Source organism: Mangifera indica, chromosome 16 (genome assembly GCF_011075055.1).
Source record: "Mangifera indica cultivar Alphonso chromosome 16, CATAS_Mindica_2.1, whole genome shotgun sequence".
Taxonomy (NCBI): domain Eukaryota; kingdom Viridiplantae; phylum Streptophyta; class Magnoliopsida; order Sapindales; family Anacardiaceae; genus Mangifera; species Mangifera indica.
In genome coordinates, this window is record NC_058152.1 from 5781961 (window position 1) to 5926139 (window position 144179).

Consider the following 144179-nt stretch of genomic DNA (forward strand, 5'->3'; position numbering starts at 1 on the left):
GGTCTACAAGACATGAGAAATAAGAAACTTCCTATTATGTTTTTTTTATAAGACTTAGTTTATATATTTTTCCCATGTTCATCCTTAGTTTCAATTATGTGCTTATAAGAGCCCTATCATGTTTTGAACTATCCAACCCAAAGTTTCTCAACATGTTCTTGACATCGTTAGATTGGGTTATAAAGATATCATTGTCATGTTGTTTTATTTGCAAACCCAAAAACATGCTTAATTTGCCAACAATGCCATTTTAAAATTCTTCTTGCATTATGCTAATGAATTTTTGAATATGTGGAAATGAAGTGTAGCAAAACACAATGTCATCAATATATATTTGTGCACACATTAAACCACGCCTAATATGATTTATGAATAAAATTTTATCATCAATATCTCTCTCACAGCCATGATCATTAAAAAAGTTGTTAATCTTTCATATTAGACTTTGAAAACTTGTTAAAGATCGTTTAATGTCTTTTTAAACTTGTACATATGATTAGATTAAAAAAAATCTTCAATGACAATCGATTTCTCTATATATACTTCCTTGATCAATATGCCATTTTAAAAGCATTATTTACACACCAATTTTATACAATTTGAACTTTAAACAGTAAGCCACATCAAGCATCAACCTTATAAATTCAAGTCTTGTCACATCAACAAAGTTTTCATCAATGTCCACTCTTTTTACTTAAGTATACCCTTAAGCAACAAGTCGAGGCTAATTTCTTATCACATTACCAAATCCATTGGATTTGTTCTTGCACATCCATTTACCAGCAATGACATTTCCAATTATACTATTACAAAATATAGTGAATTCAAGGCATATGCATATGTTCCTTAGCTTTGGATTAATGAAACATCGCTTCTTTGCTTCAACACCTATCTTCATATTCCTCTTCCTGCAATAATAGAATCTTGAATATTAGGAGTATGTGTTTATTTATAATTGTTATTTCTTTTTTTATTTTCACTTAAAAGCTCTTGGTGTTTCACAACGGAATCTTAAATCTTGAACACCATGACTCCAGTAAGACTCTCATTCTAGCAAGCTTAAGCTGCAGTTGTGGAGTTAAACATGTTTTAGTGTAATATTTGTGCAGTTTTAGTGAAATTAGTTTCGGGCCCATTCGGACACTGAGCTCAAACAATCTCTATTCAAGTTTGAACTCTTAAACACAATTAAATTAAATATTTGTTAACCTTAATTATATTTAGTCCGAATTATTTTTATTTTCAGGTCCCAATTCAATTGATAGCCCATATGAAAAATGTCAAACTTGGCACAAGCCACTTATTTGCCGGGCCTTCCCTTCCAATGGCCGGGAAACAACATTAAAATTAAGAAGTTCAATCCATACTAGAATAAATTGGACTGATCTACCTTTAGTTGCTGCATGAATAAATTACAATAAACAGACAAAGTTTTACATCAATAAACTTGCTTAGCCATCGCCTGAATCTGTCGCCGGTTGTTAGAACAAGCCTCAAAACAAAAGACGTCTTTTCTGCCTGAACTCATACAGGGGTGCGTTGTTCGTCACAGTTTCCATCGCTAGGCTGTTTAATTCATTTTGTATTTTGTATTCATTTATATATCTTTTCCTTTTAGTTGATTTTCGAGGGTTTTGACGCAACTTGAATGAGTTTCAATTAGAATCTTATTTTATGTTTCATTAGTGTTCTTTGTGTTTACTATTAAAGTCAATTTAATATTATTTTCTAAAGCATTTTGATTCTCTGACTTGATCCATCTAAATTTAGTAACTTAATCGCAATTTTTTTTATAATTTTTTGGATATAGCCTAAACTAATTTTTCAAGGTTTGCCTCCTATTTTCTTTTTATTGGACTATCTTGTTGAAAGAACCTTCAATGAAGTTTTCTTTAACCTTATCTCTCTTTGCCTATTTTTTTTTTCCTTGAGAATACCTGTCTGCATTATTTTCTTTGTTGTTGTTGTCAATTGCGTATACTGCTTGTTATATTCTAATGTTGTTCTATTGTTGATTGGTCACATATTATGATTGTCATCGGCAAACCATCCTCCGATATATTGTCTTGGCCACTGATCACATATTATGACTATATAGTCATTCATATCTCCAATAATATACACTGCCACATTTAGAGTTAGATTCAAAGTGAGCTCGAATTTGGTTCGAACTAACCCAAACCAAGCCTCCAACTTCGAGCTCGAGTTGGAATTCGAGTTGTTCGCCAAACTCACAAATTAAAAATTTTGATACAAAACAATGTCGGTTTAACCGATATTCATTAAAACGACGTCGTTTTACTAACGAGTTAGTTAAAGCTCGAGCTCGAGTTCATTTGCAGCAAGCTCAATGAGTCCAAGCTCAAGCTCGAGCTCTATTTCTGTAAATCGAGTCAAACTCAAGCTTGGCTCAGTTCAAATCCAGCCTTAGCCACATTATTTTACTAACCTCCTACAGAGAAATGTAGGTTTGCTTTTCTTTTACATTCTTTGATTTTCTTATTGTTGAAATATTTATCTACCGTATAAGTGCAAAGATTAAAATTCATATTATATAAAATCAATTGACTTGTGTTAAGGGTCAAGTTTTCACACTAATATATCACTCACTTATATTGTATTTATTAGATATGAAATTTTAATTTCTAACACTCTTCCTTTAGTGCAAAATCCATTATTGGGACTGGTGTATTATCACTTGTATCCAGAAACACTTTAAACTATTAAGTTCTCCATCTAGTTTGCGCTCTGATACTATGTCGAAAATATATTGACCTATAAATATAGAGATCGAAATTCATATGTACAAAATAGATTAATTTGTGTTAAGATCTAATTTATTATACTTATATATCACTCACTTATATTGTATTTATTAAAAATAAGATTTTAGTCTTTAACATCTTCCCTTAAATATACTCACCATAAATTATTAGATTTACCATTTATACTGGTGCGTGTCACTCTTAGAACTTGTCCACACGGATGGTGTCCCAACTAATGCTTTGGGTATGGTATGCAAATCCCACCCTATTCTATAGTCTTCATCCTATCTCAAGGATACAAATTTTTTTTTTCTCTATTGTCTTTCGCTTTGCAATTAAATAAAAAACAAAAAGGAGAATGGAAGAAAAAAAGAGAATTAAAATATATTATATATAAAATTAATTAATTATTGTTATCACTCATACTTTTTTGATATGTTTCAGTGCCTCTTTACTTTTTATCATTATCATGTACTTTAGACGTTTCTTTTTAGGGAAATTAATTAAATTACCTAAACATTAAAGGTGAAAAATGAAATTACCCAACTTTTTGCATTTTAAAGAAAAATGTCCTATTTCACTATAAAGAAGAAAATGCTTTTCATGCTAAAATAAAAGAAAACGACAAATTTTCCATCTTCACCACACGAAAACACATTCCTCATGTCGATTTCGCATACTCCCTCCGACAATTTTCTTACGTAAATTTGGTAATGTTTTTGGTGACGAAAATGGATAAAAAGGTTAATAAAACAATCTATGTCATGTTTTTATACATTTGAGTGAAAGATTTTGTAGATTGGATGTGGTATTTGGGTGTTTACAGTTAGGGTTTGAAATTGAAGGATTTCATGAAATTGCTTGATTTGTTGTTGATTTAGATCAATTTTGTTAGGGCTTTTGTATTAGATTAATTATAGAGTTGATTGTTAATGAAATAGTATTTGAAAAACAAAGTTTAGGAGATGAAATCTGACCACATGAAATCGACAGTCACCACGTGAATAGAAATCTCACCATATGAATTCGTGTTGTGAGATTTCATGGAGACGAGGAGGTTTTATGCATTTTTTTCAACTTTTTGGATCACACATATTCATGTGGTTGGGGGCCAAAATGCTAGTTTTCAAATAGTGAATCGTGTGGTATGGTAGAATTTTAATTTTGAAAAATTCATTGATATATGAATTCATGTGGTGGACACTCGAATTCATGTGGTTGACACGTGAATTCACGTGGTGGTGAGCAAAATATGTTTTTTCAAAGTTTTCCACCACGCAGATTCACGTGGTGGGTTTTGGTGGTTTTTTTTATATTTTTCATTTAAGGGGCAAATTGAAGTTTTTGCATTTTAAGGTTTTTAGTGTGTAGAATTCGAATTTGATCTCTATTTTTTTGAATAATGCAGCTGTGTTTAGAATTGAATAATTTCTAATATAAAATTGATATTATTGTAATTTAATATTTTTACAGGGAGCTCGACAAAAGAGAAAAAGGGATGAGGGAAAGGATGAAATGAGGTTTTCTATCAAAAAATACTTCAAGGCTTAAGTTACTATACGTAGATATAGAGATATGAGAGTAGTGATTAAGAAAATATTATTAGAGCGGTAGTTGGTAATGTTTCAACATACCTATTTCGAACACTTCTTAGACCTTAAATATAGTCGATTTAGTGGGTTGTTAATACACTCCTTTATTCTTATAATGGTAAATAAGGCGAATTTGAGAGAGGAGTTATGGTTTTGAATTAATAAGGTTGATGTGAGGTTCAGCCCATACGAGTTTGCCATTATGACAAGTCTTCGATTCAATCATATGTTGGATGTTGACATGTATATTTCATCGAAGGCCACAAATCGAATCCACTAGACATATTTTTATAGGTATAAGTCAGTTACATATGCTGATCTGAGTCACGTTTTCCAGTAAAGGTCATGGAAGGGAGGATGACATTGATGCAGTAAAGTTGGTGCTATTATTTTATCTTCACATGGAATTATTAAGGAGTGATTTGAGGAAAACAATCCCCCGAAATATATTACAATTAATTGATCATCTTGATAGATTCAATACGTACCTATGGGGAATACAGGTGTGGCAAATGACGTATCAATCAATTTATGATAACATCTCTCAAATTTCTATAGATTCCAACCTTGTAAAGAAAAAGGAAAACCTTATGAAACAATATAGTATCATGGGATTCCTTCTAACGTTCCAGGTAATTGTGGCATCTATTAAATTTAAAAAAATTTTGATTAAAATAGAATTGATTTAATATAATTATAATTTTATAGAGTAACTGATTTAAGTTGAAATTGTAGTTTTGGATATACGAGACACTGGACACATTACATCGATTAGTGGATATTTTGCCAGTTTCAGGATCTGTTCGGATATTGAGGTGGCACATGAAAGATATCCTGGGATGGAATATTATCTTAACTATCTTCATTGGAGATATAGTAAGTATTAATTTGTTATTGATTTAAATACGTATAAGGTACAATAACAGAGTTCATTTAAACAAAAATTTATAGAATGATGTTAATTTTCCGTTAGTTTTATCTCTGGTAAAGAAAGTCGTAGATTGGTTTGACGATGTTGTCCAATACATGCGGCTGTCAAATAGTCAGTCTTCTTCATCGGCATCACCCCGATCCTCGTTAAGAGATGTATTATCGAGTTCTTTTGATGTTGCTTCTCCAATCGTTGATCCGCCTGATAAATTGGCTCCTGTTAAACCTCATATCATTGAGCTCACTCATGCCACCGAGCTCACTCCTGTTGACATCCCTATTATGACCTTTGTCAATGGGTGTATATCACCAAAAGCCCTCTATTGTATCCCCTATCATCGAATGTATGTCAGACGATCCTCTTATCAGTGGACAGGATTTCTCTATTCATTACTTTGATGTTGCATTGGCTCAATAGGACAATCTTTTCTTAGATTGATTGATTCATATAGAGGATAGGATAAGTCGTATGGAGGATATGATAACTCGTACAGAGGAGACATGCTCTTATCTCCACACAAATGTTGTTAGATAGGAAAAAAGGTTAATAATATACTAGATATTCCAATTATTTACATATGCAAACATATAATGTATATGTTGTTACAGTCTCCTCGTGACGATGATGAAGAACTATCGAGAGAGGGTCCGACATTTTCATTTACATCTACTGTCGATGTAAGTGATAAACTTTTTGAGTATATTGGTAATAATATTTCAAAAATACTTTTAGTATTCTATTAACTCGTGATTGTTAATATTGTTATAGGTCAATTTTTTGATGAGAGACTATTTAAAGAAGATCTTATATTAACTTTTGATGTAGGCGATGACAGATCATCGAATGAGTTTTTCCCATTGATACCTTCTATAATGGTTTAGGTAATTATACCGTCATTTGTAAGTGTTATATCTCAACTCAACATCCATTTATTGATTCCCTATTAATTTGTTACTATCAACATTGTGACAATGGTCTGACGTTTATGAGGCTACACCAAGAGGGATCCCATATTGACATATGTTCTAACAGTAAGGTGCATATAATATCGACTATAGACCTTGTAATTTTTGTTACTCAACTTCTTGATTAACCAATATAAAATGTCAATACTATTACAGGATTTTGGCAATGATGGATCACTCTATGAGGTTTCTCCATTGACACTTTTTATGATGATTTTGGTAAGTATAACGTTGTTTGTTAATATTATATCTCAATTACACATTCGATTATTGATTCCCTATTAACTCATTACTGTCAACATTATCACAATATCCTGGTGTTGAGGAGTCCACATCGAAAGGGATCTCATATTGACGTATGTTTTGACATTAAAGGTATATACATTATTAACTGTATACTTTGTAATTTTTGTTAAACATTTTGATTAACTAATATAAAATGTCAAAATGTTAATATTGTTATAAGATGTTAGCGACGACTATGGATCACCCTATGAAGATTCCCCATTATCACTTTCTACAATAATTGAGGTACACTATTAGATTAACTAATATAAATTGTTAATTTTGTTAATATAAATTATCATTTATTTTTTATCTGTTGTTATAATAGGATATTCGATTAGTCTATCTTAACACACCAAGCAAGAGGAAAAAGGTGATTGTTGTTGTCTCTCAGGATGATGAGTTGGCTGATGATGTAATTTAGCCCCCAAGGGGTGGTTTAGGTGTGCAAATTTTATAAATGTTTTCATTATATCTTTTACGTAAATTGAAAAGTATATTATCTATTTACTAATTTCATATATTTAACTTCAATTGGTCCAGAAATTTGATATAGTCATCTTGACCTGACTTGCAGATTCCTCAGCCACCGATTTTTGTATTCTTCTTATACTTGGATCGCATGTTACAATGGAGGTGATAACAACAACAATCGTGGTGTACATCTAAGAATACTTCAGTTATTGCTAAATAAGATACCTCACCCAAAAAATCCTTCAACTTTGTTAAAACTAACACCATGTGTCATAATCTTTCCTAAGACTGATACCAAAAGCCAATGGGTATATTTAATTATTATTATCCAATGCAACAATAATAAATAATTGACTCAGATATCTACCCTTTAAGAAGACAGTGTCAATATAAATGACTGATTGAATATTTTGTTGGAATGCACAGATACTACAACCCAATGTCATGTAAAAGTATTTAAATCATTTTTGCTCATCTGTTAATGTATGTGTCATAGTTTCTGGATTACAACGAACTAAATTGAAACAATACTCTAACAACAACATAAACGACTTTTCTGGTGTGCCTCTCAATGATTAAAGTGTCTACTTTCTCGTCTGTCATATTTGTTCATATGATATATCAATTTTATATCGATTGGTAATATCTGCAATAATCTCTTTTGGTTCATAAACTCGATCAATCAATATAAATCTCATATTTAAAATCTATCCTAAAGTTTGGGCCCTTGCTTGCCTATAATGAGGTAATATCTAATCTCTAGAACATGTGTGTTGACTATCCATATGACGTAGTTTAAAGCTATCATTTTCTCTCACCCTCATTCCCTATGCATGCTACTTACATTGTTCATAATGACATTTGACCTCTCATTTGATGGTGTCTGATTTGTGCACTCTAAATTGATATCTCTTCTCAAGAATATCTCGAGTTATTGCATCAATGACATGTTTTTTATTTGAAAATAATATAACAATTTTTGGAGAATCATTATCGCTTTGCACTCTTGGGCTTCTAAATATAGATGGCTAATCAGGAAAAAAGTGGTAACCAATGAAATGCATCAATAAGAACATTGCCACCATCAGAATTTGTTTGCGAGAAACTATTTGTACCTCTAATATCTTCATTAACATGTGTCTTCTCTTTGAACTTCGATTCCTCGATGAAAATATCATGCATACCTTCTCTTCAAATTCACTCCAATCTAGAAATTTTTTTTCATTGCTATGAAAAAATTCTTCTACGTTATACAATATATCAACATCAACATCATTTAAGTATGCAAAGTCATCTTTAGAAATTTCTTATTGTAGATTGATTCCAATATTTTAAATCTCTTTTAAACCAATCTCTTGATTTTTTAAATAACTACTCAAATCACCATTTTCTAAACCCTCATTTGCTTGTAGAACCTCATAAGTATCATCATTAACTGTAGTTGTTATAAAAACTTGAACACATTCTTTAAAAAGGTTAGACAAATCATTAATAACCTCCACATCTTCATCATTCGAAATTTCAACAGGGATGTTATTGTCAAGATGTTTTAGTTTCATACTTATTTTAATGTTAAATATCTTTCGATCTATGTTACAGATTGGAGTAAATTTGAAGGGAAGGTTATGCATGATATTTTCGTCGAGGAACTAGAGTTTGAAGAGAAGACACATGTTAATGAAAATATTTAAGGTACAAGTGGTTTCCCATAAACAAATCTTGATTGTGGGAATGTTCATATTGATGCATTTCATTGGTTACCACATTTTCTTGACTAGTCATCTACATCCAAAAGCCAAAGAATGCAAAGAGATAGTGATTCTTCAAAAATTGATATATTATTTTCAAGTAAAAAACAGGTCATTGATGTGATAACTTGAGATGCTCTTAAGAAGGGTTATCAGTTTAGAGTTCACAAGTCAGACACATCAGATGAAAGGTCATGAACAATGTAAGTGGTGTGCGCAGGCAATAAGGGTAGGAGAAAGTGACAGTATTGAACTACATCGTACAGATAACTAGCACACATGTTCTAGCAGTCAGATATTACCTCATCATAGGCAAACGAGGGCTCGAGCTTTAGGGTAAATTTTGAGGATGAGATTTATATTGGTTAATCGAGTTTATCATCCAAGGAAGATTATTGCAGACATTGTCGATCAATATAAAATTGATATATCATATGCACAAGTATTGCAGGAGAGAAATTGGACACTTCAATCATTGAAAGACACACTAGAAGAATCATTTATATTATTGCCAAAGTGTTATTACAATTTAGTTCATTGTAAACTATGACACATACATTAACAGATGAACAGGAACAATTTAAATATTTTTACATGACATTGGGTTATAGTATCCGTGTATTCCAATAACATATTCGACCAATCATTTATATTAATGCTACCATCTTAAAGTATAGATATCTGGGTCAATTATCTATCACTGTTGTATTAGATGGTAATAATCAAATATGCCCATTGGCTTTTGGCTTTGATCCCAAGGAAAATCATGACATGTTAGATCGATATATTAGTATATTTTTTGCAATAGGTGAAGTATTCCTAGTGTACACCATGGTTGTTGTTCCCATTACTTCTATTATAGCATGTGATCCAAGTACAAGAAAAATGCAAAAGTCGCATGAATATATTGGAAAACAACTAAGGCATACACAAGTATGAATTTCGAGAAATAATGAAGTCATTGACCCGTATGCACCCTAATGCAACAACATACTCGTGTGAGGTAGGTTTTGATCAGTAGGCAAAGACATTTTTCAGGGTATAGGTACAATATAATGATTACCAATATCGCTAAGTCGTTTAATGCACTTGTTAGATATGCTCAAGGTTTATCTATTACTATGCTTATCGAGTTCATCAGAAATACATTACAGTAATGATTTTATGAAAAGAGAGATCATACAAGTAAGTACATATTCAATATTATAACATATTATAAATGTATTTATGTATACTTATATTTAATTACTTACCATATATGTTTGTATTTATATGATTTGCAAATACTTGCATCACTCTATTGACACCTTAGGTAGAGGAAAAGATTGTCAAACGTATGCGAAAGTCTTCAAACTTGGAGATGCGTCATGTTACATCTAAATGGTATGAGATTCTTGGTAGTGGCCAATACGATGGTGTAGTTAATCTTATGGAGTGGACATGTACATATAAAAAATTTCAACTATCACAGTTCCCTGCATGCATACCATTGCCATTGCTCGACACATTTGTGTTCAATAGGTGCATCCATATTGCAACACCGCATTTTATCATATAGTTTACGCAGAGGCTATCAATTTATTGGGAGATCAATTAGATTAGATCTGTCTAGAGGAGGCAAGCATTATCCATCTATCGTTTGTCCATCATCATCACGCAGGATGTTCAACAAATGAAAACAGACATCCTTCACAAAGAGAGGTTGTTAAACAACTTATTTGTAGCTAATGTCACAAACCTAGACATACGAGACAGAATTACAAGAGTCTTGTTCTGATTCTTAGTTTTGTACCATCAAGTTCAGGAAGTAAAAAGAAAAATAAAAGATAACTGCACTTATAATTATACTCGTTCATTTTGATATAAAAGTTGTGATTATACTTGTTACTTTAAATATAAAGTTTGCAATTGTAATATATTTTAATATAAAAATTGTGATTGTAGTTGTTACTTTATATATAAAGTTTGTTATTGTAATATATTATCTTTAAAACTTGTGATTATACTTGTTAATGTATCTATAAAATTTCGACTTGTAATCGCTATATATGTCAATATTAATTTCATATATCCATTTTTAGTCCTTTTTTATTCATTATATTTATCGCTTATAGTAATTATATAAATGAACAAACATATATACATATTAATGCATAAAACATATGAATGAATAAACATATATGCATATACAAACGCTCATAATATAATGGTCAATCAATATCCTGAAAAAATATTTGTGTGCCTAAGCACATGCATATGCGTAACAAGTCCTCGACCTTAAAGATAACGATTGATCAAATGCTAAGCACTCGATATATCATAACATGAACACACCACAATTACCTGATACGGGTGCTTGTTATAGTATATCCACCACCCTATGCAATGCAAATAGATTGTCTCATAGAGTACGACCCACATAAGACCAAAATGATATCTCAGCTAGTAAATGTGGTATCATCGACGCATATCCTAACATCCTCCGACTAAATATCTCTAGGTCAACAATAAAACTCTGTGACGAGTAGTAAACTGTAATCTTTCACTCTTTCAAATCTAGGATGTCTACTACCCAATGTGCATTATTGAAGTTTATAAAGATAAAAATCTATACACATTGACAAAATATATATATTAGACCTTACATCAGTAATCCTTGCAAAGTAATTGAGAATCGAATATGAACCTCATCCACTACACCCTAGGGTTGCAAATGTAAGTCAGATAGACAATTTATATCCATTAGTCGTGTGAAGAACAAAGGAAACTGGTAGTTATACTGATCTTTCATTTATGCGGCATACTCATAAGGGATGTGTGCAACAAAATAAGTCAAAACTGTCTTCTAGTTCTAATGGACCTTTATAGTAACATCATGTTATCATCAACGTAATAATCCCAAAAATGAATCTATGTAATGTAAAAATAGATAATATAACATTATCATGCACTTGAACGATATTCTATATTTAAAAACAAAATTAATTGACTAAGTGAACACCATTCAAATGTGTCTATGACTATATCCCAGAAGACAATTTTGATCTTCATCTCTATGTCATATACCTCCAGTTTCTCAAACAGATTTGGTTCTACATACTATTTCTTAAAAAAATTTTCACGCTCAATACTTGATAATGACACAACCGGTCTTGTCGGTTGAATTTGTAGTTTCAACAGATTCATGTATAGATTACGAATGAGTGGTCCCTTCGTAACTGTGAGATTTTCAAATTTATTTCAATACGTTTTATAAGGCAAAAGTCGTAATCAGAGAATCTGTAAGTGAGATCAGGTCAACTATATCAAATTTCTAAATCGAATGGGGTTAAATATATGAAATCGGTAAATAAATAATATTCTTTTCAATCATACTATAAGATACAATGAAAACATTTATGAAATTTGTATATCTAAACTATCTCTCCCTGTGTGAAAAGTTGAACTATATCGTCAATCAACTCATCATCCTGAAAGGCAACATCAATCATCCCTTACTTGGTGTGTTGAGATAAACCAATTAGATATCCTATTTTAACAACAGATAAAAGGTAAATGATAATTTGTATTAACAAAATTAACAATTTTTATTAGTTAATTTAACAATTTACCTCAACCATCATAGATAGTGATAATGGGGAATCCTTATAGGGTGATCTATCATCTTCGCTGACATCCTATAAAAATATAATATTTTATATTGGTTAATCAAAGTGTTTAACAAAAATTACAAAGTATACAGTTAACATGTACGTACCTTTAATGTCGGAACAAATGTCAATATAAGATCCCCCTCGATATGACCTCCTCAACACCAAGACACTATGAAAATATTGACAATAACGAGTTTACAAGGAATCAGTAGTTGAATGTGTAATTGAGATATAATATTAATAAACAACTTTATACTTACCAGAATCATCATAGAATATGTCAATAGGGAAACCTCATAAGGTGATTCATCATTGCTAACATCTTGTAACAATATTAACATTTTATATTGGTTAATCAAGGAGTTACGTAACAGAGATTACAAGGTCTATAGTCAATATTATATATACCTCTATTGTCAGAACAAATGTCAATATGGGATCCCCTTCGATGTAGCCTCATAAAAACTAAGACATTGTCATAATATCGACAATAACGAGTTAACAGGGAATCAATAAACGAATATTGAATTGGGATATAAAATTTACAAACGACGTTATAATTATCTGAACCATTATCGAAGGTGTCAATGAGGAAACCTCATGAGATGATCTATCATTGCCCATATCAAAAATTAACATAGGATCCTCCCTGGATGGTCCCTTATCAAAAAACTGACGTTGTAACAATATCAATAATCACGAGTTAATATAATACTAAAAATATTTCTGAAATATCATTTTCAGTATACTCAAAAAGTTTATCACTTACCTCAACAATAAGTGTAGATGGGAATGTCAAACCCCCTATCAATACTCTGTCATCATCATCACAAGGAGACTGTAACAATATATACAATTACATGTTTGAATATTTAAATAACTGAAATATCTGGTATATTTTAACTTTCTTATTTGTCCGACAGTATCTGTGTGAAGATGAGATTATGTCTCCACTGTACAAGTCATCATGTCCCCCATACGACTTATCTTATCCTCCATATTAGTCAATCGATCTAAGATAAGATTGTCCCATCTAGCCAATGCAACATCAAAGTAATGAATGGAAAAATCATGTCCAATGACGAGGTAATCGTTTGATGTTTACTCAGTGTTAGGGGCACAATAAAGGGTTTTGGTGATATACGCTTGCCTACAAGGGTTATAACAAGGGTATTGTAACACTCTTCTCTAGAAGTACTACCCATCAAAAAAGAAATGTTACGAACTAATATCTGAAGCGTCTATTTTTTTCTTTTAAAATACTTTAAAATAAACGTATCACTAAAAGTATTTAAAAAGTATTCTAAGAAAACTGAAAATCTGGAAACGAACAAAAGACGTATATACTCATATGAAAACTCATATAAAAATATCTAAAAACAAGGAGTAATCAATACGACTATACAATCATCTCAAAAAGGTCAAAAGTCGATAAGAACATGTCACTGTATGCATGTAATATAAACCAAAGATAGTCTACTCTAGCCGGATCTATCTTCGCTGACCTGACCCTGCCTCGTAGCTACCTCGATCACCTATACCTGCAATCAGAAAAGAAAAGGAAGTGAGAGATAAGAACACTCAATAAGGGGAAAGAATTAAGTAAACTATCTCCTTTCCTGTTCTAACTCACTCTCGAAACTCAACCTCACTCATAACCCCCATAAGAACTCGAGGGGATAATCTAGTTTATGTTTTACTATTTAGGTCATACTTTGTCTCATCTGGTGTCTATTTGATACTTTTTGAAAGTTGACTATAAGGATTTGACACTTTTCTAAGCTCGAGCTCTCTTCCTTTCTCTCACTACACCATTTCTGAATCTGATTTGAGCTCTACTACAAACATGCTCTACTGCAAGCGGACCCTACTGCGGGTCTATGTCCTACTACGGACATGCCCTACTGCTGGCCCCTCATAGTTTTGTAGCATGCATGTGTGTCTTATATCTTACTAATCTTGCTTCCATCTAAATCTATTCATAACTCACTAGACCATACTCTTAGGATGACCCCTGAATCTTGAGCCTCAAATTTCGTTTCTTGTTTTTCTTTCTTTTCTTCTTCTTTTCTTTTTCTCTCCTTTCTTTCCTTTCCTTTCCTTTCTTTTCTTTCTTTTCCCTTCTTTTCTTTCTTTCTTCCTTTCCTTTTTCTCCTTTTTTCTTTCTTTCTTTCTTTCCAAAAACTGCGAAATACTGTTTACAAAACAATTATTTGGCAGGGCAACCTTCTTTTTCATACAATTTAACAGTCCAAACGGTTTTTAATTCATACAAGCTATATATCGTTGAAAAGAGGATTCAAAGATCTTTCCAACAAGCTATAATTACACTCATAATTCAATAGATAAGATAGTCAAAACATGAGATGCAATCAGTGACAAAAACTGTCTCCTCTGTTTATTTGGTAAAGCAGTCCTTATGGTTTATACAATATTTAATAGTCCAAATTATCCCAATTCATACAAGCTATATATCCCTAAAAAGAGTATTCAAAGAGATTTCCAAAAAGATATAATAGCACTCATAACTCATTAGATAAGACAGTTAAAACGTGAGATAAAATCAGTGGCAAAAACTGTCTTCTCTGTTTATTTGGTAAAACAGTCCTTGTGGTTCATACAATATTTATCAGTCCGAATGATTTCTAATTCATACAAGCTATATATAATTGAAAATAGGGTTCAAAGAGCTTTCCAAAAAGCTATAATATGATTCATAAGATAAGACAGCCAAAACATGGGACGAACTCAGTGGCAAAACTGTAAATATTGTCCAACTCTCTGTCATCAACAAAATCACACATATAGACACCCCAAATGGCAAAACAACATTTATCAACTTCAAAATCATCATTTATAACATAGATCCAAGGAACCAAAAGCCTAAAACATGCAACATATCAAGGATGATACTCTTTACCTTATTTCAAACCAATTTTTTGCAAGTTGGTTTCATTTTCCTTATCTTGCTTTCTTTATCACCAAAATCACCTTAAATCAACACCAAAGCATACTAACATATTCATATAACATGTATCCAATACATATATAAACATAGGTAAAGGAAAAAGGAAGAGATCTTTTGGTTACCAAATCTTCCAAAATGCTTCCTTTTCTTTTCTTTCCTTACTTGTCTTTCAAAACTCCTTCAAATCCTTCCTTTTTCTTCAAAAAAAACAAAGAAAAAGCATGAAGAAGGCTGGTTGCTGGATGAGGTGGAGAAGATAATGAAAAAAGGATAAAAGTTGTCTTTTTGACTTTTCTCTCTCTTCATATAATCCTTATCTCTTTTTCTTTTTCTTTTCTCTTTTCTTTCTTTTTTTTTTTTTAAATTTATTTATATGTATATATATATATAAACACACACACATGCATGTGAACATATATATTTAAAATTGGAAATATCTCAAAATATGGTCAAAAGACATAAATACCCCTAAAACGCACTTGAGGGTATTATAGGCATCGACAGAAATGGACTCGATGACAGGAGGCTAAACAAGATCCTCGATATCAAGTGGATCAACAATCAGAGAAGCAATGTCAAGAGGACCCAATGATGTTTCTCCTAACAGTGATTGGGGTGATGTCAATGAAGAAGACTGGGTATCCAACATCCTTGTGTATTGGACAATGTCATCAAACAAAAATTTATAGGATCATGTTAATTTTCTACTAGTTTTATCTCCGATGAAAATAGTTAAGATAACATCCCATCCCAGGATATCTTTCGTATGTCATCTCAACATCTGAATAGATCTTGAAACTGACAAAATATCCACCTGTCAATGTAACGTGTCCAGTGTTTCATATATCCAAAACTGTAATTTTAACTTAAATCGATTACTCTATAAAATTATAATAGTATTAAATCAATTCAATTTTAATCACAATTACCTAGAATGCTAGAAGGAATCTCATGATACTATATTGTTTTATAAGGGTTTCCTTCTTCTTTACAAGGTCAAAATTCATAGAAATTCAAGAGACATTATCACAAATCAATCGATATGTCATCTGCCACACTTGTACTTCGTATGGGTATGCATTGAACCCATCAAGATGATCAGCTAATTATAATATCTTTTAATGGATTGTTTTCTTCAAATCACTTCGTAATAACCCAATGTGAAGATAAAACAATAGTACCAACTTTACTGTATTAGTGTCATCCTCCCCCCATGGCCTCTGCTAGAAAAAATACCTTAGATCAGCATATATAATTGACTTACACTTATGAAAATATGTCTAATGGATTTGATCTATGGCCTTTGATAGAATATATATTTCAATATTCAACATATGATTGAATCGAAGACCTGTCATAATGGCAACTTATACGAACTGAACCTCTTGTCACTCTCATTAACTCGAAACCATAACTCATATGGGCTAAACCTCATGTCAACCTCATTAACTTGAAACCACAACTCATACGAGAGAATTCGTGTGTCAACAAATTTTTCAAAATTAGAATTCCTCCCCACTACACAATTCGCTGTTTGAAAACTAGCATTTTGGCCTTCAACCACACGAACACACGTGGTCTAAAAAGTTTGAAAAATGTACAAAACCTTTCCGTCTCCATGAAATCTCACCACTCGAATTCATGTGGTGAGATTTTCATTCGTGTAGTGACTGTTGATTTCATGTGGTCATATTTCACCTCCCAAACTTCTTTTTTCAAATACATTTTTATCAACAATTAACTCTACAATTAATCTAACAAAAAACTCTAATAAAATTGATTCAAATCAACAACAAATCAAACAATTTTATTAAATCTTTCAATAATATTTAACTCCGACAGATAAAATGAATTTCTATCAAGGTCCACACCAAGAACATCGACAAACAAACTGCAACAACCTCTTTGATTTGACACCTCTTTTTTATTTTTTTGGGTACATGCAATTGTTTATTGCTTCACTAGTTTCTTTTATAACTTGTTGAAAATAAAAAATAACAAAAATAATAAAGACAGAAAAGGAAAAAAAGAAAGAGGATATTAAAAAAAAGAGTATCATTATGTAAAAAAAAATTATTATTATGTAATTGGATAGATTAAAATTAGAAATAAAATAATATTTAATTTATAATAATATATTATTATTTGTATAAAAAAAATTATATATATTATTTATGTACATAGTTAAGAAAAAAAAAAGTGAGAGGAAAAGAAATGGAACAACAAGAAAAAGAGATGACAACTAGAAGGTAAAGACCAAATAACAGAACCGAGCAAAGTTGAGTTTGAGGAGAATATTAGTATATGTGGGACAGAACTGAGATTCTACAATTCTACACAGTCCAGTTATTCTGTTGACACATGAAGGACCCAAGTGTATTGTGATCAAACAAGAAGGAGCGATCGAAACTTTATAATCTTGGCCTAAAAAGGCCCATATATCTCTCTCCTCTTCTGTCTTTCGTCTTTCTTCAAAATTAGGGTTTAATCTTGGATTTTTTTTCTTAATGTTGAGTGAACTTGTAGCTCGTCAGTTTCTCTATATTGCATTCTACCCATCCTTCTTTGCTTCCCACTTGTTCCTCACATTTTTGCAACCCTACCCAATTGTTCCACCTCACATGGAGTAGTGATCCTCTATGTTTGCCCCCACCCTTCTTTTTGTACACCTTGGTTCCTAAAATATGTGCTGAGCCAAAAATGAGGATGAGTCTTAGTGAAAACCCACTATTTTATTTCCTTCTTATTGGTTGTATTTCTTTTGTTTAATTTCAGTTGCTTGATAAATACTTTTGCTCAAAAATTCCTTTGTCATTTGCAATTCAAGTTATATATTCATCAAAAACTTTTCAGATGAACTAAAGTTTATTTTGATGGAGTGCATTGTGCAAGGAATTATAGAGACACAGGTAAGTTGCATGAATGCCCATCTTGCTTTAAGTTTCCTTTCTGTGAGTTTGATGTTGTGCAACTCTATCATGAGTGGACTAAGAAGAATTAGTACCATGGAAGAAATTGATATAGGTGTTGATTTGTGAATGAAATTTGACTATGATTTTCGAAACTGAGATATATCTTAATGATTAAGCTGATATGAGTTTTGACTGATATATTTTGACTGGATATCATGCTTTATTTTTAAGATTGCGTGGACTTTAGAAAATAAAGTGATAAAAAGTCTGGGTGCCTTTAATAGTTGTCCCTGCCATTTCTATATATCTAAATGTATGCCATGCACTTGAGTGCGTCTAAGCACTTGTTCATTAGATGCATTTACAAGAGCAAATATTTGACTCAGTTATTTAAGCTTTAACAAACCTTGATATGTTTTAGCATCTCACATCATAGTTCATTAGTGTTTCCAAATCCTACTTTATCATTTGACTTTTGAAGTTTGGTTCCTCTTAGTTAACTACTTTTTTTAGTTTCTCATGTTTCCATTGCCCGGTCACACTTGGTACTGATTTATCTTAAATGATTTTATCTTTATGGTAGAACTGATTGAAAAGCATTAGCTTAGTCATTACATGCTCAAAATATCATTTATGATAAATCAGTTTTGTTTTTTTCTTCTGTCTCACCTAATCTACTTATTTTCCCAATTTCTAGAATCAAACGAGAAAAAAACACAGAAATTTTTTCTTTTCTTGTTATTTAGTAATGATGGTGTATGTAGGAGTTTCTTTAATGTATGGATCTTCCTTTGCAGCATGTGGAGGCCCTTGAGATTCTTCTTCAGGGTCTATGTGGTGTTCATAAAGAACGCCTGAGGATTCATGAAATTTGCTTAAAAAATTCACCGAACCTTGGTAAGTATTTAAATCTTCTGAAGTTTCACCTTCATAGAACGATGATGCTTAAAAATTATAGAGCATGGGTAAAACTAGGATGAAGATGAAACTTGCATGGCTTTAATATTGACTCATCTAAAGTCGTATTTTGGTGTTATATTTGTTGCTATATGCAATTGCCTACTCAAATAACTGGCAGTCTTTTTTCAGCCAATTCTCTTTTTATGTATTTTACAGTTCCATTGCTATTGATGAAGAAAAATAAGACTATTACAGTTTATTCATTGATGCATTCCTTTTTCTTGTATGACTCACATATTAACTTTTCATTAACCAGTTTCCCAGACTTTTTCGTTAGCTAAATTAATTGGTTGAGTTGTTTTGGAACCTAAATTTATTACTCTTGCCTAAAAAGTTTCAGATATACTATCATTATCATGTTTTGCTTATTGGATATATATACTATCATGATCCTGTTTTGCTTACTGGATATATAGCTTGATCGACATAAACCTTATTTGTCCAGATAGTACATGGTTATATGTTAGATCACATGGGGTTTAGTAATTTAGGATATTAAGATTTAATTAGGAATATCATTAGTAATATATTATCAATTGGGAATATTAGTTTATTAGGAATTGGTATTTAAGATAAATAATGTTACCAATTAGGATTAGGAGTCCAATTAGTGTCAGGATTTTAATTATATAAATCATAGGGTTTTGGGAGGATTAGTAGAATTTTTTCTGAGAATCTAGTATCAATGTTGCATTGTATTCTGGGAGGTGGAGTACCACTAGAGTCTCTTGGTGGAGTGTCAGGGATTTTATCTTTTTAATTGTAATCCTTATCTTTTCTTTTAACAAAAATTCATTATATTCAATACTAAAATTCAGCATTTCAATCATACAATCTGGGGTTTGCAACTATATATATAACTATATATAAATAAAATCTGGTGGTTTACTTCCTGCTGGCATTAAAGTTCATGAACTTCATTTTCCAGGGAATGTTGCTTCAGAGGTTAGACTCTTGTGTGATCTCGAGCAGACTGAACCCATGTGGTAAAGTTGGGAAGTTTTCCTTTTTAGGTGTACAAATTTGTGTGTGTTATGTGGTTAAAAAATTCTATTTTTTTTGTAGGACTGTTAAACATGTTGGGGGTGCAATGAGGGGTGCTGGGGCAGAGCAAATCTCTGTTCTGGTGAGAACTATGGTGGAAAGCAAAGTAAGCAAGAATGTGCTCCGTCTATTCTGTGCACTTGGCTACAAGTTGGATCATGAGCTCCTAAAAGTGGGCTTTGCTTTCCATTTTTCAAGGGGCGCTCAGATTACAGTCACTGTTTCATCTATCAATAAGATGCTAAAATTACATGCCACTGATGAGGCCGTGCCAGTAACTCCTGGAATACAAATAGTAGAAGTGACAGCACCTGCAACATCTGAAAATTATACTGAAGTAGCTGCTGCAATGTCATCATTTTGCGAATATCTTGCACCGTAAGAACTTTTATTCATTCTCATGACATATTTAAAAATCCTTTAATGACTAGTCCAATGGTATGTCGGTTGCCAAAAAAATTGTGTGCTTGAAACTTGTCAAAGTGGTATATCATGTGTTTCACATCAAGTTATCCTGTGACCGAACTGTCATGGATATAAGAAAAAGCTTGACTGGTTAGTCATGCCTACTACTGCTGCATGTGTCAAAGTGTTTTGAATATGTAGTTGCAATTATATTTGTGGAGTAAGTATGTTCAGAATCAAAGGAAGGTCAAAGTTGCATTTCATGAAATGTGGTTCAGTATTTTATTCTATTTAAGAGCCAACATGTAATCTATTGCTTTTGCTTTTCAGGCTTCTACATTTGTCAAAACCAGGCGTATCAACAGGGGTTGTTCCCACTGCTGCGGCTGCCGCTGCATCTCTTATGTCAGACGGTGGAGGCACAACTTTGTAGTGAGGTTGTAAGATTGGTAGATGTTAGATACATCGTCCTAATGCTTGCCTAATTATTGTTTTCTGCTTTTAAATAGTTGCACAAGATGACACTGCTGGAACCAGTTGAGAAATGTGTGAAATATTTGTTTTTATTTACTTAAAACAAGATATGCAGTGGATATAGAAGAGCATCATTTTATTCAAGCCTTCACCTTTCAAAACTCAATTTTCTGTAGATTTTCATGCACGGGCTTATAAAAAAAGAGTTAACAGTTGGGTTGGCAGGCTGAGCCTGTGATAGCTTTGAAAGAATTGCTTTCAAATGAAGGAAAGGAGAGAAAAGCGTGGTTGATTGTGAGGGATGATACATATCTGCATAATTATTAAAATGCTTGTTGATGGAATGGAATAGTTACGTTCGGTCTTGAATATTTTCTGAGCTTGAAGACATCCCACATGGTTCTACCTACCGTAAAGGTGCAAGCCTATTATATATGCAATACGTGTTAATACTCTTGATTGAAAGTTCAAATACTTGATGTTGATGTATTGTTTGTTTAATAGCTAAATTCTGTAAGACATTTCTTGTTTTGAGATGTGAGTGCTGCGTTATGTATCTTTATTAGAAGCCAAATTTATAATGTTAAGCGAGGTTAAAAAAAATATCAATTTCAGTGGAGAGCATATGGGTTTCATCTCAACTCCATCGTCGGCATTACATACCATCTTCTATAGGTAAACTGTAAAGCTTACATTTGATTATGAAAACCAAATACTAAAAAAAGGTTTTTTCTTTTTGAAAAGTTGGATAATTCTCCCCCTTCATCACTATAAAAAAAAGTGTAACATAATGAGCATAAAAGAAATAATGAGATGAAGATGCCTCTTGTTGTAACCCAAACACTTCCAATGATTAAAGGGATCTTCTACATTACAGAATGATACGTTTCACACCCAACAATGATCGACTTAGTACACCAATTACCACAAATGAGTTGATGGCAGTTGACCTTAGATTTTGGGAAAGGAGGTTAAAATCATTCCAGCAACGCTCCCTTTAGGATCCATAATATGGCTTAGATGTTTGAAAAAAATTTTAAATCGTTTTTTCTAGTTTGATTTTTAAAAAAATCTCATACACACCCCTAGGAGAAAGGTCGATAGGATTGGCAAGAGCTAGGCTTATATTTAGTAGGGTACAAATAAGAGAGGTAGTGAAGGGCGAGAGAATACATATCTATCGAAGTCCCAAGTGACTAAAATCGACTGTTGATAAAAAAGTCATTTTATTTAACACCAGAAAAATAAAATCAACAAGAAAACAAGAACGCTACGCTTATGCCCATTAGGAACACAAGTACAAAATTATTTTACACCAGGAACAAAACCTTTCTTTTTTTTGGGTCAAATCTACTTAACCTTTCCTCCCTCTTTCATTATATTCTTGTCCACGACGTGATAAACTTATAGAAAAATCGCAAAACTTCGAATCTTAAAAGGACAAGCACTCCATCTCACCAAACAAACAGCTTCTACTTGATCATGTCTCAAACTTTGCCACGCTTGCTGTAACTGCTAAATCTATGCGACACTGCAGCATCGGATAAAGTATCCCAAACCTGCAATAATTCATCCACATCAATCATCATTCTTAACTGCAAAACTCTTAAATGAGCAAAATCGATCAACAATTGAACCAGATATTCCACTCACCTCCAAATTTCCTTTGGACCCTCCAATTGCCAGAAAAAATGGACTATCCTCTGAAAAAGAAATGGAAAAAATAGCTCCCTAACAACATTTAGAATATATAGTGTAAGAAGCCATCCCAAACTAATTAATATACAATAAGTTATACTGTGAACGCTTCTCTACCTCATAACAATGCAACTTTTAAGTAAAGATTATGAATAACTTACTGCTTTAGGATTCCTGGATGCAACACATGACGGTTTGTTGTTCGACAAATCCCATAGTTTTACCTGCACCAAACCATAAATACACTTCAGAACAGGCAGACCCATGCCGGACAGGATAGGGAACAGAAAATTATCTTGAAAGTTACCATCTTATCTGTAGATCCAGTTGCAAGAAGCTGTTGAAAACCAGATAGGGCACAAATTATTAGAAGTTAAGATTTCGAAAAATTGGGCAAAGGATTAAGGTATGGATAAACATGTACATTGGGTACTAATGGATTATAGGAGATGCTACAAACTGCCTTGTCATGAGCATGCAGAGTAAAGCTTGGTTGTGAGTCTGAAAACTGATCTGATTTGGTGGTCCGAATATCAAAACCTTTCACTGTACCATCTTCAAGGCTAACCTAAGAAGACATTAAATGATTATTAACCAAATGGAAATGCCTAAAACCAAACATATACCATTCTAAATTTACAAACAAAATGAATTCATATCTATTTTCATTGTTCTTCAGATTTTTCAAATTATCTAAAAGAAGACCGCCCTAAAATTAAATGAAAAGAAAGCACACACCACAAATGAATGCTCAGTGTGTGGATCCCATGCCAAGCTTTCTACATCAGATGTAACTGTCCACTTGAAACCAGAATGTGTAGATATCCTTGCATCTTTCTGCAATGCATAATAATAGAGCGCACATAAAAATTTCCAAAAAAGAGAACCAAAGAACAGCTTAAAGGTCAAAATCTTGAAATTTCAGATTTCTCATCTAAAAAATGAGATTCTCCACAAATGCTTTAACATTAAGGTTTCTTGTACATTGTACACAATAGATTAAGCGACTAAATTCTTTACCATGACAACTGAATGATCAAAAGATCCACTAAGAAGAACTTGGGGTGCATAATGATTCCATGCAATAGCCTGAACCTGGAAGAATTAGTAAGAAAGGCAAAAACTTGGTCAATTTAAATAAGAGACCAAAAGTTTGCTCACTCCAAAAAGATTTATCAAGGTTATTATCAACAGTTGTCTGAATTAGGTGCCATCATCCATATGTATACTATATTATTTTAAACCATTAGGTATTTGTACTGGTGGGCAGAAAAAAGGCATCCTAACACTCAACTCTCTATGTTACGAATTCCACATAAATCAAGAACTTTTACTGAAACAGTAAGAATAGCTACAAGGCAGGCATGCCCTCCCCCACTTTGCACCTAAACCCTGTTTTACTATCCGTAACCATTGTCATACTTTATTATGTGGATTTGAATGAGCATGTAGAGTCCTCAGATAGGAATCGGCTTTTCTTCCCTCTAATAATTTTACGTTCAGCCCTTATAAATTTATAAATAAGAAGCAAGCGAAACTATTTGTATAAGAGGATTGATAATTTACAAGAAGGGGATTGACTAGTGGATAAAAAAATCCAAACAAAAACACCAATAAATATAAAAACTTCTATTTAAATAAAAGGAAAAAAATAAAATTTCTATTTCAACTTCCTACCAAAAATACAAAAATAACTTACTAGTTTTCTCATTTGTCTATAGCACAAGCTTCAAAATGATCAAACAAATTTCTTTTGGAGACAAGACTTGCCAACAAGTTATTTGCAAGTATTTTAAGAGTCTTCAGTTTAAATTTACAATTCATATGGTCCAACACCACATGGCCATGCCCCTAATTACAAAATCCTTTCCCACCTTATCCCCAACTATCCATAACTCCTTCAAATGGAATATCTAATCAAATTGTGGGCTGGAGCTCTAACAGTTTGTCTGGATTATGACCTCGAAAACAATTTTCAAAAACTAAAATAAACCCAAAGTTATGAGTTCCACCTTAAATATTTTAATATCCAAATGTGTTAAAATCGATACTCTAAAATGTTTACAAGATTAAAGTTATGAGTACCATCTCTTTACTCTTTCTTACAAATTTCTAGGATTGTATGCAAAAGGGATATTCAAAGACATTGCCACAAAGTGAATTTCTCAAGATTCCTTATATTCTTGTTCAAAAAAAAAATAAAGAATTACACTTAAATTCTATATAGAACAGCACATAACAAATCAAGTGTTTACCAATCTTATTTATCTTCTTTAACATATAAAAGGAGGGTAAAACTGTAGTCACCAAAAACAGGGTTCGGGAATTGAGCTCTACCATGGTACAAGCAAATTTAGGCTTCAAAATCATGATGACAAGAATTGGTAACATACATAAGGTTGGTATCATCTCCAAATGCTTACCCTCTCTATCATAGATATTGCTTTTAGAATTTACAAGGATATTCCACCAAGAATACTTACTATATCATTTCATAGTTGTAAATTAAGACCAGAGGTGCTATACCAAAACTATACCAACAGAAAGTTTTGGTATTTACATCAAAAATACATGAGTGAAAGATAAATTCAAATGGTGATATGGTAAATATTTGCCTTATCTGTATGATGCTCCAGGGTAAAAGTACATTTTCCTTCAACCACATCCCAAATCTTAACAGTTTTGTCAGCGCTCGCACTAGCTAGGATATTCCTATCAGAAAACAAAGAAAAAAAGAAGCAAAAGATAACATAACATTAATATAGAAAGAACATTACATGGAAGCATGAACTGCAAGTTACACCAGAACTATCTAACACACCTGAACTCTTTGTTCCAAGCAAGACCTAATACTGAATCAGTATGACTGCCTTCTTTGTATTCAATGGATGACTGAACACAACACAAACAACAGCAATATGTTAAAAATATTAATCAAGTTCATACCCACATAAGAACTCGCAAATAAGATTATTGATATTATAAAGATAACTAAGTATATACATTGAAAGACTAATTATCATATACCTCAATTCCACATTATGCTCAAGAAAGATGACCAGTGTAAAAATACAATCTCTTTAAAGGATGAATAATTATTACCACTAAATGGGTTACATAAGTGAAAATAACTAACTAGCAAAGAACAAATATACAAACAGAGACAATTAGAGATATAAGCCCAAGCATACTCAAATCCAAATTCAGAGCATGGTACTTCGGTTTTTGTCATCCAGTAAAATCCACAAGCCTACAAATATTATAACCATACAGTCAAGCATACTAGCCATAGCAGCTACTAGAAATAAGAAAAGTTTTGCTCCAAGAACAAATAACAAGCTTCCAAGTTTAAAATCACCCTAGCGGAATCCGCAACATAGCATATGCCATAGAAATAATCATGATATATCAAATTGAAGGTTTTAGAAAATATTTATTTGGAAAATAAGTAGTAAACCTTTTTTCCTTTCTTATTCTTCTTATTCTTCATCTTCTTATCCTCATTAATGCCACCAAGACTGAGACATGGTTGTACTTCTTCGATCTGAAAACAGCAAACATAATAAAAGATATTTAACAATAAAGTCTCCAGTAATTAGTAATCAACTTATATCCCATGACATGGTTATAAACAATCAACATACAATGTCAAGGTCCCATATCTCAATGGAAGGTTCCATAGAGCCAACAGCCATAAAATTTCCTGTCAGCATAGAAAGAAATCATTAGCAAATTCATTATTACAAGTGAAGAAACAAAAATATTTTTGGCAAAACAAAACCCTAAGTGAATGCACCAAGTTAAATCACACAAATAGTACAATTTCACTAAAAAGAAAGAAGAAATTAAACTTTGTAAATATGTTGTTTCTCTCATTCCTCCTTGTATATATTTTTATTGATTAATATATTTTCTTAGCATTTACTTCCCAAACAAAAAAATTACACAGTTGAGAAGAAGTGTTATTCACCTCCTGAAATGGAATAAAGATTCTCAGTTGATCTAATTTACCTAATCCTTTCAGAGTCTAATGCCACCTGGCAATTGTATAATTTTAATTGCACTGTTTATATTTTTCAATTCACCATCTACTAATAAAACACCTTATTTCATGTTCCCATTTAAAGCAGCATTAGCTCCAAAATCTCAGCTTCCTTGCCTCCCATTCTCTTTCCTTCTTCACACCAACATGTCTCTTACTTCCTTCTTCACGTGTTCTTCATTACTCCGACAAGTACTTTCTATGTTTATGTTTACAAATTTTCTTTTTAACTTTTAGAATAGACCCTCAGAGAGGTGTGACAAAATCAAACAGCCAAAAAGAAACAAAGGAGAAAGAAAGCACTTTGGAGCTTTACACCAAAACAGATTTATTTAAAAAGAAATGAAAAAATTAACTCCAATGACACAATTAAATAATAGACATGTCACAAGATCATTGAAAGGGAAGGTAAAATTAGATGCTGAAAGAATCCTTGCCTAGAACTCAAAAAGAAGAAACACCTTTTAAGTTCAAAAAATTAAACTGACATTCCCTATCTTCGACTAGAATCGATTAAGTGTAACATCAAATCATTACTGGGTAATTTTACAAAAAATATATTTTTATAATTATTTTTATTCATTTCATGTCTTAAATGTATTATAACATATATATATATATATATATATATATATATATATATATATATATATATATATATATAAATAATTTTTAATTAGTTTATGATTAATCATTCAGACTACTTGTATGTCTAACCTTTTTCTCCTCCGTTAAGAGGGCAATCAAGCCAAGCCATGCAAAGTGGAAATGCTGGAATGATGACATGATGGTGAACATACAAGTTCACTTCACCATCATTTGCTTCCTCGTATACATAGACCTATTTGAAATTAAATCTTCAATCAATGCTTGGTGTTCATATGTGTATGATCTACAAGTGTGTTAGTGAGAGTAGGCACATGTGCAAGCATGCATACGTGAGAGAGACAAAGAGAGAGAAAGAGAGAGTAAGGAGACTGTAAGCATTGCGTGCCTCAAGATGACTGACGTCATCCTCATTGCGTGCACAAACTATAACTGCATCATTTGCATTAATGACCAGATCCTCAAGGTCTTCAGAGTCCTCATCCTGAAGGTAAGTTCTAGCATTATAAGGTAAATAATGCATGGCAAACAAACAAGCCACAATTACGTACAGTTGACATACTCACATCTTTATCCTTAAGATATGGATCCATTTGATTGCTTGGGTAGTAAAGGTCTCCAATCCCCTTGCTGAAAAGCTCAACTCCTATGTTCAGCCACAAACAAATGAATCACTAATAAAAAATGATGTTTATTGCAAAGAATAAGTTCATTAAAAGGTCTGCTGTTATTTTTTTTTCCTTTAACCAAGAATTTATGCAGCTAAGTAAACTTAAAAGTTGACTGTCTGTCTCAATTAAAATCCACTCAGATTCCTTGAACTTAACCGGTGAATCAATTACCACCACTTTCTTCTAAAACTTAAAAAAAATCAATGAACTGAAGGAAACAATGAAAACCCAAAACTTGTGCAATAAATATACCTTCATCCTCATCATCATAACGGTCCATGTCAAGTTCCTTCAAGCCATCAGCTATATCATCCAATTTGGTTCCTGAACTCTTGCTTTTGGAACTTTTTCCAAGTGCATCTGCTACAGCTAAAGCTTGTGAGACTTCATCAATCTGCTCGACATCCTCACTACCCATATCTTCATCATCATCTTCACTATGACCATATTCACTACACAAACCAACATCTTAGAGAAGAACAAAATTCCAAACCTTTCATCGCCACAATTATAGTATTAGCCAAACATAAAGCAAATAAACTAAAAAAACTAGGAATTTTTTTTTTTTAAATACACCTTTCCTCTTCCAAAGAACCGCTTTTTATCATCTCCTCAATTTCTTCCTTCGAAGGAAGTTGAGCTTCTTCAGGCACGGCCTTTGATGCCCCCTTCGGCACCCATGATACTGCCGCTATCATTCTTCAAAATAACGTTTTATTTATCTACCTCCAATAAGAAATATTATCAAAATCCTTTCAAAAATGGACTGAAAGCAATATCTAGATAGAGTTTTTGCAATACCAATAGAATTTCCATATCCCAGATATTTTAGCTTAATCAATCAAATACATTATGACGAATCTGTTGGCCCGTTAATTATATAATGTTTAAGTTCATAACAATCAAAACCTACCAAAAGAGTCTATCCGGTGGTTGCGGTTGGAAACGGCTTGGCGGCGTCTTTGGTAGAAGATGGCCTGGTGTTGGAAGTGAGTTGAATTTCGAATAAGAAATTAGTTCTAAATTTACAGATTTTTGGGTTGAACTATGAACGAAGAAATTATAGTTGAAGTTACAGGACTAGTCATTAAGGGTTTCTGTCAGCTAATAAAACCCCAGCGCCGGCGGTACAAGGGATCATCTTCTTTGAAATAAAAAGTGATTTGTTTGGCACCCAAGGTTTAGACTAGATCCCTGTACCCCCTCAATGTATATAAATTAATATTTTTTACCCACAACATAGCTTTGTTAATCGTAATTAAATATTAAATACTATAATTTCCCAATTATCTATAGGCCAAATGACTATTTCCCACCTAAGGTTTGATGTTTTCTCAAGTTTCCACCCTTTAACTATGAAAACACCAAACACCCACTCATGGCCGGTTAGATTTAATAAAACTCTAACGGTGGTAAGGGTGAAATCGTCATTTTCTCTATAATATTAAAAATAAACTTAAATAGAATCTATTTTGCCCCCCTAAACTTTAAAAACTAAAATTTTCCCCCAGCCTAAATTTTAAAAAATCACAGTTTCACCGTAGGGTTTCTTTTTGAAATCTTCGACGACATCTCCGGCTCCATTGTCGACGATCTCTCCCTCCCGAAGCATCCTCTCCTTCCGACGATCTCTTTCCTCCCATTTGGACCCCCCATCGGAGTCGAAGAAGCCGTGGAAGACGAAGAACTTCGTCGGGGAAGATGAAGTTCTTCTTCTTCCCAGTCGTCGTCGTCTTCATCTTCCAACTACGATGAAGAAAACTGCGATCGTCATCGTCAGATAAGTCGTTTGGGAAGACGATTTCTCTTCCCAGACAACTTATCTCTGCGTCAGATGAGTAGTGCAAGAGTTTAGGGCGGCCGTCGGTGGAAGAGAAACCGTTAGGAGGGGAAGACGGCCGGTGATGGCGCCAGAGAGATAAACCCTAGGGGGGAAATGTGATATTTTCAAACCCTAAGGGGGGGAAAATGTGATATTTCAAACTTAGTTTAGGAAAAAAATGCTAGTTTTTAAACTTTTAGGGGGAAATGAGATTAAATTTACTACCGTTAGGGTTTTGTTAAATCTAACCGGTCATGGGTGGGTGTTTGGTGTTTCCATAGTTAAAGGGTGGAAACTTGAGAAATCATCAAACCTTGGGTTGGAAATAGTCGTTTGGCCTTATCTATAAGGTATATTTAGTTTAGATGATATTTTATTATAAAAATAAAATATTATTATAAAAGATAAATTATTTATTATGTTTGAAAAAAATTTATAAATATAAATAATTATTATATTTGATTTAAGGCCAAAACACTATTTCCCACCCAAGGTATGTTGAAATGTCAAGTTTCCACCCTTTATCTTTGATAATACCAAATACCCACCCATGAGCAGTTAAAATTAACTGTGGTAAAGGTAAAATCATTATTTTCTCTATAATATTAAAAATAAACTAAAATTTAATCTAATTTTGTCCCTCTAAACTTTAAAAATTAAAATTTTCCCCCAGCCTAAGTTTTCAAAAATGGTAGTTTCACCCTAGGGTTTCGTTTTGAAATCTCTAACAACATCTCCAGCTTCATTGCCGACAATCTCTCCCTCCCGAAGCATCCTCTCCTTCCAACGATCTCTTTCCTCTCATTTAAAGGCCCGATTGACGTCGAAGATGCCTTAGGAGACAAAGAGACGAAGAGACGAAGTTCTTCGTCTTCCTAAAAGAAGACGATCGTCTTCCCAAAAGAAGACCTCTAGGAAGATGACCGTCTTCCCAGACGAAGACGACAGCTTCGTCTTCTTTGGGGAAGACGAGTCTGGGAAGACAATGAACTTCGTCTTCCTCGACGAAATTTTTCGTCTCCCAAGGCGTCTTCGATGTCGATCGGGCCTCCAAATGGGAGAAAAGAGATCGTCGAAAGGAGAGGATACTTTCGAAGGGAGAGGTTGTCGGCAATGGAGCCAGAGATATTATCGGAGATTTCAAAACAAAACCCTAGGGTGAAACTGTTATTTTTCAAAATTTAGGTTGGGGGAAACTTTTAGTTTTTAAAATTTAGGGGGCAAAAGGAGATAAAATTTCAAAATGTTAGGATTCCCTTAATTTTAATTGCTTATGGGTGGGTGGTTGGTATTATCAAATATAAAGGGTAGAAACTTGATATTTCAGCATACCTTGGGTGGGAACAGTCGTTTGGCCTTGATTTTATATAAAAATTATTAAGATATTATTTTATTTTAAAATATTTTTCATACTATTTACTATATTAAGTAAAAATAAGATATTTTAATTATAAAAAATTAATAAAGAAAATAAAATTATAATAAAATTACTATTATCCTAATAATTTTTTAATATCATTGGTAATAAAATATTACCAGAATTTTGTATATCAAACAAAATAATACCACTAATAAAAGATAAATTACCAAAACATTTTTTAAACACCCAAACCAAATGTTTTAGAAATATTAAAAAAGTTTGAAACACAAGCTTTAGGAAAAGAGACATGTTTCTTTTTATAAAATATTCTAAATTGATTTTAATTGATTTTAATTGATTTCACATGTCTAATTTTTTTTTGAACCCTAACTTTCAAAGACTAATTTTAGATCTTCAACTCTCCTCTTTGACATCTTAACCTTCTCTTCTCTTTAGTGTGTTAAAGCTCATCACTTCTCTGGTGTTTCAGAACTCCTCTCTGTCTCCAGTTTATTCAACTTTCAATGAATACTTGAAAAATCATCTTCGTAAGACCAATCACCAGTGCATCGGATTTGTTCGTTGTCGTCAATGCATCAATGATGGAAATTTCTATCCTTTCTAGCGTCTCAAAACTTGGATTCATAAATTGTAACTCGTAATTCATAAATCTTTTCATCTCCATTTCTATATTTGAAATCATTTGACTCACACTTAGAGATAATTTGATTAGCAAAATTTCCCTTTATTTTGTTTCATTTTATTTGTTTATTTATTAAATATATTGTATGCATGTGAATTATTCGAAGATCAAATCATCACAACATTCCCTTTGTATGTGATGCTAACTGGGTAACGAAATCACACAGTAGGCATGTGTGAATGCCTCCATTGACTATTATAAGATGATATTAGTATGTGACAATGAAAGTCATATTATTAGGGTAATAGTATAGATTAATGATTAATAAACTGTTTTTTAAATATGACTGGTGATGATGAAAATTATTAGGGCATGTAAACTATTTAGAAATTGTTTAATAAAATCTTGGTATAGAAAAGGTAGAACAAAAATTCTCTCTTATACAAACACCTTTCAAAATTAGCTCTCTTTAGCCTGCAAGAGTGTGGATTTCTTTTAAAGATCTAGTGGTTTTAAGGTTTAACTCCATCTATACTAAAAGAATCAAACAAAAATTAGCAAAGAAATAAGCAATTCCAATTTCTTCTATTTTACATTTGTTTTTGTCATGCAATCATAACATGTATGTTGTGAACATATTTGTGTGTTTTTCGTCATTTTTTTTATTCCATATCTTCACATAACTTATTGTTCTTTGAAGAGCTCGAATTGAGTGTAAAAAGTGAGCAAGGGATGAGTTGTTAGGGCAAAGGACAAACAAAATGTATTTAAAATCAATTTTTGAGTTTATTAATGATTGAAACAAAATGATATCGTTTTATTTTTATACAAAATACCATTGTTTTGTCTAAAATTATTGTAAAATTGGTTTATAGTTTGCTTTAATTGGGAAATTGTATATACGTATGCATGAATTTTGGAAAGGAAATTGATCAATTTCCTTCTTTCCCAATAAAATTACATGTTGAAAAGCTATGTTTAATCTAGTTTAACCACACTTAGAGCTAGAGATGATAATTCGTTTTGTGAAATTAGGTCTGCAACCCACCTCTCCTTGATCAAAAAGAAGATTTCTTAATAAAGACAAGGATGATTAAAATCTCTTATACATTAAATTATCCTTAAAATTTTTAAATTATTACAAATATACTTTAACACTTAATAAATATTTTATTATTTTTATAGTAAAGATGGAGAAGAAAGTGTCGAAAATTTTCCTCAAGGGGATCAAGAGAGGAAGGGGAGAGAAATTTTTTTTGTGGGAAGGGAACAAAAATTTCCCATGATCCCCATTTCAAGAATGAAGTATGAACGAGGTTAAGGTATTTGGTCCCTATCTACCCTGTTGCCATTTCTAGCAAGTGTTTAACTGAATAAACTTGATTTTAATATGATTATTGTAAGAACAAACTCAAACTCCCCAAACTCTTAATACCTTGACACAGGTTCCAGCTAGAAATGGTGACTAAACCTTGAAACAAAAAATTATTTTAAACTCTTTAATTTTAAAAATATTATACATCATAATTTATATTTTTATGAATTATTTCAATATATTCTTAGTGAAACAAGATTTTATATATAAATACAAGACTCGAAAAAACAAAAGATATATTGACATTATATTTGAACTGAGCTAGTCAACATTAAACTTGAGCTTAGCTTGTTTATATCCCACCAACCAAAATACTGCCAAAATATCTATACCTTAGTTTACGTAACGAGTATTGTAATTCAATTTAAATCCTTCATCACCCAGCTTTAAATCCGAGATCTGCTATAAGCTCTATTTCTGGGACAATTCCCTCAACAACTCATGAACTAACAATTCTTATAACAAGGTCGACTATACTTAAAATTACAATTCATTCTCCCAGACAACGAATGAAATGAAAAAGGAAAAAACAATGCAAGTCAAAATGAATGATACGTGATAAACTATCAACATTTACAGTCCTTCCTGGGCATTACTGCAATACAATAAAAATTGTTCAACAAAATGTCATTTGTAGGAGAAATATTATGTGATTCAACTTGCTTAAAAGGGAGATGCCATCTGCAGCAGTTAATTATAATCCCTCAGCACCACTGCCGAAACTTTCTTTAATGACTCACAAGCCTTCATCAGATCAGATTCTGAATGAGCAGCCGAAACAAATAACCTAATTCCTACAGGCAGACGGCATTTATCAAGTGTTGATCTTTTGGAAGCCACCACAAACACCAAATATTCCTTCAAAGCCTAAAATGTAAGACACCAGATATAGAGTCAGTACAAGATTGACCAACCAAAAGGTGAATCTAGATGAAGCCAAAGAACAATATACTTACCCGATCAGCAATTAATTCAAGCAGACGTAGATCATTTTTTTGTGAACCTGTTGATTTTTCTAGTCTAAGAAATACAATTGGTGATTCAGGATTGCTTGCAATTGTGAGGCCATGAATGTCTGATAAACCTGCAGTTTATCGAATATGTTTCAAATAAAAAAGTCAACAAGAAATCTAGCAGCCACTCACAAAATCCAAACTGCTACCAATTGCACAGTGTATGATTACTGTGAAGGCACTATATCTGAGACAGACTCATTCAAAAGCCAGAGCAGTGTAAACAACATAAAAAAGATTGTCTACTATGGAAGCATTCCATATCCGACAGCCAATCCATCCAAACCCTTAAATAATGTATAAATGAAAAACATCCATCAATTGCAGGAACAAAAATTTATCTGATCTTTATTATCATTGGGTGAATGTTGTATTTGCATGACTTGTGAAAAATAGTCATGGTAGATGGTAACAACAGGTAGAATAGAGACTTTGATATGAGATGAAAATAGGGCAGTGTCATCAAATGAGAAGATAAACGAGTTGGTAACATTCAACATCTATGTATCCAAATATGTTTGCACAGGCACAAAAGATGTAAGCCAAAGAGAAAATGAACCAGAGTGTACATCCATATATACACCAAAATCCTAAGTCATAGGATTTATATACCTTTCCTAAAGAGTCTTAGGATTACTTGGATGGAATTGACATTTCAATTCCTACAACTAGTTGTGCAGAACAAAGTGATTCTGAAACCAACCTTTCCATAATACAGCAATGTTTTCCTTTAGCTTTGTTATCAGATTGGGGTTTTCTTCAAGGACATCAATAGCAGTAATTGCAGCACTAGCAAGATATGGGGGCAAAGAAGCAGAAAAAACATATCCAGAACTGCTCAAACGCTGCCAGAGATTTGCACATAAGTGTCATCACCTAGGAATATACCAGTGATAGAATGTGCAATACTGAACTTCCATATTCATTAAGATGATTTTTGAACCCACATTTTACATAGTGAAAATCACATTAGAAAAACTGTTCCGTAAAATGAATTTGGTATTTAATTCTGTGTTATCAAATCAAGAATGCATCAGCTAATGTATTTCAAACAAATTTATTTTTAAGAAAAACTAGGAAAAATATTTCTAGTGCTAAAGCTATGGAAAGGTAGAAGTATTTTGTTAGTTATTCAACTCCTGTTTTCATAAACAAACAAAACAAAATAGTCCTTTTTGAGTTTAACACAAGTTTTTAGATTAAAATAATTGTGTTATCAGCTTCCTATTTTTTAAGTACAATGCTGCATGCATTTTTTTTCTGTCGAGGTTGTAAAACCCATAAGGGTTTTGAAGAGCAAATAAAAACTGGACTAAATTGTCATAAAGTTTAGTTTTCATACTTGGTGATCAACCACTCTAGTACTTCCAGTGCAGAATCCTCCTTCAGTGGCTAATGCATGCCCCATAGCAGCAGTTATAATATCTATCTTCTCAATCTGCAAGACCATACAGTTACAAATAACAGAGATCAAAGCAACAATAAAAGCACAATAAGTCTTAAAAACATACTGGAACCCCATGGTATTCAGTGAGGCCTCTTCCAGAAGAGCCAAGTACACCAAATGAATTACTCTCATCCAACACCACACGAAACCGATATTCCTCCTTCAATCTGATTATCTCATCCAACGGAGCTATTTGACCAGAATTCTACAAATGTTAGAATTAAACAATTAATATTTCCCAGTCCCTCATGTTCAGATTATATCAAAAATAAAATAGATTCTGAAACATGACAACATAATGATATTATAGCATCATAGCAAAAAAATAACTAACTGTTAGAATATGTAAGTCCCACATTAGGAAGAAAAATAGACAGGAAAGGGTATATAAGGTAATGAATATCCAAGTTAGATTGGCTTAAGTTCTTTTAACAATTGGAACCTAAAACATGTTAAAACCCATAATTAATAAAGAAGTTAATCCAAAATCCAAGCTTAAAGGGCTCAAGACTTCTAATATGGTATCCGAGCCCATTTAAGCATGGTGAATTAAGCCAAAAAAATTCAGAGTTAATGACCATTGGGTTAAAACCCAAGTCGACCCAAGGGCTAACTAAGAAGAGCTAAACCTTGTTTCAGGCTAAGCCATGTCTGAGTTCAGCTAAGAAGAGCCAGACCCAAGTTCAGATGGGTCACGCCATGTATAACAAGTATCAACTGGCAACCTAATTGCACTTGAGGGAGAGTGTTGGAATATGTAAGTCCTACATTTGGAAGAAAAATAAAATGAATAGTTATATAATGTAGTGGGTATCCAAGTTAGATTGACTTAATTCCTTTTAACAATTAGAACCCAAAACAAGTTAAAGCTCATAATAAATAAAAATCATGATCCACACTCCAAGTTTTGAGGGCTCAAGATTTTTAACACTAACAAAATGAAAACCAAGATACTATTAAACATACTTACCCAAAAAAAAAAAAAAGATACTATTAAACCTTGTAAACATTAATTAATTTCTTCAAATTCATTATCAGTTCTCTTAAGATTTGCATTGTAACAATAATATATATGTGTCCCATATGCCCTAAAGAAATAATATCACTGAACCCTCATAGCAACTAAAACAATCCAAGGTAAAAGATGAACTTTACAACAACAATGAGCATCACAACAACTAATTATCTGTGCAACTACTTAATTTCAGAAAATTAAATTGACCAATAAATTGTAAATAGGTACAAATCAATTGCTAAAAAAAAGTGAAATTTTGTGTTCTTCTAGTTAAGGAAGATGGCTTATAGAACACTGGAAGAACAAAATTTGGTGCTACTTCCCGTACCGGAATTTCATTTACATCAACAAAATGCAGAAACGTTCTTTCCATTTGCAAAAAGATATGTGAAGAAGATATGAAGGTGAAAGTCTATTATTATGTATTATAAATAAATAGATAGAAAGATGAGAGAATATTAAGAGAGATAATAAAACAGATGATTATATTTAATTCAGATCATAAAAGCCATTGCAATTGCGGGGCTTTATATAGCATGCATGCTGCCCATGTAAAATTGTAAATCAATTAGGCTTAATCACAATAAGGCATTTGTCAATGGTGAAAATTCACCGCTTCATGACAGGACAAAAAAAAGAGAATAACTGAAAAACAAAAAGAATGTCAAAAAATACCTGGTACACAGCTTCAACCACAATGTAGCGACGCAGTTTCTTTACCCGCTTATTCTCTGCAGTAACTCTTTCCAGAGTTTTTTGTAATGATTCCATATCATTGTGCTTGAAATATACAATGGTACTTCTAGAGAGATAAAGACCATTCTGTATTCCCCAATGCACTCCCTCATCCCTGCAAATGGAGAAATATGAGCAACATTTTTTAGGAAACAATCTATACCAAAATACTACTAGAACTATTTAAGAAGCAAAAGCTCCTAGTCTGTACTAATACAAGGAAGTTAACAGGAGAAACATGTGACAGACAAGAAATACCAGATTCAAAAAAAAAAAAAAAAATGAACTACAATCAAAGATCAGATAATAGGGGTAAAAAGAAACCATTATGGCTCAAATGTTGTTCCTACATCCTTTATAAAGTACTCAATCATAAAAATTGAATTGAAAGTAACTCAAATTAGAATTTATGCTTTTCCATTGAATATTTCCAAGGTTAATTGGGTAATATCATGCAAGTGCAACATCAATTAGGGAAACCATGATCAGGAAAACCTGTCCATAATCATATATAGGTAAGGACAATGATAAATAATGAGATGGAATTGATTTAAATAATTTTAAAAAATGTATTACTTCAACGAAAGGAGGCCTCGGTAATGGGACACATAATGTGATTAATGGGAGAAATGATCACAATTCCGATTACACTATTGAAGTCATTATGCAAACAAACTTTAAATTATTTTATTGGAAATAACTCGTAAACTTTATTCCATCTAACATATTATCCTAACTACTAACATTGAAGAGGGAACACAATTATATTTGTGGACAGTAAAATAACCACATAGCTAACAGATAATTATACAGTCAAGATCAGTCATGTTTATTATCCTGCTTAAGTATACAAACTGTAAATCTTACTCTAAAAGGAAACAGCTGTTAAAATTGTCCATACTATCCATATAGATCAAATTCAAATAAAATATATTCATTAACTCCCTTGTGCAACACAGCCACATAGGTGACCTGAACATTAAATAGTCAGTATAAACTTACACAACAATGAGATCTCCTTTCTTACAGAAACAGGGAATTGCACTGAACATGGTGGAAAGTCCATAAGAATAGAGGATTGAATCAGGAGTTCCCAAAAACTTAGAAATTTTGGCCTCGCAATCAAGATGAACATCTGAATAAAAATTTTTGTTAAAATATGCAATAGGTCCAATGTATCATTATATGAATTTACATACATATATATAAGAGAAAAAGTAATTTAAGCTCAGTCAACCGGATGCAGTTTGTAAGATGAGTATGACCTATTGTTCCATAGAAGCCACGAGGACCACAAGAACCAACACCATATTTCTCCAATGCAGAGGTGCATGATTCCTAATATATATATTTTAAGTTAGCATCTATTGAACTCAATTAATTATCATAGCAGACACAATTTAATAATGGAAATAGCTTTTCTTACAAGTAACTTCTCATGTCCAATTAATCCAAGATAATTTGCTGAGGCAAAATTCACAACTTCTTTTCCATTAATTATTGTATGTGGCCCAGCAGCACTGCATCAAAAGGAACTTCTGAGCTCAAATGCTTTTCAAAAAACTAATTGATTGTTTGGAAAAAATGAATTGAGATCTTAAAATAACATAATTCCTTGTTTGTAGAGTAAATCACATAGAACAGATGTCTTACATAAAAAAAAAAATCAATTGACATGAATGGCAATAGTTTTAACTTGCAAAATATAAAAATTAATTAGGACACAAAGGAAATAGATATACCATTGTAAACTATAGTATAGTGTCAACAACAATGGCAGCTGAAATCTATCAAGTAAAGGGAGAACCGGTAGTATCATTAAAGAACTAGAGTTATGTAGAGAAAGAAAGATTATGAAAATAATGATCAGAAGATACAGGGTTAAACCATTAATCTAAAAAAGTGACACAAATAAGCAATGCATCCAGGCAGCAACATAAGTTTGCTACATTCAAATAATATGTAATATATAAATAATTTCGATTTTTTACCTCTCCAATACCGGGGGTTCATACTGCATCTCTTCTGTGATATGAGGAATAAGGGATTCTGGAACCCACTCAGCACATAGCTCATCTATTTCCTATTGAAGTCAATTAAACTATTAACTAATGTTAGGTTGATACGACATTATGTCCATCAGAATGAATGGTAGACAAATTACAATGAAAACAATGACATTTCTGAAAAACAAATGAGCACCAAAAACAGATTGGCTATACTGTAACAAACACTTGGTGGAGACTTTTCATTTTAACAACATAGATTTGTATGTCATATCCCCAGTGAGGAAATTTTTCATAAAGCTGACCAACAATTTCCCAGCTTCTACTAACAACATATACCTATCTAGAACCAAACATAATAAAGAAATTCAGCAGCATAAGACATGTAATCAAAGCCCCTACAACAAACCTCATCATGAGAACAAATACATATGCTTTTTTAAACCAGAATTGTGGATGAAATGAAAAGTTCAAAGAAGAGCTTCCACACAAACCTTCTTCGTTAACGGCCGCTTGGGAGGCTTGTAACTTTTTTGGGAAAGTAAGAAAAGAATGACCACAAGAAGAAGAAGTTCCACGAACAAATGGCCTATCAATAACCAAGAGAGTTCCAAAATAACTTTAATTCAGTCAAACAAAGTTTCATCGCATAAAAATAAAAACAAAATAAACCCTTAAATATACTGATATTTAGAAGTTACCGCCAATATGCACTCCAAAAACAACAGCTCGGGCAGACGGAGCATCTAGAGCCAGTCTCACCCAGTTCAAACTAGTATTAACTAATTTGAAAGTAAATGATTCCATTTGTTTACAAAATTTATCACAGTTTGATTAGCATAAAAGCTTCAAAAATCAGTTAAAGTACAATCTCCCCAAACTAACCAAATGAAATACCCTGCAAACATCCATTGTTGTTCAATAAGATTGCATGTAATAACAGAAATCCAGAATTACTATAAAACCACATATCTACATCGATCCAGAAATAATACAAACCCAAATAAATAATTCAACAAGAATTTGCAAATCAATGAATTAATCCAGAAATCTCAGATCAATGAATTCAAAAAGAATCATAATCAATGGATTAAACACGAATTTGCAAATCTCATTCCTAAACAAACCTAGTTGATTTGATTCAATACAAAAAAAAAATCATATTCACGCAAATCGAGCAGCTAAGAAAAATAAAGCAAAGAGATTACAAAAATGGAAAGTAAATATTAAACTGAATGATAAGTTGAACCTGTTACAGAAGCTTGCTTAGAAGCAAGAGATGTGTTGAAGCGTTTGACAAACCTAAACCTCTCAGATTCAGCTTCCCTTTTTAATTATTTTTAATTTATTTAACGAGAGAACGATTTGATTTTATTCAGGGAAAAGGACTATTTCCCCCCCAACTTTTAGGTCGTCCTCAAACGTACACTCATGGGAGATAAAAACTCCTATTCTCACTTATGATCAAACTGTCATCCAAACTTTCAGTTAGGGATAGGGGTAAAATCATCATTTTACCTATAAATTTTAAAACTTTAAAATTTCACCATTTTCCCCCTCCAGGTTTTAAAAACTAACACTTCAATCCATCCTCAAAGTTTGAAGAGTTTAGATTTTACTTCTAGGGTTTGCTCCCTTCTCTGACCACCACCGACGACCTACGTATTCCATGGATCTTCTATCTCTGACTACAAAGGATAACCCTTCGTCATCCAGATCTAGAAGAACAGATAAAAGATGGCGTTTCGTTGTCCTTCATCGTCTAGGTGGAGCGATGAAGAAATCTCTGTCTCTTCGTCGCATCGTGTGACAAAGAGATCTCCATTTCTTTGTTGCACCGTGCGACAAAGAGATGAAGATCTCTTCATCACACCACCACCATCGCATCAGAAGAAAAAGAAGGTCAAAGATGATGTCGGAAGATGTAGTTGAAGAATGGGGGTGAAACTGCTATTTTTGAAAGATATAAAGGGCGACTGAGTTTTAAAAAATATAAAAACTCTAGGTTTGAGGGTGAAAACGTGCGACAAGGAGATGAATATCTCTTCATCACACCACCACCATCGCATCAGAAGAAGAAGAAGGTCAAAGATGATGTCAGAAAATGTAGTTGAAGAATGGGGATGAAACTGCTATTTTTAAAAGATATAGAGGGCGACTGAGTTTTAAAAAACATAGAAACCCTAGGTTTGAGGGTGAAAATATTATTTTTTAAAGTTTAAAAACTTTAAGTAAAGGTAAAATATTAATTTATAAAACTTGAGAAGTTAGATATAATAAACTTTATAACTTTTTAATATAAACAATAAAATAACTATTTTATACCTTCCTTTGATTTAAAAAAAAAAACAAAAAATTGTCTATAAGTGGAATTAAGGGTTTTTTTATCTCCTATAAGTGTAGGTTGAGATTTGTCTAAAAGTTGAGTGGGAAACAATCGTTTTTCCCTTTATTTATTTAAGGAGAGAATGATTTGATTTTGGCTTACTCCTTGTCTCAGACGTCAGCTAAAATAGATAAACGGAAACAGTGGGTAAAGCCCATCTGAACCCTAAAATTTATAGCTACACGTTTGTTTGAGAACCTGATGTTTGGAGGCATTTATAAATAAGTAATACCATTATAATTTATTTTAAATATATAAATAAAAATATATTTAATATATATTAAATATATATCTATTTATATATTATATTTAATATATATTAAATATATATCTATTTATATATTTAAAATAAATATATATAATTTTTTTAGTTTATAAATATAACAAAAATATTAAATATACTGGTACACAATTTGGCAACCATCAACGTGGCAAATGTCACCTCATCAACTATGTTGGATTATTGCCATTTCAAACATGAATTAATCTCTCTCTCTCTCTCTCTCTCTCTCTCTCTCTCTCTCTCTCTCTCTCTCTCTCTCTCTATATATATATATATTACATTTTACACCCAAATGGGCATCCACACAAAATTAGGAATGACAATTTGGGTCTGATTTTAGGAGCCCCGATCCTAATAAAGAGGAGATTCTCCGATAGAAACGGAGAAAAGGATAGGGACGAGGATAAAAAAAATCATCGCAATTGGGGATGGGGATACATGTGTCCCCTTCCCGGCCCGACCCTTCCCCTCCCCGCCCCTATCCTCGTCTCTTTATATTAATATATTTATTTAAAATACTAATATATTTTTATAGTTTTAAATTATTTATGTTTTTCAAATTTATTTAGGTTTTTGTTATGTATATTAAATGAGTTAATATATTATATTTATGATATTTGAAATAGAATATTAATTTTAATTTTGCTTAATTTTGTTATTTAATATACTTATATTGTATTTACAAGGTAAAAAAAATATATTTTTTTTGCGGGTACGAGAGGGGGGATTTTTCCCTGTGGGGACGGGAGGGGATGGGGAGGGAATTTTTCTTTGCGGGGAGGAGACGGAAAATCATTTTCATCCCTGTAGTGGAGACGGGTTGGGGATGAGGATGGAGACGGGGATTGAGATCCCCCCCCCCCCCCCTTCCGCCCCTCCCCATTGCTATCCCTACACAAAATTAAGTATAAAATCTAAAATACCCTAACTCTTGCAAAACTCCTCGGCATCTATGCCCCCTCTACCTCCACTACCACCAACATCACTCTAGTTCCAACTATTACAAAAGAGAAAACTATTAGTCAAGCACCCTTTTTCTGACTCACAAATAGCAAATAATATGCGATTATATGTAAGCTGCTTAGTTTTTTGTTGACCATTTTTAATCCTTATTGATTTTTCCGTGAGTTAATGTTTCTTAGTACTAAAACAAAAATTTTTCATTAAATAACTTGTGAGTTTGATTTCACCTAGCTCAACTATACATAATTTTTGATTTCATCGTCATTTGATACTGGCCAATTGTAATTAAAATTTTGAGTAATGCTATTTGTTAGCTTGAATTTTGTTTGTGGATGATAGTTTAGTAATTCTTGAGTTAATGTCATAATTTATTGAGCTTTCGATATCATATTGAGAGATTATGATAATTTAGGTATTTTAGCACATATTTGGTTAATAACTAGTTAAGTATCTAGAGGTCCAAAAAATATGAGAGTGTTAGAGAAGATTAGGATATGCTGCTTCATTTATAAGAATGTGATTAATTACTTAATTCATATCATTTGCTATATTCTTGTTTCAACAATGCATATAGTTATATAGTTAATGAAATTATAAGAATTCAAATTTATAACCCGCTTATTGCTTGTTGAAAATAGGCAAATCATCGAATCATAACAAGGATGCAAGGACACATTCTTAGTCAAGCAATTGGTGTTGAGGAGAAAGTTGTTCAAGTATTAGTAGACTTTATTGGGGAACTTTTTATCTTTTCAATAAGTTTTTCTTCCTTTTACCTTCCTTGGTGTTTCTTGGCTTTTCAAGAGCTACTGTGTTTCTTTTTATATCATATGCTTTGACAATATACACCAAAACACAAAAAGAAGAAGAAGAAAGTTATAATGGAAGTATGGACAATGGCTTTTTCTTGCCCATACATTTGAAGATGTGGTGAAGAGGGAAAAATTGTTCTTCGTCATACTATTATTTGACATGTTTGAAATTTTATAAATCCTTCTAACATTTTGACTTGACAATCTATTATTTATATCATTTATCATTTTTATCACCATATTACAATCATCATTATTGTACCAAATACTTTTAATTACTCTAAACATCAAAAACATGATAATAATGAAAGACTCATTTGAGATATGTGAATAAGATTATAACAACTAACAAAATATATTCAAAGCCAGTTTACAAGAAGCTAATAGATATTCATTCTTTTTTAAATGAAATTTAATCTGATTTTGAATAAGCCAACTTAACAGTAATATCAAAACGTATATAATATAGAAAGAGACAATATTATCACTTTATATTAACCTAGTTGTCATTTTATATTATAAATATATCTATCTTGCTCCTATTAAAAAATCTATACATCTAATATTACACATGCTACCATCTTACAAGTTCAACACAAATGATTCACTAAGGAATATAAATTATGTAACAAAAACATAGACAAAGAGCAAAGATAGAATCTCTAAATCTTATAGCAGAAGTTTGAACAATAAATCATGAATTGACCCAATTAGATAAGCTACATTGATAGAGAGAGACACTGACATCTATTAATTTAATCTATTTAAGCCATAAATCGAGACTCATTGCTTCTGTTTCAATACAGGCTTAGATGCTACTACAACAAAAAACATCCATTTAAAATTCCAAAACAAAGGATGTTAAAGAATCAAACATACAATGAATCATCCATTTAATAAACACAGCAACAAATCAACCCTAATTAGCATAACAACAACATAATAGCAAGTCAGCAACATAAAAAGCAAGTATGATAAAACCCCAAATTTAGAAACCCTGATTCGAAAGTTAGGGTTCAATAAATTCAAGCCAAAAATTAACAAATTCAAAGTAAAAAAAATGGAAAAACACAAACTTGAAATGTCTTTGTGTCATTATCGTCGTTGCTGTTGAATTCCCGCTTGTTGGACAAACAGAAGACAAAAGTGTTCCAATGCCAAAATCTTCTATTGTTATGTGACTAGACTTGAATTGATGAACCGCTTAAACTCAAAAGTTGGATGAAGTCTACTGGAATTGACATTGTAGATGGAGAAGAGAGGCTAGAACTGAAGATTGAGGGTAAGGTTGGAGTCTGGAAACTAAAGACTTGGAGAGAGACACATGAATGAGATTTCATATGATAAGTAAACAAAGTCAAAACTTTGTTGACTTTTCATTTAATCTAAAATGACAACGTCCCAACATGAGAAATGAGAATAGGTGAGTTGCCTTGGCTCAGGAGCCTAGCCGAGCTGAGTTGAGTTGCTCAGCTTAAAGATCGACTCAAGCTCGAGTTTGTTTTTTCTGGTATATAAAGCTCGAGGTCAAGCTCTGACTCATTTCTATAGCTCATTTCGGGTTCATTATATAGTTAATGAAATGATAAGAATTCAAATTTATAACCCACTTATTGCTTGTCGAAAATAGGCAAATAATCTAATCATAACAAGAATGCAAAGACACATTCTTAGTCAAGCAATTGGTGTTGAGGAGAAAGTTGTTCAAGTATTAGTAGACTTTTTTCAGTAAGTTTTTCTTCCTTTTACCTTCCTTGGTGTTTCTTGGCTTTTCAAGAGCTATTGTGTTTCTTTTTATATCATATGTTTGTTAAAATATGCCCTAAAAATCAATCGCTTTGTTTGTTTCAAGGTTGTATATCTTGCATATACATTATTAATAAGACTTCACATGTTTTCTGCGTCATTTTTATATCTATGTTGTAGTTGTATATTACATCCATATTAGCTACATGCATATGACATGTGAAAGGTCCCGATGAGTTTTAATAAAGTCATCAAATCGTTCCCTGCATAGATAATCTGTTTGGGCAATAGTATTGCATAGTGGGTGTGTGCTATATCACCATAGTATATCAATAGATGATATTAGACATGGTGGATATATACATGGGTAAACAATGAAATCATTTGATGGTTAGAAAACTGATCAAAGGTTATTATATTATATTGTTTATCAAATGTGACCGCTGAACGATGATCACATAGGCATTTATATGTAGTCAATGATACATCGTAAATCATACTAGTATATAAATCCTTTGACTTGAGATATCACGGTTGTGTTTCGTTTTGGAATGTATGGTTTATATGGTGTATACCACGAGACTAATCATGTCTAGTTTAGAAGCTACTTTGATCATATGTTGTTTGAACGAGAGGACAAGTGATGATCATATAGGGATCCATCAGCTCGATTGCTCTTGAGTTCCCATACGAATATCAAGAAACATGAAAATCTAAGACACTGGCCAATGTAGATAAAAGTCCACATGAAAAGAGTTTCGATATGGCACATTCTGAGGTATAACTTGATATTTGAAAAGATTAAATATTGGATTTTGACATTCCATAAATCCAACTTTAATCGGATGTAATAACAAAAGGATTATACTACATGGTAAGTGTGAGTAAGAAAAGTTCATTTGACATTATGTGAAGTTTGTACTTCATTGTGATGTAGGGGTCATGGGACATTGCTAGATGACACCACATAATCAGTGGGAGCTTTTTTTTGTAGCAGAAAATGAAGTATATCGGTTAACGACAGTTTTGAGTTATACAGTGATATAATGAAATGTATCATCTAATATAAGGCCCACGACTATGTCACTATGAACCTTGAAATTCACACCCATATTTCAAGGAAGAAAATGGTGTTATGAAGTTGAAAATATTTATCTATGATTAGCTAGCACTTTTTGTGGATAAAAATAGTGTTTTTTGAATAAGATTCGAAAAAAAAGTGAAATTGTTATTTTGCACTTTTAAATTGTTTAGAAAGTTAGAATGAATAATTTTAGACACAAATTATTCAACATATGTCAAATTCTAATTTACTCTTAATTATCAACCAATGAGAATTGAACACATGCTTTAACTTGATAAATATCAAGTTTAGTTTAATAAAAGAAAGAAAAATTAAGAAAAATTATTACATTTTCTCTTCTTCTTCTTCTTTTGCTGGGAAAAACATCCTTTTTCTTCCATTTTTCTTTCTTGAAGGGTGCAAGTCAAGAGATCACTTATTTTAGTGATTCAAACTTCAAGTCAAATTACAAGGTATAAGGTAGTTTACATGTTTCTATGTTTTATTTCTTAAAACAACATGTAAATTTTATATTACTATTGTTACATATGGTGTGAACATGATCTAAAAATTTTAATTTTCTTGCTAAAATCCTTCAATGCTTTGACAATATACACCAAAACACAAAAAGAAGAAGAAGAAAGTTATAATGGAAGCATGTGGTTGACAAGTATGTCTTTTTGTTTTTATGTGTAACTTATAATCTTGTTCGATATTTGTAGTTCTTAGTCACTATATCACCTTCTAAACTAGGGATTTGAATTAGGCATATGAGTATAGTTGCAGGGAAAGGTAGTTGCACTGGGATATGGAGTTTTTTGACCATTCCATTGAGGTAAATGAGCCTTATGAGTCTTTAAAATGACATTGCATGTTATTTAGTTATGGGAGAGAGATTGGAAACTTGAATTCATCAGAGTTTCTTACTTTTTTTTTTTATGGACAATGACTTTTTCTTGCCCATACATTTGAAGATATGGTGAAGAGGGAAAAATTGTTTCGTCATACTATTATTTGACATGTTTGAAATTTTATAAATCCTTCTAACATTTTGACTTGACATTAATCTATTATTTATATCATTTATCATTTTTATCACCATATTACAATAATCATTATTGTACCAAATACTCTTAATTACTCTAAACATCAAAAACATGATAATAATGAAAGACTCATTTGGGATATGTGAATAAGATTATAACAACTAACAAAATATATTCAAAGCCAGTTTACAAGAAGCTAGTAGATATTCATTCTTTCTTAAATGAAATTTAATCTGATTTTGAATAAGCCAACTTAACAGTAATATCAAAGCATATATAATATAGAAAGAGACAATATTATCACTTTATATTAACTTAGTTGTCATTTTATATTATAAATATATCTATCTTGCTCTTAATAAAAAATTTATACATCTAATATTATACAAACTACCATCTTACAAGTTCAACACAAATGATTCGCTAAGGAATATAAATTATGTAACAAAAACATAGACAAAGAGTAAAGATAGAATCTCTAAATCTTCTAGCAGAAGTTTGAACAATAAATCATGAATTGACCGAAATAGATAAGCTGCATTGATAGAGAGACACATTGACATCTATCAATTTAATCTATTTAAGCCATAAATCAAGACTCATTGCTTCTATTTCAATACATGCTTAGATGATACTGCAACAAAAAACATCCATTTAAAATTCCAAAACAATGGATGCTAAAGAATCTAGCATACAGTGAATCATCCATTTAATAAACACAGCAACAAATCAACCCTAATTAGCATAACAACAAAACATAATAACAAGCCAGCAACACAAAAAGCAAGTATGATAAAACCCCTAATTTAGAAACCCTGATTTGAAAGTTAGGGTTCAATAAATTCAACCCAAAAATTAACAAATTCAAAGTAAAAAAAAATGGAAAAACACAAACTTGAAATGTCCTTATGTCATCATCGTCATTGCCAAACTTGTTGCCATTGAATTCCTGCTCGCTGGACAAACAGAGGACAAAATTGTTCTAACACCAAAATCTTCTATTGTTATGTGATTAGACTTGAACTGATGAACCACTTAAACTCAAAAGTTGGATAGAGTCTACTGGAATTGACATTGTTGACAGAGAAGAGAGGCTAGAACTAAAGATTGAGGGTAAGGTTGAAGTTTGGAAACTGAAGACTTGGAGAGAGACACATGAACGAGATTTCATATGATAAGTAAACAAAGTCAAAACTTTGTTTACTTTTCATTTAATCTAAAATGACAACGTCCCAACATGAGAAATAAGAATGGGTGAGTTGCCTTGGCTCATGAGCTGAGTCGAGTTGAGTTGCTCAGCTTAAAGATCGACTCAAGCTCGAGTTTTTTTTTTTTTTGGGTATATAAAGCTTGAGCTCAAAGCTCTGACTCATTTTTATAGCTCGTTTTGAGTTCATTTGAGCTTGAATAAGCTCGATTCGAATCTAGCTTTAACTTCCGCCACCAAACTTTTGCATCTATCATGGTTGATTAACACCTGCAAAATGGAGTAGGACAAATTCATACATATTGTAACTACAACAACCTGAGAGATTGAGTCGCATGGCCAAAGTGTCAAATCTTTGCCTCAACTTAGTTTGATCAACATAGAGATTTCAATGATTTTATGATATTGATTTTGAAGAATGTTTTTACCAAAGATTTTTTTTTTTATATAAAAAAAAATGATTTTACATGCATTTGCATTTCATGTCATCAGAATCCAGGTTTAAAGATGCACCATAGATGATGAGAGAGAAAACAAATAAGAATATAAGATTAGAATTATGGAAAGGAATGAAAGAAAATAATGTAAGATTAGAAACTCCTATTTACTAAATGATTTTCAATTACTCATTCCTATTAATGTTTTGTAGATGATATGTGATTTGGCGGCTATGTAGCAGGTGCATGGTAGGGATTGATGAATGAGTAATGTTATTATTATTCATACTGATGTATTTGCATTATTTATACGGATGATATTTGTCATCTAATGATGTATGAGACTAATTTTTTACCACACTCATTTGGTTTGTATTTTATGATACATTTTGACATTTTTGTCAATTTTTATCTAAATTAGGAGTATTTTTGGACTTTTCATATAATTTGAGATGATTGAATTTATTAGATTTTCTTAGCATACATAAATGGTCAAGTGATATAGTACTTTTCATTGGAGGATAGAATTTTTGAAGAGAGTATAGAAGAATGGCACAATTTGATTATGAGCAATCAAGACAAGAATCACAGTAGTTAATGTATGAGGTTGTTTGATGGTAATGTGAAACATTTATATGGGATGTATCCATACAAGGGAAACAAGTCAATATAAGTCATTCTTTAAAGGGTATTAAAAAGAAGGGACTAAACTATCTATACATAAATTGGTCAAAAAGTTAAGAGTTATTTTCGTAATGAGTCTATGATGAGACTAAAACAATTAATCTTGAGTGGATGAATTATATGATATTCACGGTTAATCCCTTTTGTCTAATATTACTAAATTCAAGGAAAATAATTTACATTTAAATCAAAAAAATATACAATAATTTTTAAAATTTAATAATATGTCTTAGAAAATTCCTATACATGTTGAATGGAAATTCCATTAAATAAAAAAAATAGTATTAATACATAGGCCAAAAGACTTATTCCCACCCAAGATATAGTGAAATCTCAAAGTCATACCATCTAACTTTTAAAAATTTAAACACCTACCTATCTCTCAAAATTTGCTCAATTTTTTTTAAAAACAAATTTAGGGTAAAACTGTTATTTTACTAATAGTATTAAAAAAATTATAATTTTATCTCATTTTTCTATCTAAATTTTGAAAACTGACAACTTCATTTCTAGTTTTAAAAAGTGACTATTCCCCCCCCCCCCATACCTAGGTTTTTTGTTTCTCCTTCTCAGGTCACCACTTAGTCACCGACAACTTCCTTTTCCCAACCTTATTGTCAAAATCATTCCGATGGCCTCCGTTCGACGAAGAGATGTCATCTCTCCATCCAATGAAGAGACGAATCTCTTCATTGAGAAAGAGACAAAGACAAATCGTTTTCGTCTTAAAAGAGACAAAGAGATTGACGAAGAGAACTCTATTCGTTGCACAAGCTTCCATGGCGGCCGACTAAACAATTCTAACAATAAGGGTGAGAAGAAAAAGTCGATGGTGACAAAGTGGTGGCTAGAGAGAGGAGAAGAGAAAAACCTAGGTGTGGAGGGAAAATAGTTATTTTTCAAAACTGAAAATATTTAGGTAGATGTGAAGTTATTAATTTTTACAATCTAAGTAGAGAAATTAAATAAAATTATATATTTTTTAATATTATTGGTAAAATGAAAGTTTTACTTGTAATTCTAACAAAATTTTTTTAATAAAAATTAGGTGATGAGTGGGTGCTTAGGTTTTGAAAGTTGGAAAGTATGAATTTGATATTTCACTATACCTTGAGTGGGAATAAGACTTTTGGCCTATATATATATATATATATATATATATATATATATATATATATATATATATATATATATATATATATTTATCTTTGTTAAGTACCCAATTGGTATTCAATTTTATTTCTCATAACTGCATTGTTGTATATAGACATGTTAATGGGTTAGATCGGGTCGGGCTGGACCCTAAATCCACATACTAATGAGCCTTCAGACTGAGCTAACCCATGAATTTTTGAAAGCCCAAGGCTTGACCCTATATATATAGGGTCAAGTCGGGCTTTAATCAGGTCTGTCCACGGGTTGAATCATTTAAATAATTTTTTTAAAATTTTAATCAAAATTTTTAAATACAAATTATTTTTTAATTATTAAAACTAAGGACAGTATCCAAATATTTTATCTATAATCTTTTATTTATGATAGAGGAATACCGTGGTTACATGATTAAAAATATTATAAATTTATAACATAATACGAATAAATTAATTTATTTACTGTATAATTACAAATATAAATAAAATATATATACCATACTATATTTATCTATTCATCCTCAATATCTAAATTTATGAATTCATTTGACATTGGATTCATTTGATATTGAATCAATTTGTAATATTTTATAATGATAAAATTAAAATGAAAATGAAATTATAAATATAAAGAATTATTATTTGTAAATTCAGACAATTTCTAAAAGAGAGTTGATGAGAGAAAATGAGATTAAAAATATAATGAAAAAAATTGAAATTAAGAGATTTATAAATAAAATTAGAAATGAAAAATATTTGGATTGATTTATATAAAAAAATAAAAAATAAAAAAAAAAACAACCCAATAGGAGGAAGACTTCTGCCAACTAAAGGCTTCTACAAAAGAAGCTTTGCTTCTACCATTTTCCCTTTTTTTTTTTTAATTTTTAAATAATATTGGGTCGGGCCGACTTATGCCTAATATTAAAGTCTTTGGTCTGATCCAAAAGGTTTATAAGTTGGATTTGATGCACCATAGTATTGGATGGACCCTTTGGGTTGGATTTGAATTTTGAATTTCAAACCGAGTTTCTATTCAACTCGATTCAGTTGATATGTATAATTGTATAATATGCATTCTTCCGACGGATAAAATAGGTGTCGAAAAACAAGTTAACATTACAATAATCCATTCACAATCAAACACGCGTGCATTTTAATTTTAAATTGAAAACCGAATCAGATTCTCAGATTGCCAACAGACCCGAAATTCGAGCCAAAATTCACAACCCGGGTACCGGCACTTTTCTAATGTCAAAGGGTTTTCACCCTAAAATCGCTATACATAAATTAATTTCCAGTTATACCCGGCTACCTCGTGATCACAATTAAAATCACTCGCTGTCAACAAGGTTAAAATAGTAAAATCACAATCTCCTCCTTGGCAGTATAGACGAGGAGAAATAGTACAAGGCAGAATCAATCAACTAATTTTCAAAAGTCAAATAACAAACAACAGAAGGGGTTTATGGATACACTGAAATATAATGGTTCTTCTTCATGTATGATCGGAGCTGCTGTTCTACAACGAAACGAGTTTTCTGATTCATTCGCGCTTCTTTTGATTTCCTCACAGCCGTCGATCGACTCACGCCGTGGTTGCTATTCCTTCGCTATTGTTACAACGCACAAGTCGTGAGCTTTTTTAATCTTCTTTAAAGGTATTTATATTTCTATTTCTCTAATAAATATTTGATCCTGTTAATTATGCGCTAGTAACTCTTGTTTTTTGTTGAACGCCTTGTAATTTGTATTTTATAACATCTGGCTACTATTCTAATTATGTGGTTGTACATTATTCTATTTCATAAAATTTGGCCACTAATTTTCACGGCTTGCGGTGTCATACCTAGAATCGTTGTGTCTTTTAAAGGGATGTGTTTTTGTACGGGCTCGGTTTTGTTGCCAAAAGTTTGACTAATGTTTGACCTGTGTCTTCCCCCCTTATAACCTTAGCTTGTCAGACTGGTAAAACTAAATATTGATTAGGGAAAGGGCAAAGATACAGTATAATTTATTCTTCCAAAAGAAAATTTTGTAAAAATTAAAACCCAGGTTGGTTTGCAACAGATCCTGTTTGGGATTTTTATGGAATGTTGCAGTTATCCTTACTGGTAAAATGTTTTTTTTTTTTTTTTTATGTTTAGCATGGTATGTTAGTGTACTATTGTGGTACTTTTAGGATCCGAACTGTAAGGTATGAAATTTGGATTCCATATCGGAAAGTATGGCTGCTGAAGTTGGGTTTATATAACTTTAAGCTCTTCAATCTCAACAGCTAGTTTTTGAGATGTGGTTTTCATATACTTCATATTATTTGGTATCAAAGCACTCGATATGTCTCTTAATTACAATCGTGCCTCATTGGTGGTGTTAGGATCCTAAATGTAGGACATAAAACCTGCATTCTACATAAAAAAGTATGAGTTTCTGGTGTGGGGTTTGTATAGTTTTAAACTTTTTATTTTCAACAACTAGATTTTGAGGTGTGACTCTCCTGTGGTTTAAAACTTTTAAAGTATTAGTGGTAATATCTATGGTATCAACATCATCCGAATTTTAGTTGAAGAAGTTTGTAGTTCATTTCACATTAAATGTGTATGATTTTGTTTGGTGTTTTTGATGTTTATCCATTCCTCATATTTTAATCATGTCAGAAGAAAGGCCATCTTCTGGGATTATTTGATTAGATCTTGATAAGTTGAATTTGTTCAGACATCTTGAGATTTTGCAAATGGTTATAAAGCCTTTTTATAATGTGTTCCACCGGAGCTCACCGTCAAAATTAACCATTATTCTAGAAAGCTGATTCAAGATTATGTAGTAATATTTTGATGATATGCTGAAATCTAGCTCCATATTTTGCAAAGATCAAATTATATGATTTGAATTGAATCGTCTTATTTTGCTATTACTTAAAGTAGCTTAGTGACTGGAATTAGAGAGGGGTGACATAGTAAATTTTGTAACAACTGCAATAGCCATTCCTCTGGCACAAGACAAGTTAAGTTTAACATTGTACTATTCATATCATATTTTGATAAATACCCATAACCTGCTGAGTTTTGTTTGGGCATGCAAGTACATTGTATCATAGGTGATCCGAAACTGAATCACTCAGTTTAACATTTGGTGTTAAGATTTTTTGTGGCATTTTAGAAGACCTAAAATTTAAAAACTGTTCAGTTTTTTTTTTTTTTTTTTTGGCTAAGCAATTTCTGCTAACAGTGATGATATAATCCTCTCTTCTTGTGTTAGTTAGGGAGAAAAAGCCAAATAAGTGACCTCAGGTATTTCCTATTATTTTTCAAGAAATCTATGTCACTTTGTAATTTGTTTTTTCGAGCTGTGGTATCCTTAAATGCAAGCTACAAGTCAAAGACTCTTGTCATCTCCAGAGGAGAGGCTCATTATCTAACCAATGTTCTTTCTCTTTTTCAGTCCACTACAAGAGTATTATTTATTCCACTTTATCATATATAAAATGTCTCGTATGGGGGCAAAGTTTCGTGGTTGGGCTGCTTTTGATGCCAAGCAGCAGCAAAAACAAGGCCTTCAACCTGAGATTGACAAAGACCCTTACCCGCCATTTACCAGCACTCTCATCCCCCTGCATGCCAGTGAGAGCATCACAACAAATAATGGTCTTGAAATGAAGCCTTTTGCATCAGTGCTTCTTCCTTCCATGGATTTTCCAACTTTGACAGAGGATAAAGATTGCCAGAAATTTACACGAACTGGTGATTGTGATTCAAGAAGGAAACATGAAATTAAGTTAATTAATGAAATTAATCATGACTTCACCCTTAAGCAGCTCAAAGAGCTCTATACCTGGGCGGACAGTAGCTTGATCGAAGATATCTTGGCGGCTGTTGATAATAACATTGAGAAGGCCTCAACTTTATTGAAAGCAATGGTTTCCAGCTGCAGCAGCGAAGAGATTAAAGAAACAGGAATTGCAGAATTGAGTTCTATGAGTAATGATCTTCCATGTGAGAACATGACTGATGAAATCTCTTGTCTAAGGACAAATTTAGAGCTCACTAATTTAACCTCTACCACGTGGGATGGTATTAAAGACACCCACAGAGAACCTGCATGTGCGCAAACCTCTAGTGGGAAAAAGCTTTTTCATAATGATGCTGATATGAAATATATTCTGGAGAAGTTGTCTTCTTTGCCGGTTGAGCCCGAGTGGGAGGAAGATGATGTCTACTTAGTCCATCGAAAAGAAGCATTAAAAATGCTGAGGTATGTGATCTGAGTGTGTATGTTGAATTTAGGTGTATATGCAAGATCTGAATGTCTGTGTTGAATGTAGGCTTTATATTAAAGATCCCAAAATATTCCAATATTTATAGCTAACAGCATTTGTTTTTGGTCTTTTGACTTTCTTGGTGTTCAACTTTTTAATAGAAAATTCGCATATCATTGCAGCTCAACAGTTTCTCATATTCTGTAATTGTGCCATCACTTTGATAGGGGTTCATTTTCCTTGTTTATTAGAAGCTCAAGAAAACTTGGATATATGGTGAAAGATTTTCAAAGCACTGAACAAGTTGTCAAGATAACTTAAAAAACAAAACTTAATCAGGACATTAAAGAGTCACATAATCTACAAAAACACTAAGACTATGGATGTCAAATGAAGTAAATCATGTGTTGGCTTGAGTGGTAAATACATGACAGAATTTACAAACACAATTTAATTTGTTAAAAGAAGGTGTGCATGATTATGGCATCTATACATAGATTTAGATGCCAATTCTAGAACACATTATTTTATACACTCATGTCATTCTAATTGTTTCATAATGGCTGTGGTGAATTCAATTTTCTACTACCTGGATAAATACTGATAATTTCTGTTCATTTTAACAGATCAGCATCTCAGCAATCTAAGGCAGCCAATAATGCCTTTTTGAGAGGTGATCATCTCTCTGCCCAGCAACATTCACATAAGGCTCGAAAAGAATGGTTAATTGCTGAAAAGCTTAATTCGAAGGCAGCAAAAGAAATTCTGAATATCAGAAATAGTGATAATGACATGTGGAAATTGGACTTGCATGGTCTTCATGCAACGGAAGCTGTTCAAGTCTTGCAAGAACGTCTGCAACAAATTGAGACTTCAGTTGAAATGAATCATTTAGTATCTCATAAAATTAAGGCAAAGAACAGGGTGATACGTATTTCGTCACTTGAGTCTTTTAGTGGTATGGATGCGGAGGATGAGGATAAGCAACAGGTATCATGTCGGCCGATACAAAAACCTTTGCAAGTTATAACAGGTATGATTGATTTAGTTAGTGGTGATTCCCTCTGGACATGTACAATAATTACATACTCTTCTGTATTAATCTTTTAAGTAGATTTTGGTTATTTTGTACTTGCACACAACCATGAAAAATAATTATAGTGTCATTTTAGCAACATGTAACAGTGGAACTTTTGTAGTTAAAAATGAAATCCTGGGAAAATTAGTTTAGTTTGTGTTTCAGCAGTTTAGGACAGGGGCAGGGGAAAAAGAAATTGACATTTTAGTGGTAGTTCAATTATATTTACCTCTATGAGTATGTTCAGTTACAGGATATCCTCATTTGTAGCTTTATTCTGTCCAATAGGTGTGGGGAACCATAGCCGAGGAGAGGCTGCACTCCCGACAGCAGTTAGAAATTTCCTCTGTGAAAACAGGTTATCCATTCTCCCTTCTCTCATTCTCTCCTGAACAGAAATTTTCACTTCTGTGTCATAAATTTCCTAAGGAACAGCTATAGAGTTCCCGGACATCTAATAGTATACCACTTATTGCAGATATCGATTTGAGGAGACAAGGCCTGGAGTGTTCACAGTTCGGCCCAAATTCCATCACTGATGAGAGTTTGACTCAATGAATTTGGCATATAGGGTTGGATTTGATTCGGGTCAATTCTGAATAAGGTTTAGTTTGAGATTAGTTCAAATATAAAAGATTCAGTACAAGATTAGTGAGCTAAGACTTAAACCACTAAAGAGAATGAGAACCAGAACAAATCCTCATTCATTCTGATCTGTAAACTGTTGGCCCACAAATTTTCTGTAAATATTAAACAATAGCTTTCGCACTCACAGGACTAAAATATTCTCTCATCTGCCTTTCAGCAACATAACAGAGCAATATGTGCAAAATGTCTAAGGATCACCTGCTTTATCCTAAGTCTTGACTGCCAAAAAAATATATGATACATATTCAACCACAATCTAGACTTATTACTTTCAGCTGCCTCGTTGAGTTTTCGTTTCAATGCAAATACCAAATGAGGAGGAATGGCATTCCCAATTTGTTGATGTTTGTGTTGAATGTTACCAGCAAAATGGTAGCTATCCAGGAAGATGAAGAGTATTGCTCTTCTGTACCAAATTAGAACCTATTGTCCTTTCCGAAAATGATACAGGATGGTAAGTTCTGTTGTCAATTACTACCAGGACACAGAATAAAGCAATTTTTATTATCAAAACACACACGTGCTAAAACGACCATCAATGCTGTCAGAAGTGGATGATTAAAAGTTACTATACTTTGAAGCCATAAGCCATTTCTATGTATAATCCATCTGCTAGTTGCTGTATTCTAGCAATGATAGGTGGCTTTCTTTTCCTTGGGTAACTCCAACTAAACATTGCCTGAGCCTTGATGCAAGTGGGACTTTGTACAAAATTGTACCAGTTAATCCTTAGATACAATAGTTTATATTACACAATCTTTTTGAAGTATAATGGATATAATTTTTGAAAAAAGAAGGTTAGTAAATCATATTATTTTTTATCTTCATCCTACGGGAAAATATATTATGACAAAAATATAGTGTTTAGCAAACTAAAATAGGTGATAACTTACTTGGGAACAAGCACATTTACGAACTGTATAAACCCTATCCTGATCGGGGTGAAAGCACATGTCCACCTTACCAAGAATTCGGATGATGTGCTTGATTTTTTTTTTTGGGGGGGCGAGGCAGCCTTTCTTTGTCAAAAAATGGGCTAGAAACCTTAATATGTTATCGGATAGCATTTCTCAAATAGTTGTTTAGGTTAAAATTTTTGGCATCCCTTTGAAATTTTGGAACGTAAAAGGGTTTAGAATCCAATGGCTCAAAGAAGAGGATCAAAATTCTAGCAATTATTTCAAATGCATCAAAGGGAGGAGGAATAGAAACTCTATAAATGGTATATACATTGATGATGGATCTTACAGTTATAATAAGGAGATGATAGGAGAAGCTTTTATCAATCACTTTAAGAAGGTTCTCTTTGATCCAGATTTGGAGGCAATTGACAAGTGCTTTGTTGAGTTGATAATTGGGTTTCATCTAATCCTGCTACGGACTTGATGAATGAGGTCACCAATGAGGAGCTTAAAAATACTTTATTTGCCATGGGAAATGACAAAGCTCTAAGGCTTGATGGATTTAACACTTTTTCTTCAAGGCAGTTTAGGACATTGTGGGAAAGGAGTTTAATTTGTGAGGCTATCAAACATTCTTTTTCAAGAGAGGGTTTCTTTTTAAGGTTCTTGTAATATAAATATAAATTATATTTAGAAATAAATATAAAGTTCTTGTAACACCCCTCTTCAGATATATACCCTTACCTGAAATATGCACTCAAAGAGGCATGTTAATCTTGACTCGTTTCATACAATGCAACAATTAAGACATACATGGTAAGCATCATAAATGATTAAAATCCATCAACGTGTCTAAAAATCCACATATGCAAGTTCAAAGTGCATAATTATTTAAAACATAAATAACGTGGTTGTTCAAAATACATAATAACCAAACTACCCCTCGCCTCATTTAATGTCTTATGTTGACCCGTTGGCTCCATTGTTGTTGCCCTTTTGCATATAGTCCTATATGCAAAATCACAAAAGGAACACAGTGAGTGAAACATGCTTAGTAAATAGGTGGTCTTTCGACACCAAACACATAATATAAATATAACCATAATTAACAATTCATATCCTATGTCATATCTCAATGTGGTATTTCAGATATTTTCCTAACATCTCAAATGCCATCCGAGTAATTTCAACACCCAATGCCAATCTCCAGCAGTGGTGTCATCCTAAATGACTAAACCTTCATGATGTCTATCAACATCCCAAAAGCTTAGTAAAAGCATAAGATATCCTAAATATCAATCATAAGGTGTACGTAGTACACATGTTGATTGAATTTTGGGATATAGATATCATATCACAAGGGGAGTAAGACCCTAGGCCTCTCCCAATATCGCACAAGCATCCTAGATACTAAGACACTCAATGTCATGCATGCATGAGCATGCTAGCTGTTAAAAGGCCTAACATTAGTGTATAATTATCAGTGGGTATCAAGGTCACAAAAACTACACCAAGTGCTTTTACAAAATAACACAATACATCGTTTCTAATTTTTGATTTAGAATCACTTTGGTCAGGTTTGTGTTATCATACAAACAATCAAGTAGCCCCAATATTCTTTCATGCCATCAAATACACAGTTAAACACGTTTAACCAAGATACCATCTCATGTGCCTTCATTAGGGTCTTACTAATTATTCCTCATGATTATCCCTCTTAAGGTAAAATAATTATTCTCATAGTCATTTATAAGTATAGAAACTTTTGTTCTAACATTGCTATTTTTATACACCTTTATTTATAATTTTCCCAAATGTACATAGGGTATTCCCTATATGCACAGGGGTTTATTGCTTAACCCACATGGACATGCAAGCCACTCATACGAGCATGCAACTTAGGGCAGGATACATGATTGTGTGTCCTATGCCACATGGTTGAGTACTTGATCCCAAATTAACACACTAGTGAATTTCTTCTGCATAAGGATTGTTCCTCCCCAAATATACACGATTGCGTATCCCTCCATACATAGGCATGTATCACATTTTTTCAGAATTATGAATTGAGTACATTCCTAAGTATTTATACCATATCACTATTCTATACTGCACATCAACAATATCCTCAACAACATCAAATAGATGCACACAACATACCATGATCAATTCCTTAAGGGTTAATACCCATAACTTTGAATTCGCATTCAACCTCATTGAGCCATAGTAATTATCAATTGTAAATGTCTAAACTTCTCAGTATACACTTATAGGTGAACCTGAATATGCGACCTAGTCAAAACAATGCCAGTACAATCATGACAACATGCTAAAGTGCACATATACATACATTAACAAACTCGACACTTTTATCAATATAGATTCATTCTAATATAAAATTCATCATGACAATTTTGCAAATGACTTAAACACATTACCAACTTCATTTTCACATACAAAATCCATATTTCATATTATAGTTTTAGATTACACTTTAATTAAAAGAAAGGTTGCCTACTTACCTTTTTTTTGACGTCCTAGCAATTCTTCATGTGCCAAGACAGATCCCAAACGATCCACTATGGTTTCTTTTGGGTCCAAGAATCTCCTTAGCTCCCTCAACTCTCTGGTTTTCTATAAAAACGCGTCTAAACCCTTTTTTATTTTCACTGCAATTCTTGATACACGACCATGTATCATACCATATACGGGTGTGTATACCATTACCTAATAATGATAGTTTCTGAAATCATTACAAAACTGATCTCTATCTAAAATTCAAATGCATTGTCTATGCATAGGTGCATATGTCTCCCAAACTTAGCCAAATTTCATGCATCACATGATTAAAGACTATTTTTCTCTTGCCAAAACATACATGAGCATGTGGTTTTCTCATACAGCCGTGCAACCCCTAAAAATAGTTATACATATTTAAACAAAACCTATTAAAAGGTAAAAAGATCAAATTAACCTTGGACATATTTGTGGGTATTATATTTCTCCTTTTTATAAAAATTTTGTTCTCGAAATTCACTCGAACAACTGTGAAAATCTCTGCCACATATTATGCTTTACCTCTTAGGTGGCCTCCTTAACTTGATGGTTCCTTTAAAGAACCTTTATTAGTGGAATCTATTTGTTTCTAAAGTGTTTAACTTATCTATCTAATATTTGAACTGAGCGCTTCTCATATATCAAATTATTCACAAGCATCACATCCTCAATTCTCAACACATGAGTTAGGTTACTTACATACTTATGTAACAATGACACATGAAACACATTATGAATCTAATCCATGTTCGTTGGCAATGTAAGTCGGTAGGCAACCTTACTTATATGCTTCAAAATTTCAAAAGGTCCCACAAACCTTGGAGCCAACTTTTCTTTTCGTCCAAACCTTATCACATGATAGTAGGAGGCAACTTTAACAAAAACCTTATTACTAACCTCAAACTCTAAGTCTTGCTTTTTCTTATCAACATAACTCTTTTTGGCGATCATGAATTTGTTTCATTGTTTTCTTGATCAATCTCACATCCCTTATCATTTTTTGGGTCATCTCTAGCTTCAAAACCTATATCAAAGTATTTTTCTTGCTAATCTTATCCTAATAAAGAGGTGATTTGCATTTTCTCCTATAAAGTGTCTTATATAAAGTTATCCAAATGATTGTCTAATAACTATTATTATATGCAAACTCTATAAGTAGCAACACATCAATCTAACTCGTTTTTTGATCCAGACAACGTGCCCTCAACATATCCTTAATCACTTGATTCATTTTTTTTTTCTGTCTATTAATCTGAGTATAATATGTAGGATCAGATGTCAGTCTTGTACCTATAAACCTTTGCAAGCTCTACTAGAATGCTGAAACAAATCTCGTGTCTCTATCTGACATAATCATCTTAGGCACGCCATGGAGTCTTACAATCTTTCTGGCATAAATCTAACTTAATTGATTAGTGCTAGTGTTATCCTTGATTGAAATAAAGTGAACCACTTGGTTAACTAGTTCACAATGACCAACAAAGCATTAAAACCACCCTTGACCCTTGGCAAACCAATATCAAAGTCTATGGAGATGTGCTCCCATTTTCATTTAGGAATGCTCAATGACTCCAATAAATTTGTGGCCTCTAATGCTAAACCTTAACTTGCTAGTATTCTAAACACTTAGGAACAAAATTAACCATATTTTTTTCATGCCAGACCATTAGAATGACTTTCTCCAGTCTTGATGCATCTTTACACTCTTAGTATGGGTAATGTAAAAGGAATTATATCTTACTCCTCAAATAGTTAACACGGGGAACACAAATCTAGCGTCAAAATCTTAAAACATCATCAAAAATATTGAACTTTATTTCGATACCTTTGGTAACTCTCTACCTCAATTGTAAAAATTACTTATTAGTCTGTTAAGCCACATAGATCTCTTCCAACAAATTAAACCAAGTCTGAAAACCAATCACTCATCTAGTAACCGATTCTATAGATCTCTCATTAACTCTTATTGTAATTCTCGATAAGTAGTAATCCGAGATAAAATGACTCTTCTACTCAAAGCAACATTCGCCACCATACCAAATTTTACTTGGTTGGTATTTTATATCACGATCGTAATCTTTTACCAATTCCAACCATTATCTTTGTCTCATATTCAACTTTTTCTGGGTGAAGAAATATTTTAGACTTTTATGATTTGTATACACATTGCACTTGACTCTATATAAATAATGTTGCCAGATTTTTAGTGCAAACATAACCGCGATGTAACATCCGAATTCAGGTGTGTCAGTAAACTCCACTTCCAGAATTACCCCTAGAGTTGATTTTATAACTTGTTGTGTAAAGAAATTGCAAAAGAATCATAGAAAACTACTAAATGAGCAATATTTTTCAAAGGGGGTAAAATGGTCATTTTACAAAGATTCAAGGGACAAAGTGGGAATTAAAATTGAAGGACACACTTGAAATTATATGGTGGTGCTAAGGGTTTTTGGTAATTGGCTAAGGATAAAATAGTAATTTATGGAAAAGATTAAGGGCAAAATGGTCCAATAGGCTTATAAATTTATTTCTATTCATTTTCTCTTCCATTTTGCCGAGAACCTCCATTGTTGAGCTAAAAACTTTCCTTAACCAAAATTCGTCCAAAAACCTAGCTAAACCACCTAATTTCCAGAGGCCCCAGTTATAAAAAGTGTAGATCTGTCAATTCTGGTCAGTTCTAAGGTAAGAAATTTAATTTTTAAGATATGTGAAATTTGGGAGTTTGATGGATGATTATATTTTTGGTTGATTAAGGTTGCCAAGAAGAAGAAAAGAAGGTGAATAAGCTTAAATCACCTATTTGGCAAAGAAAAGGTAAGAATTTCATACTTTACATACTTGAAGTAAATTTGAGTTAGGTTATTTAAATAACCTTTACTTATATCAGTATGTAAGGTATTAGAATTAAGGTGATTTATGCTTAAAAGGATAAAGAAATTCATTAGTATTCATGATGTAATTTTTGGCCATAAGGGTAAAAAGGTAATTTTGGCCATAAGGGCAAAAATGTCATTTTATGCGATATAGGTTAATGTTGTTTAATTATGTGCATGTTATGTGAAATAACCCTTATATTAAGCCTATATTGTATAATTGAAATTAATTTGTGACATGATATATATATATATATATATATATATATATATATATATATATAAATGCATGAGAAAATAATATGATGTTTGAGAAGGAATGAAAAGAATAAGGGAAAATAACAAATGCGCATATTTCATATTATGGTTATATATGCATACATGAGGAATCATAACATATGCATGATTTAGAAAAAAATAAAGAAAGAGGAAAAATATTTTCTAATCATGCATGCTTTCATAATGACTCATATGATACAGGAAAGCAGAAAACATACTTAAAATCCTTACACGCCAGCTGTACTGTGTGGACAACAAATAAAATAATCGGTTGTACTGTGTGGACAACCAGTTGTACTGTGTGGACAGCAAATAAAATAATCGGTTGTACTGTGTGGATAACCAGCTGTACTGTGTGGACAGCAAATAAAATAATCGGTTGTACTGTGTGGACAGCAAAGAAAAGAAAAATATCAGCTGTACTGTATGGACAGCAAAAGAAAAATATCAGCTGTACTGTGTGGACAGCAATGAAAAAATATTAGCTGTACTGTGTGGACAGCAAAGAAAAAAAAATATGCGTGTAAGAGAGAATTATACTTTGTATGGTGACTGCAAGTACTATCATATGTAGTCTAGATCGATCAATGAGAAAGAGAGAGAAGCAAATTAGTAAATATTTTATGAAAGTCATTTGCATTAGAATTATGCATACAAGCCTGTGTGGCTGATAAAGAGTTAAGAAAGATGTACGAACAGGAAATAGAAATGTCATGACACTCATACATGCATAAATCATAATGAGTGATTCATATCTGTATAATAACGAAAGGAATAAATGTGTGAAAGAAAAGAATGATGATACGTGTTAAATGCGTGTTTTGTATTAATTATTTTGTTGTAAATAGTTCAGACACGCTAAGTATGAAAAAGATTAGAGAAGATTAGTACTGGTATAAAATGCTTTAAGTGTTTAGTATGATTTTCTTACTGAGCCATAGTCGCTCACTCCGTTTAATTTAATATTTTACAGGTAAAGAAATGCAGCAAAAGTTCCCGGGGAGCACTAATGAGACATGAGGCTAAGGGAGGAAGGCACCATAATTTTGTTGACTTAAATGTTATGATGTATATGTAATATATATATATATGACTAGTTTGGAAAATTAGTTATAAAGTTTCTGTGGGTGATAATTTTTTTATGATAGTTATTATTATGTACTTATTTTATTTATTATGATTATGTGATGAAAATCCAGTCGATTGGTAGGACTGGTTTGTGTGAATTACAAATTGGGAGTGTTACAGGGCATAATGAAAAAGAGAAAAATATTCCCCGGGCCCTCTAAAATAGGGGAACTCATGCCGTTTTTCTGTAACACACCCAATGGTTAGGAGAGGTTACACGCGACCAACTCCAAATCATGAGTATGGTACTGACTCTTATAATCCTTGAGTTGTTAAGAGACATATGCAATCATCTTTTCCTTTTGCATTAACATACCTTCCAAACATGGTGAAAGACATTTGTATACAAGTCACCTCAATAAGCAACACCAAAATAGAAGCCGAAGTCAACCATTTTTTTAATTTTTAAAAACTCATCTCACAAGCATCAAACCAAGTGAAGGGAATATTGTTCCCAGTCAACTCAATCAATAATTAAGTTAACTTCGCAAAGCCCTCCACAAACCATCTACAGTAACACAATCTCAACCTTGCTTAGGTTATTGAGATACCATCAATTGAAACAACATATCCTAGAAATGTCATCCGATCTAATCATAACTTACATTTGAAAAATTTAGTAAACAACTACCTACCTTTTAATATCTATAACACAAACCTTAAGTGCTTAATCTTTCGGAGTCCCAAAATATACCAATATATCTTTAATGAACCCTACGATGAACTTGTCTAGACAATCTTAGAATACCCTATTCATTAGATCCATGAAGATTACTAGAGCATTAGTTAGCCCAAAGGACATTACTACAAACTCATAATGCCCATATCTCATTCTGAATGCATTATTTGAAATATCTCTCTCAACAACTTAGACTTGATGATACCTGAATCTTAAGTTAATTTTGAAAAACATCGAGTTACCCTTCAACTAGTTAAACAAGTCATCGATCCTCAACTTCAGTTACTTATTCTTAATTGTCACTTTATTAAACTCTTTGTAGTTAATACGTATGCATATTGACCCATCCTTCCTTTTCATAAGAAGGATCATGTGCCCTAAGGTGAATGACTAGGTCTAAGGAAACCGTTATCCAAAAGCTCTTGTAACTACTTCTTCAATTCTGCTACTATTCTATGACGCCTACTAGGCCGAGAATAAGGCATAACTGTTGGTCTAGGCTACATAAAGTTGAAACTACCATCTGATTATTTTGTCACAAGTCTCATCTTGTCTAAATAAGTTATATCTAATAGTTCCATCTTACAAACGATATGCATGTTATGGTTAGAAATATCTAATAAACCTAAATTGACTGCTAATTGAGTGATATAAGAACCAAAGATCAAAGGTTTATTTTTCTATTGAACCACCGATTGGAATTTAGTGATGATGATTAAGGTGTCAAACAGGAAGGAGATGATGAAGACTATAAATTTTGATTGACGAAGGATGTTGTCAGTTCGGGAGATGGCTCGCGTGTAGGGGATTTCTGACACATGGATCTTATTGGCCATTTAGGTTATAATTTGGGTTTTGCAATGGCGATTTAGGAGGAGGATAAGAGCAACTAGGGCTTAAGTGGGAGAGAAGGTGGTGCATAGGTTTTTGGTAAATACGGTTTCTGGAAACACAACAACAATATACTTACACTTAAGCATATAGACCCTTATATTTAGAAAAACTAACATAGCAAGAGTTGAACATTTATAAAAACACACAACCCAGCCCCAAAACACAAAAATGACAGACTGTTCCCCCGTGAACAGAAGGTCAACTGACATTTAGGCAGAAAGAGGAAGACGACTTAATGATAAAATAAAACTGATATAAAAAAAAATTAAAATGAACCTAATCTAAAATAACAAAAACAATTGCCAAATGAACATAAAAAATATAAAAACTGAAATTTAAAATGGAAATTAAAACACGTAAAATTGAAATTAAAAAACAATTGCCTATGAAAATTAAAATTGAGAGATTAAATAAAATGAGATCGGAAGCTTGGGTTGCCTCCCAAGTAGTGTCTTTTTTTATTGTTGTTGGCTCGACATAATGCTTTCGTCTATTGATCAATGTAGACGAGATCTCTCAACTCTAATTCTTCTACATGTTCAACTTGCTATCCTTCATAAAAAGGTTTGAGTTGTGGCTATTGACATTGAACACCTTCAAGGTTAGTAAGCTCTGAATTTCTACTACCTCATGAGGAAAAACGTTAGTAACAACAAAAGGTCCAATCCAACGAGATCGCAATTTACTTGGAAACAACCTGAATTTTGAATGATAAAGGAGAATTTTTTGACCAATTGAAAATTCTTTTATGGAAATCATTTTTTCATGAAATGCCTTTGTTTTTTCCTTATAAATTCTAGAACTCTCATATGCATTATTGCAAATTTCTTTTAATTCTTGCAGCTGTAATCTCCTATGTCCACCGCTCTCATCTAAGTTCATATTACACTGCTTAACAACCTAATATGCCTTATGCTCTAATTCAGTAGCTAGTGTATTTAATTTTGGTAATTAGATTTAATTAATTAACTAGGTTTAGATTTAATAATTCAATTGCATTAAAAAAGAACTTTTATTTAGAAACCCAATCTTTATGGAATTAATATCTTTCTACATTACTTGATTAACTCATACACTTGTGAGCAAGACACAACACGTACATTCACAATTATGTTATTTATATCTTTGGGAGAATTCTAAAAGGTATCTATGTGTAATATAAAAAGATTATTCAAATGCACTTTTAAAGATGTTCAATCATTTATATTTATATGACAAAGAGGCAAGGTTAAATTTCTTATATGTTACACCCATTAAACGTGAATTTAATTTTCATTTCCATTTCATGTGTAAATAGGAAAATTATATCATCCCAATTTGGTAGGGAATTACTATTTTTAAATAATAAACACTAGATAAGAACAAAATACATCTTCGTAGGTTGTTGTGCATTGCCTTATGTAGGCTTGTTACTTTTGTATGTGAGCTTGGTCATAAGGAGTTTTACCATATTACAAACTTCTAAGTTTTGAGCTCTAAAATTAGGAATTTAAGATGGCCTTCTAGAATTTGGAGTAATAGTGACAACTAGAGGAACTAATAAGTTTGTGTTGTTTTGAAAAAAGAAAATGTAACATGCAACATTATTATCATCTTTAATGTTGTAATAAATTGCATTGAATGCATCTTTGTATTTGATAGATATTTGGAGAGTATTTTATCAAAAATCAGTGTAGATGATTACTCAATAACATAACCAATCCATCAGACATAGTATCAAACAGGATTACAACAATTTCTTTCCTCCAACATAAGTCATTGTGTTAACTTTCATCATTGTCTACTATCCATAATCCTAATCATAACAATCCTACATGTCATTTTGAACAATCCTACAATAGCAACAAACAATATATAAGAACAAATGTTTTTAAAATATGAAGATACAAAGGGATTGAATTTTTCGTAGGTGTCCTAGCACATTCAATTCATGTATGTCTCAAATTTGCCCTTTGTTCACTTGGGATCAACTAAAATGAAACTTAACTTAGATATATAAAGAATCTTCAACATCTAACAAAGTTTCAAACACTAATGGTCCTTCTTAAGATATTTTTTAAGCATCCTAGATGAAATGGATGAGGTTTGCACTTTCGAAACTCTTTATTTGAAATTCAAGGTTGGGAATAAAATTTTATATATAAACACTGCATATAACTTTATACATAAATAATAATATACTATTATATAATTGATTATTATCCCATTTCTAATTTAAAATTATTTAGTTATATGATTATATATAATTATTAGTAGATAAAATTGTATAAACTTCTTGCATGCAAATACTATTCAAAAAAATATGGGCTACTTGGCGAACTTAGACCCAGATAATGATACACAAGGTAAACTAGCTGGCTGTTTTGGACGCGTCATGCATGTACTTTGTGTAGTTGGTAACTCTAACGAGTGAACTACACAACTCCACGTTACTTCAAGTCACGTGGGATCATGAAATTTCCTTAAAAGAGGGGACCTTTTAATTAGTTTAACTGAAGGCATTTATTTCTTTTCTCTTCGGTTTCATTAATAATTGCTCACATGTTGTCCTCTTTCCGACTGCTATATATACCAAGCAAGTAGAAGACTATTACTCACTACCACCTAAAAATGGAGTTACAAAGAGTCCAAGCAATTGCCTCCTTATCTTTTTCAAAAGATAGCATTCCTTCTGAGTTCATTAGACCTGAGAAAGAGCAGCCTGCAATCACTACATATAATGGGCCAGTGCCTGAAATCCCCACCATTGATCTCAACGATCCCTGCGAAGAGAACCTGGTCCATTTAGTGGCCGAAGCTAGCCGAGAAACCAAAAGATTATTTTAATATTCGAAAATATGTTTAATGTAACAATTAGAAACTGTTTTTATAAGATTTTTGTATCCTTTACTTTTAAAAACAAAGCTTATATATAAATCATGAATGCCCTTAAATTTGGTAATGGAATTGGTGATGCAGGGAGGTGAACGAGGAGTATGCAAAATACATAAAAGAGGTGGTGGATAAGTTGTTTAAAACTCTTTCACTAGGGTTAGGTATTGAAGGTCATGTGTTAAAAGAAGCATCTGGCGGTGAAGATATTGAATTTTTGCTTAAAATAAATTACTACCCACCATGTCCTCGTCCCGATCTTGCTCTTGGTGTTGTCCCTCACACCGATCTTTCCACCGTCACCATTCTTGTTCCTAATGAAGTCCCTGGACTCCAGGTCTTCAAGGATGACCGCTGGATCGATGCCAAGTACATCCCCAATGCTCTTATTGTTCACATCGGTGATCAGATTGAGGTATTTAATTAATTAATTAATTAATTTCTAATTAATGGCTTGAAAATTAATTAACTAGACTGAAACTAATTAGAATAAAACTCATGGCTAATTAATGAGTTAAAACATAAATCCCATGGAGTATATTTTCTAATATAACAATTGATTAATGAAAAAGAAAAATGGAAATGGTGGGTGCAGATTCTTAGCAATGGAAAATACAAGGCAGTGCTACACAGAACAACAGTGAACAAGGAGAAGACAAGGATGTCATGGCCAGTATTTTTAGAGCCACCAGGAGAGTTTGTAATTGCTCCACTTCCTCAACTTGTTGGAGAAGACGATCCACCTAAATATAAGGCCAAGAAATTTAAGGATTATATTTATTGCAAACTTAATAAAATTCCCCAGTAGTTTATTTTTCTTAATTAATTAAGTTCATCAATAAGCCACATATTTATTATGTGCCTAGTAGCTATGTCGTGTATTATGATATTCAATTAATTATTAGTGTATTATGTTTCCGCTCAATCTAATAGCCCTTGAAGAAAAAGATTAGATATAACTGACAGACAAAAAGTAAAATTAAAAATTTTAAAATGCACATCATACACTAAATAGTCATCATGTTTATTTAATTTTGAATTTCCAATGTGTATTGTGCTTATTTATCAATTTGTAAATTTTTTTAATAGTATATATATTATATTGAATATAAAATTATATTGGCACATTTTTGTAAATGCTCTCTTGTATCAATGTCTAAGAAAATTTTAATAACTTAAAAAAATGGAGTATTTTTTTCATATTTCAATAAAAATTTAAAAGGTAAGTAGTGTAAAAAGTTGGTGAAGAATATGTTGGAAAAATAATATGCATGTAACATACTAACATGAATTAATGCTACAAAAAAATATAGAGAATGATTAGTGATTTTTACCTATTCTAAACTTGCATATTTGATGATGGATGATTTTCACATTACTCAAGCCTTCAAAGTAGTCCACCCACCAAGCAAGAAAGAACCTTGGCCTTATGTAGACAGGAGGAGAGATTTCTTTCAGTGAGAGAAGGGTTTTAGTTCAAGTGAACATCTCATGCTTAAAATGAACTAAAAAAAATTCTCAATTTAAACAATGGTCATTCATTTATATTATATATATATACATTAGCCACCCTAGTTTTATCTCATAAACACCTTAACTCTAAAAATGTTATTTTATGCTCATATAACACTTTATATAATGCAATCTCTATTACCCCTCGAAAGGTGCCAACCCACCTTGGATAATGAATCCTATCTATTAAATGTTTGGTTTATTGATTTAACCCTTTAGGTTCATCATTGTATAGTCATCGGCCCTTTTCGAATGATTTGAAAACTATGATCGGATACTTAATGACTATGGTAAACAACTACTAATGTCCCATAGCCCTAAACCATGATGAAATAACACTTCATTGAACCTAATTTTTGATTGTACATCATATGTAGGTAAGATCTTTTTGTTCTAATTTTGATCGAGTTCGAGCTCATGATTCATCAAAACCCTAATTTTGAAACGCTACAAATCATCAATCGATCTATTTGGAAAACTAGTAGTGTCGTCGTCTATACCCAAATTAAAATTCTAAATTCTTATAATAAAAATGTAGTAAAAAAAAGTATAGATCGTTCCCTTGAGTTGGTTGTTACTTATCACACAAAACAATGAAACTAGGGGGGTTTTTGAATTGAATATAGATTGTAATTGAAAGCAGTAAATGAAATTCATTATAAATAATCTAAAATAATTAATCAATTTGACAAACCTTGGTCTACGATCACATCCACCATTAGATCTTCGATTGATCATCGACACCTAAGAGTATCAAATTAATTATTTAAATATTCGATGTAGTATTAATTAACTGTCTTTCTTAAGATTATTTGATCAAAAACATGTATTCCAGTTAACCCTTATTGATTAACAATTAGGATATGATCTCGAATTTAGCCATTGTAAGCCATCCTCTCCAACGAATAATGAAATAAGATCAAATAATATATTCACCTCCTAAATTCCTCCCGTCTTTCCTTTTTTATATCCCTTATCTATCAAAAATTGTTCCCCTTTTTCAGCTAACAATCACCCCCTTTATAGGAAAATGTTCAAAGCTCCTTAAATGCAAAAGACACATAATTTTATTAGATTGAATTAAATTTTCACGCAACATAAGAGAATTAGAAATCAACATAATGACAATTAACAATGTTATCAAATTCCCCTACACTTATCTTTTGCTTATCCTCGAGCAAACCACAATTATCATTTAAAATAAAACAAAAAGGCTCCATCAATTCATTTCTCATGATACCAAAAAAAAAAAAAAATGTGCATACCTTAAGATTTAAACCAACCAAGACTCAAGCAACAACGCACATCATAATCAAACTTCATAAGGAGATGCACACAAAGACAAATCAAGACAATTGCATTCTAAAGCACGTATGAAGTTTTTGGTGAATCTCTTCACGATTATCAATCATACCACTCATGTGTTTAATGGTTTGGTGTTTCACTCAAGTTCTTCCAGTGCAAACATTCTACCATAGGCTTGCTTGTACACCAAATCTCTACCACTTAGATTATATACATGCATAAATTAGAAGGACTTTATTTTAGGTTGTAATAGGGTTTTGGGTGAATGTGAGAATTAATAGATACGAAATGTTAGAACCATGAGCATTAACAAAACATTTAAATATATAGAGGGAACAAAAATCTAAAACTAAAACCATTACATTCACTACATTTCTCTTGTAATTCCTTGCTACTATCAACTTTTTTTTTTTAAATAATTAAGAAGATTTTGAGAGTAAAGATAACAATATAAGGTAGTAGCAATAACAAATCTTCATGTTGACTTCTTTTTGTGATCTCATCCTAATGCATTTAAGTCCCCTATTATCCCACGCTTAAAGTTTCAAGGTAGCATATTCATCAAGTAACAAAATTTAGTTTAAATGCCCCGCTAACATTTAGGGTTAGGTAAGGATATTTGCTTGAAGACTTGGGTTTGTAATATGATTTTAGCTCAATGACCCAAGGGCTTTGTAAGACTCAAGAGGCTAACTAGGGAAATTGAAATAGGTTGGTTTTTTAAGCTAAAGGGTTTAAACAATAAGACCTTTATCATTTTCATGTATGCATATATCGATGTGGTCTCGAAACAGTTCAAAACAAGTTCTAGAGATGTATTCACATAGAAGAATACCACTCATCAAAGAAAACACAGATTGATATGTATGTTTCAATCTTTTTTTTTTTTTTTTTTTGCAGCTTAAAACTTATGAGTTAAATCAATTCACCTCAACTTCAAACAAAGCTCTATCACTTAATTATCAAAATTTGTTTAAGTGCATACCTATAGTTAATCTAACAAATTAATGTGCATTGCTTTTATACTTAATTAGCTAAATCCCATGACATGCACACAATTTAATTCATTTAAAATGAAATTAATGGAATTATTTGGTTGACTAAACCAGAGAAAAGTACACCAGCTACCATATCAATGAAGAACACAAACACAAACCAAAATTTAACCAACAAAGAACAACAACACAAACAAAACAAGACGAAAAACAAGGCGTAACCAAAAGCAGAACAACATAAAGAAGAACAAAAGAACAAGTAAACTATCCCTAATACTGAAACCAAACATTGCCCGGAATCTTTAAACACAACACACAATAAATAAAACTGAAATATAAAAGAAAAGGGAAAGAAGACTTCTTTAAATCTATGGGGAAAAAACAACAGTCAGCATTATGGAGAGGGAGGATAAGGTGGCGTGACCTTTAAGAATCGAAAAATGCCATCAGATTGTGCTCTATGCACTCTACTTTTTATTCAAATCTATGTAGTAGTGCATCAAGGTTACTGAACGAAAAAGCATAGGATGATGATGGAATATTCGCTGGTGGACGAGTGATGGTTGTAACTACTTCTACTGCTATTTAATGACAACTACTAAGCCGAAAAGAAAGCCTAGTTATTGGTTCGAGCTACACAAAGCTGAAACTAACATCTGATTATTTTGTCACATGTCTCATCTTGCCTAAATAAGTCATATCTAATATTTCCATCTTACAAGCGATATGCATGTTATGGTTAGAAATATCTAATAAACCTAAATTGACTATTAATTGAGTGATATAAGAACCAAAGATCAAAGGTTTATTTTTCTTTTGGACCACCGATTGGAATTTAGTAATGATGATTAAGGTGTCAAGCGGGAAAGAGATGATGCAGCTATAGATTTCGATTGACAGAGGATGTTGTCGGTTCGAGAGATGGCTCGTATGTAGGGGTTTCTGGAACATGGATCTTATTTGCCTTTTAGGTTATAATTTGGGTTTTGCCATGACGATTTTGGAAAAGGACAAGAGTAGCTAGGGCCTGAGTGGGAGAGAAGGTGGAGCATAGGTTTTTGGTAAATATGGTTTTTGGAAACACAACAATAATATACTTACACTTAAGCATATAGAACCCTTATATTTAAGAAAAACTAACATAGCAAGAGTTGAACATTTATAGAAACACACAACCCAACCCTAAAACACTGAAATGATAGACTGTTCCCTTGTGAACAGAAAGTCAACTGATACTTAGGCAGAAGGAGGAAGACGACTCAACAGTAAAATAAAACTGATATTAAAAAAAAATTAAAATGAACTTGATTTAAAATAACAAAAACAATTGCCAAATAAACATAAAAAATCTAAAAACTGAAATTTAAAATCGAAATTGAAACATGTAAAACTAAAATTTAAAAACAATTGCCTATGAAAATTAAAACTGAGAGATTAAATAAAATGAGATCGAAAGCTTGGATTGCCTCCCAAGTAGTGCCTTTGTTTACTGTTGTTGGCTCGATGTAATGCTTCTGTCTATTGATCAATGTAGATGAGATCTCTCAACTCTAATTCTTCTACATGTTTAACTTGTCATCCTTCATAAAAAGGTTTGAGTTGTGGCTATTGACTTTGAACAACTTCAAGGTTGCTGAGCTCTAAATTTCTACTACCCATGAGGAAAAATGTTAGTAACAACAAAAGTCCAATCCAATGAGATCACAATTTACTTTGGAAACAACCTAAATTTTGAATGATAAAAGAGAACTTTTTGACCAATTGAAAATTATTTTCTAGAAATCATTTTGTCATGAAATGCTTTTGTTTTCTTCTTATAAATTCTAGAACTCTCAAATGCATTATTGCGAATTTCTTTTAATTCTTGCAGCTGTAATCTCCTATATCCACTGCTCTCATCTAAGTTCATATTACACTGCTTAACAGCCTAATATGCCTTACGCTCTAATTCAGTAGCTAGTGTATTTAATTTTGGTAATTAGATTTAACTAATTAACTAGTTTTATATTTAATAATTCAATTGCATTAAAAGAACTTGTATTTAGCAACCCAATCTTTATGGAATCAATATCTTTCTACATTACTTGATTGACTCATACACTTGTGAGCAAGACACAACACGTACATTCACAATTATGTTATTTATATCTTTGGGTGAATTCTAAAAAGGTATCTATGTGTAATACAAAAAGATTATTCAAATGCACTTTTAAGATGTTCAATCATTTATATTTATATGACAAAGAGGCAAGGCTAAATTTCTTATATGTTACACCCGTTAAATGTGAATTTAATTTTCATTTCCATTTCATGTGTAAATAGAAAAATTATATCATCTCAACTTGGTAGGAAGTTGCTATTTTTAAATAATAAACACTAGATAAGAACAAAATATATCTTCGTAGGTTGTTGTGCGTTGCCTTATGAAGGCTTGTTACTTTTGTATGTGAGCTTGGTCATATGGAGTTTTACCATATAATGAACTTCTAAGTTTTGAGCTCTAAAATCAGCAATTAAAGATGGCCTTCTAGAATTTGGAGTAATAGCGACAACTAGAGGAACTAATAAGTTTGTGTTGTTTTGAAAAAAGAAAATGTAACATGCAACATTATTATCATCTTTAATGTTGTAATAAATTGCATTGAATGAATCTTTGTATTTGATAGATATTTGGAGAGTATTTTATCAAAAATCAGTATGTAGATGATGACTCAATAACATAACCAATCCATCAGACATAGTATCATACAAGATTACAACAATTTCGTTCCTCCAACATAAGTTATTGTGTTATGTTAACTTTCATCATTGTCTATTATCCGTGATCCTAATCATAACAATCACACATGTCATTTTGAACAATCCTACAATAGCAACAAATAAAATATAAGAACAAATAATTTTAAAATATCAAGATACGAAGGGATTGAATTTTTCGTAGGTGTCCAAGCACATTCAATTCATGTATGTCTCAAATTCGCCCTTTGTTCACTTGGGATCAACTAAAATGAAACTTAACTTAGATATATAAAGAATCTTCAACATCTAACAAAGTTTCAAACACTAATGGTCCTTCTTAAGATATTTTTTAAGCATCCTAGATGAAATGGGTGAGGTTTACACTTTCAAAACTCTTTATTTGAAATTTAGGGTTGGAAATAAAATTGTATATATAAACACTATATAAAATTGTATATATAAACACTATATAAAATTTTATATATAAATAATAACATATTACTATATAATTAAGTATTGTTTTATTTATAATTTAAAATTATTTAATTATATGATTATATATAATTATTAACAGATAAAATTGTATGAACAACTTACATGCATAATATTATTCAAAAAAAAAATATGGGCCACTCGGCAAACTTAGACCTAAGTAATGATACACAATGTAAACTAGCTAGCTGTTTTAGACGCGTCATGCATGTACTGTGTAGTTGGTAACTCTAACGAGTGAACTACACAACTCCACGTTACTTCAAGTCACGTGGGATCATTAAATTTCCTTATAAGTGGGGACCTTTTAATTAGTTTAATTGAAGGCACTTATTTCTTTTCTCTTCGGTTTCATTAATAGTTTAATTAGTTTATGACTGCTATATATACCATGCAAGTAGAAGACTATTACTCACTAATACCTAAAAATGGAGTTACAAAGAGTCCAAGCAATTGCCTCCTTATCTTTTTCAAAAGGTAGCATTCCTTCTGAGTTCATTAGACCTGAGAAAGAGCAGCCTGCAATCACTACATATAATGGGCCAGTGCCTGAAATGCCCACCATTGATCTCAACGATCCCAGCGAAGAGAACCTGGTCCGTTTAGTGGCCGAAGCTAGCCGAGATTGGGGGATTTTCCAGGTGGTGAACCATGGAATTCCTGGTGATGTTATAAGTAAATTGCAGAGTGCAGGGAGAGAGTTCTTTGAGCTCCCACAAGAGGAAAAAGAAGTTTATGCAAAGCCACCAGGAGCTCAAACGGTTGAAGGCTATGGTACTACCCTTCAAAAAGAAGTTGACGGAAAAAAGGGTTGGGTGGATCATTTGTTCCATAAGATTTGGCCTCCTTCTTCTATCAACTACCAATTTTGGCTTAAACATCCTCCTTACAGGTAATTAGGGAAACAAACATAGTTCAGTTATTATATAAATAATATGGAGTAAAATTAATGTACGTCTTTGTACATATATAATTAAATCTGGTGGTATTTATTTATGTTGAATTTACATTCGCATAAGTCACATGCAAGTTGAAACGTCCTGTCCACCAATTTTGACGATATTTTACATAATAATACGTCTATATATAACTTGTGCTTGCAAATCATTTTCAGAAACCAAAAGAATATTTTAATATTCGAAAATATGTTTAATGTAACAATTAGAAACTGTTTTTATAAGATTTTTGCATCCTTTATTTTCAAAAACAAAGCTTATATATAAATCATGAAAGCCCTTAAATTTGGTAACGGAATTGGTGATGCAGGGAGGTGAACGAGGAGTATGCAAAATACATAAAAGAGGTGGTGGATAAGTTGTTTAAAACTCTTTCACTAGGGTTAGGTATTGAAGGTCATGTGTTAAAAGAAGCATCTGGCGGTGAAGATATTGAATTTTTGCTTAAAATAAATTACTACCCACCATGTCCTCGTCCCGATCTTGCTCTTGGTGTTGTCCCTCACACCGATCTTTCCACCATCACCATTCTTGTTTCTAATGAAGTCCCTGGACTCCAGGTCTTCAAGGATGACCGCTGGATCGATGCCAAGTACATCCCCAATGCTCTTATTGTTCACATCGGTGATCAGATTGAGGTATTTAATTAATTAATTAATTAATTTCTAATTAATGGCTTGAAAATTAATTGACCAGACTGAAACTAATTAGAATAAAACTCATGGCTAATTAATGAGTTAAAACATAAATCCCATGGAGTATATTTTCTAATATAATAATTGATTAATGAAAAAGAGAAATGGAAATGGTGGGTGCAGATTCTCAGCAATGGAAAATACAAGGCAGTGCTACACAGAACAACAGTGAACAAGGAGAAGACAAGGATGTCATGGCCAGTATTTTTAGAGCCACCAGGAGAGTTTGTAATTGCTCCACTTCCTCAACTTGTTGGAGAAGACGATCCACCTAAATATAAGGCCAAGAAATTTAAGGATTATATTTATTGCAAACTTAATAAAATTCCCCAGTAGTTTATTTTTCTTAATTAATTAAGTTCATCAATAAGCCACATTTATTAGGGAAATTGAAATTTGTACCCTTATTTTAATCCGTGTATACAAAAATACCACCTATCCTAAAGCTTAAACAAATATACTACAACAGTAACCAACTTTCTTAAAATACCCCTCTTTAATCTTTCATATAGAGATTCTTTCTCTTCTTCTCTGCAATTTTTTTTTCTCTTCTTCCTCTTCTTTCAAAGTGATAAAGGAATCATGCAGAGAGATCTTCTCTCTTCTTTCTCATCTTCAAAAACAAAAAAAGAAAGGAAAAATTTGAACTCTTCAGATTAAGAATTCTTCAAAGTAAGGATTTGAAAAAAAAAAGAGCAACCCACAAAAACTCAACCACATACACTTTATATCCTGGAATAAATGACGATCGAAGAAGATCATTTAGTAGTATTTAACTGAAAAAAATAAAAAATTGACAGTTAAGGATTTAACTTAAAAACAAAAAAAAATCTTGACAATTAACTGAAAAAAAAAAACGGTTGGCGTAAAAGCTGCATGGGTAATAAGGGTTGGCGTGCCAACCCTTGATATATGTACATGAGGGTTGGCGTGATGATATATAATATTATAATATTATAATATTAATATTCAATATTATAATCTTATTATATAATTATAATATTATAATATAATTATAATTATATTATAGTATAATTATAATTAAATGGTTGACGCCAATAGTAATCTACTTCCTCAAAATACCCTTCTTGAAATGACCCATGTAGAGAATCTCTGTTTTTTTCTGTAACTTGTTCTCGCTTCTTCCTCAACTGAGGAAGGAATCCCGACAACATGACAATAAAATATTGGTATTAATGGAAGAAAGAAGACATGTGATTGCACAATAAAACCCATGAGAAATCCATTATAAAAGATTCAACTTGGACATAAGGGAGGGAGAGACGAAAATTGCTAAATTTAGTAAGAGAATTAACATCTGCTGCAAAGACTTCATAGCAAAATCATCCACGTTCAGGTGAGTGTTGACTTAACCCTGTATGTTATGTGTTTTCTTTATAAATAATTGAAAATGAAATAAGTATGGTATATTCATGTTCATAATAACTTCATGTAAAATTTAACTTTATTGTGATTTCATGTTATTAGATTGTTTAATGCTATTATTTCATGTTGTTTCTATTGTTTAAAGTTATTATTGTTTAATGTTGTTGTGATGGTTATAAAATACCAAAATACAGCCCAAAAAAATTTCAGATGATGAACAGGTTGGCGTTAACGCCAACCCTTAGCGTTAACTCCAAGGGTTGGTGTTAACGCCAACCCTCCAGGCCCCATTGAGTTTATTTTATTTTTTTCTATTTTCTTCCATTGCACTCAATTTTTTTATTTTTTATGCTTGTTTATTCCAATTTGGAGCTTCTGTGTGTATTGTTTTCCTTGTCTTGACAGAGAGTTACATAAAAAATTACGATATTGCCATTATCATTTTTTTCATGTTTTTTATTGTCTTGCCTTGATAAATTTATGTTGATTAGTTGATGATATGATAGTTTAATGTGTTGTAAATATGTATATATAAAGCTTGATTGCATTGGTATTGCATTTGGGGCTTAATTTGAAAAAAATGGTAAAGTAGTGTAATTTGGAGTTTTTATGTTTTTTAAGTTTGTTTTTAGTCAGGATAGAAAAAGTTGCATTTAAGATTCGCTATGGAGGCTAATGGGTTAAAGGTGATGATAATGTCGCAAGATATATTGGTGGGAATGAGAGAGGGATTTGTATTGACACAAATGTTGATTTTGAAGGATTCATTGCAAGAATCAGCTATCGTCTAAGACTCGATCGAAGTCAGTCAAATATGGGCGTATTTACACTAGGTGATATGGGTCCAATGAAGATTGTAGATGATGATGATGTGGAGTTTTTTATGGTTGTAACAAGAAGTTCACAAGGATACACAAAACTTTTTGTTATTGAGAGTCAAATTGACGGAAGGGACAATCAACAAGGGAAAATCATCCGATAGATGAGTGGGCACATCCACAAAGTTTTCAAGAGTTTGGTGGGAATTATGGTATTGATGATGATAATGATGATAACATGGATGAGGATTATGAAGTAGAAGGTAATGAGGAGGAGGAGAATGATGATGATGATGATAAAGACGATGAATTCTCGGGGTTTGATGATGACATATACGGTGTTCCGAGCCAAGACGTTGGCAGAAGTCAAAGTCATACTTGTTATGATGGGGCTGAATGTAGCACAAGACGCCATGGCTTTATGAATATTTGAGCATTTTCAAGTCATATCTATAATCCAAATCCATTTCAATGGGTTCTTGAGCCTGTTGTTGATGTTGAGAATGTAGGTATTACTAACCGAGCAACACAAAGGGCCAACCATTTACAAGTAATGGGTTTTTATAACTCTAAGGCAGAATTGAGAGCATTATTTCGAACGTATACCGTAGAGACAGGAATTCAATGGAAGGTTGGTCACTCCAATAACATACGATATGAGCTTAAGTGCGTACACCTATAATGTAAATGGTGGGCACGAACGACAAAAGAGCAAGACTGAGACTATTGGGTCTTACGACGTATGGATGAGACCCACACTTGTCCGCGAGATCAAATATTGTTACATCACAAACAAACTGGTGCAGAATCGTTAGGTATATACTTAAGTCAATGTTTGTGGTTGATCATATTTATCGACCAAAGGAAATTATTTTAGATATGGCAGATAGGTATCGAATTGACATATCCTACACGCAAGCATGGTGTGCTAAAACATATGTAATAAATGCACTACAAGGATATTCGGAAGAGTTTTTCAGTATATTACGCGAGTATTGTCATAATTTGGAGCTTAAGAACCTAGGAACTATGACACGTATTGATGTCGATCTGGAAAATAGGTTCAAGTTTTTTTTCAAATGTATGGGGCGTTCTATAAGAGGGTTCAAACAATTTTGTCGGTTGGTGATATGCATTGATGCTTCACACTTAAAAGGAAAGTATATTAGGTCTATTTACATTGCTGTTTTGAAGGACGGTAATAATCAGATTTACCCACTCGCATTCGGTATTGGGCACAAAGAGGGAATGGATACATGGACGCCCTTTTTGATATACTTTAGAATGTGCATTGGTGATTTACCGGATTTGGCCATTATTTCTGATCGTCATCATTCAATAATTACGTCAGTCGTGAATGTAATGCCTCATACTCGTCATGGGTTTTGTATTTACCACATAAATATGAGTAAAATTGCTAGAATAAATCCCGTTGCAACAGCCTATTTGACAGACAATGGGTATGAAAGATGGGCGTATGCCCACTTTAGAGGATGACGGTATAATATAATGATGATAAATATTGTTGAGTCCTTCAATGCTTTGACACAGACTGCTCGTACTTTGCTTATCACCATATTGGTAGAGTTTCTTCGAAGCACAATGCAACATTGGTTTTTTAATAGACGAAACATGACTAGTTCGTATGACTAAAATTTATTATGATGTTTCTGTTTTTTCATCGCATTTATTTTAGTTGTTTTTTTGCAGGTGAGAGATCTCACTCGTTAACACCATGCGCTGAGGACAAGCTTACTCGACATGTGTTCAAATCTGCCAACATGGTTGTTAAACCAATCAACATGCAACAATACAAAGTTCATGATTCACGACAACAAGTGTTCATCGTGAATCTTCTATATCGAACGTGTGATTGTGGAAAATTTCAACATTCCCAGATTCCGTGTGCATACGTTACAGCTATAGTAAGGTATAATAACCTATCAGACTGTGTATACTAGGTCAGTATATACTACTCTATTGAATATTTACGTAAGGTGTACGAAGAAGATATTAATCCACTAAGGGATCAATCAACTTGGGCACCATCAAATATGTTTGCGATTTCTCCTCCAGTGATGAAGCAACGAAGGTCTGGTCGCCCTTCCAATTATGCAAGAAGACCTTCACAAGAAGAGGAAGTTCGACAACAATACTGCAGTCAATGTCATCAACCTAGTTATACTTGTTTGAAATGTTAGAGTCTAACTCTAGTGCCTGTGGTTAGCTTGTCCCGCACACCCAGTAACACACAAACCTGAGGTTATCGTACTCACGGTGCAACCCATACGGCTGAATAGGTTATCATGTTGAATCTTCTATTGGGTTTTGTACATGTACGTGATGATAATGGATTTTAATGTATTGCATGTTTAATTTTATATAATTTATCTATTAGGTTTTGTACAAATTTTAATGTGTTGCATATTATTATTATTTTTTTTCAAACTCTTACATGTATGTGATGAAGTGGATCAAAACCAATCAAAGGGTTGGTCTAAATCAAATCAATAATAAATTAAATAAATATTATAATAATATTAAATAAAATAAAATTGTGATTTGTTGATATATAACGCAAATTCCTTAACTCATGAATTTACTTTAAGTCTTAATAATTAGAAAATATTTTAATTTTTTATATATTAATATCAATATGATAGTTTGGCCGGATTGATGCAAAATGATTTGTCATATTCAATCAAAAGTCAATCCGGTTTAGTGGCTAATTAAACTTTAAACATTGATCGAAATGGGAACCAATTATATAATAATAATAATAATAAAAATAAAATAGTCTCAATATTTACTTCTTCTAGGTTTTTCAATATAAAATAGATTAACTGGTTTAAATAATATTACATAAAATAATAATCAATCCACTTTGATAAGGAAAAAAAAAAATCTTGTGGTTGTTAATGCGATAATTTGAAATAAATTAATAAAATTATATGTACATACTTTTCAATATAAAAATGGGTATTCAATGTTCATAATGAATTTATTTATCAATTTATTTTAGACCAACTTGTCTAAAGTAAAAGTCTCATAATATTATTTTGGTCTTATAAGGAATTTAGAGGGAATATAATTGGCATAAACTTTTAGTAATCTCACGATGAAACCCATATAATCAGTACAAAAATGTTTGCAGGTAAGAAATATTCTAATGTTATCGATTTATTTTATATTGAAAAAATATATAATAAAATACAATAATAAAATACACTTTTCAAACAATAATAAAATGACATCCAATTCATATGCATGCCCGTCCATCCATGCCTTAATCGAAATCCTCGAAGCCTGCATTTTCACAATCCAATTAAATTTAATAAATACAACCAATTTAGTAAAGCTTGCTGACATATAAATAAACTCATAAATACTAAATACTTATTGAGGGCCTTCCTTGGAATATGGTTGTAGCCACGCGCTTTCTTAACCTCCTAGAATGTGTCGATGTGAAATTAAATTGCTGATATTGGGCAAGGTATTCCATAAACATGAGTAAAAAAATGTCACAGTCTCCGCTTCCAACATCTTGTTTTGGCACATCACGAACACACCTGTATTATAATGTCGGTTGTTTATCTGGCGGTTGAATTCCCTTTGATGTATAGAAATTACTCGCCTTCATTAGGTGTGTCAATGTCCTAAATGGCATCAATAACTTCTTCACCCTCTCTAAGCTATTAGTATATTGGGCAGAGTTGTATATATACAACTTCCAATCATTGATATCCAATACGTCACATACCCAATGTTGGTTGTCGAAGTTGAGCGGAATGAATACCTGCCGACCAATAAAGAGAAATAAGTATCAATAATCAATTTTATCGTAAACAACTTACAGTTGTACACCACCTTGTCAACACTACTCCATGGCCAAAAGAATTCAGTTGTTCGAAGGCGTGAGATGCCATTTATTTGATCTATAAAAAACGTGGGCCACTCCATATTTGCACCCAACTGTTTAAACTCACTGTAACACTATGGGAGAAGTCCAACAAACTGGGTCAAAACAGTCGTTCAGTTACCATTTGGATAAGATTTACGGAGTATACCCATAAAAGCTTCGATATATTGTGTACACAAATAAATCACATCATAAGTTGAATGTGATAACTAATATGAACAAATACAAAAGAAGGGTACATACCGTATTTTCCAACTATTGTCCCAGTGTTACAATTTGGGTCCACCATGGTTTGGTCATATAAGCGATCGTTCCAGATGGTCCTCTGAGGAAGACACATCGAGTATCTTTATCTAACATTTGATGGTACCATAATGTGAACTCTGAATAGGACTTAGCCAATCGCGGGTCTAGATGATGCCCTTTAGTTATGGGTTGTTTGTTCTTTTTTCCCTTATTTGGATCTGTGAATGGACTTACCAACTGTTTCCCTTTTCACAGTACACGTCCGAAAGCTAACACTTTTTTAGTTATTGTCGGCTTCTGAACAACTGTTGGTTGGTCCTACATTTGTTGTTGGACATCATTGTCTGATGATTCGTCTAACTAGAAAAAGTTAACAAATTTATTTTTATCATTATTTTATAATTAAGCAATTGAAAATAAAAATTAAGTAATACAATTAATTGAAAATAAAAATTAAGTATGGTGGATAATAACTTGTACTGATTCTGATGCCTGAACATAAGATCCTCAAGTCCTATAATTCGATTATTTAATGATGTCACTTTTTCTTGCATCTCCCCCTGAAGCATCAATGTTTGTTGTTGCTATTGGTCCCGCATCTCCCCCCGAAACATCGATGTTTGTTGTTGCCATTGGTTATGTAACTCCCCTCGAAACATCGATGTTTGTTGTTACCATTGGTCTTGTAACTTCCCCCGAAACATCGATGTTTGTTATTGCCATAAGTCTTGTAACTCCCCCCGAAACGTCGATTGTTGTTGTTGTCATTGGTCCTGCATCTCTTCTCGAAACATTGATGTTTGTTATTGTCAATAGGATTGCATCTCCTCACGAAACGCTGATGACTGTGGCTCCCACTCCGGGCGTATCATTGTACCGTGCTGGTCCAATTGCTGTTGCATATGAGAGTTGATGCCTCTTCCATGTTCCATTAATATTTGTTAAAGACGGTCGTATAAAACACCACTGTACGATGTCCCATGGACCGAGTGTCTTACAGGCTCGATTATCTAGCGTTCTCGAGAATGAGAGACACGGGAAGTAGACCTCCGTGGTAGGGAAACATGTATATTAGGTGTGTCTCTATGTGACTCATGGGGGTATGCTGTGTGGGAGGATGACACCTGTGGAGGGAATGTATATCTAATACGAGTCGTCCTAAGAACCACGGGTCTGACACCTCGTGATGAAGAAATTCATACGGAAGCAATAGAAGATGATGAAGACCCTCTAGGGGTTGTCTGGAAGGTAACATGACGATTCGACTGGATGGCATCATGATCGTCTGAATGCATAGATGGTGCATGTTCTCCTATAACTCCAAAGCTTGAATATACCACTCAGAGTAACGCTCAATCTCAATCAGATATAATGCAGTTGTAATCTCCTCCTATAACATGAAAGAAATTTATAAAAATTATTGAAATACAAAACGGAATAATAAAATATAAATGAGCAACATACCGGAAAAGCGTCCCAAAGTATCAATATGTTATCCCATGTAGGTAGTACAACTATTTTCCATTTTAGGATACGGGGACTCAATCATTTGCTTCCAAACGGATATAAGGCAATAAATTTTGAATCGTCTCATAAATCTAATACTACACAATGTACAACATTTATGGTTAGTATTTACAATACGCAATATGAATGTAAACTTTATCTATTATATGATATTTACTTGAAAAGCAATCAGGTATCCCAAAATACTGTAACTGAGAAGTGGGAGCAGATTTGTGTACAGCGGGTAATGTTCAACACAATATTGATATTTGTTATTTATACCTTTTCGTATCGAGTTAACTATTTTATTCCATGTCAGTGTTTCCCATGGGTATCGACTAAATGTATCTAAATTGTTCGCTAAATGCAAAAAATGATCAGGTACTTTGGTTCTGTTGTCCGCCCCTAATAATCCTGTAAATGCGTAGTACAATATTGCAAACTTCACTGCATCATCATCATTGTCTCCCCAAACTTCATTGTCAAATGCTTGCTCGATCTCCCCATGAGACAACAATCTATGAATGTTCGAGAAGTATTTCTCTCTCAATCGAGGCGTATCTGTGCAATCAACATAATTGGACACGTCCATGTCCTCCCCGAAAATCAAACCAGTCACGAGTACAAACTCAATAGGGCTGAATCGGAATTCAACACCATTTATTTTGAACCACATTTCTTTGTCTTGGTTCCTGCGGTTGATCATATGTAATAACATTATTTGAATAAAAACGACACTGAATCGTGACTCCGTCAAATCTAGTAAATGTCCAAAACAAGTTGTCTGAAAATTGGCTCTTTGAGTAAACATTAGTTTATTCCTAATTATAGTCACAGTGTCCATTTTTGTCTGAAGCGACATGTGCACACGGAATCTGTATGCCCCCTCTTGATGGTTGATTGCGAATGCCTGAAAATATATATTAATTCCTTAAATTACATTAATGAAAGAAATTGAATTATTATTAGTAAATTAAACATAGCATGTATGCAAAACAATGTAAACTGTACAAACATGTCTTAAAAATTCCAAAAGCAATAACTCACGAGATTCATGTATTAGAATTTATACCGCTTTAACATAACACAATTTCTTCTTCATATCACTATAATAATCAGTCATGCACATACTATATAGATAGAAATATATAACCAAAATAATAATAATAATTAAAAAATGGGCTAAAATGTTTTACACAGGAAAAAGAGGGAAGAATATTTTAGTTAATTTTCTGTAAAACAACAAATTTATCAATTTTGTTATCAATTTAATTTTTTATCTGTTTTAATTTTTTATATCTTTCTTCTACATTTTAAAAAAATTTTAAATTTCACGCTGAACTAAATTAGTCATAATTAAATATATGTATCCTTAAAAAACGCACGTTGAATGAACTTACATTTCATACAAATAAAGTCAATCAAGAAATAATTTACATTCTCAATACAGAGAGAAAGAATAATTGAATTCTGAAAGAAAAATAAAAGCTAACTAAATGCAACATTCGAACCCTTCCAATCTACTTGACTTCATTTTCCTCAAGCATAGACAAAATTATAAAATTGTTTTCTTAGCTTAGACCATTAACTAATTTACTTATGCAACGAAACGAAATCGAAATTCATAAAATTCCACTCAAAAAGGAGAAAAAAAAAACCATTAATAAATAAATAACTAAATGCACCAAACCCACAAAAATTGTTGTCAATGAAAAATGAAAAAGGACAAAATTGCTAAATTATGCTAAACTACATAATCTAACCCACAAAAATCTTTGATCATATTAATCCAATCCAAAAAAAAAACCTTTGAAAATATATATTATTAAATTTGATATAATGAAACCTAATCTGTCTTTCTGTCATTACGTTGATAGTATCGATGTTCGATGAAGCTCTTTGTTAGATTTTCTTCTGAATGAGAAAATAACCCGAAACAAGCAACTAAACACTTTTATGGGAAATATGGAAGCAAGCAACTAAAAACTTTAGTGGGAAAAAAATGAAAACACTTGCACATACATATTTCCAGTCAAGCAAAACGTTCCAGTGAATTATTGAGACATGGCAGTCAGTGAATTATTAAAGTAAATGCACTATTCATGTCAGTGAATTATTCATATATATTCTTTAGAATACTCCACATTCATGCATTCCTTAATAAAATTACATACTATTCATGCCAATAATTCAACTTTATGTCAAGATTCATTATTTCATCTGGAAAAACCTTTTTAAAAAACTCTGCATAATAGTAAAGATTCAGAAGAATAATTAAAGGGTGGGAAAATGGGCTGGCGACCTGCAATATAAAATAAAAAAAGGGTTGGCGTCAACGCCGACCCTTTCCTACACCAAGTGTTTTAGTCTATACAAGGGTGGGCCCACCCTAAATTAATGCTAACAAGCCAACCCTTTTTTTATACCAATTTTCTTTTAGTTTATACAAAGGTGAGCCCACCCTAAATCCTTGCTAAATTTTATTGCAGAAGCATGAGGGAATATTGCAGAAGAATCTTGTAGAGAATAAATTAACTTGCAGGGATGCATTTTAGCAATAGTATTCACGTGAATCTTGCAAATATATATATATATATATATATATATATATATATATATATATATATATATATATATATATATATATATATATATATATATATATATATATCACATCTATCTTAAACATACCACAAAAGAAAAAGAGATCTATTCTTTGCACGAGAAAAAAATTCATTGAGCAATCGGCAGACGAAACTTGTTGGATTTGTAGAGACAAAATAATGGCAGGACAACAGGTAAGGTTTTCTATAAAAACCTTAGCATAAATGTATGTGTATTGTATTGTACCAAAATTATATCAATTTGGATTCATTCTAAATCACTTCAATTAATTCTATCGGAATTCAATTAAGCAAATCAACATATTGTAAAATATTGCAATTTTCGTAATATTGTTGATTAGCCAATTGGTTAAATTTTAAAATAGAAAAAACTGTTAGAAAACTAATTTTGGCTAGAAAGATTTAGAAAAAATAAGGGGTTGGCGACACCTTATTATTGAATTTTGGCTTAATAAATAAATTATTTATATTTTAAAAATACATTTTTTATTTTGGCTTAATTTATTTATATTTAAATAAAAATATATATTTTGATTAAAGTAAATATTTATATTGTTATGCATGTATTAATTATTGTTCTCTATTTGGTGGTCATATATAAGGTGAACATGTTGACTAAGGACTACTATCTAAACTATAAGATGAATCCAGTGCACAACCTTTTCACTCATCTTGGTGTCATGCATGAGAGATATTATGATTTAAAAGACAAAGACATAAAATTAATTGAAAATGAGAAGATATCTAGATTATTAAGGTCATTACCAGATTATTGGACTTCAATAATTTCTGATCTTGTCTGAGATAAGAAATTCAAGAATTATTGATAATGTGTGGATGAATTACAGCTCGTTGAAGAACGCAAAATTGTAATGAATATAAGAAAGTCAACATCTCTCTCTATTTTCCCAAATCAACGAACTGCGAGGCAGGTAGACTATTACAAGTATTATAATAACTTTATCTTTGATAAAGTTACTCCTAATATTGTTAGAGATAGAGAAAATGTTTTTTCTCAATCTGATTGGTGGAGATCGAATCCTTATAAATATGAAGAGTGTTTGATTATCATGATGCCCTGTTTTAGATCGTACAAATTTCAAGTCAAAGATGGTTTGGAAGTTGATCATAGTAATTGAATTTCATATCTAAATTATGAAAATGTTGAACTCCATGTTGATATAATATAATATATTTTATGGTTATTTGTGAGAATTCTAAGACTGGTGAAAATATAATATAATATATTTTATGTCCAAAAAATTATTAATAATAGTAAAAATATATTATATAATTATAATATATTATATATAATATAAAATATAATTATAATTATATAATTATATAATATATAATGGTATTAATAAGGGTTGGCGTAACGCCAACCCTTTATAATAATATATATAATATATAATATTATTATAGTAATATATTATAATATTATAATATAATTATATAATTATAATATATTATGGTTTCTTCCAGGGTATAAGTGGATGTGGTTGAGTTTTTGTAGGTTGCTCTTTTTTTTTAAATCTTTACTTTAAAGAATTCTTAATCTGAAGAATTCAGTTTTTTCCTTCCTTCTTTTGTTTTTTAAGATGAGGAAGAAGAGAGAGAATCTTTTTGCATGATTCCTTTATCACATTAAAAGAAAAGGAAGAAGAGAGAAAAAAGTTGCAGAGAAGAAGAGAGAAAAAAGTTGCCAAGAAGAAGAGAGAGAATCTCTGCATGAAAGATTAAAAAGGGGTATTTTAAAAAAGTTGATTACTGTTATGATATATTTGTTTAAGCTTTAGGATATGTGACATTTTTGTATACACGGATTAAAATAGTGGTAAAAATTTCAATTTCCCTATTTATTATGTGCCTAGTAACTATGTCATGTATTATGATATTCAATTAATTATTAGTGTATTATGTTTCTGCTCAATCTAATAGCCCTTGAAGAAAAAGATTAGATATAACTGACAAACAAAAAGAAAAATTAAAAATTTTAAAATGCACATCATACACTAAATAGTCATCATGTTTATTTAATTTTGAATTTCCAATGTGTATTGTGCTTATTTATAATTTGTAAATTTTGTTAATAGTATATATATTATATTGAATATAAAATTATATTGGCACATTTTTGTTAATGCTCTCTTGTATCAATGTCTAAGAAAATTTTAATAACTTAAAAAAATGGAGTATTTTTTCATATTTCAATAAAAATTTAAAAGGTAAGTAATGTAAAAAGTTGGTGAAGAAAATGTTCGAAAAATAATATGCATGTAACATATTAACACGAATCAATGCTAGAAAAAAATATAGAGAATGTTTAGTGATTTTTACCTATTCTAAACTTGCATATTTGATGATGGATGATTTTCACATTAGTCAAGCCTTCAAAGTAGTCCACCCACCAAGCAAGAAGGAACCTTGGCCTTATGTAGAGAGGAGGAGAGATTTCTTTCAGTGAGAGAAGGGTTTTAGTTCAAGTGAACATCTCAAGCTTAAAATGAACTAAAATATATATATAGCCATTGAAAATTCTCAATTTAAACAATGGTCATTCATTTATATTATATATATATACATTAGCCACCCTAGTTTTATCTCATAAACACCTTAACTCTTAAAATGTTATTTTATGCTTATATAACACTTTATATAATGTAATCTCTATTAACCCTCGAAAGGTGCTAGCCCATCTTGGATAATTAATCCTATCTATTAAATGTTTGGTTTATTGATTTGATCTTTTAGTTTCATCGTGGTATAGTCATGGGACATTTTCGAATGATTTGAAAACTATGATCAGATACTTAATGACTATGGTAAACATCTACTAATGTCCCATAGCCCCTAAACTATGATGAAATAACACTTCATTGAACCTAATTTTTGATTGTACGTCATATGTAGGTAAGATCCTTTTGTTGTCTAATTTTGATCGAGTTCGAGCTCATGATTCATCAAAACCCTAATTTTGATACGCTACAAATCGTCAATCGATCTATTTGGAACACTGGTAGTGTCGTCGTCTATACCCAAATTAAAATTCTAAATTCTTATAACAAAAATGTTGTAAAGAAAAGTACAGATCGTTCCCTTGAAAAGTTCCAATTAGTTGGTAGTTACTTATCACACAAAACAATGAAACTGGGGGCGTTTTTGAATTGAATACAAATTGTAATTGAAAGCAGTAAATGAAATTCATTATAAATAATCTAAAATAAGTAATCAATTTGACAAATCTAAGAGTATCAAATTAATTATTTAAATATTCGTTGTAGTATTAATTACCTGTCTTTCCTTAAGATTATTTTATCAAAAACATGTATTTCAGTTAACCCTTATTGATTAATAATTAGGATATGATCTCGAATTTAGCCACTGTAAGCCATCCTCTCCAACGAATAATGAAATAAAATCAAATAATATATTCACCTCCTAAATTCCTCTAGTCTCTCCTTTTTTATATCCCTTATCTATCAAAAAGTGTTCCCCTTTTTCAGCTAACAATCACCTACTTTCTAGGAAAATGTTCAAAGCTCCTTAAGTGCAAAAGACACATAATTTTATTAGATTGAATTAAATTTTCACGCAACATAAGGGAATTAGAAATCAACATAATGACAATTAACAATGTTATCAAATTTCCCTACACTTATCTTTTGCTTATCCTCGAGCAAACCACAATTATCATTTAAAATAAAACAAAAAGGCTCCATCAATTCATTTCTCATGATACCAAAAAAAAAACATATGTGTATACCTTAAGATTTAAACCAACCAAGACTCAAACAACAACACACATCATAATCAAACTTCATAAGGAGATGCACACAAAGACAAATCAAGACAATTGTATTCTAAAGCACGTATGAAGTTTTTGGTGAATCTCTTCATGATTATCAATCATACCACTCATATGTTTAATGGTTCGGTGTTTCGCTCAAGTTCTTCCAGTGCAAACATTCTACCATGGGCTTGCTTGTACACCAAATCTCTACCACTTAGATTATATACATGCATAAATTAGAAGGACTTTATTTTAGGTTATAATAGGGTTTCGGGTGAATGTGAGAATTAATAGATACGAAATGTTAGAACCATGAGCATTAACAAAGCATTTAAACACATAGAGGGAACAAAAATCTAAAATTGAAACCATTACATTCACTACATTTCTCTTGTAATTCCTTGCTACTATAAACTTCTTTTTTTTTTTTTTTTAAATAATTAAGAAGATTTTGAGAGTAAAGATAACAATATAAGGTAGTAGCAATAACAAATCTTCATGTTGACTTCTTTTCGTAATCTCATCCTAATGCATTTAAGTCCCCTATTCCTCCACACTTAAAGTTTCAAGGTAGCATATTCATCAAGTAACAAAATTCAGTTTAAATGCCCCATTAACATTCATGGTTAAGTGAGGATATTTGCTTGAAGACTTGGGTTTGTAATATGATTTTAGCTCAATGACCCAAGGGCTTTGTAAGACTCAAGGGTCTAACTAGGGAAATTGAAATAGGTTGGCTTTTTAAGCTAAAGGGTTTAAACAATAAGGCCTTTATCATTTTCATGCATGCATATATTGATGTGGTCTCGAAATAGTTCAAAACAAGTTCTAGAGATGTATTCACATAAAAGAATACCACTCATCAAAGAAAACACAGATTGATATGTATGTTTCAATTTTTTTTTTTTTTTTTGCAGCTCAAAACTTATGAGTTAAATCAACTCATCTCAACTTCAAACAAAGCTCTATCACTTAATTATCAAAATTTGTTTAAGTGCATACTCCTAGTTAATCTAACAAATTAATGTGCATTACTTTTATACTTAATTAGCTAAATCCCACAGCATGCACACAATTTAATTCATTTAAAATGAAATTAATGGAATTATTTGGTTGACTAAACCAGGGGAAAGTACACTAGCTACCATATCAATGAAGAACACAAACACAAACCAAAATTTAATAAAAAAAGAACAACAACACAAACAAAACAAGACGAAAAATAAGGCGTAACCAAAAGAAAAGCAAAATAAAGAAGAACAAAAGAACAAGTAAACTATCCCTAATACTGAAACCAAACATTGCCCACAATGTTTAAACACAACACACAATAAATAAAACTGAAATATAAAACAAAAGGGAAAGAAGACTTCTTTAAATCTATGGGGAAAAAAACAACAGTCAGTATTATGGAGAAGGAGGATAACGTGGCGTGACCTTTAAGAATCGAAAAACACCATTAGATTGTGCTCTATGCGGTCTACTTTTTATTCAAATTTATGTAGTAGTGCATCAAGGTTGCTGAATGAAGGAGCATAGGATGATGATGGAATATTCGCTGGTGGACGGGTGATGGTTGTAACAACTTCTGCTGCTATTTTATGACACCTACCAGGCCAAGAAGAAGGCCTAGTTGTTGGTCCGAGCTACACAAAGCTGAAACTAACATCTGATTATTTTGTCACAAGTCTCATCTTGCCTAAATAAGTCATATCTAATAGTTCCATCTCATAAGCGATATGAATGTTATGGTTAGAAATATCTAATAAACCTAAATTGACTACTAATTGAGTGATATAAAAACCAAAGATCAAAGGCTTATTTTTCTTTTGGACCACCAATTGGAATTTAGTGATGATGATTGAGGTGTCAAGCAGGAAGGAGATGATAAATACTATAGATTCCGATTGACAGAAGATGTTGTCGGTCTGGGAGATGGCTGGCATGTAGGGGGTTTCTAGCACATGGATCTTATTTGCCTTTTAGGTTATAATTTGGGTTTGCCATGGCGATTTTGGAAGAGGACAAGAGCAACAAGGGCTTGAGTGGAAGAAAAGGTGGCGTATAGGTTTTTGGTAAATATGGTTTCTAGAAACACAACAATAATATACTTACACTTAAGCATATATACCCCTTATATTTAAAAAAACCTAACATAGCAAGAGTTGAACATTTATAGAAACATAAAACCCAACCCTAAAACACTAAAATGACAAACTGTTCCCTTGTGAACAGAAAGTCAACTGATACTTAGGCAGAACAAGGAAGATGACTCAACAGTAAAATAAAACCGATATTAAAAAAAAATTAAAATGAACCTGATCTAAAATAACAAAAACAATTGCCAAATAAACATAAAAAATCTAAAAACTGAAATTTAAAATCGAAATTGAACACGTAAAACTGAAATTTAAAAACAATTGCTTATGAAAATTAAAACTAAGAGATTAAATAAGTGAGATCGAAAGCTTGGGTTGCCTTCCAAGTAGTGCCTTTGTTTACTGTTGTTGGCTTGATGTAATGCTTCCGTCTATTGATCAATGTAGACGAGATCTCTCAACTCTAATTCTTCTACATGTTTAACTTGTCATCCTTCATAAAAAGGTTTGAGTTGTGGCTATTGACCTTGAACACCTTCAAGGTTGCTGAGCTCTAAATTTCTATTGCCCATGAGGAAAAATGTTAGTAACAACAAAAGGTCCAATCCAACGAGATCGCAATTTACTTGGAAACAACCTAAATTTTGAATGATAAAAGAGAACTTTTTGACCAATTGATAATTTTTTTCTAGAAATCATTTTGTCATAAAATGCTTTTGTTTTCTCTTTATAAATTCTAGAACTCTTATATGCATTATTGTGAATTTCTTTTAATTCTTGCAACTGTAATCTCCTATATCCACCGCTCTCATCTAAGTTCATATTACACTACTTAATAGCCTAATATGCCTTACGCTCTAATTTAGTACCTAGTGTATTTAATTTTGGTAATTAGATTTAACTAATTAACTAGTTTTAGATTTAATAATTCAATTGCATTAAAAAAGAACTTGTATTTAGCAACCCAATCTTTATGGAATCAATATCTTTCTACATTACTTGATTGACTCATACACATGTGAGCAAGACACAGCACCTACATTCACAATTATGTTATTTATATCTTTGGGAGAATTCTACAAAGGTTTCTATGTGTAATACAAAAAGATTATTCAAATGCACTTTTAAAGATGTTCAATCATTTATATTTATATGACAAAGAGGCAAGGTTAAATTTCTTATATGTTACACCCGTTAAATGTGAATTTAATTTTCATTTCCATTTCATGTGTAAATAGGAAAATTATATCATCCCGACTTGGTAAGAAGTTACTATTTTTAAATAATAAACACTAGATAAGAGCAAAATATATCTTTGTAGGTTGTTGTGCGTTGCCTTATGAAGGCTTGTTACTTTTGTATGTGAGCTTGGTCATATGGAGTTTTACCATATAACAAACTTCTAAGTTTTGAGCTCTAAAATTAGGAATTAAATATGGCCTTCTAGAATTTGGAGTAATAGCGACAACTAGAGGAACTAATAAGTTTGTGTTGTTTGGAAAAAAAAAAGGTAACATGCAACATTATTATCATCTTTAATGTTGTAATAAATTGCATTAAATGCATCTTTGTATTTGATAGATATTTGGAGAGTATTTTATCAAAAATCAATGTGTAGATGATGACTCAATAACATAACCAATCCATCAGACATAGTATCAAACAGAATTACAACAATTTCGTTCCTCCAACATAAGTCATTGTGTTATGTTAACTTTCATCATTGTCTACTATCTGTGATCCTAATCATAACAATCACAAATGTCATTTTGAACAATCCTATAATAGCAACAAATAAAATATAACAAATGTTTTTAAAATATCAAGATACGAAGGGATTGAATTTTTCGTAGGTGTCCAAGCACATTCAATTCATGTATGTCTCAAATTCGCCCTTTGTTCACTTGGAATCAACTAAAATGAAACTTAACTCAGATATATAAAGAATCTTCAACATCTAACAAAGTTTCAAATACTAATGGTCCTTCTTAAGATATTTTTTAAGCATCCTAGATGAAATGGGTGAGGTTTGCACTTTCAAAACTCTTTATTTGAAATTTAGGGTTGGAAATAAAATTGTATATATAAATACTGTATAAAACTTTATATATAAATAATAACATGTTACTATATAATTAAAAATTGTTTCATCTATAATTATTATTAGATAAAATTGTATAAACAACTTACATGCTTAATATTATTCAAAAAAAATATGGGCTACTCGGCAAACTTAGACCTAGGTAATGATACACAATGTAAACTAGCTAGCTGTTTTAGACGCGTCATGCATGTACTTTGTGTAGTTGGTAACTCTAACGAGTGAACTACACAACTCCACGTTACTTCAAGTCACGTGGGATCATTAAATTTCCTTAAAAGTGGGGACCTTTTAATTAGTTTAATTGAAGGCACTTATTTCTTTTCTCTTCGGTTTCATTAATAGTTTAATTAGTTTATGACTGCTATATATACCAAGCAAGTAGAAGACTATTACTCACTACCACCTAAAAATGGAGTTACAAAGAGTCCAAGCAATTGCCTCCTTATCTTTTTCAAAAGGTAGCATTCCTTCTGAGTTCATTAGACCTGAGAAAGAGCAGCCTGCAATCACTACATATAATGGGCCAGTGCCTGAAATCCCCACCATTGATCTCAACGATCCCAGCGAAGAGAACCTGGTCCGTTTAGTGGCCGAAGCTAGCCGAGATTGGGGGATTTTTCAGGTGGTGAACCATGGAATTCCTGGTGATGTTATAAGTAAATTGCAGACTGCAGGGAGAGAGTTCTTTGAGCTCCCACAAGAGGAAAAAGAAGTTTATGCAAAGCCACCAGGAGCTCAAACGGTTGAAGGCTATGGTACTACCCTTCAAAAAGAAGTTGACGGAAAAAAGGGTTGGGTGGATCATTTGTTCCATAAGATTTGGCCTCCTTCTTCTATCAACTACCAATTTTGGCCTAAACATCCTCCTTACAGGTAATTAGGGAAACAAACATAGTTCAGTTATTATATACATAATATGGAGTAAAATTAATGTACGTCTTTGTACATATATAATTAAATCTGGTGGTATTTATTTATATTGAATTTACATTCGCATAAGTCACATGCAAGTTGAAACGTCCTGTACACCAATTTTGACGATATTTTACATAATAATGCGTCTATATATAACTTGTGCTTGCAAATCATTTTCAGAAACCAAAAGAATATTTTAATATTCGAAAATATGTTTAATGTAACAATTAGAAACTGTTTTTATAAGATTTTTGTATCCTATATTTTTAAAAACAAAGCTTATATATAAATCATGAATGCCCTTAAATTTGGTAACGGAATTGGTGATGCAGGGAGGTGAACGAGGAGTATGCAAAATACATAAAAGAGGTGGTGGATAAGTTGTTTAAAACTCTTTCACTAGGGTTAGGTATTGAAGGTCATGTGTTAAAAGAAGCATCTGGCGGTGAAGATATTGAATTTTTGCTTAAAATAAATTACTACCCACCATGTCCTCGTCCCGATCTTGCTCTTGGTGTTGTCCCTCACACCGATCTTTCCACCATCACCATTCTTGTTCCTAATGAAGTCCCTGGACTCCAGGTCTTCAAGGATGACCGCTGGATCGATGCCAAGTACATCCCCAATGCTCTTATTGTTCACATCGGTGATCAGATTGAGGTATTTAATTAATTAATTAATTAATTTCTAATTAATGGCTTGAAAATTAATTGACCAGACTGAAACTAATTAGAATAAAACTCATGGCTAATTAATGAGTTAAAACATAAATCCCATGGAGTATATTATATTAAAAAATATTTTCTAATATAATAATTGATTAATGAAAAGAGAAATGGAAATGGTGGGTGCAGATTCTCAGCAATGGAAAATACAAGGCAGTGCTACACAGAACAACAGTGAACAAGGAGAAGACAAGGATGTCATGGCCAGTATTTTTAGAGCCACCAAGAGAGTCTGTAATTGCTCCACTTCCTCAACTTGTTGGAGAAGACGATCCACCTAAATATAAGGCCAAGAAATTTAAGGATTATATTTATTGCAAACTTAATAAAATTCCCCAGTAGTTTATTTTTCTTAATTAATTAAGTTCATCAATAAGCCACATATTTATTATGTGCCTACTAGCTATGTCGTGTATTATGATATTCAATTAATTATTAGTGTATTATGTTTCCGCTCAATCTAATAGCCCTTGAAGAAAAAGATTAGATATAACTGACAGACAAAAAGTAAAATTAAAAATTTTAAAATGCACATCATACACTAAATAGTCATCATGTTTATTTAATTTTGAATTTCCAATGTGTATTGTGCTTATTTATCAATTTGTAAATTCTGTTAATAGTATATATATTATATTGAATATAAAATTATATTGGCACATTTTTGTAAATGCTCTCTTGTATCAATGTCTAAGAGAATTTTAATAACTTAAAAAAATGGAGTATTTTTTTCATATTTCAATAAAAATTTAAAAGGTAAGTAGTGTAAAAAGTTGGTGAATAAAATGTTGGAAAAATAATATGCATGTAACATATTAACATGAATCAATGCTACAAAAAAATATAGAGAATGATTAGTGAGTTTTACCTATTCTAAACTTGCATATTTGATGATGGATGATTTTCACATTAGTCAAGCCTTCAAAGTAGTCCACCCACCAAGCAAGAAAGAACCTTGGCCTTATGTAGAGAGGAGGAGAGATTTCTTCCAGTGAGAGAAGGGTTTTAGTTCAAGTGAACATCTCATGCTTAAAATGAACTAAAATATATATATAGCCCTTGAAAATTCTCAATTTAAACAATGGTCATTCATTTATATTATATATATACACATTAGCCACCCTAGTTTTATCTCATAAACACCTTAACTCTTAAAATGTTATTTTATGCTCATATAACACTTTATATAATGCAATCTCTATTACCCCTCGAAAGGTGTTAGCCCACCTTAGATAATTAATCATATCTATTAAATGTTTGGTTTATTGATTTGAGCTTTTAGGTTCATCGTGGTATAGTCATGGGCCCTTTTCGAATGATTTGAAAACTATGATCAGATACTTAATGACTATGGTAAACATCTACTAATGTCCCATAGCCTCTAAACCATGATGAAATAACACTTCATTGAACCTAATTTTTGATTGTACGTCTTATGTACGTAAGATCCTTTTGTTGTCTAATTTTGATCGAGTTTGAGCTCATAATTCATCAAACCCTAATTTTAATACGCTACAAATCATCAATCGATCTATTTGGAACACTGGTAGTGTTGTCGTCTATATTTAAATTAAAATCCTAAGTTCCTGTAACAAAAATGTAGTAAAGAAAAATAGGGATTGTTCCCTTGAAAAGTTTCAATTAGTTAGTCGTTACTTATCACACAAAACAATAAAACTGGGGGGTTTCTGAATTGAATACGAATTGTAATTAAAAACAGTAAATGAAATTCATTAAAATAATCTAAAATAAGTAATCAATTTGACAAACCTATACATCTACTAATTTTTTTATGTATAGGTTCTAGGTTAATCCAATTATCTTTTTCATTCTATTTCTATAGATATAAATTCTAAGAATATATGTAGCGTTTCCCAAATCTTTCACCGAGAAAGTTTTAGATAAGTAGATCTTGGTCTTATTAATCATGTCAATATTATTACCTACTAAAAGTATGTCATCTATATACAGTATCAGAAATGTGATTGCATGGTCCATAACCTATTTGTAGACATAGGGTTCATCTGGATTCTTTTCAAAACCAAAAGATTTGATTGTTTCATCGAATCAGATGTTCCAACTCTTTGAAGCTTTTTTCAATCCATAAATGGATCGATGCAACTTGCACAGTTTGTGTCTTTCAACAAAGAATACAAAATCTATGAGTTGTTCTATATAAATATTTTCCTCAATGAATTAATAGAGGAACACTATCGTGACATTTATCTATCAAATCTCATAATCATGTTATGCAACAATGGTCAACATTATCCAAATGAATTTAATCATAGCCACGAGCAAAACGGTTTTCTCATAATCTAACCCTTGTCTCTAAGGATAACATTTTGTTATCAACCAAGCTTTGTAGTTCTCTACCTTTCCATCCTTGCCAATCTTTCTTTTAAAGACCCATTTACAACATATAGGAACAATTCCTTCCAGTGGATTAACAAGTGTCCATATTTAATTAGCATGCATGTATTCTATTTTTTAATTCATAGCTTCTAGCCATTTACCTGAATCACTATTTAGAATAGTTTCATCATAGCTTTTAGGTACACCACCATGATTTACTTCTCCTACTAAGAAGGATTTAAAATCTTACTCATAAAGAAATTCGTATCTATCCAGAGGTCTTGATACTTTAGAAGATCTTCGAACTACAATTGGTACATCATATGTAGAGGTCGATCTAAGGCTTTTTAAAGTCCTCTTTGAGCTCTATTGTTCTTCCTGTAGCTCATTCTTGTAGGAATTTTTTCTTCAAGAAATGCAAATTTCTCTTAATCAAAATTCTTTGATCAACTGAAAGTAGAAATAATATCCTTAAACAATCTTTAGGATATCCTATAAACCAATCTTTTTAAAATTTGGCATCTAGTTAATTAGTTTTAACTAATTTAACATAAGCTGAACATCCCTAGGCTTTAAGATAACTAATACTGGGAGGCTTGCCATACCACATCTCATATGGTGTTTTCTAGATAAATTTGGATGAATTTCTATTCGAAATATATGTAATAGAAAGTAATGCATATCCCTATAATGACATTAACAAGTAGCTGAAACTTACCATGGACTTTACCATATCTAATAGGGTACAATTCCTCTTTTCTTATACACCATTGTGTTGTGGTGTATATAAATGAGTCAATTTGGATATAATTCATTTTCCTTCAAGTAATCTCGAAATTTCATACTCAAATAGTCATTTCCACGATCCAATCATACGGTATTAATATTCTTTTTGGATTGTTTCTCTACTTCATTTATAAATTCCTTGAACTTTTCAAAGGATTTAAATTTGTATTTTATCAATTACACTTATCCATACCTTGAATAATCGTCGGTAAAGATAACGAAGTATTGAAAACCATCTCTTGCCATTAAATAGTCTGCATACATTCAGATGTATCAATTCAAGTAATTCTTTGAATCTTTCCCCTTTACTCTTAAAGGGTGATTTGGTTATTTTTTCTTAGAACTAAATGGATTCAAAATCTCATATGTCTCGAATCTCATTATCCTTCTGTCTCTTATATGACCTAATTGATGATGTCAAAATAATCTTGGGTTGATTTCTTCTCAAGATCTTTTATTTGTGACAATATTCATAATACTCAAATTGTTTAGTTCTCAAACATACAAACCATTTATATTTGCTACTTTTCTAATTAGAGAATTTTCAAAATAAATCAAACATTCATTTCCATTAAACTGTGTCTTGTAACCATCTTTATATAGAACAGATATGAAAATTATTTTCCTAGTAACTTGGCAAAATAAAGAAGTCTATACAATCTCAAAATATGTCAAGATAAAAGTGTTAAAGAACCATTCCCTATGGCTTCAGCTACAACTTTTGCTTCATTTGCCATCTTTAACATCACTTTGTTCTTGGACAACACATAACTATTCTATAGGTCCTACAATGAAACACATATGTGAGATGCATTTGTTGAATCTAATATCCAAAATTGATCATTTAAATTAATTGTTAATTCAAATTCTATCATAAAAGAAGGAAATATACATGTTTTCTTTTCCTTTAGACTCTTAAGGTAAAAAGGACAATTCCTCTTCTAACGTTTGTCTTTCTTATAGTGGAAACATTGCCCTTTAGCCTTGGTCTTATCTATATTGGTTTCAACATTTTTGAAATTTTTTTTTGGGTCTAACTTTTGGACCTTTTTAGGGTTTCTTCTGTTTCTTTTTTGTCTCACTAAGAGAAGCAAGTTAACTTCCTCATGCCCTTTTCCTTGATAGTAGAATTCTTGAATCCTATTCAGAAGCTTCAAAAGCATGTGTTTGATTCTATTCATATTATAATTTGTTATAAATGATTTATAACTATTCAGGAGGGATTGAAGAATCAAATTCACCTTTACTTTATCGGTTATGATAACTCCATAAATGTCTAATTGCCTTAAGATATTTGTCATCCTTATGATATGATCATTCGAAGACATTTTTTCCCTTAGCCTCATTTCAAAAAGTGTTGCACACAGTTCATATTCAACCACTCGTGAATTCTTGCCATACAACTTTTTTAAGGCTACAAGTATATCGTATGTATTTTGCATATTCTTATGCTTTGTTTAAAGTTCCCTATTTATCGAAACTAACATGTAGCTTCAGGCTCTCAGATTATTCTCTTGCCAAGTTTGGAAAACTTCATTTTCTTGATCCATGGCATCTACAGTCAAATCAATCAGAATTAGTGCTTTCAATACCTATCCAACCTTTTTGAAATTGAGAACGATTCTCAAGTTTCTAAGCCAATCTTTAAAGTTCGGTCCAGTTAATATGTTGTTATCCAAAATACGTAATAATGCATTGTTGGCCCTTTTCATATTATCACAATTAATTAGAAAAACTACAAAGAGAATGGTTTTATTAGTGTGTCATGTAAATTTAAACCTTTAATGTATAATCTCATTATCTCCCACTATTTTATTCGAATCTCACAATCCCTTAGACATGATTTTAAATTATTGTTAGATTAAATTTATAGTAGAAAATCGAATTCTTATTAATTTTAATTAATTTAACATGATAGAAATTTTGATCAATTAAATTCAATAAGAAACTATTTTCATTTATATCCCTATATAAAACTTTATTTATATTCCTTCCCTTTTGCTTTGGATATCTCACATAATAGGAATCTTGGTACCTTTGGCTAGTTAAATTCGAGCCATTACATTTTCTTCAAATGACATTTTTATCATGTATTCATATAATATAATCTTGGTCTAAATGAAAATATCCATTCAAGAATAAGATAAACATAATTTAATGACATAAAGTTCATATCTCTGACAAAATAAAAATCACTGAGATATTAAAATTTATGTAAAAGAATTTAATTATCCCATAATGAGAGGCTTAAATTTAATAATTTTTATTTAGGGAGATTTTAGATTTAACTTAAAATTAATTAAGTTCAATGTTAATTTATATACATATATCACATATTTGCAAAAATTAAAAACATGGTGGGATGATCATGAGGCTTTGGAAAATACATCATAAAAGCAAACTATTCATGTAAGACTATATCTTTGATTAGATCGCCATCAAGATTATTTTTGGGTTCTTGTCTAGCTGCTCCAATTACATTTGAAACTTAGACTCGCATGCTCGATAAATTAAAATAAATGAAAAAATTCAATTATTACAAATTCTTTGATAAAAGAATATTAAATTCTTATTACTTTAACTTTAAAAAAATTATAAATTACACCCATGATCATTTATAATAGCGTCCATTCATCAACCAAATTAATATTCATTAAACATTATGAACTCATGCATAATCAAAATAAATATTAATTATCAAAGTAATCAAATCAATTATAAATAAAATAAAAAACTCATTGATTTAATAATTTGAGCACAAATGACATAATATATATGATCTAAATATTTATAATATTTATTTTAGGTAACAATTACCTAATAGTAGGTTAAAATTAGATATACCTTCATACAATATTTTATTATCATATTAAAATTGACATCGGCTTTATATCAACTCTCATATTCAATTAACATTAAATGTTATGTAATATTTGTGCATTATTATATTATTATATTTCACATCATATTAATTTTAATTAACTCTTGCACTTACTCAATATTAAGTATTAGTTGATATTTGTGCATGATTTATCATTTAATCAATATTAAACAAAATCATGCAGCATCTTTCATGGCACAGACATATCTCTTACCATTCATCATGTTATGTAAAACTCCTTTTACCATGTATAAAAAATTTCATCCCTATACAATTACATTAATTTCATGTACCTTATTCTTCACCCAAAATTACTTTAATCATCATTAAAACTTACATTTAGCATGTTTGAATCAAAATCTCAAAAACAGAATTTTTATTTGAACATTTCCAAAGATATATATATATATATCTCCATATATTTGACATTTTCCTTACATATACCATACACGCATATCCTTAACTCATATGTTTCATGTACCATACATAAAAACATCATCAAAAATGCAATGTATATCAACATATACATCATGGCCAAGACATGCAATGAGATTTCAAAATTGAAAATTCAATTTACAAGCCAAATAAGCATATGTAAGTCACATTCAAGCATATATACATGTATCCCCTGAACCATTCATCATATACATGTCTTAAATGATGTATTCTTCATCTTAAAATCATTAGAACACAAAAATGATTAAGAAAACCCAGCCAAACATATTTAGTCGAGAGGTATACCACCAAAATAGCTTGAAAACATGATTTCATGGCAAACCAATAACATACATGTATGCCCATGTCATCTACACATACCCTTATACACAAATAACATATATTTAGCTCAAAATCAAACATGCAAGGAGCCAAAATGGCTCTAATGCCATTTGAAAGATGTTAGTGAAGAAAAATGATGAAAAACAATATGCATGTAACATATAAGCATGAATCAACACTATAAAAAAAACAAGGAGCAAAATTAGTGATTTTTACCTACTCTAAACTTGAATATTTGATGATGGATGATGGAGATGAGTTTCACACTTGCCAAGCCTCTGAAGAAGTCCACCCACCAAGCAAGAAAGACACTTGGCCTAATGTAAAGAGAAAGAAGAGAGAAATTTCTTTTAGTGAGAAAAGGATTTTAGTTCAAATGAACATCTCATGCTTCAAATGAACTAAACTCATGTATATACAACTACAGTTGATTAATTGTTGCATGGTCCTTATAAATTCTCAATTTAAACAATAATACTGCATGTATATCATACATATATATTAGTCATCCTAGTTTTATCTCATAAACACTTCAACTCTTAAAATGTTATCTTATACTTATTTAATATTTTATATGATGCAATTTTTATTATCCCTCTGAAAGTGCTAGCCAACCCCGGATAATCAATTCTCTCCCTCTCTCTTAAATGCTCGATTTATTGTGTGATCCTTTAAGTTTATCATGAAATAGCTATAAGCTCTTTTAAAATGATTTGAAAGCCATGTTCAGACACTCAACGACTTTTAGCAATGTGGCATAACCCTTAAACCATGATGAAATAACACTACATCAAACCTAATTTCTAATCATACATCTCATGTAGGTAAGATCCTTCTGTTATCTAATTTTGATCGAGTACGGGCTCATGCTTTGTCAAAACCATAATTTCAATATGCTACAAATTGTCGATCGATATATTTGAAATATGCCATTAGGAATATCCTTCATATAACTTATATTATACTCTGGTTAGAGATGTTTGATTTTCAATATTTATCGAAATTCGTTCAAGAACTCAAAATCAAATTATTATTAAGTCAACAGATACTTTAAATCCAATAAATTTGAGTCAACGGATCCTATTTTGATCATCATTCATCTTTGCATATAAACAACGCATGACCAACATGGTCTTTCATAAGGGACATGACTAGTGCCATATTTATGTACCATATAAACCATATGCATTTGTATTGAATCCGACTATGATATCTTCGGTCAAAGAATTAATTCATAGACTAGTATAGTCAAACGATAAGTCATTGACTACATTACAATGACCATGTAACTTATCGTAATTGGTCGTAATTGGTCACGTTCGAATAATAGTTCTCTAATTGTTAATTCATACTAATGTGCTAGAGATATGCCCATTATCATCACCCACACTAATATTATCTTATGATATTGAACAGAGATATTCAATACGTGTACTATGTAATATTATTACCCAACTAATTTCATGTTCATAGGAAACAATTTGATAATCCAATTAGTTTTACTAAGTAAATTATTTAGACAATTTACATACATTCTTTATATTCAAGCAAATAAAAGAAGTTGTGTATGTATATAAATAAAAAAAAAAAACTCTTCTTTTATTAATAAATCATATTTATATGTATATAAAATGAAATACCTCAAAACCAATAATTCGAATGGTTTCTAAAACATACAATAACAAGTAACAATCAATTAACCTTTTCATCAAGTTGAAAGATTAAAAGAGTACTATGTTGAAAAAATAAGGAAACCATTTTCCTTAAACTTAGAAAATTATATCCACAATGACAAAAGACAGTACCTGTTGGATGAACTACTTAAAATTGTAATTTGGTTATAAATACGTTGTTAATTTGTTTAGATAAAATAATATTTAATTTATTTTGATAAACAAGTGAAATTTTTTTTCTTTTTTACATTTAAAAAATGATGATTATGTTTTAGTCAGACCTGAAAATTAGCCATTAAACTATTTTGAAAAGGCAAAATATATGTCTCAGTCTCCATCCAATGTAATTTGATTTTACCAATTTCACTACTTGGCTAAATTAATCGAATCATACATTTCTATTGTAGTTCTACGAAATTCTGACATCACATCCCAGGACTAATTTTATTCTAAACTGTCATTTAAATTGTAACTCAATTATAAAAGAATTAACGTCAGAAAGAATAAAAATTTATATTATTTTTCTAAAATCTAAATTAAAAATAAATATTCTGTAAAAAATTAAATTAGCAAAAAAAATAATAAAATCACTTGACAACTTTTATTTAAATGAAAATTTGAAAAAGGAGAAGAAAACTTGTTTAAATCGGAAAATCTGAATAAAAATAAAAATTCTGAAAATTTTGAGAAATAAATTATTTAAATGAAATATAAAAATAACTCAAAAGTCTTCAAATTTTTTAAATAAAAAATTCTAAATTTTAACTTAAAAAGACTTAAGCATGAAAAATTAGAAAAATCAATTGAGAAAATGGGTTTCAAAATAAAATCTTCAAAAAAATTTAAAAAATCCAACAGTAACAAAATTAAAAAACTTTGTCTAAAATCAACACTAGCAAAGAGCAATTTTGATAGGAATGATATTTACCGTGCAACATTGTTAAAAGAATCAAATTTGTATTCTGTTATGTAAAAAAATTTCTTTCCAACCACTTCTATATTATTATCCTATATGTTCAATTTTTTTAATTAAAATGACATTTATTAATATTAAACCTAGCCTCCTTTTATTTTTAAGTGTATTTTGTTTATTTAAACACATTTGATCAAAATGATGTTTTATTAAAATCCAAATAAATTATTTTTTACTATTGTTTATAAGTTCCTTACTCAACCCAAATTATGAAAATGGTGTTTATGTTGTTTTATGAATTTATTTACACACATTCGATGTTAATTTTACACAATAGAAGAGCCACCTGCCATGTCATCCGTTAAGGAGTCCATAGAATTGGTTGATAATTTGCATGCTATTTTGGGATGTCATGCTTCTTATCGATTATCTTCTCATGGTGCGCAGACCTTATATATACCTATGTCATCCCCCCATTTGGGTCTCCCTTGCACGGGGGTCCACATCATAGGGATCTCAAACCAATATTCTAAGCACATCCCCACCCATGCGGATGTTCCCACCACTCATGTCAACCTCTCAAGTGTCACACCACTAAGAGTCCCATAGGTCAACCCTCGCTAGACACTCATTTCACGGTGCTGCATATAACAACTCCTATCCTAGAAGGTTTCCATGATTAACCTTCAAATGCAACAACAGCTTGACCAGCATGTTGAGATGATATAGGGGGAGATGCAACAATTACACGGTGAGATGCAAGATTTCAAGCATCTATGTTATACCACATGAAAGCATTTGAGGAGTCATATGCTCAAAGTTCACCATTGGTACAAGTTTGTGGTTTTTTTTCTGATAAGATGTGTTCTTTCTATATGTGTTAATGCAATGACACATATGTGTTAATTTGCTTAGATTGATTTGAATAAGGAAGTGGACGTCACACTGGAGTCGATGTCTCAAATGGAGGTTGTCACCTAGGAGCCTGATATGCCACATGATGATGAACCCTCATAGAGAAATGTAGGCAAGGCTTTGCATGCCCAAAGTAGTCAACATTTTGTTGTGTTTTGAGAAAAAGCAAACAATTGATTAGTCTTTTCACGAACCCGACCAAAACAAAAAAGATTGTGCCAACGAAAGAGTCCTACCCTTCGAACCAAACATTGGTCCAAGCATACAAATCATTCAATAATTGGTATTTGATGACATATGATGACTCTCACAAACATTTCTTGTTCATGAGCCTTGGTAGTATAACTAAGTTTGTTTCCAAATGCGAATGGTGAACCTCATTGCTGATAGCGGGGCATTGGCTTGAATACATGGTAGAGAGAGTTTTCATTATTTTTTTTATATTGTTTTTGCAATTGTTTAACTAACTATTTTCTACTATAACATAACATGTACTTTGGGGCTCTTTGTTAGGATTGGATTCTAACTGAGCTATTTAAGTTTAAGCTTGATTCGAACGAGCCAACCCTAAACAAGCTCAAGCTTGAGTTACTCATCAAACTTGCGAATTAAAAAATTTGATACAAAACGATGTCATTTTGACCAACAAATATTAAAACGACGTCGTTTTATTAATGAGCTATTGAAAGCTCGAGTTTGATTCGAGCTTTCAATAGCTCATTAATAAAACGAAGTTGTTTGGCTCGAGCTTGAACATGAAACGAGTCGAGCTCAAGCTTATTTGCAGCAAGCTCGACGAGCCTGAGCTAGAGCTCAAGCTCAATTACAAAAAATCGAGTTGAGTTTAAGCTCAAGCGAGCTTGAGCTTGGCTCAACTAGAGTCCAACCCTATTCTTTGTAAAATATTTCCAGCTAGTAATTGGCCAACATTGCCAATACAATTTGTCATAAATCTGCTAGTATGCGCATAAGAGTCAGAACATATAGGATTAACTGTGGAGTGGCCATTGTTTTTCATTAATCAAATTGAGAGCATATCCCTCACTTTGCCTAATAAGTTTTTTCAACCATGGAGTAGAGTTAATAAAATGGTTATAAAATATTGGTTAAGATTAATTTTTAGTACATTCACTTATTTAATTTAATTTCATTATATGACTATATCTCAGGTATTTATCCAAATCAACTTTGAGAACCAATACTGAGATTGTGGTGTGTTCGATTTGATCTCATGGAGTTTGTCTATATATGACTCTGCATTATATGACTAAGGATTAAGGACTCAGTAATATTGGTTGTCATGATGTTATATCGTCATCCTCCAAAGTGGGTGCAAGCTCATTTTTTGTAACTAATATTGCTCAAATACAAAACTACTTTGGGATTCACCTAGTTTATCTTAGTCATGGCAGATTCGAAGTCTCTTAGGTGATATGCCATTGCAATTGTCCAAAATAATATTTCAATATGTTTGGTGTTTTCGAACTGCGTACGCATGTTACTTTTATATGGTAGTTACAAAAACCATGATGGACATGCGGGAATAAAATTGCCACTAACACAATTATTGAATGAAGTCTATTTAAAATAATAGCCAAGTATATAATATCTCTAATGCACATTTGTAGATACCTCAAGAATGGAGTCCACGTATCCATTCCCTTCTTATGACTAATACCGAATGCAAGTGGATAAATTTGATTATTGTCATCTTTTGCAATGATAATGAAAATAGACCTAAGGTACTTTCCCTTCAAATATGAAGCGTCAATACAAATAATAGGATGACAATATGTTAGAATCCCCTTGTCAAATAACTTAAAACCATGAAGAAAAACTGAAACTTATTATCTGCATCAGCATCAATATGTTAAAGGTTCTTGTGTTCTTTAGCTCTAAATTATGACAATACTCTAGTAAGAGTATGAAAAACTCTTTAGGAGATCCTTGTAATGTATTTATAATGTATGTCTTCTCATGCCACACCTTAGCTGCCATGACAGAGGTAATTTCCTTTGGTCAATAGATACAATCAACCACAGATATTGATTTAAGGATAGTTCCTAATGATTTAACACATGTCTATTGATGATATGATAATATTTGATCCCTTGGACAATTGTGTGCATCATCTATGCAACGTAACACTTAATAGTCTCTATCCTTCTCCTTTATGGCTCTTGTTTGCCATTTGCATTTGTTATAGATTTGAACCCTAAGATATTTCTATCTAAGCAATATCAAAGTGGAAAAAAAAAAAACAATAACAACATGATATACTTGGTTCGAATTTCGTAAATAAATCCTACATCTAAGGCAGAGATGTTCCTCTAGTCAAATCTACTATTTATCAAGTTCAATTATAGAATACAAACACACGATTCTCAACTTTTACATAACCAAACAGTATACAAAAACATATACAAGGTAAAAAAAAAGTCAAAAAGGACCTGACCTCACCTGAGAGATGTCGTCAATCGAACTCAAGAAGCCAAAACTTCTTCACAACATCGACAAATGCAAGAAAACCAGAAAAGAAGAATATACACAGTGCCTCACTTCTATTTCTTTCTTCTTGTGCAGTTTATAGTACAAAGAGACTTATATACTTAAGTTAAAATGAGTGAAAAACAAGTGAATGACTGAACTGCCCTTACTTCAAAAAATAATGACTCATGCATCTTTGAATAAAGAATTACAGCTATACCCTTATAGTTTGAAACACAACATTACAATCTCCACCGTGTTGAAAACTATTAGACTCAAAAAAACCCTGAATTTAACTAGTAAAACACCTTTGCAAAAGAAAAAATAGACTCACACATTTTCAATATGTAATAACTCTAAGGCAATCTTAAACTTGTTTATTAGAACAACTTTTGTCAAAATATCAGCAGGATTAACCTCTGAAGCAATTTTCTCCAAAATTACTTAACCATTAGACAAAATTTCTCTTATAAAATGCAATCTAACATTTATATACTTTGTTCTTTCATGAAAAACACTATTTCTAGATAGATGTATTGCACTTTGTAAGTCACAATATATCACAGGAATACCACAACTCAACCCTAACTCTTCTGTTAATGCAACATACTCAGCTTCTGTTATAATCAAAGCAACATTTTGTTGAAGGAAGCTCTTCCAACTTATTACATTATTACCAAATATGAAAACATATCCAGTTAGAGATCTCCTTTTGTCTAAATCTGTAGCATAATCTGAATCACAATACCTTTTAACTAGTAAATTGTTAGCATCAGATGCAGTATATACAAGACCAAAATCATGTGAACCTTTCAAATATCTCAGCACTGATTTAACAACATTCTAGTGTGTTTTACAAGGTTTTCCTATAAATCTACTCACCAAACTAATTGCATAACCAATATTAGACATGGATCCTATCATAACATACATTAAACTACCTATCACATTTGCCTAGGGAATCTTTTTCATATATTAAGATTCATCAGTAGGCAAATCATGTAATATAGACATCAATTTGAAATAAGCTCTCATAGGAGTATTAGCAGATTTAGTATAATGCATACTATACAATTCAAGAACCTTTTTAACATACACAGACTAAGACAGAGTTAAAACATCTTTAATCTTATCTTTATTAATATCTATGCCTAAGATTCTTTTAGCAAGTTTTAAATATTTCATTTCAAATTCATCTTTTAACAATTTTTTCAACTTATACAAATCACTTATTTTCTTTGAGACAATAAGCATATTATCCACATATATCAATAAGTAAACATAACTGTCTGTTTCAGTTTTACAAAAGTAAACACAATGATCAAAGTTACTTCTAAAAAAGCCAATATAGAGTATATAGTCATCAAACCTTTTATACTATTGTCTTGATGCTTGTTTTATACCATACAATGACCTTTTTAATAGGCAGACCATATCTTCAGATCTAGGTTTCACAAAACCCTTTGGTTGTTCTATATAGATCTACTCTTCTAAGTTATCATAAAGAAAGTAGTAGTAACATCTAATTATTCAAGTTCTAAATCAAACAACACCACAACAGATAAAATAAGCCTTATTGATGTATAATTAACAACAAGTGAAAAAATCTCATGATAGTCAATTCTTTCTACTTAGGAAAAACCTTTTGCAATAACTCTAGCCTTAAACCTTCCATTTGCAAAGCCTGGAACAACAGGTTTTCTTTTAAAATCCCATTTACAACCTATAATCTTTTTATTTATAGGTCTTTTAATAAGAATCCATGTATTATTTTTATGCAAAGAATTTATCTCAGCTTGCATGGTATTTAACCATTCATTTTTGTGTTTACTCATATAGGCTTGTTTAAGATTTAAAGGTTCATTCAATTCAATACAATCACCTATATTAAATGCATATGATACGAGATTTGCATGAACATATCTAAATGGCAATTTAATAGCTCTTCTAGACCTATCTTTAGCTAATTGATAATCATAAAGATCAGAATGCACATCACTGTCTAAACTACTTTGACTCTGACTCTGTGATATTGTTGGTTCAAACCCCTATCTTCATATTTTAAAGCATGAATTGGATTTGAGCCCAAACTAGGTCCATCACTTGACTCAAAATTGTTAGGCTTACCTAAGTTAGAATTCTCCACCTCAATATGAACCTATTTAGATTGAGATTGGTTAGAGATAAATTGATCTTTATAAAAAACAAATTCATTAAACACAATATCCTTGCTAGTCACACTTTTTAACTCATTAATTGACCAGACTTTATAACCCTTAGTCCCTGTAGGCTATCTTAAGAAAACAACTTTTAAAGCTCTAGGATTCAACTTACCTTAATTCACATGGATGTAAACAAGGCATCCAAAAGGTCTCAGGTGATTTAGTTTCAATGGCCTACCAGAACATAATTCAATAGGACTTTTAAAATTAATAGCAGACGAGGGTGATCTATTGATCAAGTAGCAAGCAGTTGCAACTATTTCAACCCAGAATTTCTTACTCAATCTTGAGCCAGCTAACATACATCTTACCTTATTCATAATGCTTTTATTCATCCTTTCTGCAAGACCATTTTGTTAAGGAGTGTCTGTACAAATGCTGTATCTCAAGATTCCAAATTGTTTATAAAATTCAGTGAGTTGTTTATTACAAAATTCAAGACCACTGTCTGTTCTTAAAACTTTTAATTACTTATTAGTTTGATTTTCAACAAGAGTTTTCCGTTTTTTAAAGAATTCAAAAGCTTGATCTTTATTCTTTAAGAAATAAACCCATACTCTTCTTGAAAAATCATCTATAAAGGCTAGAAAATAATGAACATTAGACAAAGAACTAGGTACCTAAGGAGAACCTGCAGATCTGAATATACATAATCAAGAATATTCTTTGATCTGTGAGTGGTAGCTGCAAACTTCAATCTTTGAGACTTCCTTAAGACATAATTCTCACAAAACTTTAGTGTAGAAATTATCTTAGAATTAATCAAGTTTTGTTTACAGAGTTCTTGCAAACCCAAAATAGTTTCATCTACTTTATCAGGTTTAAAAGCCATTAAGTCTTGTTCCCTCTAAAATGTATAACATATTTATTAGTTTAGCTCTCATAACAACTAAAGCTCTTCTAATTATTTTAAGCACACCTTTTTCAGACTTATACGAATAACCATTGGAATCTAACAAACCTAAGGATATTAGATTTCTTCTCAATTTGGGAACTAATCTAACATCATTGAGAATTTAAACAGAACCATCAACATGTTTAAGTTTTATTGCACCTATACCAGTAACCTCACATGTATCATTATTACCCATTAAGACTTTTCCCCCATTTATATGTTTTAAATCTAAAAACCAGTATTCTCTAGGTGTCATGTGATAAGTGCATCCTAAATCTAAAACCCATTCTTCTCTAAACAACCCCTCAGATAATACCAACACTTCAGCATTGTCATAACCATCAAATAGATTTACAGACTCATGTTTCCTATTATTGGAAAGAAAATTCATTTTCTTCCTTTCAGGACAATTTCTTTTCATATGGCTTTCTTTATGACAATTCCAACAAATTCTTTTAAACCTATATTTAGATCTATTATTTCTTTTATCTTTTTGTTGAGTTTTCTTTTCTGTTCTGCCCTTAATTTGCAAACCTTCACCTATGCCTTTCTTTTCTATCTTCATTTCTAAATGTTTTGACTTAAAAGCCCCTAAAACATCTTCCAAAGAAAGAGACTCTACCATATTTGATAGCAACTTTTACATCCTTAAAGGTTTCAGACAGTGAGTTCAAAATAATAATAGCTTGATTTTCATCAGAAATCTTTTCTTCTATGTTAGCTAGATTAATTATAATTTTATTAAACTCATCTAAGTTTTCTTCCAAAGTTTTTCTTGGATTTATTTTAAAACCAAAAAGTTGCTCTTTCAAATAAATTTTATTAGTTAAAGATTTAGTCATATAAAGAGACTCAAACTTCAACCATAGTTTTGCAGCAGTATTAACATCATCTACTTGTCTTAAAACATTATCATAAAGATGTAAAATAAGCAAGTTATAGGTAGATTCAAGTACCTCAATCTTCTGAGAATCTGTCATATCAAAAGGTAAAGTATCAACACCTTCCAAGGCCTTTGCACATTTTTTATGCACCAAAATAGCCCTCATCTTTTTCCTCCAAATGTTAAAGTCATTTTTACTAGTAAATTGCTCTATTTCTACTCTAGATGACCCCATTATGTTCTTTTCTTTTTCTTTCAATTTTTTTAATCCTATAAAGACCAAAAGAAGATACAACAATACCAAAAAAATAGAGTAACAGCAACAGGAACACAATATTTTCAAAAAATATTCAAATATATCCAGAGATTTAGCAAGTATATTTCACCAAAACATACTAAAGAACACGAATTCCGAACATATATCAAGATATAAACAAACAGTCGAATATAATTGAACAAACAGGTCAAAGAACATAGATCGAAAGATCTTTAGTAGCTTCGATACCACTTATTATAGATTTGAACTCTAAGATATTTTGATCCAAGTAATATCAAAGTGGAAAAAAAACAATAACGACATGATATACTTGGTTCAGATTTTGTAAAGAAATCCTACATCCAAGACAGATGTGTTTCTTTAGTCAAATCTATTATTTATCAAGTTCGATTTTAGAATAAAAACACATGGATCTCAACCTTTACACAACCAAATAGTATACAAAAACATATATAAGGTAAAAACAAAGTCAAAGAGGACTTGACTTAACTAGAGAGATGTTGTCAATTGAACTCAAGAAGCCAAAACTTTTTCATAACGCTGACAGATGCAAGAAAACTAGAGAAGAAGAATATACTAGCACCTCACTTTTGTTTCTTTCTTCTTATGCAATTCATGGTAAAAGAAGACTTATATGCTTAGGTTAAAATGAGTGATAAACAAATGAATGACTAAACTGCCTTTACTTAAAAAAACAATGACTCATGCATCCTTGAATAAAGAATTACAACTATGCCCTTATAGTTTGAAACACAAAATTACAACATTGATAATATATACACTTTATTTGATAATGTTTCGTATCAGAGTAAACAACTTTCTATTGGAAGCCTATCTGTAAAGTGTATCTCTCAAATAAAGCTATTAATTTAACTTTCAAATCATAAAAGCCCATTAGTCTTAAACTATTATCTTTTTATGTTTCTTGATTTCTAATACCAACGTTCTCAACATCCACTGCCGGCTCAAGAACCCATTAGAATGGATTAGGATTATGAATATGACTTGTATATGCTCCTATATTTATGGAACCATGATGGCCCACACTAAACTCAACCCCTTCATTGATTTAACTTCTGACAATGTCTTCGTTCGGTTTGTAATCCATGTCGTCATTATCATATAATCTTGGAAATTCTTCATCATCTTCATCATCGTCATTATCCTCAGCATTATAGTCCTTATCCACATCGTCATCATTATCTCTATCACCATAATTCATACTATACTCTTGGAAAATTTGTGGCTCTGCCCAATTGTATGAGCAATGATCCTCTCTTTTAGACATATGAACTTTTTCATCTAATTGATTGTCTCTTCCTTCAATAGGAGTTTGGGTAATATAAAGTTTTATTGATCCTCGATAACTTCTTACTTTCATTATCACATACTCAAAATCATCATCATCTTCAATCTCAGTAGAACGCATTGATGTATCACCCCTTATATTATGTGGATATTTGCTTCACTTCGATCAAATCTTAGACGATTGTATATTTTACCCACAAATCCTTTGAAATCAATATTTGTGTCAATACAAATTGGTCTCTCCTTTCCACTGACATATTTCATCACATTATCATCACTTGTAATCCAATTCCCTCTGAAATGAACAATTAATCTGACCTTTTCTATTTTTACCTACCTACAAGCAAACATTCAAAGTTTATGTTAAAAAAGGAACAGGTGAGCTGTAAGAAAGATTGCTTACTAGGCGATCTCAAAATAATAACGAGATCTCGCCTATAGCCTAGATTGTGTCATTATTTCTGTTGTTTCCAACATACAGAAAAACAAACTACAAACACTATTTTCAGTAAACATCCACATACCATTTAACCTATCAATCAGTACTCTAACTCCTTTAATATACACATATAACAATATTGAACAAACAAAATACGAAATAAATGTTACTGCTTTTACAAATTCTCTAACTACATTACTTACTAAATTTTATGGTAAGTCAACTACTTTAGTATACAATTTTTGCTTTGTAACTATTACACCAACAAATATAGAAGAAATAGGTATAGATCAATACTAACCTTGATTATGATGAATTATCTATACCATCTCTGAAAATATATTTTGCTTTTTTAATATTGAAAAGAATGTCTATTGCTTGTATTTATAAAGATGAAAATATGAGTAATTTTGGTATTTAACTAACAAAATGGTACAATTGTTTAATGAAAAAAAGTGTGGTAAAAATATATAGGTAGACCCAAAAAGTGGTATTTTCTTTAATATCCCTATAAAACCCATCATGCTATATAACACGAAATACAGAAGCTGGTTATGCTTGATAGTATCACACTACTATAATTGGCTATATTAATTGTTTAAATAACATGCACTTACAAATGAGTCTATACTACACTCCAAAATCAAAACATTTGACATTACATTACTCATATTTAATCCTCTATGTAGTAGCTAAGTTACATACATGAAAAGGGGACTTTGTCCCTTTCTTGGAAAAAAAAATTAAAACAATATGAACATATACAAATAGATACATATATAGTATGTTATCACGTGATTAGATAAATTTAAATTAATTGAATAAAATAATATCTAATCAAATAATAATATAACATATCATATGTGTAACTATTTATATACTTAAAAGTGTATATATATAACATTGCTCAGAAAAAAGAAAAAAGAAAAAAGAAAAAGAAAACTTAAAAGAAACCCTTTCATTTCTTGTGCCTCTTTTAAAAGACAACAATTTCCTTAATATATTTTTTATTTCTTGTTGAAAGTATTTTAGATATTACCTCTCAATGATTTTTTATATGTGGCACTAATTTATCTTTTGTTTATCTATTTTATTTTATGAAACTATTATTCTAATTCAAATAAAATCTTGTTAAAGAACCTTAATGAAATTATTCATAATTATAATATAATTTCTCCTTTTGTTTCTTTTATTATTATTATTATTATTATTTATTCTACACTTTTAATTATTATTATATCAAAAATCCCGGAAAATAATAAGGTTCTTGTTTTTGGTAGTAAAATGTTTAGATATGCTTTTTTAATAGCTTTATAAAGAAGTAATTATATTACACGAAATGACATTTAAATATTAAATTTCGACGGTGCTCCCTTTAACATAAATTCTTGAGTCCTCAAGTACATATCTATAGAGATGATATCATTAACGAAGCAACCAGAGGTATTTCTAATCACTTTCCTCTTTGGTTGAGGTGGCAAAGGGGTCAAGCCAACCTAGACCCCCTGTTTTTAGCCCGGTTGGTCAGCTGTTCGGGTCATGTCGCACCTGGGCATGGACTTTAGGCAAGCTGGCCGACCCGCAACTATGCAGGCAAAATAAAAATATTTTAAATTTAGTTTTGCAAGCGTAGAATGGCTTTTGCACCCGCATAAGCCGTCAGCCTTTCAAAATTTTTCTTTTAATATAAACCCCCCTCCCTCAGTTTTTAAATCATATCCAAATCCTAATTTTTCAATTTTTCTCTGTATTTCTTCCATTCAATTTCAATCTTTAAACTCTCTTAAATCTCAATCACATTTTAGTTCTATCTAACAACTTAGATTCTATTATTTTTTATAATTGGTTTTTTTACTAATAAAATAATTTTAAAAAATAATTATTAAAATTTACTAATTTATATTTCATTTTAAATTAATACAATCGATAATCATAAATGATAAATCGATCCTCCAAATTACATTTAATATATATTTTTAAATGATATAAAATTATTTTCTATTACTTATTATCGTATTCTATTTAAAGAAAACTTTTTATTTTATCGGTGACATCGTATTTAGATTTGTTTTCTCTAACTACACATTTTTTGTTTACGCGATGCTTGAGATCTAGGACAGTTGTTTATATATTACGCTAATAAGAAAAACCGAAAAACTCGCACGCATGACCTTCAAACAATATCACTTGTCTTTTTGTTTTACATGCTACTTTCACTATTTCTTTAATGTGTAACAACTTAGTGTCTAATTTATTTTTTCTAATTTTGTTAATTATTATTATTTTTTAGAATATTTTCGTTATGGAAAAAACTTAATTGTTCTAAATGGAAAATATGTGCAAACAATTGGGACGGTTTTGCTTTTGTAAGATCAAATGAGAATGAATGAGTTTAGTGTAAACTCTGTACAAAAAATCTCACAGGAATAAGTAAGAGTTTTTATTTATTTTTACAAGTTTTCTCATACAGTATTTACACCATACCTATTTTGGTCAATTGAGTATACAAAAATGAAGTTATTTCAATCGTTCGAAAACTTTTTTGTTTATAACATATTTCAATTTTTTTATTACAAAGTATTTTAACAAAAAATAATAACTAACAAAATTGAAAAAACAAAATGAAAACTAAGTTATTAGATATTAAAAAAATAAAACTAATAGATAAATAAAAAATACAATAAGTGACACTATCTAATGAGTACACATACAAGTTACCCAGTTTTTTTTATTGGCAGAACGTATAAATAATAGTTCTTTTAACTCAAACGTTGGATAAGTCAAGAGGAAGTAATTAAAAAGTATAAGTCCCACTGCGATACCAAGAAGATTGGCCATGTAAAAGTACGAGAGCCATCCTCCACTTCTTCAAAAAGAGAATCTTTAAAAAGGAAGGGTAAGAATAGATCAGGTCACGACCTTGTTCAAGCAATTAACTCTGTTTCAGAGGTTTCTGTACTTAAAGAGAATAAGAGAATGGTTAAACAATCACCTGTTGAGGATAAAGAAGTTGAAGTTAACAGTACAGTAATCACAACCGAACAGAGTATGTCAATCAAAATCAACGAGATATCAGGTACTCTAAAATATAAGTTTCATTGATTTATGTTCAATGCTAACAAGATTCATCTGCCGTCATTTTTCATTTATGGAACTGTTCCCTTTCTCTCTTACGCATGCGCTTTCTAAGTTCATTTGAATTTAATGAGAGCAGAGACTGCACTATGCTTAATGTTTCCAGGCATGAAGCTCTATCGTACAAAGAGTAATTTCTATTTGTATTTCCATGTTGAACTTTTAACTATGGTAATGCAGTTCAAAGCCAACCTTGGACAATTTTTGCCCATAAGAACCCCCAAAAGGGTGGATTCCTTATAATCCTAGAACAATAAGGCCTCCAGATCCTCTAAAAGATACAAAATTTGTAAGGCTTATGTCATGGAATGTGATACAGACCTGGTATTCACCTGTATTTGTTCTGTTGCAGGCCTGGAATTCAGCCTCTTTTACTGCAAACTTCCTCCGCCGTTGGATGATATTTTGGTGGATTGTGTAATGCTTGAGAATAAAAATATACAATGTATTCAGCAACTTAATGTTAATGTGTTACAGACCTGGAACAGGGCAGCAGGTTTCCCAGCTTACAACACTTCTAAAGCAACTTCACTCAACTTCCTGCAAGCAATACACACAGAATAGTCACAATGAAACAATATTTGTTGTGTAAATATGATATTGATATTTCTGGAAATGTAAATGGGATATTCTTGTATTTAATATTTTGGAATGATATACAATAGTTCCAGTTCTTGTGCACTCTTTTTACAATAAAACGGTGAAATAAACAAATAACACGAGAACAATAATCACTATCTGGAATATCAATCAAAATAGCCGAAACAACAGCCAAAATGACTTGAAACATCCAACCCTAATTCCTCCAGCTTTTGAGAGGCTGGAACTCTCCCATATTCTATTTTTCCTTCAAAATGCACTCCTCCCTTTTCTTTCTCACGTCCAGGTCTATAGCAATTTCCCCTCTTTCGTTAATGCTTGGACAATCTTGAATTGCCACCTCATTAGTCATGTACACACTAGTGGTCCCTTGTCTCTGTTGATCTGTTGTAGTGTCTCCCTTGTGTGCACACTAGATTGTTTCTCCTTCTATAGCTTGTTGTTTGCCCTCTGTTTCTGTACCTCTAGTTTGCCGATTGTCTATCTAATCTGCCACTAGGTGTCTCCATGTTATTTCCTCTTCTGCTTCTCTTCCTCACATAAGCTTTGGACTTAACATTACCCCGCCCATCCAGAGACAGCTTGTCCTCAAGGTGTAGGTGAGGAAAAAGCCTCCTAACATTCTCATAGAGCTCGCATGATGATTTCAAATCTAGTCGGTGCCTCCATTTGATTAATAACTCCAGGTTCCCCTGAGGAGAATACTGAAAGTCTTTTCACTAATTCAAGTTATACCATTAGCTCTCCATCTTCACATAAACCTTCTAGTAGAGGTTGGCTCTAAGCAGCTGTCCCAATTTGTTTTTTCAACTGCAACATGTCAAATACGGGGCAAATTTTAGTCGACATTGGAAGCTTCAATTTATAAGCAACTTGACCAATTTTCTCTCCAATCTCAAAAGGGCCATGAAATCAAGGGCGTAGTTTTTCATTCTAACGTGATGCCAATGAACAAAATCGGTATGGTTGAAGCTTCAAAATGATCCAATCCCCTTCAGCAAACTCAACCTCTTTGTGATCTTTGTTTGTTGTCCTCTTCAGGGGTTCTTGGGTCCTCTGTAGATTGAGTTTCAGTTCATCTAGAACCAAGTTTCTCTCTCTAATGAGATTATTGAGTATTCCTTAACCCATCTAAAAATTGGAGGGCTCCCTCCCATACACGACTCTGAATAGTGTCATCCCGATTGAACAATGGAAGGAGGTGTTATACCAATATTTTGCCCAAGTTGACCATCTAAGCCATTCTTGTGGTTGCCCACTGCAGAAGCGTAGGCAATAAGTCTCGATACTTTTATTGACAACCTCCGTTTGACCATCTATTTAAGGATGGTACGTCGAGCTAAAATTAAGAGTCGTCTAGACTATCTTAAACAATTTTTTCCAGAAACTACTCTTAAAAATCCTATCTTTGTTAGTTATGATTGATTTTAGGAACCCGTGAAGACGTGTTATCTTTCTAATAAATACCCTCACCACATCTTTAGCCATCAATGGGTGTTTCAAGGTCATGAAATGCCCATATTTAGAGAGTCAATCAACCACCACCATGATTGTATCAATTCCCTTCATCTTTGATAGCCCCAAAATAAAATCCATTGACAATTCTTCCCATATTTGATTCGAAATGGATAGTGGCTACAACAACCTGCTGGTGACATGGCTTCATACTTCATTTGTTGGCATACATTGCATTCTAACACAAATTTTCTTATGTCTTTTTGCCATGCCTTCCCAAACTTTTGTAAGTCCTGTAGAAACTAGAATGGCCTCCATGAGTAGAAGAATGGAACTCGGTAATTAGGGAAGGAACAAACTTGCAATTTTTTGTTAGCACCAGCTTTCCTTTATATAATAATGTGTCTCCCTGCAATGTATATTTTTTATGAGCCAATTGATTAATTTTCAACTCAATAACCACTTTCTGCATCTTTTCATCTTTGTCAACTTCTTACTGAATTTCTTCCTTTCCCATTATATGCGTCATTGAGTAGGCTTGTAATTCCTTATAAATTTTGGATTTTGTAACAACGTGTCAATCGCCTTGTTCTCATATTCAGTGATACACAATCTCTTAATCAAACCCCAATATCTTGACAAACCATTTTTGTTGATCATGGTTTAATATTTTTTGTTCAAATAGGAATTTTAGGCTTCACTAATCCATATGAACCTTGAAATGCCTCCCTAACAAATAGTGTCACCACTTCTGAAACATGAGCATGATCGCTATTAAATCCCTTTCATATACAGACTTGCCTCGGTTCCCTGGAGAAAAAGCTTTACTTAAGAATGCCATTAATCTCACTTCTTGCATCATGATGGCTCCCAAACCCACCCTCGAAGCATCGGTTTCAACTGTAAACTCCTTTGTAAAGTCTAGTATGGCTAGAACCGACACTGTCACCATGGCCTTTTTTAAAGCTTCAAAAGCTCTTTGTGAGTCTTCCCTCCAATAAAAGGCATTTTTCTTGAGTAGGTTGATTAATGGCTCGATGATATTTTCTTATCACCAGACAAATTTACAATAGTAAACTGTCAACTCGAGGAATCCTCTATTGTCTCTAATATCTTTTGGTTTTAGCCAATTCTCTATATCCCTTTTCTTCTGTGGATCAGCTTCAACCCCATTCATTGACACTATGTGGTCTAGATATTCTATCCGTCCCTATTCGAATGAGCATTTTCTTTTTGTTGACGATAAGCTGATGGTCTCAAAGAATATAAGTATGAATTTTCATAAACAAGGGTGAAAAATTGTGTTCATCAAGTTTTGAAAGGTGGTAGGAGCGTTGCTTAGGCCAAAGAACATTACTAGAAACTCGTATTATCCCTCATATGTTCAAAAAGATGTTTTCTCTATATCTTCCTCCCTTACACGGATTTGGTGGTGCCCTAATTTAAGATCCAACTTGCTGAAAACCTTACACCTATTAATTCTTTTAATAATTCGTTAATCGTCGACATTGAAAATTTATTAGTAATGGTTACCGATTTAATGCTTGGTAGTCGATGCAAAATCGCCACCCTCCGTCTTTTTTCTTTACCAAAATAATTGGACTTGCAAAAGGACTCAAATTAGTGTTGATTCTACCAACTACCATTATCTTCTGCACAATTCACTCAATCTCATTTTTCTAGACGTAAAGATATTTGCATGACCGCAAATTTGGGGGTTGAACTCCTTCATTCAATGTGATTGCATGATCTTGGGGCCTTTTGGAAGGTAAGCCCTTTGGTTCTCCAAATAAATTCTCAAACTCTCTGAGTATCTCTTCCATTACAGGTGGGATTTTCACTACTTCTGAATCCTTCTTCTTTGTCTCCTTAGCCATCTTTACCCAATATTTTTTCTTTTCAAGACTGATCGATTTCACCGATGATTGCAAAGATGTTTCAAACATAATAAAAGAGGTTTCTCCCTTCAATTCAACTCGTGTCCCTTCCTAATTATACCGTATTGTTTACTCTCTCTAGTTAGTCTTGACTTCACCCAATCAATGTAGCCAATCCACTCCAATATCACATCCACCCCTTCGAATCGAAAGAGGAGGAAATCTTGTGTAATCTGCACCTCGTGTATACACAATGTGACCTTCTCATATTTTTCTTTCTTTTGGACCTTACAATCATCCCCTTGCACGATGGTAAATATGTACACATTTATATATATTATTATATGATCGAATAATTTTGAATTAAAAATGAAATAATACCAATATATATATATATATATATATATATATATATATATATATATATATATATATATATATATATATAAAAGTATATATATTTTTGTATATCTAAAATAAATATATATAATATTACTCGTTGCTTTATTTTTATTTTTCTACTTTCAAACATTGTTATCATATTAAAAATACAAAGAAGTTACTGCAAATATAACTGTTTTACCAATTTTACAAACCCAAAATTATTCTCCTAAAATTAAAAAAAAAGATTTTATAATTAACAAAAATAATCACTTGGTAGATTTTATGAAAGTTTGATTATTTAAGAAGACGATTGGATAATTGATCAAGCGACAGAAATCCCAAATTAAAACAATAAATTATGTAATTGACATATAATACATTTCAATTTTGGTTTTTGGGTTGAAGAGCAAACCTCTAAACTTTTGTTATTATGGGATGAACGGTGCTTTCTACCATGGAAATATGATAGAAAGATTGTTTATAAAATAATAATAATAATAATGATAAAGAAAAAAGAGAATGGGGAAGTGAAGTCTTGTAGGAAAGCCGGCCCCCCATCATCATCATGATGATGCTATTGCAGTACCATCTGTTTAGTATTTTTAAATTTGTTTCTTTCTTTCTCTTTCGCCCTCTGCTTCATCTGTCTGTATTGTCTCATCCTCCTCCTCCTTCTTCTTCTTCTCCTTCTTTACAAACATCAGCATTGTCTCCATAATAATGTAGCCTTCACTTCTTTATAATCCCCAACACCCAAACATGCAAGAAACTCTTCAACAATTCTCACTTCCTCCACCACACCGATCCCACCAGACCCACACCCGGCGCGTTACTCCCACGCGCGACCAACAAACCTCCTTTGTTGTTGAAAAAATCCTCCCCAATGGCGACCTCTACACTGGTGGCTTCTCTGGTACCGTCCCTCACGGTAAAGGCAAGTACGTCTGGTCGGATGGTTGCATGTACGAAGGTGAGTGGAAACGAGGGAAGGCTTATGGTAATGGTAAATTTTCTTGGCCTTCTGGGGCAACGTATCAAGGTCATTTTAAGTCTGGTTGTATGGACGGTGAAGGGACTTTCATTGGCGTAGATGGTGACACTTATAAAGGCTCTTGGAACAATGACCGGAAACATGGGTATGGCGAGAAGCGTTATGCTAATGGGGATGTGTATGAAGGTTCATGGAAGTTCAATTTAATGGATGGTCATGGGAAGTACACTTGGAATGACGGGAATGTTTATTTGGGAGAGTGGAAGAATGGAATTATTTTTGGTGAAGGAGTTTTGAGTTGGAGTAATGGGAACAGATATGAAGGTTACTGGGAAAATGGGCTCCCTAAAGGTAAAAGGGAGCTTACATGCTCAAATGTGAGGATGAGGGAAAAGAGAAGGGTTTTGAAGTGATTGGAGGGAGAAAGAGATCGTCCGTGGATCGTCCGAGGTTGTGTATATGGGAATTGGATGGAGAAGCAGGGGATATTACTTGTGATATTGTTGATAATGTGGAAGCAGCATCGAGGTTTTATAAGAATGGGAGATGTTGTAATCAGTTTGGAGGAGTTGGGGTTGAGAAATTTCAGAAAAGCCCTTGTGGGTCTGCTGCTGCTGATGATGAGATTAAAAAACCTGGTCAGACAATATCCAAAGGACATAAGAACTATGATTTGATGCTTAATCTTCAACTGGGTATCAGGTAATAGCCTTATTAGTATTAAGATTAAGATCTTTCTTTTCTTTGCTTTGGCTTGGCTTGATTTGGTGTGCTTCACGTTTGGTTTGTAGGCATTCTGTTGGAAAACATGCGTCAATTTTGAGGGAACTTAGGCAAAGTGATTTTGATCCCAAGGAGAAGTTTTGGACACGGTTTCCACCGGAGGGATCCAAGTTTACTCCGCCCCATCAGTCGGTGGACTTTAGATGGAAGGATTATTGCCCTATGGTGTTCAGGTAGCTGGAAACTTTAATGTGTTGGGAAAATTTCTTTTTCAAATATAGTTTGATTTGTCCTTTCGTGCAGATTCTTGCAATATCAAATTTCAATGTCTGTGTAATTTTCTGAATTATGGTGGTGGTTGCTTTGTTTGGTATTTAGACATTTGAGGGAATTGTTTGCCATAGATCCGGCAGATTACATGTTGGCGATTTGTGGAAATGATGCACTTAGAGAGTTGTCTTCCCCTGGAAAGAGTGGAAGCTTCTTTTACCTAACTCAAGATGACCGATTTATGATAAAAACTGTGAAGAAATCAGAAGTCAAGGTTAGTTCCCATTCCTTCCAAGTAATTCATTATCAAAAAGGGGAGTGTGTACAGAAAAAAAAAAAAAGGAGGGCAAATGTTAGCGAGGGTGGGAATAAGCAGTTGTTTCTTGTTTTTAGTTTCCATATTTGATTCTCAGTATACATTCTATTCCAGTGTCATTTGATTTTCACAATTGATTGGTAACCATGTTCAGGTGCTTACTAGAATGCTTCCAAGCTACTACCAACATGTTTGTAAGTACAAGAACTCCTTGGTAACAAGGTTTTTTGGCGTACATTGTGTTAAGCCAGTGGGAGGTCAAAAGGTATGATTTGAGCACGTAGTTTTGTGTCATAATGCATTGTTTAACTTTTGTTAATTTAATTTGATTAATACTTATTGCATGGGAAAACAGACTCGGTTTATTGTGATGGGCAATCTCTTTTGCTCTGAGTATCGTATTCATAAACGTTTCGACCTTAAAGGTTCTTCTTATGGCCGTCTAACTGATAAGCCTGAGGAGGAAATTGATGAGACAACTACATTAAAGGACCTTGATCTTAATTTTGTATTTCGCCTGGAACACTCATGGTTTCAAGAACTAATCCGGTAAATTTCAGAGATTTTGTGTTGTTTTTTCTTTCTTTACATGTATATTCGATAAATGACATCCTCTGTCACACAAACAGAGACATGTGCACGTTATGTTGGCTTTGATCTTCATTGATCATAAACCTGTATTGCACACAGGCAAATCGATAGAGATTGTGATTTCTTAGAAGGGGAGAGAATAATGGATTACAGTCTCCTGATTGGTCTTCATTTTGCTGATGATTACTTATGTGATGAGATGAAGATGTCACCAAAAGATAAGCGTGTCAGTAAGTTATCTTCCTCATCCTTCTAATATGTTTAAATTTCGTTTTGCCATTTAAATGAATTCTAAATATGCTTAGTGCTTTAACTTTGATCAGGCAAACAAGACTTGAGTATTCATCAGACATGTATGCGGGGATATCACTTGCTGCCAGATATGGACTGGGTTATGGAAGGCCGGTATGTGTTTAACTTTTTGTTGTTGTCAAGTATTCTTTGAATAATTAGTTGAATGGTCTAGGGCTTCTGTAAGTTGTTTCAAGCAATTAAAATCTTGTCTCTGACATCCCCTTAGTATAAATCTGGTACAAGGATGCATGCAATCTTACTTACCTATGTTATGGCATTCAAATAAAGTGTGGCACAATTGGGGTTAAAATGAGTAAAATCTCCTTTATAGATCAATGTCATGGTAGTCCAGGTACATTCTTTCAAAGATCTAGTCTACTTAAATATATTCCTCTTTTTTGAACCCTTTTTTACCTTAAAAAAGGGCTAGTATGTTTACAAAATCTTTTATGTCATCACAGTAAATATGTATATGTAAATAATAGCTAATGCATTTGTTGCGTGAAATTCAAAGTAGGGGGCCCTTTGGTGGCATCTTTGACTGTTGGACATGTGGCTCATGTTATCTTTATTCTAATGAGCTTGGGGCTTAGTTTTGACTAGCTGAATAAAATGAGTCCCTCTGAAATATCAACGTCCAATTGCACAAAAACATGAAAATGTGGTCATTTCCTAAGCAAGAAAAATTTGAGTTTGTCCAAGATTTCTTTTTGTTTTTTTTTTTTGTTTCTAGTTATTTGCCTAATGCCAAGTTGGTTGATTTATTAGTTTTCATCTTGTAAGTTCAATCTTTGTGTGGTGTAGATTGACTGAAAATGATTTGAGTTGTGGCAAAAAAGTGGGTAAATTTTGTGGACAAAAGATGCGGGTGGGGTTTTTGTGTTTTTGGGAACAATAAAATTATGTGTACATACTTTTGATACACAATCTATGTACACGGATAAAGTGTTATCATATGATTAGATAATTTTAAATTAAAGACAAAGTAATACCCAATTGCATGGTGACACATCATCTATGTATCCAAATTGTGTATTAAAAGTATGTACATATAACATTGCTCTTTTGATGAAACTTTGAAGCATTAGGGAAAAAAATTATATGGTCAAAATTATTTAATACTAATTTCCATTTGACACATTTGATGGTTCAGTAAACTTTAATAGCTGAGTTTGAATGCTGCAGCTACATATTACATATCTATATGTTTATGATTGGAAATTGCAGCTATATCTTAGGATGGTTCTATAATTTCTGCCTCGTGATATTGCAGGGGGCCACCAATCCGGTTAGGGGCAAACACACCAGCCAAAGCACAGAGAGTGACAAGAATCGATATAGATCAGTTTGTAGGGAATGGAAGTAGCAATATAACCCCTTCACTGTCACCTAGAGGCAGCGAGACATATGATGTAGTCTTATATTTTGGTATCATTGACATTCTTCAGGATTATGATATCAGCAAAAAGCTAGAACATGCATACAAGTCTTTACAAGTGGATCCCGCATCAATCTCAGCTGTTGATCCAAAGCTGTACTCCAAAAGATTCCGCGAATTCATACACAGAATCTTTATGGAGGACAAGTGATGATGGGAAACAAAAACAAGAGATAATTTGGAGTGAAATAGAAACAAGTAACTGAAGTCTGGTTCTCCACCCCCCAAAAGCAAAACAACAGGTACATAAATTATGGAAATTGTTCTGAGGCAGATTGTGGGCTGGCACATTGTGTGTTTTAGAGTGATGCAATTGTGTGCTGATAGGAAAAAATTTTGATGGGGGGTAAAACCACCTTGTATATCTTAGAGAAATGGTGGGCAATTACAAGATTCTTTTTTTTTATTTTTTTATTGGCTTTAATGGCTGGGGAGGGCTGGGAAATTGGGTATGGTTTTAGAGTAAATGAAAATAAAAAAATGTACGGTCAAAAGGAAAAAAGGGTGGGGGATAATGAAATTGAATGAATATTTACTTTCATAATTTTTATATATTTTATGGATGGATTGTTGAATGGTGCTACTGTAAAATTACTAAAAAGACGGCTTTCGCTTTGGCTAGTAATAAAAGGAAAACAAAGAGTAATGGGATGGGATGGCTTTTCTTTTGTGAAATGTTGAACATAAAAAGAAGAGAAAGACAAAAAAAATAAAAAATGGTGAGTGTTTCTATATTCTTGGCTCATCTTCTTTTCTTTGTTCCTCCCTTTCGTCTCTATTCAAAGTTTGAAAAAGTCTAAAGGCAATAATTCAACTCTCCGATCTTTTTTGCTTCTTTTGGGCAATGCCAACAAACAACACTTCAACTGTTAAGGCCATATTACTAAAGCAAAATGTGTACTATGATGGGTCCTGCTTCTTAAAAAGTACCAAGCTCTCGGGATTCCTTTGCAAATAGCCAAACCCATTTTTCACTATTTTTTTTCAATTTACATTTTCCTCTTTTGAGTTCCTATTATTTTTTGTCAGGTTAGTTTTTAGGTATATTAGGCCCTTTTACAGTAGTTAAGCCTTAACGCGTATTAAAAACTTTAAAGAAAATATTAGATATTTAGCTGAAATCATCCAAATTTCCGGAAAATAACATAAAATCTTTTATTAAATATCTACAATCATTTAAAAAATATAAAAGGGTTATTAATTAAAATAACCATATTTTTAGGGCATATGAATTTATAAGATGCTAAGGACAAAACTAATATAACTAGCGAATTGCAAATAGACCAAAAAATGTCAACATATAAATTGAATTTTAAGTTCATTGTGTGTCATTTTAAGAATTTCAGCCCAATTTTTGCTGACTATTCGACTGAAAATCTGACTGCTAACCTACAACATTCACTTTGTAAACCTTATGAGGCAAGTTTCTTGTCTATTTCTTTTGTCTTTTCAGATGTATTCCTCTACCATTGCACTTTGTCTTTGTCAAACCCCTGTGACATGATTGTTGAGCTTGTTTTTGAAAATTTAAATCAAATTTCATAGTGAAAATAGGAAAAGGTTAGCTTTGACATTTAAATGCAATTTTTTAACATACTGATGATCAAATGTTGATTGTTTTGGGGTTATATTTGAAGGTTGTTGTTTTAGCGTTGAGATAAAAGTTAAGCTTTGTGTGATTGTTAAGGGAATTAAGTTGTGAATTTGTTTGAGATTCATGGAGTTTGGTGAAAAACTCCCCTCTATAAGTATTATCCTTTGGAAGAAAGCATCACTTACCTAGACTTTATGAACATACATTCACTTATATATCTTCATACACATTTAACAAATATTAAAATTACCAAAATATTTTTTACTCTAAAATATATAGAAACATACAAAATATATCCATAAAACATAAATACTTAACAACCATCAAATATAAAGTGTCTAGCAATTGCAACCATAAAATATCTATAAAGTTCTAAACTCAATAAAATTGAAAGTACATAAGACATAAAGTGACTAAATTGCCTCTCTGTTACTCTATGCCCACTAACTATCATTTGTTTCGTAGTTGTTGCCATCACTTGCACCTACAAAATACGGAGAGAATGAGAGCGAGAGAAAATCACTTAGTAAAGTATGAGTTTCTACTTAAATTTTATGAAATCCTAAAAATACTCTTAGCTTAATCCATCTTAATTGGGTCATCTGAAGTCCATCACTCAACGAAATTATGATGATATAGATACAACTACTTTTATTTGTATATTTAGAAAGCTCTAAAGTCCTGTATAACTCTATCGGGAATAATTATGGTCCCGCTCATTTATCAAAGAATCTTTTTGGATCCTCAACTAGAATGACCATATGATTTTGTATTAATTTGGGTGAAAGCATTCTCTATATTGAAACTAATCAACTATGCCAATTGGACTATGTCCAATCAGGGATTTGATGCCTTAGTTGTGTAAGTATCGCTATGCATCCACTCATTTATATCACTATAGACTTTCGAACTGAACTAGACTTTACTATGAGCAAATGTACCCTATTGCAAGTATTATGTCCTATTGTAGACTATTATGCCTTATTATGGGCTATGAAAGGAGTATAACTCACAAGTGGTCCCTCGTAACGATCCTAATGACCTCAAGTCAGGGACTATCATACATGTATCTCAAGCCACTAAATCAACTCAGACTCATAATAGCTTTCACCTTAACTTGTATCTTATGCCCTACATATCAACTCTCTCTTAGGGATGCTAGATATTGTTAGACCTTTAAGTGTTTTAATGATGATAAAAACCTAAGTTAAAATTGGTAACATATCCAAAAAATGTGTTAAAACATTACAAAATGGACAAAGTTTGAAAAATGCATGAAAAAACATAACAAACAACTATCAACATAATACGAATGACTGTTACAAGACCAAAAGTGACATCTATTTATGACTATTGTCAAGCAATGAATGAAGAAGGATACTTATCACCTTTGTGCATTTAAGTTTTTGAATAGAGTCAACACAAGAAAAAGTCAACACTTGGAGTAACAACTATTTAACAAGATTAGTGATGTTCGTTCATCTAGAATTATGAAGACTATTAAAGATGCTTTGCATACATGGCGCTCGTTTATGGTCAAAGTCAAGGTCAAGGGATTTAAAGTCAACAAATCAATGACAACTGTGTTAGCGTTGGTGTCTTAGAGCTAATCCCCATGACGATATAAGTTCATTAATAAAGTTTATATTTGTAATTTTCTATGACTATCTTTGTATATTATAATATATTAATATATGCTCAGATAAATGTCCTAAAAATAATTGAATTATGACAAGACGATTAGTACATAGCTCTTGATCATGAGAATCTTGTATGCACATTAGGTACTCATTCTTAAAACGTCCGTAACTTTGATGTTACCATAACTAAGGGCATTGGTAATAGTGATAGAGTTACCATATTGTTGAATGGTCTCATTGAAAGATAATGACAATTTTCACATGTCAAAGTTGTTTATTGATGATTTAGTATAACACATGAGTGCAAGTTATAGATGTTTTCATCGGACTAACCTGCCAAGAAGATGTCATATGGACGGTTGCTCCAATGTTTATAGAATATATCTTTTTAGTGAACAAAAGTATATATGATCTTTAAACTTAAGGACATCGGACTGTTTTATGCGATAATCGATATGATTTGATATTAGCCCAAAGTAGTTTATATGAAAGGTGGTGATTGGTCATATTGTGATCTATATGAAGGCAATGATGAATTAATAAAGGATTTGTCATTCTCGAGTACAAGGCTAATATCTCAATTAAGGCCTTCTAACATATGGTAATGACCAACTAAATTTATGGCTATAGTGGGATTGAGTTGATACTCAATCCAATATTATCTGATCATTGGTAAAAATCAGTCTATATAATTTAATGAGTCATGAGGGAAACATTTTATATCTATCTTAGCCTCGAAGGGATATCATATGACGAAATGATTGAATTATATGAGCAATCATAGCACTGATTGTAACATCATCCTTCAGAAGTACTACCCTGCAAAAGAAAGTATCACTAAATTACCTATTTTAAGCATGCATTTAATGTAAAACATGTAACAGATTAAAAAAACAATTAAATAAACTTCATTTATTAAACTTTGTAAAATTACTGAAAACCCTTGTCAAACTATCTTGAAGCATAACACAAGATGTCGAATATGAAAACATAAACTAAAAATATAGTATGTGTAGTTTGATACATCTATAAAATTAAAAAGGGCTAATGAATCAAAATTAAGTAAAAAGACTAGAATAATGAAAATGCCCCCGAAGCTTTATGCTCTCTGACTACCACTTATCCTGTAACTAGCATGATTACCTATACTTGCACATATGAAAGTAAGGGAATAAGTGTTAAGTCACTAAATAAGTAGGAGACTTTACTAATAACTTGTACTAAAATCCTTAAAATGCCCTTAAACTCGACTCATGCTAACTTTGTCATCTGAAGTTGGCATCGAACTCCTCTATGGATGATAACAAGTTTTGTATACTAACTCTGTGCTTATACCATAATCTAGGACTATTTAGACTGTACATCATAACTCACAAATCGATCTATGTCTTATTTGGTCACTAAAGAACCATTCGTCTAAATTCTTATCTAGTGTAACTATACTAAATTTTGTGGAAGCATCTAAATTTGGAAGCTATAATTGTAACTGTATACTAAGTCAATTGGTTTGGATCAAATATAAAGATTTGACACACTTAGCTATGTAAGCTATCTTTCTATTTCACTACACCAAATCGTATCTCATTGTAGGTTTGATGTCTTAAAGCAAAGGTGCATAGTAGTGAATTTATACTCATGATGTCCTCTCGTAATGATTCTATCAGGTCTATTTTGCATGCATCTTAAGCCTTAACTGACTTTGACACATGCTCGCTTTCATTTGAAAATATATCTCGTGTCATTCCATAACTTAACTTTTAGGCACGTGGGGTATTATTATATACCCGAAATGTTTGTACTATCACTCGAGATGACCCATAAATTCTTAGGGTAATTTCCTTTCACTTTTTTCTTTATTCAACTCTACACACACGAGCGTGTGTTTATGGATGCTCGGGTGTGTGTCTCTTTATTTCTAGGCACATGGTTACTTTTCATAGCATTTCCTCAAGTGTTAATTTTCCTGCACATATACGCATATGCCCCTTCAACTATTTACTTCACTTTCCTTTTCGATTCCTTTATCAATTGTACTACTTCTCAAGAGTATTTTAGTCAATTCACCTCAGACACAATTGTGCTAAAGTTACACATAAGAAGTCCACCTATCTTAGTTAACCACTAACTGATCAACGACATCTAATAATCACTGAGTCATCGAAAAATTGATCAAATTCCTGCGTGTTGCACACAAGGGCATGTGTCCCAAACCATATGGTCATATGGCAAGCCCATAAATTAAGTTCAGTATCACACCTTCGTCTAGTTTCTATGCATTTTTTAGGAACCCTAGTTTGGCTTTTTCCTTTTTAACGTGATTTCAAGCATTATATCAATACCAAATACTATAGGAATATCAAAACATTAAATTGAAACCATAGCAAAAACATGCACAGTGCCAAGCGTAAACATAACTCGTGGATCAATTTCGTGGCAACATGATGCATAAATAACCACTCGTCACTCTCTAATTAGTTTATATTCATAGGTATTCCATGAAATAACAATATCTAATCATGTCATCTCATTCCCAGGCCATATTATAATCAATCAATATATGATCACATTACTTTATTCAACTAAGATGCAATTCACACATCAAGCCAAACCTTATATCATCTAAATCCTCTACAAATATCGACCAACTAAATCAACACTAAAGAAGTTTAAGAATTATTCACTTCCTAGAATTTATAGAGGTCAGAATCCTACTTACTTTTTAGAAGTTGGCCACAGGGATTGGTTACATGAATAAACTCTCTTCTTTCTAGTTTTCCTTTCTTCACCTCACTAAAAATTAGTCATCAAAACTGGAAACATTGAGCTTGTTGGATCAACTCATACGTTTTTTTTTTTTTGGAAACATAGTGCATTTAGGGATTAAAATAGTGATCCCTTAAATGTAACAACATGCCTTTTATAAACTGAAATCATGTTCTACACACACACGAGCATTTGTTTAAGACACATGACCATATGTTACTTAAATTTAAATTTTACATGGAATCATCTTATTTAGCTGGCGTGGCACGACACATAAGCATAACCTCACTATACAAGGTCGTGTATAATCCAAAACTCATATTTTGACTTTCAATCACATTAACTCATGCATAAAGATTGTTTTACCCTTAAGATGTATTTATGGGTATTACAATTTTTCCACCTTTATTGGAATTTTGTCCCCAAAATTCACTAGAAAACGTTCAAGTCGCTTTTCTCTCATGTTCTGCTTCATCTCCCAAGAAGCCTTTTCGACCTTATGATTCTTCTAAAAAATCTTGACCAAGGGAATCTGTCAATTCCTTCACTACTTGACTTTCTTATCTAGGATCTAAATTAGTCTCTCATTATAGCTCAATTCCTCTGAATTTCTTAATACATGAGAAGGATCACTAATATACTTGGACAATGATGAGACATAAAATACATCATGAATATGATCTATGCTCACTGGTAAAACAAGTTTATAAGCCACATTACTGACCCTTTCGATTATCTGATATGGGCTGATATACCTAAGAGCCAAATTACCCTTTCTTTACAACCTCATCATATGCTTAAATAGGGTTACTTTGATGAAAACTCTATCACTCATACTAAACTCTAAATCTCAATGTCTCTAATCATCATAACTTTTTTGTTGATCCTAGGCTTGTTTCATTCTCTATTTGATCAGCTAAACATCCTCAATCAATTTTTGAGTTAACTCTAGTCCATGAGACTTAATCAAGACATCTCTCTCACCCAACTCATCCCAGTATAGAGGACAACGACACCTCCTAACGTAGAATGCCTTATAAGGTGTCATCTAAATCATCATCTGATAATAGTTATTATAGGCAAACTCTACTAAGGGGTAACATCTTAAACTAACTTGCCCTATGGCCCAAACATCAAGCTCTCAACATATCCTCTAACACCTAATTGGTTCTCCCAATCTAACCATTTGTTTGTAAGTGATAAACTGGATTAAATACTAAATTAGTGCCTAATGATCTATGGAAACTCCTCTAGAAAGCTAACACTAACCTCGTGTCTTTATCTGATACTATCATCTTAGGCACACTATGTAATCTGACAATCTTTCAAACATATAATTTTCCAATTGATTAGTAAGGGTGGTTTCCTTAATTGGCAAGAAATGCACTAACTTGGTCAGTCTATCAACTATTACCTAAAACACATTATATCTATTTTAAATCCTCGAAAGCCTAACAATGAAATCCATAAAAATATGTTTCAACTTCTATTTAAGTACACTTAAAAGTTGAAGCAATCCTAATAATATCTAATGTTCAGCCTTAATTTGATGGCAGGTGAAACACTTAACGACATGCTTACTTACATCTTTCTTTATGCTAAACTACCAGAAACTCTTCCTCAAATCCTAATACATCTTTACACACCTAGGATGAGTCATGTAAAGAGATATGTAAGCCTTTGAAAAAATCTTCCACCTTAACTTTATCATATGAGGAACACAAACTCTGCCTCTGAACTTAAGGACAACATTTATCTCTTGAAAGCCTACTTCAAGACCATCCTAAATCCTTTGAATCTTTTACTTATACTATTCATTATATAGTTGAGTTGTCTTGATCTCCTTTACTAATATGGATCTAATCTCTAATTAGGATATAACCCAATCACTAACTTAATCTACTCTTAGTCTAGGTTTGTCTGTATATCTCTCTAAATCATTAACTGTGACAAAAACACTTTTTTGTTGAGGGCATCTACAATTACATTGGCATTACCCTAGTGGTCTTTAATATCACAATTGTAATCCTTCACTAACTTAAGTTATCTCTTTTATCTCATGTTCAACTTTTTTTTAGTGAAGAAGTATTTAAGGCTTTTGTGGTCAATGTAGATATTGCACTTTAGCCCTATATAAGTAGTGTCTCCAAATCTTTAAAGCAAACATTACAAGTGCTAACTCCAATTATGGGTGGGGTATCTAGTTTTGAAATATTTTGGTTAACTTAAGGCATATGTTATAACCTTACCTCACTGCATTAACACTGCTCCTAAGCTACCATGTGATGCATTGGTGTATAGATCATACTTGACCCTTTCATTTGGTAGGGTCAATACTGGAGTAAAAGTTAATCTCCCTTATAACTATTGGAAACTCTCCACATATGAATTTGACCATTGAAACTGAGTTTCCTCTTTAGTGAGAGTTGTGAAAGGTCTTACTAACTTAGCGAACCTCTTAACAAATCTTATATAGTACCCTACTAAATCTAGAAAACTACGGATCTTCTTAATTGTCTTTAACTTCTATCAATCTAGAGCTACCTTTACTTTACTCGAGTTCATTGATATACCTTCTGTTGAAACGTATGCCTCAAGAAAGTCATTTTATCAAGCCAAAATTCATACTTGGAGAACTTTACTTGCAGTTGTTTTTCCTTTAATCTCTACAAAGTAAATCTCAAATGTTGCTTATGCTCATCATGACTCTTAGAATACACTAGTATGTTATCAATGAAGACCACAATGAATTTGTCTAGGTAGTCATGAAATACCCTGTTTATCAAATCTATAAACACTATAGGGGCATTGTTTAGTCAAAATGACATCATTATAAACTTAAATAGCCATACCTAATTCAGAAAGTTATCTTGGGTATATCCGACTCAACTACCCTTACTTGATGATAGTCAGACCTTTTATCAATCTTAGAAAATGCCACTAATCCTCTTAACTGGTCGAATAGATCATCTATTTTGGGCAACAAGTATCTGTTCTTTACTATTACCTTATTCATCTCTTTGTAGTCTATACATATTCTTATAGACCCATTTTTTTCTTGACAAACAAGAGAGGTGCTCTTTAGGAAGAGTGACTCGACTTGATAAAGAAATTCTCTAATAACTCTCAAAGCTGACTCTTTGATTTTTGTAGCTTAGCTAAGGCCATTTTGTAAAGTGTCTTAGAGATAAGTGTTATGCACGGTGTCAGTTCTATGTTGAACTTTAACTCTCATTCAAGAGCTAATCCTAGTAACTTTATCAGGAACACATCTATAAACTTTTGAATAACTGGCATCTCCTCAATACTTAGGTCTGTCTCTACCTTACTCACAATATGAGCTAAAAAACCTGTGTTAGGGTAGATGTCTTATAGCCAATTGATTTGATATTTGCAATGGTAATTTATCTCATTAATTAATAAAAGAATTTATAATTATTTATTTCATTTGTTTGTCTATTATATGATTTTATGAATAACATGTCCTTAGAATGATAAATTGTAACAAGGGGATCAAATGATTGATCGTGAAAACTCTACACACACATTAGATGACTATTCTAAAAATGTCTATAATCTCGACATTATAATGACTAAGGATACATGTAATGGTGATGAGACTATTATAGTACTAAGCAACCCTACTAAAGGTGGTATAGTTCTCACATGTCGAAGTTATTTGCTGACAGCTTGGTGTAACACATGGGTCTATGTTATAGACGTGTTCATCAGACTAACCCCACCAGAGAATATCCATATAGATAATTGCTCTAGTGTCTATGAAACAAATTCTCTAAATACCACAAATGCATGTGATTTTTTGACTTGAGGTTACCAAAATGTCTCATGTAAGGATTGATATGGTTAAATACTATCCAACGTATCGTCATAATAAGGGTATCATAAAGGTAGTGAATGACCATATTGTGAGATACATGGAGGCTATGGTTGATCAATAAAAGATTCTTCACTCTTGAGCATATGAGAAGATATCTTTTATGTGAATGCTAAAAGACATTCATGATTACTTGAATTTGTGGCCATAATGGGATGAGGTTATAGTCTAATTCATATTAGTCATTAATATGTATCAACTCATATCAAGAACTGTTGAGATAGAAATACTTCTATATTTTAGCCTCGAGAGATATTGGTTAACTGAAGGATTTAATTGCATGTAACTTTAATATTGTAAAAGTTTATAGAGATGTTCACTAACACTCTATCGTCTAGGTGGTCATGATGCTTTGCTAGAGGCTAATCTTGTTATGTATCTAAATTAGATTTGAATTCATACATTACTGATTTGATAGAAGGCTTATGGGTCACACATATTAAAGAGTTGATACAAACCAAGAGGCAAAGATCGTTTGATGACAATCCTAAGATCTTGGAAAGAGATAAACATATAAATGTGTTTTAATTAGAATCATTTGGTGTGCAAGGTGCCACATGGCATCATGCAAATACACAGTATGGTTTCAATTGGACCTACTTAAGAGTCCAACTGAGCAAGGCCAACTGATGTGAGTCAACTAGCTGAGTTAATTCGTGGGTAAGGCATTTTAGTTAAACAAGAATTCCTCTAAGTTTTTGTTTTATAGAAAGTTTAGGTTGAGTTGGAATCCTAATTTAATTAGGATTCCTATGCATTAAAACTTTCAGTAAATTCAAAGTCCTTGTTTAATAGAAAGTTAAGGTTAAGATGGAATTCTAATTTAATTTGCATTCTTATGCATTAAAATTTTTAATAAATTAAGAGTTTTAATTTAATAAGAACTCTTAGACACCTTATCATCAAAGTAGTTAGAGTCCTAACTCACTTAGGATTTATACATACCTTATAGATAAAGGTATTTTGTTTAAATCAAAATTTTCAACATAATAATCCTAAACACACATCTTTACACCTAGAGTCTTATTGATAAAAGCTTCCATTGTTGTGATCTAATTTCTAAGATCCAGTCAACAAAAGCCCTAGCAACCTTCTTTCTAGATCGCCTTTCATTCGTGCTTTATGTGGATAACAAAATGTTACCTTAAGAAGGTTGGATAACGATCTTTACATAGCCACGTGAACTCTTGGAGGAGCCAACAACACAAGTATAATTTCTAAATACCTTATGTGTGTTTAACATGTTTATAAATCTCTACATTAAAATGGGTATCTTAGATGGGTTTTAGGATCTTTGATTTTTTTTAAAATTTTTAATTTTGCTACACTGCTAGGTAACTACACCCTAAAACCTTAAAGTGGTATGAAAGCTACCGTTTAGGCATACTTTTATAAAAATACACCTGTAAATTTTGGCTATATTTATATGTTATTACATGTAATTGATAAATAATCAAAACCTAAAATTAGTAAAACTGATTTGCAATTGTGCTACTACATGATTTGTTGAGTTCAAGAACAGCATAAAGATATGTTAAATTTATTAAGTAATTATTCCTAAAATTTTCTTAGGTTTAATTATTGATATAGGATTAAATTCAAGGTCAATAGTTGTTTTGTCATATGAGCATGGTTTAAGTGCCATCGTTGCTCACATGATGATTGGCTTGCCTTTGCATGATGGCTCATGGATGTCCCATCAATGGAAAGTCTAGAAACCAAAGGTAGAAACATCACTTTGCATAGTTGGAATAAAAACTAAACAGGGTGGTATTGTGTATGGTAAGATTGCTCTATGTCGCAATGTACACCTAGATAGAATTTGTTCTATGGGTTAACGAAGGTGGCAGCCTGAGCTTCAACCACTTGGATGTAGTAGGGCAGCCTTTACCCTGTCTTATTCCTGAGGTATAGGTCGATGCATCACTAAATGGCACCCATCTGGGCAGTTTTGTCCAGGCTAAACACTATTATTGGTGCACTTACTATACTTTGAATTGTGCGTGATCCTTCATCATGCTCTCAACATGCCCCTCCAGATGCCTACATGCTCTTCGAGATTGGGAATTAGATTTTAGTTTGAATTTCGTTGAATTGGAACCAAAACTGAAATTTCCTTAAGTTTTAGAGTTGAACAATTATCTTGCAAAGTTTTAGGGATAAAAATGTAATTTAACACTTGACTTATTAATATTTAAAATTTAATTTTAATTGGATATGTATGTATGGATGTATGTATATATGGTGCCCAGTACACAATTAATGAACCGATGTGAAATAGGGTATGTGCACCTTACCTTAATTCCTATTCTTCTTAAGTTTAAGCTGTTATTTTATTTTCTTAGAATAATGTAACTATGAAATAAAGCCATGTAATTATTGAAGATTGGAGGTGAAAAAGATAAACGCGAAGACAAAGACCTAAAGACAAAATATTCACCTAGGTTGACCAATAAGACCTTTCTTGGCTTGAAAGGTTTGACATTAGTTATGACTGTATATTGACATGTTTTAATTTTATATTGTTAGATAGATATGAATGGTTATATTTTTTTGAAATACCACCTAACATGCGACATAAAATTTGATGAGACCAATTAATTAAAAACCTTTAATTTAAATATTAAGTCTAAGATTAAATTAATGTCTTCTAATATGATACCCTAATTGAGCCCTTGTTTGTTGGAACCTTATTCACCAAAGCAAAGGGTACATTTCTACCAGGTGAAAAATTAGGACATGTTTACATTAGATCCAACTTAACTAGTGTACTTTGCTGGTTCGTAAAAGCGAATGTGAAGTATATTAGAGGCATGAGTAGGGAATGTATTTGTTGATGCAAAGTGATATGTAATATTCACCCCACTGATACCAAGAGCCACATTTGAGGTTTCATGATTTGTTGGGCCAAAACCTAACTTTAGATCATTGACTTTTGGTAACTAATTTGAAATTTATCTATTCGATTATTCGAACTTGTTAACCAAAATGAAAGGGAGAATTAATGCAATAAGACTTCAATTCACTAAAAAGTTCATCAGAACTTTTTGAGTACAATAGTAAGGGCTATTGACTTGTAAAAAATAGTTGAAGCATTTTAATTAATTAAATTCATAATTAATATGAATATTAATTATGAGTAAAATTGGTAATTATCTTTATTTGTAAAATTATAGATTAAATTATCATCATGTCAAACCCAATGTATCGATTAATTCTTGAAAAGAAAATAGACTCATTGGAAGTAACTTTGTTGATTGGTACAAAAATCTTTAGATTATTCTATGTAAAAAAAGAAGTAACTTTGTTGTCCAATGAGCTTGGTCCCGATACTACCCAAGAGGAAAAGATACTTCTAATAAGTATCTTGATGACTTTATAGAAGTTTAGTGCGTCATGCTAACTTCCATGTCACTTGAGCTTCAAAAACAACATGAGAAAATGGATGTTCCATCCATACTTGCACATCTTCGAGAGTTATATGCCACTTATGTAAAGGTTGAATGTTGTGAGGTGTTAAGTGCATTGTTTGATTACAAACTCTTCGAGAAAGGACAAGTTGGCCCTTATGTTATTAAGATGATTAGGTTTATTGAGCGATTGGCAAGCTTGGGCTTCATCATGAACAATGAATTTGTCATTGACCTAGTACTGAAATCTCTCCCTAAATTGTGAGCTTATTTCATCATAAACGTTAACCTAAATGAAAAGAAGAAAACCCTTGAGGAATTGTTGTATATGCTCAAATAGGCTAAACATGAGGTACGAAAGGTAGCTTAAACTAATATGCTTGTGGTTAAGGCCCATGCACCTAGATCTAAGGCTAAGAACAAAGACAAAGCTAAGACCAAGCCTAAGCCTAAAACAAAGAAGTAACCAAATGCTACTACTTAGCTAACATGTGGTGTGGGAAAAGAAATGGTTGTCTGCTTCTATTATGTCAAAGTCGATTACTGAAGGAGAAATTGCAAGACCTTCCTAGAAAACAAGAAAAAAGGTAGTTGAAGCCTCTACTTCAAGTATGTTTGTCATTAAGATAAACTATTTTCCTTCTTCATCTTAGGTTGTAAACACAGGATATAGTACTTATATTTGTTCTGATATGTAGGAACTGTGGTATAATAGATTGCTTGCCAAAAGAGAGGTTGACCTATGAGTTGGAAATATATCACATGTTGTTGAATTAACCGTATGAATTTATTATCTTAGGTTACCCCCTGGGTTTGCTTTAGATTAAATAAATACTATTATATTTCATCTGTTTTAGATAAGGAATGATATTTATTTTTTATTACTGGTGGTACTATAATTATTCGCTTTAATAATATTCTTCATGGAATGATTGATTTGCATAATAGCTTGTATATTCTAAAACTAGATAATGAAATTTTCATTGTGCAAAAATAATAAACATTTGAAAACAAACAAACTGAATACCACATATCTATGGCATTACAAGTTAAGGCATATGAAACCGAAATGTATATCAAAACTTATTTAACAAAGAGTCTTGTAATCATTTAACTTCTAATTTTATGATGAATATGAATCATGTCTATTAGGAAAAGATGGCCAAAACACCATTCACTGACACAATAAAAGGGTAATTGAATTGTTAAGGATCATTCATAACCATATGCATAGGGCCATAACAGTGCATACTAGATATAGGAAAATCTACTTTGTCACATTTACTAATGACTTCAATAGATATGACTATGTATTTTTGTTGAAATACAAGTCTGAATATTTTGATAAATTCAAAGAATTCAAGAATAAGGTAGAATGTAACTTGGGAAACAAATTAAAATCTTTCGTAGTGATCATATAGAAAGTATTGAATTCAGAGGATACCTGAAGAAACATGGGATAGCCTCTTAACTCACTCTTTCTCGTATGTCACAACATAACAGTGTATCTGAATGGAGGAATAAGACTTTGATGGAAATAGTTAGGTCTGTTATGAGTTTTACTGATTTACCCTTATCTTTCTAAGGACATGCCTTAGAGACTGTTG

At 31.9% G+C, this 144179-nt stretch overlaps 7 protein-coding genes and 1 pseudogene across 13 annotated transcripts; 6 read left to right on the top strand and 2 right to left on the bottom strand.

Moving 5' to 3' along the window:
• The first annotated feature begins 17733 nt into the window (after nucleotides 1-17733).
• LOC123198556 (mediator of RNA polymerase II transcription subunit 18) lies at nucleotides 17734-21750 on the top strand. 3 transcript variants are annotated; one of them, XM_044613250.1, is made up of 6 exons: nucleotides 17734-18290; nucleotides 19091-19190; nucleotides 20182-20239; nucleotides 20319-20675; nucleotides 21033-21139; nucleotides 21353-21750. In XM_044613250.1, the coding sequence occupies exons 1-5, from the start codon at nucleotides 18255-18257 to the stop codon at nucleotides 21133-21135; spliced, it is 654 nt and encodes a 217-aa protein (XP_044469185.1). In that variant the 5' UTR covers nucleotides 17734-18254; the 3' UTR covers nucleotides 21136-21139; nucleotides 21353-21750. The 3 variants fall into 3 exon arrangements, with proteins under 3 accessions (XP_044469185.1, XP_044469184.1, XP_044469183.1); XM_044613249.1 differs by lacking the exon at nucleotides 21353-21750 and adding an exon at nucleotides 21212-21320 and having other exon boundaries at nucleotides 17735-18290; XM_044613248.1 differs by lacking the exon at nucleotides 21353-21750 and having other exon boundaries at nucleotides 17752-18290; nucleotides 21033-21320.
• A 633-nt stretch (nucleotides 21751-22383) lies between these two features.
• LOC123199729 (periodic tryptophan protein 1 homolog) lies at nucleotides 22384-29377 on the bottom strand. Of its 2 annotated transcripts, none has more exons than XM_044614781.1 (17): nucleotides 29107-29377; nucleotides 28770-28915; nucleotides 28446-28645; nucleotides 28089-28168; nucleotides 27911-28006; nucleotides 27634-27757; nucleotides 26519-26577; nucleotides 26332-26418; nucleotides 25696-25766; nucleotides 25490-25586; nucleotides 23895-23969; nucleotides 23613-23711; nucleotides 23299-23442; nucleotides 23182-23211; nucleotides 23036-23098; nucleotides 22830-22907; nucleotides 22384-22735 (listed from the first exon to the last, which is right to left on the bottom strand). In XM_044614781.1, exons 2-17 carry the CDS (start codon nucleotides 28889-28891, stop codon nucleotides 22664-22666), a joined length of 1497 nt encoding a protein of 498 aa, XP_044470716.1. In that variant the 5' UTR covers nucleotides 28892-28915; nucleotides 29107-29377; the 3' UTR covers nucleotides 22384-22663. The 2 variants fall into 2 exon arrangements, with proteins under 2 accessions (XP_044470716.1, XP_044470717.1); XM_044614782.1 differs by having other exon boundaries at nucleotides 28770-28919.
• Nucleotides 29378-33778: 4401 nt separating this feature from the next.
• On the bottom strand, nucleotides 33779-41000 carry LOC123199466 (long chain base biosynthesis protein 1-like). Of its 3 annotated transcripts, XM_044614485.1 has the most exons (13): nucleotides 40859-41000; nucleotides 40311-40507; nucleotides 40104-40198; nucleotides 39595-39686; nucleotides 39030-39123; nucleotides 38869-38941; nucleotides 38606-38738; nucleotides 37544-37718; nucleotides 35918-36058; nucleotides 35749-35844; nucleotides 35110-35251; nucleotides 34350-34477; nucleotides 33779-34260 (listed from the first exon to the last, which is right to left on the bottom strand). In XM_044614485.1, the coding sequence occupies exons 2-13, from the start codon at nucleotides 40414-40416 to the stop codon at nucleotides 34084-34086; spliced, it is 1452 nt and encodes a 483-aa protein (XP_044470420.1). In that variant the 5' UTR covers nucleotides 40417-40507; nucleotides 40859-41000; the 3' UTR covers nucleotides 33779-34083. The 3 variants fall into 3 exon arrangements, with proteins under 3 accessions (XP_044470420.1, XP_044470421.1, XP_044470422.1); XM_044614486.1 differs by lacking the exon at nucleotides 40311-40507 and having other exon boundaries at nucleotides 40859-40991; XM_044614487.1 differs by lacking the exon at nucleotides 40311-40507 and having other exon boundaries at nucleotides 39595-39704; nucleotides 40859-40991.
• An 11761-nt stretch (nucleotides 41001-52761) lies between these two features.
• On the top strand, nucleotides 52762-57490 carry LOC123198479. 2 transcript variants are annotated; one of them, XM_044613159.1, is made up of 6 exons: nucleotides 52762-53048; nucleotides 54646-54677; nucleotides 54829-55638; nucleotides 56269-56675; nucleotides 57009-57078; nucleotides 57199-57490. In XM_044613159.1, the coding sequence occupies exons 3-6, from the start codon at nucleotides 54872-54874 to the stop codon at nucleotides 57257-57259; spliced, it is 1305 nt and encodes a 434-aa protein (XP_044469094.1). In that variant the 5' UTR covers nucleotides 52762-53048; nucleotides 54646-54677; nucleotides 54829-54871; the 3' UTR covers nucleotides 57260-57490. The 2 variants fall into 2 exon arrangements, with proteins under 2 accessions (XP_044469094.1, XP_044469093.1); XM_044613158.1 differs by lacking the exon at nucleotides 54646-54677 and having other exon boundaries at nucleotides 52765-53048.
• An 11773-nt stretch (nucleotides 57491-69263) lies between these two features.
• Nucleotides 69264-70481, top strand: LOC123199612 (flavonol synthase/flavanone 3-hydroxylase-like). Its single transcript, XM_044614641.1, has 3 exons — nucleotides 69264-69508; nucleotides 69639-69971; nucleotides 70152-70481. The coding sequence occupies exons 1-3, from the start codon at nucleotides 69296-69298 to the stop codon at nucleotides 70362-70364; spliced, it is 759 nt and encodes a 252-aa protein (XP_044470576.1). The 5' UTR covers nucleotides 69264-69295; the 3' UTR covers nucleotides 70365-70481.
• Nucleotides 70482-76999: 6518 nt separating this feature from the next.
• On the top strand, nucleotides 77000-98844 carry LOC123199750 (flavonol synthase/flavanone 3-hydroxylase-like). The gene is made up of 4 exons (XM_044614801.1): nucleotides 77000-77491; nucleotides 77866-78193; nucleotides 78374-78625; nucleotides 98767-98844. The coding sequence occupies exons 1-3, from the start codon at nucleotides 77028-77030 to the stop codon at nucleotides 78584-78586; spliced, it is 1005 nt and encodes a 334-aa protein (XP_044470736.1). The 5' UTR covers nucleotides 77000-77027; the 3' UTR covers nucleotides 78587-78625; nucleotides 98767-98844.
• On the top strand, nucleotides 97131-98844 carry LOC123199749 (flavonol synthase/flavanone 3-hydroxylase-like). The gene is made up of 3 exons (XM_044614800.1): nucleotides 97131-97618; nucleotides 97993-98320; nucleotides 98515-98844. The coding sequence occupies exons 1-3, from the start codon at nucleotides 97155-97157 to the stop codon at nucleotides 98725-98727; spliced, it is 1005 nt and encodes a 334-aa protein (XP_044470735.1). The 5' UTR covers nucleotides 97131-97154; the 3' UTR covers nucleotides 98728-98844.
• A 26403-nt stretch (nucleotides 98845-125247) lies between these two features.
• Nucleotides 125248-129684, top strand: LOC123198692 (annotated as a pseudogene).
• The last annotated feature ends 14495 nt before the right edge of the window (nucleotides 129685-144179 follow it).

Excerpts from the sequence above, each read along its gene's own strand:
- LOC123199729 (XM_044614781.1), bottom strand. The coding sequence starts at position 28,891 with ATGATAGCGGCAGTATCATGGGTGCCGAAGGGGGCATCAAAGGCCGTG. Across the intron at positions 25,767-26,331 it reads AGAATAAGAAAGGAAAAAAG|TCATCCATTGAATACAAAGA; the intron begins GTTTACTACTTA and ends TGTTGTGTTCAG. Across the intron at positions 23,212-23,298 it reads ATAATCCATTAGTACCCAAT|CTTCTTGCAACTGGATCTAC; the intron begins GTACATGTTTAT and ends GGTTTTCAACAG.
- LOC123199749 (XM_044614800.1), top strand. The coding sequence starts at position 97,155 with ATGGAGTTACAAAGAGTCCAAGCAATTGCCTCCTTATCTTTTTCAAAA. Across the intron at positions 97,619-97,992 it reads CCTAAACATCCTCCTTACAG|GGAGGTGAACGAGGAGTATG; the intron begins GTAATTAGGGAA and ends TTGGTGATGCAG. Across the intron at positions 98,321-98,514 it reads ACATCGGTGATCAGATTGAG|ATTCTCAGCAATGGAAAATA; the intron begins GTATTTAATTAA and ends TGGTGGGTGCAG.
- LOC123199466 (XM_044614485.1), bottom strand. The coding sequence starts at position 40,416 with ATGGAATCATTTACTTTCAAATTAGTTAATACTAGTTTGAACTGGGTG. Across the intron at positions 39,687-40,103 it reads AGCGGCCGTTAACGAAGAAG|GAAATAGATGAGCTATGTGC; the intron begins GTTTGTGTGGAA and ends TGACTTCAATAG. Across the intron at positions 38,942-39,029 it reads TTGGACATGAGAAGTTACTT|GAATCATGCACCTCTGCATT; the intron begins GTAAGAAAAGCT and ends TATATATATTAG.
- LOC123198556 (XM_044613250.1), top strand. The coding sequence starts at position 18,255 with ATGGAGTGCATTGTGCAAGGAATTATAGAGACACAG. Across the intron at positions 18,291-19,090 it reads AAGGAATTATAGAGACACAG|CATGTGGAGGCCCTTGAGAT; the intron begins GTAAGTTGCATG and ends CTTCCTTTGCAG. Across the intron at positions 20,240-20,318 it reads GAGCAGACTGAACCCATGTG|GACTGTTAAACATGTTGGGG; the intron begins GTAAAGTTGGGA and ends TTTTTTTTGTAG.
- LOC123199612 (XM_044614641.1), top strand. The coding sequence starts at position 69,296 with ATGGAGTTACAAAGAGTCCAAGCAATTGCCTCCTTATCTTTTTCAAAA. Across the intron at positions 69,509-69,638 it reads GAGAAACCAAAAGATTATTT|TGCAGGGAGGTGAACGAGGA; the intron begins TAATATTCGAAA and ends TGGAATTGGTGA. Across the intron at positions 69,972-70,151 it reads ACATCGGTGATCAGATTGAG|ATTCTTAGCAATGGAAAATA; the intron begins GTATTTAATTAA and ends TGGTGGGTGCAG.
- LOC123198479 (XM_044613159.1), top strand. The coding sequence starts at position 54,872 with ATGTCTCGTATGGGGGCAAAGTTTCGTGGTTGGGCTGCTTTTGATGCC. Across the intron at positions 55,639-56,268 it reads GAAGCATTAAAAATGCTGAG|ATCAGCATCTCAGCAATCTA; the intron begins GTATGTGATCTG and ends TCATTTTAACAG. Across the intron at positions 56,676-57,008 it reads ACCTTTGCAAGTTATAACAG|GTGTGGGGAACCATAGCCGA; the intron begins GTATGATTGATT and ends TCTGTCCAATAG.
- LOC123199750 (XM_044614801.1), top strand. The coding sequence starts at position 77,028 with ATGGAGTTACAAAGAGTCCAAGCAATTGCCTCCTTATCTTTTTCAAAA. Across the intron at positions 77,492-77,865 it reads CTTAAACATCCTCCTTACAG|GGAGGTGAACGAGGAGTATG; the intron begins GTAATTAGGGAA and ends TTGGTGATGCAG. Across the intron at positions 78,194-78,373 it reads ACATCGGTGATCAGATTGAG|ATTCTCAGCAATGGAAAATA; the intron begins GTATTTAATTAA and ends TGGTGGGTGCAG.